At 42.2% G+C, this 144,179-nt stretch overlaps 6 protein-coding genes and 1 long non-coding RNA gene across 11 annotated transcripts in view; 4 read left to right on the forward strand and 3 right to left on the reverse strand.

Moving 5' to 3' along the window:
- Positions 1-4,658: 4,658 nt before the first annotated feature.
- LOC100698932 (membrane progestin receptor alpha-B) lies at positions 4,659-10,041 on the reverse strand. 2 transcript variants are annotated; one of them, XM_019351052.2, is made up of 2 exons: positions 9,908-10,041; positions 4,659-7,128 (listed from the first exon to the last, which is right to left on the reverse strand). In XM_019351052.2, exon 2 carries the CDS (start codon positions 7,089-7,091, stop codon positions 6,033-6,035), a length of 1,059 nt encoding a protein of 352 aa, XP_019206597.1. In that variant the 5' UTR covers positions 7,092-7,128; positions 9,908-10,041; the 3' UTR covers positions 4,659-6,032. The 2 variants fall into 2 exon arrangements, with proteins under 2 accessions (XP_019206597.1, XP_025758179.1); XM_025902394.1 differs by lacking the exon at positions 9,908-10,041 and adding an exon at positions 9,475-9,554.
- Positions 10,042-18,964: 8,923 nt separating this feature from the next.
- Positions 18,965-25,599, forward strand: tmem222b (transmembrane protein 222b). Its single transcript, XM_005450733.4, has 6 exons — positions 18,965-19,143; positions 19,742-19,826; positions 21,021-21,052; positions 21,171-21,267; positions 21,359-21,489; positions 23,977-25,599. Exons 1-6 carry the CDS (start codon positions 19,028-19,030, stop codon positions 24,062-24,064), a joined length of 549 nt encoding a protein of 182 aa, XP_005450790.1. The 5' UTR covers positions 18,965-19,027; the 3' UTR covers positions 24,065-25,599.
- LOC112843514 (uncharacterized) lies at positions 21,900-24,039 on the reverse strand. Its single transcript, XR_003215908.1, has 2 exons — positions 23,950-24,039; positions 21,900-23,438 (listed from the first exon to the last, which is right to left on the reverse strand). It is a non-coding gene; the product is annotated as an uncharacterized LOC112843514 (long non-coding RNA).
- A 518-nt stretch (positions 25,600-26,117) lies between the features above and the next one.
- tpbg1b (trophoblast glycoprotein 1b) lies at positions 26,118-32,526 on the forward strand. The gene is made up of 2 exons (XM_003443753.5): positions 26,118-29,270; positions 29,562-32,526. Exons 1-2 carry the CDS (start codon positions 29,017-29,019, stop codon positions 30,409-30,411), a joined length of 1,104 nt encoding a protein of 367 aa, XP_003443801.1. The 5' UTR covers positions 26,118-29,016; the 3' UTR covers positions 30,412-32,526.
- A 9,239-nt stretch (positions 32,527-41,765) lies between these two features.
- LOC100698397 (uncharacterized) lies at positions 41,766-43,334 on the forward strand. Of its 2 annotated transcripts, none has more exons than XM_003443792.4 (4): positions 41,766-41,924; positions 42,007-42,065; positions 42,151-43,217; positions 43,283-43,334. In XM_003443792.4, the coding sequence occupies exons 1-3, from the start codon at positions 41,884-41,886 to the stop codon at positions 43,212-43,214; spliced, it is 1,164 nt and encodes a 387-aa protein (XP_003443840.1). In that variant the 5' UTR covers positions 41,766-41,883; the 3' UTR covers positions 43,215-43,217; positions 43,283-43,334. The 2 variants fall into 2 exon arrangements, with proteins under 2 accessions (XP_003443840.1, XP_005450789.1); XM_005450732.4 differs by having other exon boundaries at positions 41,767-41,924; positions 42,201-43,217.
- A 9,751-nt stretch (positions 43,335-53,085) lies between these two features.
- On the reverse strand, positions 53,086-105,534 carry arid1ab (AT-rich interactive domain 1Ab). 3 transcript variants are annotated; one of them, XM_005450730.4, is made up of 20 exons: positions 105,246-105,534; positions 83,765-83,986; positions 80,738-81,439; positions 79,803-79,910; positions 66,074-66,314; positions 65,193-65,267; positions 64,558-64,728; positions 63,755-64,055; positions 62,112-62,257; positions 61,874-61,971; positions 61,581-61,790; positions 61,246-61,450; positions 59,282-59,414; positions 58,730-58,905; positions 58,516-58,645; positions 58,273-58,392; positions 57,997-58,093; positions 57,006-57,822; positions 56,593-56,723; positions 53,086-56,481 (listed from the first exon to the last, which is right to left on the reverse strand). In XM_005450730.4, exons 2-20 carry the CDS (start codon positions 83,972-83,974, stop codon positions 54,550-54,552), a joined length of 6,003 nt encoding a protein of 2,000 aa, XP_005450787.1. In that variant the 5' UTR covers positions 83,975-83,986; positions 105,246-105,534; the 3' UTR covers positions 53,086-54,549. The 3 variants fall into 3 exon arrangements, with proteins under 3 accessions (XP_005450787.1, XP_025757834.1, XP_005450784.1); XM_025902049.1 differs by having other exon boundaries at positions 58,516-58,642; positions 104,228-105,534; XM_005450727.4 differs by having other exon boundaries at positions 104,228-105,534.
- Positions 105,535-142,695: 37,161 nt separating this feature from the next.
- Positions 142,696-144,179, forward strand: part of tbxta (T-box transcription factor Ta) — a 3,342-nt gene continuing 1,858 nt past the window's right edge. The window contains exons 1-4 of the mRNA XM_003443752.5: positions 142,696-143,011; positions 143,287-143,551; positions 143,854-143,988; positions 144,098-144,159. Coding sequence (XP_003443800.4) covers positions 142,701-143,011; positions 143,287-143,551; positions 143,854-143,988; positions 144,098-144,159 — 773 coding nt within the window. The 5' untranslated portion in view covers positions 142,696-142,700. The remainder of the gene's footprint in view (positions 143,012-143,286; positions 143,552-143,853; positions 143,989-144,097; positions 144,160-144,179) is intronic.

Raw genomic sequence — 144,179 nt, forward strand, 5'->3', positions numbered from 1 at the left:
AGCCCGGCTGCTCGAGTTCTTTTGCTGGTTTACCACGACTGACGACTCGTTTAATTAAGGTAAATACAACCATGTCACTGTTATAAAAAACGACACACAGCTTATCATCTTATAGTTCTAAAATCACTCTGTTGTTAATTCGTTAGTTAGATTAGCCGCTAGCATACGCACTGTGTTGGAGGCTTGTTGCTAGCTAGTTAGCGATGCTACACACCTAATACTCTTAATAGTCTGAGTTATTGAAGGATTCAGCACTTATGGGGGTTTTTTTTAATCCATTTTTAGACAGCGATGAGATCATCTGCAAACTCTACAGAAGCCCAGAGTTACTCTTAATATCAAAAATATAATGCTGTCCTTTGAGATTTTAACATAAGACTGTGAGTGTAATGGATCTAAAACTGTTTAAATCTTCAGAGCCCTCTACATCCTGGTAACATGGAAACTTTAAAAACAGCAGCAGAACGTTTCAGTAGTGTAGTCTAATTTGTTCTTTTCATTTAATAACAGAGTCCATATTATATCAACAGCTACATTCACCCTGGAGAGAAACTAGTGAGGGCGACCACCAGGCCAAACTGGGTTTCCTGGGTCCAGAGGTTTGGAGAAACTTCTTCTCTTTCTTTCATCACAGCTGTCCTCTGCCAGATGTTCTGTTGCCCCACTGAAAGAGGCATCATTTGAGAAACACCAGGAAGACTGAAGCTCATCGCATTGATCAAGCAGGACTCATGATCTACACCAGCAGCTCCCTCACAGGGAAATCTTCAGCACTCCTCTGTAGGCCTGCCCCAGGAGATGGATAAACCCAGTATTTCATGAACACTGTGATGGAGACCTTTGGTTTGTCTAATGTTATAAATACTCGGATACTCTCCAGAGGCTCCGGACTTTTACATAAAGATATATTCAGTCCTGTAGAAACTTATATATTTAAAAATATATGATCCTCTCTGGTTACTCTGGGATGAATAACTCTGAATCACTTTATAGTAAATAACACACTATCTGCAAAAAACTGAAAGAATTCCAGATGACAACATACAAGTGATGACGTTTGACCTTCATCAGGTTTTATTTAGTTGTGTTAGAGAAAATCTCATATGCTCTTCATGCAGCTGAGTACATCAAGTGTTTAAAACGGAAGCTGTGCAGGTCTGAGATCAGCAGCTTTGTGAAACACCAAACTGAGGTCCTGTTAATGCTGATATATAGTGACACAGTTACATGAGTGATTAATCCTTTTGTTTTTTTGTCTTTAACTTTATCAATAAAGCTGCAGCTTTCACTACAGCACATGTGGTACTTTAACCTTTGTACTGTTTTCATCAGTTCATTTTGCATTTAACATGTGAACATGTTGGATGATCTGTCTGCTGTCACTGGGTGGTGCTGGCCCTCCTCTCAGAGCCTACGCTCTATCTGCTATTCCCGAACAGAGATACGCAAGTTTCTCCGTGAGTGCAGCTGGCAGTCAAAGCTGTTATGATGACGTTTCACCCCAATTTAACATCACCGCGGTAGGAATTAGAATCAAACTTATGGGAAAGGAGACCCCTTGGACATCAATCAGCATGAGAACTATTGATAACAAAATAAAGAATCTGGAAAAAAAATTATCTAAGGAGAATTAATTTATTTTAGTCTGACCCGCTAACATGGAGGAGGCGGGGTTTATGACCTATACTGCAGCCAGACACCAGGGGGCGATAGAGATGTTTTGGCTTCATTTTTGGGGAGCTGTCCTCCATGTTTTCTACAGTCAATGGTGGAAAGGCTCCTGCCTACGGCAGCCGTAATGCTCCGGCAATTCATCAAGCGATGCGCCTTCATAGCTTACCAAAGTCGTATTAAAACATTTTTTGACAGATTTCTATGCGCCGTGTACTACATAAAATCGGTTCGAGGTCAGAATTCATACATAAGGCACACTGTCACACATTTACTGTCGACTTTTGAGAAAATTAAAGGATTTTAAGTGTGCCTCATAGTGTGTAAAATACGTTATACAGAAGAAAAGAATATATCGCGATATATATCGTTACCGCACATGCTTCAAATTATACCGTGATATGGATTTTAGGCCATATCGCCCAGCCCTACTCGCCATCAGCAGTCATGCAGTCCCAAACAATGACATCTCACCACCATGCTTGACTGTAGGCAAGACATAATTGTGTTTGTACTCCTCACCTGGTTGCCGCCACACAACCTTGAGAACCATCTGAACCAAATACGTTTGTCTTGGTCTCATCAGACCACAGGTAATCCATGTCCTTAGTCTGCTTGTCTTCAGCAAACTGTTTGTAGGCTTTCTTGTGCATTATCTTTCGAAGAGGATTCCTTCTGGGACGAAAGCCATTTGATGCAGTGTATGAGCACTAACAGACTGACCCTCTACGCCTTCAACCTCTGCAGCAATGCTGGCAGCACTCAGACATCCATTTTTAAAAGACAACCCCTGGATATGATGCTGAGCATGTGCACTCAACGTCTTTGGTCGAAAGTGGCGAGGTTTGTTCTGAGTGGTACCTGTCCTGTTAAACTGCTGTATAGTCTTGGCCACCATGCTACAGCTCAGTTTCAGGGTGTTGCCAATCTTCTTATAGCCTAGGCCATCTTTATATAGAGTAAAAATTCTTTTTTTTTTTTCCAGATCCTCAGAGAATTCTTTGCCATAATGTGCCATGTTAGACTTTCAGTGACCAGTATGAGAGAGTGTGAGAGAAATAACACCAAATTCAACACACCTTCTCCCAATTTGCACCTGAGATCTTGTAACACTAATGAGTCACATGACACCAGGAAGAGAAATGGCTAATTGGGCACAATTTGGACATTTTCACTTAGGGGTGTACTCACTTTTGTTGCCAGCAGCTGTGTGGTGAGTTATTTAAAGGGGATGGCAAATTTAGACTGTTATACAAGCTGTACACTGACTACTTTACATTGTATCAAAGTGTCATATCTTCAATGTTCTCCCATGAAAAGATACAATAAAATATTTACAAAAATGTGAGGGGTGTACTTACTTTTGTGAGATACTGTATATATGTACATATAATAGATACAAAGTAAGAAAAAATCAGTTGCATAAAGTGTTAAGAAACTATTGGCAGCAAGATGTTATCTCAGTTGCACAACCTGACAAATTACTTTTCAAAACTACAAATCCTTAATTTAATGTTTTAAATACAAATTTTTTTTAGCAATGAAATGATGTGTAATTTCAATTCAGCTTTACTGTCATTTCAATCATGGCAGAGTCTGTGCAATAGTGCATAATAACACTGTGGGTCAGTATTATCACCATTTTTGCTAGTACATACTCATATGGTAGCAAACTGTCAATCACAAGACAGGCCTGGCCTGAAGCAGACTGTGCTTCAGGCTGTTTGATTCTAATAAGAAAAAAAAAGAAAACTCAAAATAAACATCATTTTGTATTCACTATGATGCTAACCTCACAACTGAGGCCGTAAATCCAGAAAAGTGTGTACACGGGACATAAATCAAGGGCTTGAAATAAAATGTTTCCCTCTGCTGTTACTGCAGCTTACTGTAACTTTGTCTCTCCAAAACGTGAAAAGGACATGGTGGACCGGTGTGTTTTTTTTACACGCGTTCTTACTTATCATTTGTCTCATAAATATTATTTTCATACACCAAATCATATTATTTTGTACATGTGCTTATTTGCTATGATTTGCCATTGCTAAGGTAACATTTCTTCACTTACTAACATAAAAGCAGTTCCGAAGACTAAGAAAAATACACATTCATATGTTGCGTATCTTTTATTATTAAGTTGTAGATTTAAATGTTGTTTGTTCCTTTGTTCTGAGCCCCCATATAGTTTAAGTGTTTGGGAAGGGCCAGCAGTTCCAGACTTTTACAGTACTGGCAATGTCATGTCACTAAGATAACCAAGAGGAGCGTTTCTTGTTTTTTTTTCTGTAGGAACATTTTCTTTTGTTTGTTTTCAGGATTATGGAATCATTTATTGAGTGTTTGTCTCATATGGAGCCATTTAGCTGTGTAAACAAGCAAGTGGTGGGAACAGTGAGTTTTATCTGATCCTGTGTGTTCATGTTGATTTCTAGATTTGCTGGTTTAAGCTGTCAGTACTGGCTAGACTAACTGAATGTGAACTGACAGGTCTATATATAGTCAGTCACAGGCTGGTTTGCATGAGGTAAAGAGGTAAACTGTTACCTAGCTCATGTGATTTTAATTTTTGGTTATTATGAGTTCATTTGGTGAGTTTTGGGTTTGTTGCTCATGTCATGAAAAGAACTTTGCAACAACTACACATCTCTGGGAACTCAAAATGTCTGCAGAGTCCGCCTACATATGAGCTACGATGATGTTTGATCCAGGCTACTTTACAAAGGTTAACAAGAAATATGAACTGAGTGATCAGTAAAATTACAAAAGCATTATATAAATGCAAGTACATGACATCATACTTATCCTCTTTGTTTCTAGCAGCAATACCAACAGGTTCCCTAATTTTGTATTGATCATTGTTAATACTTTAAGCTGTGGCAAGATTACTACGACCCCGGGGCTCAGCAGCACATTACCTAACACCCTCATTAAAAAAAGCACTGTTATAGCTTCTGTGGTTGTGCAAGTATTGTTACAAATTCACACAATGAATAGAGAAAAGGTTTAATACATGAAAGACATTTCACATTGTTACATACAGAACAAAACAAGACTATTTCTGCCTCCAGAGATGCTTATTTGACTAATCCCACTGGTTTACCTCTTGGTCAGTAGCATTATCATCTCCCACAAACACCAGCAAAAACCTCCCTTGCTTTGCACTTATGTGACATTCATAATCATTTCTTTAACATTTAAAAGGCACAATCAATCACTGCCAGTAGTGATTACAGTAAAGGTAAACACTTGAAGAATACAAGGGTATAAAAACAAAATGAAAAAAAAAAAAAAAACAACCTGAAAATGATTTTCATTATATATTAAATGCCTCATACAAAAAAAATCTAGCTCTCTTAAATACATTAAATACATATTCCAAAGTGCTATGATGCTGAAACTTGTGGTGGCACAACAACAAAAAATGAGGTTTAAATCTTAGACTGGCAGTCGACGTCAACATTCCAGTGTGTCCTCAAAGCTTTAAAGCCTACATGCAGAAACCCAACGCTCTCCTTCGAAGACTCTGCACATTATATTAACACTCAGCCTTCAAGGCAACTGAAGAAAATGCCTACCAAGGCACAAAGTGAAGGTCTGAAATACTGCAGCTCTCTGGCAACACTATATTATAATATGACTTGGTTTTGCTGTAGTGTTTGAACATGAATTGTGTAGCAGACTTTTTATCCTAAAGAAATACTGATTTTAGCTGTGATCAGTAATCACCTTTAAAGAATACCTATAGTTACATTGTTAAAAACCAACGTAAATCCATCCCTCTATCCATATATCCAGTTTCTTTTGTTTATCCAATTCAGGATCAGGGGGGCAGACCTCACATATCCCAGCTGTCATGGGCCAAAAGGCACGGTACACTCTGAATAGGTCACCAATCTTTCAAGGGCCTATAATAACATCCACTGAATAAAATATTGCCATTTGACTGAAAACTGAAAAGTCAGGGACTTTGGACATATCCAAAATAATTACTTGCACATTTTAAGATCCTCTCCAGACATTACTACAAACATATCCTTACAACTACAACGTGACAATTTAACAAAGTACATATCATCTGTTTATATAACACTACTGTAAATTGACAGAATAACATGTAGGCAATAATTTTTTACTTTTAATGATCTTGCTAAACTTACAGAATTGTACTCTTTTAAATAAAGCACCAGGCTTTGTTAATACATAAAAACTCTGTGTTATTCAGAAATAATCCATAAGAATATAAAAATTCTAATATCACTGTTTATCCCTCTTGCAATTTGCTACTTATTTATTTATGATGCTGCAAAAATAATCAGTTCCCTTTCTATCAAAGGAGTGACACTAAAGGAAGGCTTGTATGATTATTTGGACTTTGATTTGAAGTCCAGCACTTGTTTCACTTTCCTTAGCATTAAAGCAGCGATTCCAACACACATAATCAAAGTGACCACATACAGCCCCACAAACAGAACAGCATCACCACTTCCGTGCAGACTTGAGTACAACTTCCTGCGGCCCACAAAGTCCAGGTAGGAGGCATGGATCTGACACAGGGTGCAGCAAGATAAGAAAACGTGGAAGATTTGATGACTCTGTCCCACAAAATCGCACCGCCCGGGGAAACAGCGTTCCAGCAGAGGGCAGGTGAAGAAGAAGGCACAGCTGAGGAAGAACGCCACCTGGCCAAAGTGGTAGATGATGGCTGGATCACTGCTGGACCAGAAGAACAGTCTCTTGGCCACTGGACTGATGTCCCAGGAATAGGCGAGTGCTGAAGGCACCACCTGGCACACCTTACGCACCCACGTTGGTAGGCTGTGGTTGCAGTATTTGCCGTAGCAGCATCCCAAACATGAAAGGCAGCTGAGGATTGTGGCAGTGGGCATGAAGATACCACTCACCAGTCCATGGACGCTTTCATCAACAGCATAGTAAAAGTGGACTACAGCGCTGCCGTACTGATACTGCGCTACCCCTACGTAGTCCAGAAAGTAGAAGCAATAATGAGCAAGGTTGGACTTTCCTCCCAGTAAGTGAGCTACAACACTGAATGCAGAGTAGGTCAAAGAGGACAGGACGAGGATGAGCAGGGGCCACGAATGACGGTCACTGATAAAGTCCACAGTCTCAGTAAGCTGGCACAATTTAATCAGCAACACTAAAAATGCCACCAGGTGAGTCCAAATGTTTAGGGTTTCATTGTGGCGCTGAAACAAGGACAGGAAGTAGTAGCGCCAGTTTTGGTTGAGCGGACGATAGCCGGTGCAGACGTAGCGTTCCCGGAAGTAGGAGGGAACCTCAGTGTCTCTGACGGTGCCGGGCATGGAGGGTGCAGCGTCAGTCAGCAACTGGGGAACCTGCCGGATCTGTTGCAGGCTGATGAACACTCGGCCGATGCTCTCCATCACAATGGTTGCCATGATTGTCAGTAGCTGGCTGATGCACACTGGGTAGTTCCTGCAGATAAGTTTTTAAGAGTTAAAACCCACAAATTTGTTTTATTCTCAACCATTTCATTATGCTCCAACAACAGTGATATACATTGGCAAAGCAGGCTGTTGTGATGGTTCTAGGGATTGTTTGTATAGATCTTTTCTGGATTCAAAGCAGAAAGCACAATTAGGCAGTTCTTCTGATGTGAAGTATTTTATAATAACCCTGTATATAATATGTATATATAAACACACACACACACACACACACACACACACACACACACACACAGCAGTTAGCTTTTGTTCGCTGGTGTTAATGAAACTTGGAAGTGGATCTAACATTGCTGAACTCTGATACTTAACGAATAAATTCTCACATGACGGGAGAATGTAGTCTAGTTGTTTATCAAGAGAAAGTGGGATTTTTATGATGCTCGTGCCTAATATTAGCTGGTATAATGTTAGCCTAGAAAAAGTTTTTGCTGTTCAGCCAGCTCTTGGCAGCGGCTCAGAGACGGGAGAGCTGCATGTCTAATCTGCTGACACTGAGTAATTGTAACAATATTGGTATAAATGAGCATGTTCGTGATTGTTTTTGTGTATAAACATCTGGAAATGCTTCCGGAAGTGTAAACATGTTTTGGAGTGTGCAGACTTCAGTTAAGGAGATAAGGCCAGCAAGAAGAGCATGGCATCTATCACTTTTTACTTCTTTGGTCAACAGGTGCCCTTCTCCGATGATCAAACACAGGTATAATGTTTTATATCTTGAGTCTGAAGGCATGAATTCAAATCTTCCTCGACTACAAATCAACGCCTATGACTTATTTTCTCCTTCAACTTCAGTGTTTTATGTATGTGGCTGCTCTCAACCCACATACTTAAAATGTGATTAGTTAGAAGGGAGAGCCTTCCTGACCACTGTATTCAAATACAGTGAGGGAACATGGTGTCTTCCACAAACAGCAAACCCACTATGCATTTTCAATGCATTAATTATAAGTTTATGAGCATCCGTCTATTGTTGAGTAGATTACAACAGGTCTCTAACATTTCCCACTCCCCCATCCTTTTGTTGCTAACATTCTCCAAAGTCCCAGAGGTTTAAAGAAACAAACCACTGTGTCTCTTGGAGCGTCTACTATGAAGCCAGGGAAAGGCAACAAGCACAGGCCCTCTACTTGTAAAAGCTTCATTTAGCTGCTCCCTTATTTGCAAGGGGTCATCCATAGTAGATGGATCTAAATAATTGATTTGTCACACATTTGTGCTGGATGCCCTTGCTGACACAACACTCCCAGGGATTTGTTTACACATGTTAGGGAAATCTACAACCACTACACTTTTAAGGTAATACACAGTCCTGGTGCTTGTAGAAACACTCAAACATAGAGCCTGCTTTACCTCATGCAGATGTCATATAGAGTCACTGACAGGTAGAGTAGTTCCACTCTACCTGTCGGAGCAGTTTTGTGTTGTTAAGCTATGTCCTAATGCTCTTTCTCTTCCCACCTTAAGCTAATGCGCGTAACAAGACAATATATCTATGCTGAGATGTTTTAGTCATTACCACACTCCCCTCCAAAAAACAGAAACATTTTTCCTTATTTACATCTTTGATGATTGGCTGCAGAGCTCTGAGAGAAGCTGCCACTTCATGTGTGCTCGTGCATGTGTATTACTAAGTTTTCAATTAGAGCAGTTATTTTGCTCTCAAGTGATTATCTTGCTGTTGCTGTGAGGGCCCAGTTTTAAAGAGTCTTCACAGTAAAACATTTTGACACACCAAGAAGAGTGAGGCAGCTTTTGTTGTATGGGTTTAGAGAGAGTTTGTGTCTCTATGTTTGGATGAACTGTGCGGCTCTTACAGCTCTTGATTCCTGACTGCTGTACTTCAGAAGTATCAACAAAATTCATCATATAAACCCGTCAGCTTTTCCCCCCTTGTGTTACAAACAAAGCGCGCCCCTTTCGTTTGCAGCTGTGTGCTTTATCCTCTCTTTCACAGGTTATTTCAGCTTGAGCCAAGATGATGCAACAAATAAAACATTTGGTCCACAAGTCCTATCTAGAAGAAGCAAAAGTTGTAATGGGCTTCAAGAGGGGAACCAATGGAAAGATGATGAAAGGTTAAAGCTCCCCTTATCTCACTCAGTACATTGTTGGGGTGCAGTGTGTGACCAAGGTGCTACTGTGCTGTCCTGCTGGATTGGCAGGTGAATTTTGTTGTGGTGATTTTTGACGGAAATCATGTGAACAGACCTCAGAGAAAAGACTCAAACCCTGCAACCTGTGGGTAACTAGCTATTTATGTTAACGTCTGGCCCAAGTTGCGTCTATTCTTTGTAACTGGCCGCCCTCACTTAACTGTAGCAGGCTAGAACCGGTCCTGAGCTCGGTTCTCCAGCCTCCTCTTCCGGTCTGTATTTCAGCAAAGGAAGGATTAAAAAAAAAGAGAAAGTTTTGTATATTAATTTGCAGTAGCATGCTATTGTAGAATAAGAACGCGACATCGAGAAAAAACGCAGCACCTCACACCAGTTTACTGCCTACATAAGCCCCCCTCCCATTTTTAAAAGCATGCTACAGCCTGTTGAATATCAAACCTCCCTCGCTAAAGTGGTGTCGATTTACCAGATAATCGTGTGTATGCTACCTGCAGAGTCTTGGGGAGAAAACCTCCCTCCCAAAACAGTTCTTTAAAAGTAAAAAGGAGACTTATTCGACTTAATGTGTCCATAACATTAGCGGTCTGTTTAGTGTTCAACTACCCATGAAGTCATAAATGGATGATGTCTCACCTGCCAGCCTGGGTTTTGTCGATGTCCGCCGGTAAAACGACCGCTCCTTCCTCCTCCGCCTGCAGACAGTACGTTCAACAGATTGAATCGCTCTTCTGAAGCGACCGTCGAGGCGCTGGAAATGCGGCCGGAAGTTTAGTCTTTTACCCCACCCAATTAAAAGCCTTATTTTTCAGTCATACATCGTTGTTATTCCTGTTAGCAGTATAGTTTTGTTTCCGTTGCAAATTAATAAATACATACATAATAAAATGTCATCCCTCCCCAAACACCCCCAACACTGAACTAACAACTGAACCTTATAGAGTCCAGTGCTAAATACCCCCGATGAATGTAAAACCAACACACTGTCTTCAACACCTTTCCAGTTTTCACGCATTAAAGCTAGTCTCTTGTGCAGGAGAATGACTTTGTTTTAGTTACAAAGAGGCATATCAGGGGTACTTCCCAAAGTATAGAACATGTGCTCTAAAAACTAAGTACTGTAAAAAAAACTACTGATAATTGGAAGTCAAATCTAATAATAATTGCTAGAAATACGAAGATTTGCTTTTTCTGCATTATAAAATTTTTTAAAAAACTCATTGGAAGTTATTCTACCCCTATCTTTTCGTTGCATTCGAGATTCTTAATTGTCTGGGATGGTTGTTAAACTTAATGTCGGTTACAGTTTTATTTTGGAAAAGGTATACCGGAAGGTGAGTCGTGCTCTTATTTTTCTGACACCGGGTGGATGTTGAGGAAGAAGGTGGTTTTCTAAAAACATTAAAACGAAGTACCGAAAGAAAGTCTCCGAAGTGCGTTGCCTTAAGCCTGACACACGCGCACACACGTGCACAAGAATATGTTATAGATAAATATTTTTAGAAGCTGTTTTCTCATGAGCTTATTAGGAAATATGTCTTACTCTACATTTGGGAGGACATTAGAAAATAAACTTGAATCACAAGAGGCCTTTCCAGACATTTAATTCAGTCTCAAAAGTCCCGGACAGATGCTAAATCAGTTCATTTGTTTGAGGGAAGGGCAGAGGAAGGTGCTTAGACTGCCTCGGGGTGATTTTTCTGGAACATTCGTTATCATTGACTTTGCTCCGGAGGTTTAGAGTTTACACAGACAGCATTACATAACCTGGCACTCACGCTATGACCACACCACTTAAGTATGATTTGAATAGTGAGGCTTGTACGAACGTGTTTTATTATTGTAGTCATTTTGACCAAAAAAAGTTCTCACATTAAAAAAAATGTGATTAACACACTTTGTCAGAAAAAACAAAGTTCACCCTAAAACAAATTTCTCTGGAAACTATGATGAAAATAAATCTAAAAGGACACACCCTATATTAATATACGCCCTGGTTTTATGGCTTCGAGATATCTATTTTCTTATAAAATCTTTGGCAAGAAAATGAGCAGGTGTTACAAGTCATTTTGTAAACTGTGAGATTTAATGATGTTGTGTACTGTCCTTTGTGGTTTAAGTATAAACTAACAGATCTTTGTAATTATTTTGTCTGAATAATTGGTCAGACATAACCTCTGCAGACTACAAGCTGTATAGTGTGAATAAATATTTCACAACACACAGTTTTACCTTTGGAGCATACAGTGATGAATTATGCCACTGAGACCTCGAAAGCACGATATAGGAACGCATTTTCATTGCATGCGTTGCCTTTCTAATATTGTCTTATCACCACAGGACCTGTACATTGTATTGCAATAGAAAAGTTTTCTCTGAATTTCTTAGAATGGAAACCTTGAAACAAGACAGAGGAGATAAACTCAAATTCTGAAGTGCCTTTTAAAGAGGACAATTTGTACCAACTATACTTTGCTCTCAGATCTATTATAAAGGTGCTGCTTTTGGGAGTGAGCCAAAATGAAGGTCATATCTGCATGTTTAGATTTAGGATTAACATTGGAATAATATTGGATTTTAGCATAACCCTTGTTCCTTTGTATTCGTATTCTTATTCCTATTTATTCTATTTATCCCTTTTGTATACTCTGTATTAGGGGTGGGCGGTATAAACGGTATAAGGTAGAAACGATATAAATTTGGCCAACGGTAGAGATTTTGACTATAGCGCATGTTGATGGTGTCATCAAGCTGCGCCTGTTTTGGTCGAAAGCATTGCAGCGGCTGCAAACAACATCATCTGCAAATTATGCCGAGCGACAGTAATAGCAAAGAGACGAAGCACTTTTGGAATATGGGGAAAGCCAAAAACTGCGCTTCCTCCACTTCCCTAGCCTTGATTCATTAGTGCTGAATTCTCTAGCAGCTGTTCTATTCCCATGATGTTGCAGTATATTAATGACTAACCTCATGTTGCGGATGGATCATCTCAGTTGTTCTCCTGACTGAAGTTTGGTCCGTTGATAGCATTCTGCCATGCAACTCCATTTTCCCCTAACCAGCAGAAACTCTCACGTTAACTTTTATCGAGTGGTAAAAAGTTAGCGTTCATCCTTCAGCTTCACTATGCTAATGTTATGCTAACGTAGCTGTTTTGCTAGCGGTCACGTAGCACATCATTATATACCAGCTAGTCCGACTTCAGTAACCCTACAAAAGTCACTGCTGTTTAGTTTTCTGTCTTTATTTGTGATGGAAGTGATAGCAGAGCTGTACGTTTTCAATTTTTCAGAAATCTCTGTCAGAACATGGTACATCTGTTTAGGTGGAAACTAGCGAGCTAACTTCCTGCTAACTTCTAACTCCGTTGAATTTAATACATTCTGTTTTCATGGATGCCTGGATGTTAAACTTAATTGTTACACCTGGTAAAGCAGCAACGCCGATCATTTTATTAAAGATGAAAGAATTTAGACAGTTTTTAAATCTCAGTGATGCCACAGTGTTCGTTTGACTTTGGGACCTGATGTTAACGGAGTTTAGGACCCAGATTACTCCGCGAGGCTCCTGACTACGGCAGCCGTAATGCTCCAACAATCCATTAAGCGGTGCGCCTTCATATTTTACCAAAGTCGTACTAAAACATTTTTGACGGCGTGCTGTGTACCACATAAAATAGGTTCGAGGTCAGTAAGCACACCCAGAATTCATACATAAAGCACACTGTCGATGTTTGAGAAAGTTAAAGGATTGTAAGTGTGCCTTATAGTGTGTAAAATACGTTATACAGAAAAAAGAATATATTGCAATATATATCGTTACAGCACATGCTTCAAATTATACCGTGATATGGATTTTAGGCCATATCGCCCAGCCCTACTCTGTATTTATATATGTCTCTGTATTTATATATGTTCTGCTCACATTCTGTAACTTCTATCGGTGCTGTGCTATTGGAAACTGAATTTCCCGGAGGAACCCACCCGAGGGATTAATAAAGTTTTACCTAATCTAATCTAAACCCCAAGGGGTTGTGCCATATAGTCATATGATGAGTGAACATGTAAAATGCATTAAATGCCCAGAGGTGTTGTGTATTGTATGCATGAGCATTGAGGGGGATGCATTAATATGCATTATTGTGAGTATCAAGGGCTTCTTTTTTATATATTGTAAATGGATTATTTATGTAAACGAAAACCTCCATATTAAGCACCAGGTCACAACATGTACTGGAATACAACGCACACGATGAGGCAGTATTGCAGTCAAATTACTGTTTGCATCAACCCACATACAGGAATAATAGTCTTCTGTTTTTTTTCTTGTGTGTTTTCCATGTTTCAGAAAATTATTTTGTGTCTTTTGTTTGACCTCCTTCTTTTCTCTTCTGGCTATCAACCTGCCTGAATGTGCATGCCATAATAACTTATGCTGTTGTAATTTAAGAAAAGATTGTTATTGAAAGTCTTAAAGACTATCCTTAACAGTTTTAACCACTTCTTTCGTGCCACATTGCCCACGACAGGAAAAGAAAGCTCAACTCTGAATAAGTGCTTGCTTTGATCTTTTCAGCAGCTGGATGGTGTCCAAAACCATTTAGCATCAAGATGTAATTGATTGCAACTTGACATAGAATGACCTGACAAATAGACTTATTTATAGTGGTTGTTTCTTCTTTTTTCAGAGCAATTGGTTGCGGTCAAATAAAGTAGGTAAAATAGGTTATGTCCCATAAGGACTTCTGTTTAGAAGACTAATTATTTTGAATGTGGAACATAAAATCAGTGTTAGTCCACAGTGTGAGACTCGTCTTTCAAACAACTTCAAAGTTAACAGCATACTTAGTTCACAGCTATGTACCTACCAAGTGTGAAGTAGAATTAAAGAATTGTTTCTGATAAGCAAAGATCAGTCAGACACACATTCACAGAGCCACCAGTTAATTAGAGAGAAAGAATCTGTCTCGAAGTTCATTAAAAATTGGTTTTCTTGAGCAGTATTAGAACTGTAAATTTGTACTCATGCTCTAATCTTTCACATAACATCCATAACGTGTGTGTAACTTCATCTACATTTACTTGAGCAGGCAGAGTGTCTTTTAGTGTTACAGACACATCAGCAGTAACCCTGTTTCTCTTCACAGTTTTAAATATAGACATAAGTGTGCTGATAAAAAAAAACAAACACCCAAAACGCAAAGACTACAATGTTTGCCACTCCTCACTGTTTATCTCTCACAGAAGTATTTGCACACTTCCTGTTGTTAACCACACTCGTTTAGTAATACATACTCCCTGTTTCTACTTTGTTTTTTCCACGCTCTAACATTCTCACGGTTAATGTTGATATTGTCTGTTTTTGATGCTGTTACATTGGAGTTTATTTTGTTGTGTTGATACTTGCTACTTTTATTTTGTTAAAAATCATTTTTAAGGGTCGAGAAATGTCGTTGCATTGCTACACTAAAGCTGATTCTAACATTCTCAAAGACATATCGGACATAGTGAAGACATAGATTTGGACAAAAACACTTACCAGTTATATTGTGTATAAAGGAGAATATGAAGTAAATTTGAAAAGAGTCAAAAGCAGAAGTACATTCCTAAGAAAAAGTACACTCCTGTAAAACTAGAATAGTGGGACATCTAGTGGACAAAAATGTAAACTAAAAGTAACACCTTAAAATTAAATCTCTTATTTTACTGTCTATGTCTCCAGCTCACTAACAAACCTTGCAAGCACCAGCTGATATATATATATATATATATTCGAGATAGATAGATAGAGATATATATATATAGAGAGAGAGATATACACATATACATGTATGTATATGTGTGTGTGTGTGTACTGTATATGTGTTTATGTATGTATGTATGTGTGTGTGTATATATAAAATGTATATATATGTGTGTGTGTGTGTGTGTGTGAGAGAGAGAGAGACTCTTTGTTTGTCTTTCTTTTTCACTGATAAACTTTGCTATATCTCTTATAGCTGTTAATATAACACCCCAATTATAATCTTCCTATAATAATCCATGTGTTTGTTTCATTGTCCAACAATTCCTGCTACACAATCAGGATTTAAGCAACAAGACTTGGCACACAGGTTGGTCTCAGGCCTCTCAAGGTTCTTATCTATAGCAGATGGTATGGTGTCATCTAGCAACAATTTTATGTATTTATTTACATTTATGCAACAATAGCATCTCATGAAACCATTACAATAATTTTTAGTTTACAGCCGAACAAGATTATAATATAGGTATGCACTAATAATAATAACAATAATAATAATAATAATAATAATAATAATAATACAAATAATGATAAAATAAAACAAGTAAAATATTCCAAAATCAAACAAAAAAGAATTTTAAGTGAGTTACTTAATTCAGTTTTGAAAAAAATGAATGTCACTATCAGAAGAACAGAGGAGTCTGCTATTCACATATGTTGCACTGTAGAGCATTATTGCACGAGGTATGGAAGATTTCCTGCTTGTGTCCTTATGGCAGCGGTACTGAAAGTGAGAAAGTGCTGTGGAGCGTCAGATACTTGTACTCCTCCACCATGCCTTTTGTATGTGCTCCTCCTCCTGAACATCATCACCAGTCTGATCTTATTAAGTAAGTCTGCAGCCTGCAGTAAGATGCAGTGTGTTTAGTGAAGTGTGGATTAATTTAGTCCAGTGTAAATTGTGACTTACGAAAGATTTGCATTACAACTACAATACATTTGACCTCATGCTCAGCTCATATCAAAGTGTTTTTAGAAGTAAACACAACACTTTTAGACCCCCTCATCATTTTACTTTAAGCTCTGCTGTACCAGCGATTCTTTAGTCAGTCATTCATATCACAACAAACTAAGTGCTACATACTATTTGCAGCGAGCAAAGATATTTGGGACTTTAGCCCTCAAAACAAACAGACCTAAAAATGTGAGCCTTCATGTAATATCAAAAAAGATATCAATATCCCCACTTCAGCAAATCACAATCAATCAGCGGACTGATTGATTGTAAGAAGTAGGTTTGTGTGCGTGTGTGTCTGACAAGCACTTCCGCTTTTGGGACTGTAAAGTAACAATGAGGGAAAGCCCTGTGTTGCTGCAAAGCAAAGGCAGGGAGTGTTTTCCTCTCTCTAATTACGCCCTTTTTAACCAGTAAAAATGATAACTTTTAACCTCCTTTCCTTTCCTTTTTTTTTTTTTTTACACATCCTTTCAGAAAAATTCACAAACTAAATATGTTTCTAAAAGTGTGTAATTAGACCCTCTTTTCATTTCTTGGATGTGTAACCACTGTCCGGGGAGCTGAACTGGAAACTATCGGATGCTTGACATTTTACTTTCCAAACCTATGACTGAAAAGAATACCGTGTCACAGAGTTACAGTCCCTAAAGCAGCCCGTCTCCAGGCCTAATTGGGTTGGATGGCTCAGCCAGAAATCGAGGTGGCATTTTGCCGGAGAATTCCCTCAGCTCCCCAATGATGAGCCCAGTGTGCCTTCCTTTATCAACGTCTGCCTGCTTTTGCTGAGTAGTTTGTTTTTGCCCTTCGCACAATTTATCACCTGTCACATCTAATGGGACCCAGTATAGAGTACACAGAGCCCTGGTGGATCCCTTGGGTTCATCTTTGTTTCCATTTCCACCACTGCCATAGATAACTCCTTCTGGAGCCCTCCACCTCCACAGTGCTGGAGGGTTTCTGTGCGCTGGCATGGAAACAAATAGAGGGCCTTTGCAATAAACAGGATAGAAGTTCCATTAAAGCCCTGGTGGCGAGATTGAATTTGGATGATAACAACGGACCTGTTCGACTCAAAACTGGGAAGTTTTCTTGGCAAAGTCTTAAAGAGTCTGAGTGGATGTATTTGTTCCCCAAAGTTACAAAGTAATTTAGATACATAGTGCAGGTACAAATATGCCCAAAAGGTCATGGAAGGATGAGTGAAAATCTGTAAGTCTCACAAAAATGTTTTCTCTGCCCCCTTCAAATAGAGTGATGTCATCGTCATCATCGTTGTCTTGTTTGTGCCCTATCATATCTCTCTGCTAAGTGGAAGGTTTGGCTATTACTGCTTTTGAAGGATGTTCCTAAATATTTGGCCACAGCCACACACTGTATAATAGATCAGACTCATTCCACAGGCTCAATTATTTTGAGACGAAAAACTTTAATTTGAGTGTTTTGACTAAAACATCTTTTAGTTTCAGTCATAATTTAGGCATCTAAATTCGTATAGTTTTACTCAATTAAATAGCATAAGATTATAGTGTTTCAGTTGACTAACAGTGTAAAAGTTTGGCGTGTTTTTACTAGTGAGAGTTGTCCACACAGTTTTCAAAGCATCTTACTTTCCTTGACATCAAATGCAAAACGTGTCCACATGTCTGCCTGTTTCTTCCTACCATGTGTTGACATTTTATGGCATTTTCATGAGTGTTACGACCCGGCTCAAAAAATGGAACATAAATAAGGAGACGAACACCAGAATTTAGGTGAGAAGAGGTTCTATCTTGCTATCTAACGCATAGCAAATTGGCTAAAATAGCTGGTACAACCAAGGCAAGGGCTAGTGAGCTTCCCCTGAAAGCCTGTCTCAGGTATGCTTTTATCCACACCTGACTAGGTGTGGCCAATTAACAACAGCTGAACACACTGAGGAGATTAGGGGCTGCAGAGGGGCGTAACAATGAGAAACAGCATGGGAGCTAGCTGTACCATTTCCCATTGTGTTGGATTAAATAATTATCTTATTTTAAATGTAAAATTAAGCTTTTTGATGTTTTTATAACCTTGATAATATAGGTTTTCACATGCGCACACACATGTTCTTATCTTCTTCCGCTCTTATTATCTTGGTTTCCCTGAAGACCACCTCCTTTTCCTCCTTTCAGCACCTCTTGCCCACACCCTGCTCTTAGATGAGTGTTAACAACTGTAAGTACAACCCAGGGAGCTTTTCTTGAGTAAAGCACTTATAGGCTGTATCCACTTTGAGTGAAAAAATAAAAGGAATAAATGTTTTCTTTGTCAATAAAGGAAATAATAATGGAATAAAAACAGAAAAATTTCCTGGATACCCCTTTCTTTGGTTGTACATTTTCAGAAAAGTTAGTGATCCCAGTTTGTGTGGGTTTTTTTTCCTGCTTTGTTTTTTGTTTTTATTTTATTTTATTTTATTTTTATGGATGCAATCCACATACTCACAAAAATGCATTTTCCTTACAAATGTGGAACCATTTAATGGGAAATAAACCGACTTTCCATCAGCATAAGATTTATTGCCAAGAAGCATTGTTAGAACAAATAATCGACCAAACACAACTTTCCCTACTTTGTGTGCAAACACACACGCACACACGTATCCCACTGGTGACTGATTCCTCATAGGCATAAAAGTATCCCGGAAACAACTACTGTCACGAATCCAACAGGACAGTGAAGCCAGAATAGTGAAGTCTCATCAAATAAGAGAAGGCGCTTCTGGTTGGACCTTTCAAAGTAAACGATGTAACTTTTATAAAAGTGGTTTGCGCTTTTATTCTGTCTCTAGTTTTCTCAGATGTGGCGATAATGTCGGTGAATTTAGCATAACTGTTGATACTGATGCCGTCTTAACGATGTTTGCCAAACTAAAAGTAGTTGTGGTATTTTATTTTGACAGTAAGATTTTTTCCCCCCTGAATATCCGGGTAGCTTGACGCGGTGGGACAAATGAAGTTCATAGTCCACAGCTGGTGATGGCGGATGTTGAAAAAGAGAGCATGAAGAATTACCACATAGCTTCGGAGAAAATTAACCCGGAGGCCAGTCGCTATCCTTACTGTATAGTGTGGACACCTATCCCCGTGTTATCGTGAGTTATCGCTTTTTGGCTAACTGCTCCAGAATGTGCACGAAGTGACAGCACTAGCTTAGCTAGCTAGCAGACGCACAGTACCTTCCTGTTGCTGCCCTTCTTCCAAAAATGATTTATATTAGATTACCTTCGCTGCTAACAAATGTCTGAGTTACAGCTGTGCATGAAGAACGGTTACATTTAATGAGCACGGTTTAAACTGGAGATGTTTGTACGTGCAAATATAAATATGCAGATACTTGGATCACCGATACGAAGCAAACAAAATGGTAAACATGCCAGCTGTTAAGTGATATCCTTAAAGTCAGGCGTTGAGGACTTTGGGTCAGTAGTCAGTGTTATAGTTCTGCAAAAGTATATCGTACTCAAACTTTTAATATGACAATGCAGTTGCTTTAAAACTCATACTATTGCCTTTGTTTTCAGTGATATTACTAGTAAGTATTACACTAATCAAACGTGTGTGTATGTGTGTTTGTGTTGGCTTGTCTAATCTCAACTTTTGCAGTCAGGGCCTCTTAAATAGTACTTCAATGTAGTTGTGGTAACTTTGCACGTTTGTTTGTGTTTTGTTTTTTTTAATTGTTTCTGTCAGATGGCTGTTTCCCTTCATTGGTCACATGGGTATCTGCACTTCCACTGGAGTCATCCGGGACTTTGCTGGGCCTTACTTTGTTTCAGTGAGTACTGACTGAAGTTGTGCAGCAAACAATCTTTTAGCCTTTTATGTTGTATTTACTATGGTAAAATGCCCTTGTTCGTGATAGATATGAGCGTAAAGAGCTCACTGTTAGTTTTAACAAAGGGTCCAATAAAAATCGGACGCGCTGTGCCTTGCGACCTGTTGCCTTTAAATCCAATATTTCTCAGTTGTGACACAGAATAAAAAATAGAAAGGAATAGATTGGCTGTACATCTACAAATATACACTGTACAGTATGAGCAAATGAAGGCACACCACTATTGTGCTTTAATCTGAGACATCTATTTTTTCCAGTAGGACCAGTAAGAATGTTTCACAGTAGTGCAGGAAATCATTAATCAAGTGTGGTTTTAGTGCTACAAAGTACTCTCCCAGTAATCTCATGAGCATTTTCATACATTTGCAGTGCCACCGCTGGATTATGCTGTGCTGTGGTAAAAATAGCGATGTTTGGCGTTTGTGTCAGAAAACATTCTGTCTTTGTGGCTGTAGAAATTCCTAAAGAGAGCTTTGTTGTGCAGCACTTTTGTGTCATCAAACTATTGTTTAACAGATTCTTTAAAAATTCTAGCTAAGAAAAAAGTTTGGAACTAGTTAATAACAGCCCGCTATCCAATATTTATAGCACATAAAATTGCCATGATTATTAATACATAAAGCAAACATGAAGCGAAGGATAATTTATTAATAATTTGTTTTCCTATTTAGGAATTTAATAATACCCAAATATGTTGTTTTGTTTTTTTTGAAACATTCAGATTTGTTTGTTACAAAATGTCATTTTCTTTTATGGGAATGGAAGGTACACCATTGCTTGTAATAGAAGAAAGAGTACAGAGCTTGCAGCTTGGATCCATTTTGACTTGTATACACAAACAAGCGAACACAATAGTGAATCCTAACAAACAGGATGTTAGACCCATTTCCTAAATTGATGCTAAACTACATATTCCGGCTATTAGGGTGCTGAAAATGTCTCTGGTGCTGCTCATTAGGCATCATTATTCAACCTTACATTGCTAAATAGTTTGCTGAACAAGTTTTGGCCTAATGGTGGTGTCTTTGTTTAGTGCTTTGATGTAACCCAGCCACCCAAAAGAAAAACCCCAAACAACATAAAACACGTTTCAGTGACCACAGGTGACTTAAAGAAATATTTCATCTTTTGCAGGAGGACAACATGGCTTTTGGACAACCAACAAAGTAAGTAAATAAAAATCGTATTTGAATGTAATTTCAAACGTATTTTTAATTAATGAACGACTTGTCTCTTTACATCTGTCATACACAACAATAAAGTGTTTTTTTTCCTCAAATCCAGATACTGGATGCTTGATGTAAGCAAGGTTTACGCCAGCGGCTCCAATGCCTGGGACACAGCTGTGCATGACGCTTCAGAGGAGTATAAACACAGGATGGTAAATATGTGGTCTGTGTGAATGACTTTTCTTCACTTCACAGTTGAGGCAATATTGGGAATGATTCTTGATAATGTTGTCTTCTCCAAAGCACAACCTATGCTGTGATAACTGCCACTCGCATGTCGCAATGGCTCTGAATCTGATGCGATATGAAAACAGCACTTCCTGGAACATGGTCAACCTCTGCCTCCTCGCTCTCATCCACGGAAAGCATGTGAGGTAAGACAAGCTCAGTGTGTATGGAAACCTGAGAGACAGAAAAACAGTTGATGTGGAGTTTTTAGTGGGCAAACAGTGCAACAGGAAGTTATTGATGACCTACTCTGGTGTGTATCAGATATTGGTTCAGTACTGAATTCAAATAGCTAGGCTGAATAGTGGATCCATTCCTTTCCATTCTGCATTGTTCTGCGTGTACTGCACCACACATCAGCAGCAATTTACTGGCTTACTGGAACCTAAACGTAACAGTGCATGAAGAACAACTAAGATCAGTCTGGAGGCATTTCCGGTTGGCTATGCCAACAAGCTCTGTTTGTCTCTTATGTGCTCTATACTGTCTGTGGGATGAGATGCACATACAGTGAAACAGAGAGCAGAGAAGGGAGAGAAATTGGAGTAATCCTAACTGACAGCAACCAGTCCCCAGCTCATCCACCGATCAGTCATTTTGATCAAAAGCTTCACTTCGTCATACCAAAGATTGATTTTCAAGCTTGTTAGAATTGTACACAAACTTTTTATTTTGCCTTATGTACTCTATTTCCGTGCATGTTTATATGGTTCAATAAGTCACTTCACCGGTTTACTGTTTTCCTGACAAAGTATTAAGAATTCAGGAGAAGCTTACAAACCCATTTAGAGGCTCAGTTCATGCTTATTTTCTTTCTTTCTTTTTTTTAAACATCTTGTAGGACTCAACTGTAGACTGTTGCTAAAAAGCAAACACAATTATTAATCACATGAATCTTCTATCCAAATCGAACCTCAGTTACAATGATCTAGTGATGTTTTACTCGATGTTTCACTTGGTCCAGATGAGCATGAACAGATTAACAGTATCCTTTTAAAAAAAATTCAATCTACCGGGGAGCACTGAAGTGAACTACTTTCAGAGGAATGCACATAGTATTAGTGACTATCATCCTTATTCTCAAGATATCTGAAGGCTGTCTACCTTAGAAGGTGATACAGTGCAAGCCCTGTACTCCACAGCTGCTCTCTTCAAAGCCTGCCTAAGAAGTAGGGCTGAAGCCTGTGAATGAGGTTTCTCTGTGGAATCCCAGGGGTTCGGACATAATTTCACAGGTATGCCTTGAACCTGTTGTGTCTCAGGACAAGAGAGAGAGACCTGATTCTTGGGGAAATAATAAGAGTGTATATAGGACATTACTGGAGTGTCTTTAAATTATAGCATGACAATAAAAAAAAACTACACATCCCAGCAAAACTGCAGTAATTGTCAGAAAGTATCAGGAATAGATGAGACCTCTGAAGTTGTCGCAGTCACTCAGTTATTTTTTTTTTTTTTAATTATTCTTAATTGAAAATGTGCTCTGACTACCTGCTTGGTGATTAAAATATTAAAGGGTTGTTTAGTATAACTTAATCACTCTTACTTAATTATGCAGAGCGGCCTCAATATTTAGTCTTATTTGATCTAAGGATATTTCTTGTGACTGCTTTACTGGTCGATTAAACTCAAGAAAAAATCTTGCTATTCCGCTAGTCTTCTCACAGATGCCACAGAAACGTGTAGCCCTTTGTACCTTATATACTATGGTGCACATACACACAGAGACACACACACACAATTTAAGTTTGCTGAGTGTGGCTTAACAGAAGCATCGCTAACATCATCGACCTTCTTTTCTCTCAAGTTGATGTCCGCACGGCTGTATAGAATTCGGAATTTTATTTATACAGCGCCAAATCACAACAACAGTCGCCTCAAGGTGCTTTATATTGTAAGGAAGACCTACAATAATACATAGAGAGAAAAACCCAACAATCATATGACCCCCTATGAGCAAGCACTTTGGCGACAGTGGGAAGGGAAGAACTCCCTTTTAACAGGAAGAAACCTCCTAGAGAATCAGGCTCGGGGAGGGGCGTCCATCTGCCACGACCGGTTGGGATGAGAGAAGGAAGACAGGATAAAAGACATGCTGTGGAAGAGAGACGGAGATTAATAACAGCCTGTATACAATGTCGTTAAATGTCCCTGCGATCAACTGAACATTTGCTACTTTACTCCGACACAGCGTACATGCAACCCTTGCTTTCTAGAACATTTAGAAATGTCTTGTGTGGCTGGCATCAGTTACTTTCTATTTTGCTTGTTTATCCCAAATGTTAAAGTCCAGTCACCAGTGTGTGTGTGTGATGTCTGTGCTCTAATTAACTTATTTTTCTCTTAGTTTTTTAGCTTTCCACACCAGCTGCTTGTTTTGCCTCTCAGCAGGGTTAAACAAAAAAAATTAAGATGTGCATATCATCTACACTGATTGTTGCCATAGTTACAGGAAGAACAAGGTTGAAGATGCCATGTCCCTTGTCTTCTGCTGGTCATTATAAGGGCCGTGGTTGGGATGGGAGGGGGCTCATAAAAAAAAAATAAGAGCTCATTCCCCCGATTTGTATTTGTGTACATCACCACATGCATGCTTGTTTCCTCACCTTGGTTTTCCTGTCATCTCTCTCCAGCTGTGCAGGCTTTCTGAAGACCTGGCTGCCTTTTCTGATGCTCATGGGCATCGTCCTTACAGTGGCCCTGGCCCTCAACCTCCGGTGACCTGGGAGCAAGTCTAGGGACATGGTGGAAACCCCCTTGTGGGTCAGATGTGGCGCTGACCTTTGAACAACACAGGAGAGGGGAAACCAGTGAAAAAGACTCCTCACCTCCGAGAGAAGATTGATGGACAGGATTGTCCAGGACGAGCTTGATTGCTGATCACTGGCTTTACTGCCGTGTGGATGCTGGAATGTCCCAGTTGTGGAAGTCCATTCATAATCGCCTGCAATGACTAGGACTACACAAAAGCATTTATTGGATTCTGAATATTAAAAGTGTGACTGGCGGTTTAAGCCATTGCCGCCTGCAAAGTGTAACAGTAAACAGTTGAGAAGAAGTACCTACATTGTTGAACTCTTTGAGGGAAACACATCCATGCCTTGCTTTCAGATTTTACTCGGATTGGGATTGTAATCCCATGATTCAGTGCTTCCAGGATGCCAATTTTATAGCGAGGAGCACCAACATGTTAGTTCAGTTAGCTGCCTTTCTGCAGGAATCTATTGCATCACATGCTTGACCTAACGTAGCTCTTCCACAGCAATGCAACGTCTACCTAAATACACAAAAACAGTTCGTTTTTGTGCATTTTCTTACTCTGTAGGATATCAAAGAGTTTGCATCTTCAAAAGGGAAATATTTTCTCAGATCTGTTGGACATGCATTACACATATCACCTCATGGTACTGTTATCTATCAGTGCAACAATTGTAGCAACCTCAATGAATGTGGCTGTGGTAGAAAATTAGAGAAACGAAGAGAATAGAGAAGCTTTTTTGTGAGACCAGCACAGACTGTGTCCTTCCATATCTTAGTCTCTCAGTAGTGGAACAGTTTGTCTGTGACTCTAAAGGTGTTGATGAAAAGCCAGCTGATGTCAGAGGTATGAAACCTGCTGCGATTTCGTTTTGTTGTCCCTTTGCTGCGTTCGACTTTTACGAGAAAAAGCCAGAGTCAGTGCCTCAAAACGACCTCTCTTTGCATTTTCAGCTTTATGGTCGTTTTTGACTCCTCCTTCTAAAAAAGAAATATACATGATGGTTGGCACTCGAAATCCGTTGCCATGGCTGTCGTGAGCAGCTTCAAATCCCCTCATTGTTTGCAATCAAACAGGGAAAAAAGTGTTGAGCCCTCTCTTTGTCTGCGGTGCTGCCAGAAGCAGCAGGTAGCCAGGATCCTCAGGTTTTTTCACGCTCACCAACCCCTGTTGAAAATCCCCCGTTTCCACCTCGGCGCCTGACCAGCGTCGCTCGCTCCTGCTGTTTTTCACCTCTGCAGATCAGATTGGAAGGTCATTGTGAAATGTCAGCACTGTTTCGCAAAGCTTTGATGTATACCGACCAACATCCTGCAATAATCCAAAGTAGATGTCATTTAAGTGTGAGCTTAGAAGGGGTTTTCTGTAGTAACTCCAGGGCTAACACCATTTTCAGGCTCCTGTTGGAAGCAGAAATTCTGTGGCCTCTAGTTCTGTGTGTTTCACCCATGTTGCCTGTAAATACTTACACATCAGACTGTACATCAGGTGCTCTTTATATACTTTGCTAACTTGAACACTCTTCAGATTTGAATGGCTCTCTTTACTGTACTTGTAATGTCTGCTTGGCAGTGAGGCAGACCTGTGCCTGGATGAGTGTTTGTGTGTGTTCTGCACATTAGAGAGAGCATGCACTTGCATGCCAGCATGTGTGTATTGCATGCATGCGAGAGTGAAACTGTTGGAGAGGGATGTTGGTGGTTGGCTCATAGCTATCGCTTCTCGATTATTAATCGGCTGCATATCATTGCAGCAAACTGCCTAGTAATTGATTTCTATATTTATTACTCGGTCTTTCCCTTAATTTCTTTAAAATGTTCTGTATTCACTGGTAAAATTGAGTGAAAATAAATAAAATATTAGATTGTACCAGACCTGCCTCAGTTGATGTTGATCTGATGCCTGTTTATGTGTTTGAAGGGGACAATCTGGATCCCAACTAGATTGGCAGCTCTCTATAAAATATAAAAACATTATTTTAGTAATACTTTAAAGATACAGGAAGAAATGATCTAGGGTAGACTTGAACCCAGCCATCTGCAGTAGCCTTTAATATAAATGAGTTGCCTTCTCAACCAGGTGAGATGTAACAACACCCACAGGGGAAAAGGGAAGCTGCTTTTTAAGCCTATTGTAACATGAAAATTGATTAAAAATCATCAGTGATTCCAGTGGAGTATCAGTGTAAGCATAACACACGATTTCCTAGTATTTGTAGATAATTAGATTATTTTCCGGTTATTAATTTGCACTGCTGAAAAACTGCTGTGATGATCAAAGAGTGAATAAATTTAACTAGCTGGGGTCTGGATCGTCAGCTTTGTGAGTTCAGTCAAAGTTTAAAAAAATCAAATGTGGTCAAGTATTTGTTTTGTTCTGGGGGGAGAGTTTCCATTTTTCGTAAATGGAAGATTTCAAATGTGTGTATTGCTCCCTTTACAGAACAGAACAAACTGCCTGTAACTGGAGTGAAAAGGGAAGGAGACACCAGTGCACAACTGAGCTACAGGAACACCAAGTCTGGGAAACTGATGCCTCACAGGTGTTCTGGGAATCCATCCTACTCGTTGTACATCCTACATGCGCACAACACCAAATTAAGTAGCAAACGGTCCTACCTTTATGAATATTAGCTAGAAAAATACTCTGACGGGTAAAATGAAGTGCCAAACAATGCTACCTTTGTGAATGTTACCTACAAGCATACTTTAACGGGTAAAATGAAGTGGCAAACCGTCCAGGCTTTATGAATATGAGCTACAAGCATACTCTGATGGGCAAAGCTAAGTGGCAAACCATCATATCCCACTTAAATTTGTGCTGGAATTACTCTGTGACAGTAGAAATGTGCATAAACTACTTACGGTAGGACTTTTTGCCAAAATAGGATGGTTTGTCAGAACACCGGCACTGAAGAGGCAGCAGCAGTGAATTACATCTCTGCTGGTTTGGGAAGGGAGTAGTACACACTAATGAATGAAAACTTCACTTAAAAAAGTCCCCATGAGATGGCTCATATTTCTTAGAGAAAAATAATTCTGATGAATAACTTAAGTGAGCATGCAAAGACCAGAACCATGTAAGTAGCGCATAAGGCTAATATGATCAATAAGACAATTAACTCAGCGAACTTGGGCAATGAGACGTGTAGTTGTAACCTACATGAGGCCTTTTGTAGAGATAAAATAAATAAAAGGTGCTTTTTGCTTCATAAAATAACATTTATTTGGAGTGGTGGAGTAGGTCAGTATCCCTTTAAAAATGCATATGTATGCCCTAAGATGTCAACTATTTGTTTTAAATGACTGAGCTGAGCAGACTACACTGTGAGTTGTGTCCAAGAAGGAGCATGGCTTTAAAGAAAACGTGGAAATGTGCTCATTATGCCTAAACTGCAGTGACATTTAAGGTGCAGACTTGGTGGACCTGTCTGTGGAAAATCCCAGTAGAAACAAAGAGTAAAGTGAAAATCCCTTTGGTGTTCTGTAATTGCGCTAAATGTCAGAAAACGGACGGCAAACTGTGTCTTTGAATGTGAAACCTGTCCTTAATGAAGCAGCTCATTTAGCGCGCTTTGAGCCATAAAAGGCAGTGGAGGAATGAATGGTCCTTTTGAGAACAGCCGGCAAGCCTCACAACATTGCCGCCTCTAACACATAAATATAAAGGTATATTTCTGAAAGAGAGATTGTGAAGATCAGTAGTACTCTGGGCCTATTTATGGGCGGCCATGTGCGGGAATGCCACACTGAGTGGGGATGATGTGAATGGTTTTAGATGTTGCCTCCTGCGGTGCCTTGTTGTATCCAGGAGCCGGGCCCTGGAATGCGGAGACCTGTGGTCACAGCGATTCAGACTGCTCACAAAAGACAGTTGGGATGCTATTATTAGTGCCACCATCCATGTATACCTCTACCAGTCTGCAATGTCAAAAACCCTCCTTTGTTTCTCTAATCCCAGCATATCTTCTATGCTGCAGAGATGCAAACTCTGAATGTGTCCGATATCCAGCTTTAATACGTATAAAAGTTATTATAGAGATTTGTGGCTCTGCTTTTCTCTCTTGAATTCGCATCATTCAGTCGTGACTGCTGTGTTTCATCAGGGCTGTCAGCAGGAGGGATGATGTTTTAAGACTGAGTCATGATATGCGAGCCTTGCTCATCTTTAAATACTCTCGGAAGTCGTTCAGGTAGTAGTCATTGGAAGTTGTCGCAATAAATTTATAAAGAAGAGGAAGTCCTCGCAGCTTTCATACTCAGCTGCCAAGTGGCCCAAAGTCTCATTATCCTGTAGATCATCGTGGTGTTAAAGAAAAGGGGGGATCAAAGGCTCAAGGTCTGGCCCCCAAACACTCCTCCCCCACATTTAGCGCACACCACCTGGGGAGCTGGGAATGACGATTATGTTTGCTTGTTCTTTGTTCTGAAATAAAACCGTTAAAGTCCAGAATTCATTACATTCACATTTATATTTGAGTGCAGAAAAAAGGAGAGAGAGAGAGAGCGCTGAAACCCGGCCACTTTCTCCTCCTCATCCATCCTTCATGCCTGCGCTCTCTGCTCGGGGCTGAGGGGAAGATCTCGTAGATCCGGACGGAGAGAAGCCCCTCCCCGCAGATCACTGCACTCCTCGATGGTCCTTTTAACTTCATTGCTGGAGCAGAAGCAACGCCCCGAAGGATCAAACACCCCCTCTGATCAGCACGACCCTCACTTTTGTTCTCATGGAAATCTGAGCCAGCCTCCCGGCCACACTGCATAGATCCAAAGTTAAAGGCGCATTCCCGGCCGGGACAGCTCGTGATCATAATGTTTCGGTGGAGCTGATCGTTTCTCCCCGTGTGCGTGTATTCTTTGTCGCTGTTTCTTGCCGCCGCTCTCTAACCGGACACTTTTTTGTTTTCCTTTCCAACATGCTGGATTTGACGCAGCGCATTGTTTTCTGCGCGCTCCTCGCCTCCGTTTACGCGTCTTGCCCTCCGCGCTGCGAGTGCTCAGAGGCGGCTCACACCGTGAAGTGTGTCTCCAAAGACCTGCAGAGTATCCCGACTGGGATCCCGGGATACACGAGGAATCTGTTTATAACGGGGAATCAGATCAGCCGGCTCGGTCCGGAGTCGTTCAAAGGGTTGGAGAATGTTACCAACCTATCTCTGAGCAATAACAGGTAAGAAACTCCCTGTGACCTCTGGGGCTCTTTGTTATTGTGCTAATGCAAAGCTCCGAAGGACTGAAACTGTCTATGACAAAACTCTGTTTTCTCATTCTTCACATGTCCCTCATTGTTCTTGAACTGCACCAATCCATTGGTTTAATTTCTGTTACCTGTCTCCAAAGTAGTGGGACTGTGTTAAAATGACCACGTTCAGTTATCTTTCAGGTTTGATTTGAGGTAAAAGTGCTTTCATTCTCTCAGTCTTGGTGGTGATTGTTAATGATGTCTCATCTTCAAATCCAGAATTTCTGAAGTGGAATCCCTCACCTTCAAAGGACTGCACAGCCTTCGCTCTCTGGATCTGAGCAACAACCAGCTGGCTGTTATTTATCCCGAGGCCTTCGCCGTCCTGAACCAGTCTCTGCGGGAGCTCAACCTGAGCCGAGCCCTCTACAACCACTCTGCGGTGACCAACTTGAGCACGGCTCTCCGCTGGAGCTCTCTGGAGACCCTGAGAGGACTGGACCTGTCGGACAACAGTCTCATCTTTTTGCCCCCTCGCATTTTCTCCTACCTGAGCAGCTTGCGGAGGCTCCAGCTTTCCAACAACTCCCTGGTGGCCATCCAGAACTCCACCCTCTCGGGTTTAGAGCAGCTGGAGGTGCTCGACCTGACGCTCAATGCCCTCAAGACGCTGTCAGAGGAGGGCCTCCAAGAGCTGGACTCCTTGCCCAGAGCTGCTCTCCTGCTGGGAGAGAACCCGTTCACGTGCACATGTGGAATTGAACCTTTTGCACAGTGGCTCAACAGGTCACAGAATCGCATAAGAGACGTCGAGAGCCTCACATGCGCCTTCCCGGCCAGCATGAGAAACACGTCCTTGCTTGCCATGGGGACGATGACTCTGGGATGCCACGAAAGAGATGCTGCGGCAGACCTCGCTCTGCAGACCTCTTATGTCTTCTTGGGTATAGTCCTGGGCTTCATCGGCCTCATCTTCCTCTTTGTACTCTACCTCAACCGCAAAGGCATCAAGAAGCGCATCTATGACATGCGAGACGCCTGCAGGGAGGTGTGGGAAGGCTACCATTACCGCTTCGAAATGGACTCTGACCCCAGGTTATCACAAGTCTCCAACAGCGCTGATGTGTGAGAGGACATTTTGCTGTATTTTCTGATGAGACAGACTTTCTCACCCCCACACACATGTATCAGTAGAAAAGTGTAAAAAATGTACAGATGTGTAAATATATACAAAGCAACATGTTCAGAGCCTTTGAGCCATGGTGACTGAAGCATGCACTGCCCATCTCTCCCCATTTAAGCTGAACTATCGCTATTCCTTTGCTGTCCCGAGTGGGCACGATTGTTCCAAAAAGACTATGCTGGCTGACTTTTCTTATATCTGCTCCTGCTCTTTATGTACTCCACAAAAGTAACAGCAAGTGCCTAAAGTCAGGTATTGTTTCCCACATGGCACAGTCATTCAGTATTTAGCTGTTTGAAAAGAAGCAACAAAACGCTGCCATACAAACTCAACACTATTAAAACAAACCTCTGGGAATTTAAAGCACAATCACTCATTCATCTTTAAACCATTTCACCCCCACCTCCTCCCTCCCAGGGTGCTGGAGGGGAATTAAACCACCAGAAAGCTTTTCCAAATGCTCTCCTTTAAAAAAAAAATATCACCGCTCTGCTCCTCTTTGGCAGTCGGATGAGAGGGAGGGGTGGACAATCCAGCGCAGACCAGCGGAAATCTTCCGGCCCCCTTTTTCTGCTATTTTTTTTTTTCAATGAAATGTCGCTTTGTGTCAATTCCTTGAGTTTTATTGTCAAAATGATGAGAACCAGTCCCCAGGCCCGAGGCCGCTGAAAGCAGTCTCCCTCCCTCTCTCCCTCCCTAAAGACAACAGGCTGCTCTGGAGGCTCTTTGAAAGAAAAGTCTGGCTCTCCACATTTTTCTGTTTAAGGGATTTTTTTTTCTGTCTTTCCGATGATAAGATACAGATGATTCTGAAACACCAGCTACATTGTTTCATTCAGCAGTTTGCTCTGACCAGTTAAGGGCATTAAATCTTGTGAAAAGGATGAAAGAATATGCTCTTGGCTTTTAGTTTTTCATTTCGAGAGAAGTGTCCTTTTAGGGGAAGTTGTTTTTCCAATAATTCTTCGTTCACCTCTTTAACATCCAGAAGGTCACCAGTAACCATCTAGGGTCAGGGGTAGGTTTATGGTTACTTTACCACCACCCCCCACAAACCCTGGGCTCAAACCCTACCCCTGACACTTAGGTGGACTGCTGATGATGCGGTGGGGGGGGTTAGAAATTAAACATAAATGTGCATGCATCTCAATCCAGCATGGTCAAAATAAATCAAAATGTATCCTTACAGCATATTTATTTCAGCCATTCTCGACTTTATAGAAGACAAAAGCGCTTCTCTCAGGCCTTCTGAGGCTCCAAATTGATACAAACACACACAGAGCGGATGGCAAGCTGCCATTCATCAGTTTGTTTATTACCCACATTTCTAGCTGTCTGTGGGGCAAAGGAGGCCTGGAGTTAAGTGAAACAGCCTCGCCTTTGTTTGATGCCAAAGTAGCATCTTCATCCCATCAAGATGTTCTCCATACTCCCCTGATAGCGGCCCAGAAGCGTTTATAACCTGGAACCAGTTCACTGCATGTGGAATGACAAAGCATTAGAAAGTTGTACATGTCTACTGTCATTTAGCCCAAATGTAATCTTGTGCGTTATGCAAACAGCAGAAATGAACGTACTGTTAATGTCCGGACCAAACTCCCGAGGTATCATTTCTCCCGAGCTGCGGCACCACATTAAGCCGGGCATTTACTCGGCGAGGAGAAAACAATTGAGGCTCGTACGCCGTGCACAAAGGGACGGCTCGGGTGGCGAGACGCCTCAAATGAGCTTTGTTTTCCGGCGCTGAAAAGACGCCTTGTTGACACTCATTCTGTTTCTGTTTTCACAGACGGCCATTATGCTGTCACGTAATAGGATTCACTCACGATGACAAAGTCGAGCGCTCTGATCCAGCTATTGTTCAAGTGTCATCATTCCTAATAATCTCCTCCTGGGGGGAAAATCCCGGGAAAAGTTTTCATTTGGCATTACGCAACGTGTCACAACCGGGGCATTAAGCCGGCCACGGGTCATTGGTGTCAATTTGCAAGACAGAGAGAAGAAGAATGATTCCCTGCATGTCATTACTTCTGTTTTCACTCATTAAAGTGTGGATTTGAAGCAGTGCCTTTTTGTCTTTTTATGAGTCTGCCTGTCTGAGAAATGTATGGTGTGCTTGCTATATGGGCTGTGGGAGACTGCCTCAGCAGGAATCCAAGGAAAAGAGAGGAACCTACAGACCCATCCAGGCGCTCTCCATTACTCCCTGTGCTAAAGAGAGGCTTGTTAAAAACAGGGGGAAAAAACTGCTCCAATTACTCCTCTCCCTCAGACTGCCGCACGTATCTGATTAAAAGATCATGTCTCTGTTTCAGTTTTGCTCACCATGTCTTGCGTTCCCACAGGCTGGTTTTTTTTAGGTTTCTTTTGAGGAAGCAGTTTTAAAAAGTGTAACAGCTTTATGTTCCCGTGCAGCGTGCGGTTCGCGCAAAATACATATTCAAAGGATTTCTTTCTCACTTATTCCTCTGGAGCGCAGCAGGCTTTTGATTTTATACGCCTGCTGTCTCGGGGAACATCTTGGCGCCATTACATTGGGCTTTAATGGCCGTGATAGAGAATATGCCTTGAAAGCGATCGCCACATCTGCGAGGAATTGAACATGTTAAAGAAAAAATAAAAATAAAACCCACAACAGTCAGCAGCGTGATGACAGAGACCAAGTGGCATTTCCACCTCCCCCCACTCCCACTTTCCTCCACTGGCATGGTATGACAAATACAGCTGTCTCTCCCATCATGGGGATCATGTCATTATTTACATTTGGTATAACTGAACTGTACACACACTCTGCTTCAGATCCAATGTGGTGCGCACAAACCTTAGTCTTGCTAGACTTTTACTATAACAGCTATCTTGATTGTGGCATGAGGTCAGCGAAGTCAATGGCCCAGCTTCTCAGATGTTGCCTATCCATCATCTCTTACAAGTCTGCTCAGTGAAGGTGGAGACTAAAAACTCCAGTGGGGTACTTACCCATTGTTCTGCTGCTCACTTGATCAATGAGGCTAATTGTGTTTGCCAGAGGATGCAAGGAAGGAGGAGTTGGTACAAGTGGCCCAAGTGCCCATTAAAACCAACTGGCCTCCCATTTATCATTTTTATAAGGCCTGGAGCTAACCGCACATTTAGAATGGTGCATACGCGTACAGACTGCCATCATAGTATCTGCAAAAAACATACGATGTGTATGTTTGGTCTTTCCTCAAACAAATTAATGGTGCAAATGAATAGTTTGTATTTAGCTTTACCGAGATATATATCAGATATATACCATCAACAATCCAAGCAAGTGTTGAAGGAGAGACCGCAATAAGCGGCAGTATCATCGCAGCTTCAATTTTCTGACACAAAACAAGCGACGAGGACTGAAATTTCAGTTTGAACTTATTAAACTCCACAAATGGATTCGATTTGTGCTTGATTGCACAATCCCTCTGTCCCCGCTTTGTGTAAAACCGAGTGTGTGTGTGTGTATGTGTGTTTCCGCATGTCGCAATGGGATTCTTCATGCTCTTGAAATTCAAACAAAAACCTCTTGGTGCATAACCACAACGAGTCCCCAGACCCGTGATAAATGAGAAACAAATGCCTCTCAACAGAGTTTTGTATGAAAGCAACGCTTATGTAAAACATTCCACAGCAACAATGCAGCTGCCCTCTGAAGTCATCATAATCGCATCTCTATTGATCTCCAAATTGACTACGACTGTAAACGAAGAAAAAGCACTGGACTGCCAGGCCTTATACCCCCACCCTATCCCCTGTGACTTATCCCCCTCCCCGCCCCCTTTTCTGGGCCTCTACCCTGAGAGCAGAGAGTGTCCTAAAGCCTTGTTGTGGGCTCTGCTGTGTTCCAGCTGGCCGTGGACCAGTCCCTCGATTGTGGCTCGTCACAAGTTTTGTTTAGCGTTGATGTGGTCGTTGTAGGAGGATAAGGCTGGGCAGTTCTCAGTTAAAGTGATCTGTTTTCATCTGTGTCCCACTCATCTGTGTCTACTCAAAGTCTTGATGAAACCCCAAAGCCGAGGCTTTTTCCAGGTACTCGAGTTTAAAGAGAAGAGAGTTCAACTCTTTTTATGTCTCTGATTTAAGATTCTCAAGGGAGCCCAACATGGCGTAAAGATGATCACCAAACATAATCAAGCCATGCGACTGATTCAGCTATACTTCATTAAGAACTCTCTCCTCTGGCCAGTTCGCAAAAATAGAGTATGGCTGCCGTTTCTTGGTGATTATAAATGGCCTTGACCCATTTTTTAAAAAAGGACAAGATACTCACAACTCCTGTGCTACTTCATCATCTGCTTCATGCATCAATGAGCCGGGCTGGAAATGAGCAGCAGGCAGGGCAAATACGATAGTCTGGCTGGAGAGTGGAGTCATTTGAACACAGTATTGTGAGCAGTGGCTTAATTTATTGCTGGCTATGCCTTTTCTTCCAGGTTTTAGCTACAGGAAGTGATGGGAAAAGCCATTTCAACTGAAAAGTGAAGCTGCAGTTATCATTAGTTTCACAGGAGCAATGTGTCAAAAGCGTGTATGTGCAGTATGAAAGTTGTTCCTCAAATTGGAGACTTTTTAGTTACATGACAAAGCAGCTAAAGAGCTGCCTAAACTGCTGAGGAGTTGGTGGAGACCAAAACAGAAAGAGGACTGAATCTGGGACACTCCGTGTGTCAGCTGGCCAAAACCACCGTTACAAACCAAGTCTGAGGTTTCTAATGTCTGCATCAGTTCAGTCTTAACCAACATGTTTTTTTTTGTTTGTATTTTTCAGCCTGGATGCAAATATACATGAATTAGAAATAACAGATTTGCGGGACAGTTGTGGATTTACGGCACCTTTTTTTCTCTTGTTTTTGAGCATCCATCCCAGTCAGCCATAATAACAAGCCTCCACGTTTGTATGATTTCATGATTTATGCTGCGGGTTTGGATCCAGTGCTTTAGAGATCTCTTCCCACATCTCAGTGATGCCTTTGGTTAAAACTGATGACCAAAACAAAACAAAAATATGGGCAAAGTTGAGATAACTTGGAAGTGTTCTGGAAACGGCGAGGGGAGGGAGTGCAGCCGCTCCGATGATGACGAATCCTTAAGTTTCTGGAATGTGTTAGGTGTGAACTCTCCGTAGGTAGTTTGACCTCTCGCCCTCCCAGAGGGAGGAGTCTTAAGCTCATTATTATTGCCTTCATTATTTCAAATGCTTGACCAGATGCCCGAGCTGGAGGTGGCCCTACGCACCCCACAGGGATCCGAGGCACCTGATTGGTCAGGAGGAGAGAATCAGTTCGGAGGCCAAAGGGTAGATTCTTCCGGAGCGAAGACACCATCTGCTGACTGTCTGTCTCTCTGACTTTACATCATCTTGCTACATGAAGGAGTTTGATACGGGTCACTTTGAATGAGAACATCCTGTTACAGCACTGCGTGAGACATCCTGCCTGTAGTATCAGTCTCAGGTGTTAGATGTACAGTCAGTCTCTCCAAAAAGGATTTAGGTTTAATTAAACCAAGTGTAAATCAAAAGGTGCAGACTGTTACACACACTAGAACCTGCTCTAATGAATATTTTTATATTATCAATGGATTAAAATGGAAAGCTCTGCAGTTCCCTTACCTTATGGTGCTTTTTTGACATATTTCTGCTCATTATTTAGGCTTTCTGTCCCACAGCCTTGATGTTTGACACAGAACAGATGGTTACTTTCAGCCTGATATGAAACAGTGTGAAGATATGCCATTTAATGTATTGATAGCACACACGATACACGTTTTACTTATTAAATGACTTATTGACCATGAACCTTACCTTGTACAATACTGTAACCCTGAAAACTAGGCCCAACTTTAACATGTAGTCATTTTCATTTGCTTCTTAATGTCAGACCAAGCTGTGCAATTCCTATAGTCATAAATTAATAAGAAAGACATTTGATTAGTCTCAAAGTGGGCTATTTATGTTTAGTCCAAGAGATTCTGGGCTATGTGAGGCTCCAGAGGCTATGTCTCATAAAGCTATGCATTCTGTTAGCTTGGTTAGCTCTGTTAGGATGACAGAGTTACCACTTAGAGAATTTACTCATTGCTCTCAAGCTTCCAAGACTAGATATGAGCTAGATGCCAATAAAATGGGTGGTCAGTGGGTTTTGGGAAACAACTTAGGCTAACGTCAGGCAGAACTCCAGAAAACAGTCCAAGAGGTCATATACCGAAAACCAATAACATACAAGGAAACTTAAAAAAACAACAAAGAAACAAAAACAAGTGGAAGGCAAGTTGACGGCTCAAATGCTCGAATAGAGACAAGACAATCAGGAAAAATTAAAGAAAGCAGCAGGTGGTACAGCTACAGAGGACTGACTGGATAGTTGGTGTGAAAACAGGAGGGAACCCAGACGAAGACAAAAAGTAAAACCAACTAAAAGGCAGAAATGCAGATTATTTCAAAATAAAACTTAAAGCAACAAAAAAGATCTAAGAACGTATTATATTGCGAAAACTCCAGAATGAAGTCAGACTTTGACAAGAGCCAGACTTAAAGATGGATTTAAAAGGTTAAAATGTGTCCACACATATTCATCTAATGCTCATGGCTCCATATCCCCTAATGTATATAGTAGATGTCTATGAACATTGTTTTCAAGGCTAAATCTGGCCAACCTTTCAAAGGATTTCCATTTTATGTTTAATTTGGCTGAAAAGTGAAAGGTGAAAACTCATCCTTAGTCTACTACAAAGACTTCAGCCATGTACCAGTAACGTACTGCGCAACCTTCTGTTCTTTAGAGAGGTAAGAGGTGTCAAAAGTGGCACATCAGGATTACAAATGTGTTAAATTAAGTGTTAAATTTAGGCAATCATAATTGGCTGTTGTTTCAATAATTTCATTGTGCTTTTGTTTTTATTTTTTATGTGGTTTTTTTTTTCAATGTAAAAAAATATAAAACACAGTTTCTAAAGTTGACTCTAGTTGAGGAGTTTGCAGAGGTATTACATTTAGTTCCCAGTTGCCTGAAAGCACTTGATACTGTAAGGTGATGATGATCCCCTGTGATTAAGCACTTAAAATCACTGGTGACAGTGGGAAGGAAAAAGTCCCTTTTAACAGGAAAAAACCTCCAGTAGAATCAGGGAGAGGCATCTATGTGCCATAGTTGGCTGTGGGTGAGATGTTGAGGACAAAGATATGTCCTTTTTAATGACCTAAGAAGGAGACTTTTATGTTTTCTTTTTCACTAGATCATACTGTAGTTTAAAGTCAGGGATAGTCGTCTTTTCTTCAGGCTTTTGCTGGGTGGGTAGGTTCTAAACGGAAAAATTGGCACCTTAAAAAAACATGCAATGTCTTTTAAAGGGAAAATATTAGCATGATTTTGGAAGAACGCTGGTTAGCACCATCACTTAACAGCGAGGAGAGGCTTGGTTTGAATCCACTGGCTCTGCACGCTCTCCCTTGCTTTCTCCACCTTCTTCTGGCAGTCTAAATATATGCAGTTTGGGGTAAGTGGTGATTTTAAATAGATCATAGGTGTTAACGGCTGCCTGTGTCTGTCTGTGACAGTGCGACAGACTGTGACCTGTCCATTTTAGTGTATCCTGCCTTTTACCCCATGACAGCTGGGATAGACTCCAGCCCCCCCGCAACAGTCTATAATTTATTATTCCTCAACGCCATGAAGCTCTATTTTTATAAAGAACATAATACAAAACATCTACTTTTTTGCTAAATAACATGCTCTATCCTTACTATGAATACAGTTTAATTGGATTTAATCTCACATACACTGTCCTGCTACTACAAATGCAATGCACAGTTCAGAGAAACACACAGTTCACTTTTGAGTATCTTTATCTTTGTTTTTAACAAAAGTTTCTGATTCAGCAGGCGTTGCATGGTTTGACCCTTCTGACAAAAGTCCCCATATCCTGCATAGCTCTGCACATAAATTAGATACGGATGCTGTGCTTGCCTTCTCCTCCACTGCACCCCCTTTTTGTGGTCCTGCACACGCAGATATTAATCTGTCTTAGCCAGCACGGAGCTCATGAGCAAAGTGAAACCTTACACAGTGTAACCTTTACAGGAGAGAGGCTTCTAAAATGAGTCTGTGTGCCAATCATCTACAGGTCAGGGGTCTGCGGAGACTGAACAATGCCTTTCATTTGCTACAACACCCTGCTCTGTAGAAATCGGCATCAAGGCAGAAAATATAAGAGTGTGAGACCCGATGCGGGCAGAATTTTGAGCAAGAATGACCATCCCCAAGGAGAGAAGAGTCACCTACGTTGAAGCATAGCTCTCATTTACAGTTTGATTAATGTCACACGTAGGTTTCTTTTTAAAGCATTCTTTGTGTGTCATCATAACGCCTTTGTCATCAGGGAAGGATTCCAGCGGAGGACTTTTGTATGAATGTTGATAGGCGTAAATGGAAAGAATTCAGAAAAGAGGAAACTGCTCCTGAAAAAAATTCTTCTGGGCTATTTCCTCTGACAGGAAATTGTGTCTTTGATCTAAGCCACCACACTCATCTGGTCATCGCATGTGAGGTGTCACTCTTTCCTAGAGCGGAGACAAGGAAATTTGCTATCACTGCTGTGACTCATAGAGAATATTGGACACTTAAGTCCCTAAAAGATGAAAAATAGGGACTCTAAATTTGACTAAAGCTAGGCTTAAGAAGTGTTTGATGAAGCACATGTGATGGACAGCAGGACAAGGTGACGGATTCGTTTGTCTTTGCAGGGAATTGTCATCACTATTGACTAAGCACAGTCAGGGATGAAGAGTCACACCTGTCAGACTACCAGCGAGTGTGTCCTTAGTGTGTGTGTGTCCTACACTCACAGTATAAAAGGTCATTTTCATGCGGAGCATCCCACATGGTCACAGATCAGTCAGAAAAACAGAGGAAGCTGATGATATCACAGTCACATGCAAATCTAACATGCATTCTGCTTATCACTCTGTGCAGTCACATATAAAAAAGAAGCAGAATTCAAATGAAGCTGAAATCTCTGATATGGAGATTGTGGTGCTGGTGTTGCAGCGCCTGATTTATAACCTGCAAACAGAAGGTGGAAGCACATTGATCTTCATGTGCCGTTTGTCACAGTTATAGTCGACCGCATCATTACCGCCACCTGGGTCTTTTCAGCGTCAGGGGGTAGAGGAGGCATCATTAATATTGTTAACAAGGCCAACAAGACTTATATGATGGTTGTCAAGGTCAAGCTTGACACAGAGAGGTGAATTCTCTGCCTAGCAGAGCAGGTAAGTTAAATGTTACTGTTTGCAGAAAATTAGTTAGTCAGTTAGTTAGTTTGTTAACCTCCAGCACGAAGGAAACTTTGGGTCTTTTGTTCTAGAAAGAAAATCAATCACTTATCAGTTAAAGGGTAACCGGACCTGCTCACTAGCAGCTGTTTCTTAAACAAACTCTGAGTTTCTCTCTGACTGCTCCCAACATGCTGCACGGGAACCTGAACCAGCCTTTCCTAAGGGGTTGAGACTGATCAGCATGTGACGGTGTTTGCGTTTGACTTGGTGCAAATGTTTCTGGATGCTCTTCCAATATTAGTTTACTTAATAGGTCTAATAAAGGTATATCATATCATATCATATCATATCGTATCGTATCATATCATATCGTATCGTATCGTATCGTATCGTATCATATCGTATCGTATCGTATCGTATCGTATCATATCATATCATATCATATCATATATTATTTTATATCAAATGTCAATATATAAAATATCTTATTTTAAAGACCTCAAAGTACCATATCATCCCAGTTTACCCAGTTTAGCACTTTGCTCTCTGACAGCTGGTTTACTTGTGGTTCCACCACTGACACCTTCTCTACTTTAAGATTAGACTTAAAACTTTCCTTTTTGAATCCTCTATATATCTGGGCTCCTATGACGAGTATTTCTTCTTCACTCACTGTGCTGCATTTAATCATTATTACTGATGATTAATCTCTGACACTCTTTTGGGCATCATGGTGGTGTGGGGGTTAGTACTATTGCCTTATAGGAAGGAGGTCCTGACTCTTCCATCTGGCTTGGGCCTTTTTGAGTAGAGTTTCTGCAGGTTCTCTCCAGCTTAGTGATCTGCAGTTAGTGGGGTCATGTTAACTGGTGATTCTAAATTGCCCATAGCTGTGAATGGTTATCAGTCTCTCTGCGTTAGCCCAGTGTCAGATTGGTGATCTGTCCAGGCTGTACCCTGCCGCTCACCCTATGGTAGCTGGGATAGGCTCCAGCACCCCATGACCCTGAATGGATGGATGGCCCTCTTCCACAGTGTGCCTTTCATCCTGTCTTTCTCCCATCAGGAGCAGATGGCTTCCCCTCCCTGAGTTCTGTAAAAAGTTCCTTCCTGTTAAAAGGGAGTTCTTCCTTTCCACTGTTGTAATATTGCAGGATCTTCATCTTACTTTATAAAACACCTTCATTGACTGCAGTTGTGATTTGGTGCTGTATAAAAAATGTAAATAAACTCTAGTGAACCTGATGTTCCGAGAGTTTCTAGATATGAGGAGCTAAATAAATTGAGTTGAGTTGAACTGAATTTAACTGCTCTATATGTATCTGTTTGAGCTATAGTGCTATATTCACTGGGTTTCATTTGCATTTTCTCTATTTCAGGTTAAAGCATAATAAAAATATATTGAGATTTACGAGAAAAATAAATGTGAAGATTTGATGGATTTCCAGTTTGGTCTATTAATAAAAGATTCCAGCAAGGATGACTGAGCAGATGATGCGAAAGGAAAGTGCTCCCCTCCATTTTTATTTATTTATTTATTTTAGAAAAATGTTATAATTCACACTGACACTCATGTTCCTTATTCCTCCAAATAAAACTCTGCGGGATGCTGATTTAACTTAGTGGTTGAGCAGATGACCAGAAGGCATGAGTCTAAATATAACAGCCCAGGTTTGGTTGAGTCCCTTTGCTGCACATCTTCTCTACTTTCCTGTCTCATCTTTACAAAAATTCTCTAATAAAGGTGAAAAAAAGCCCCAAAATGATTTATAAACTTAAGGCTCAGTTTTATATTTTCCCAGTTGCTATGGTGATGATGATGGGTTTTTTCCCACTATCCCCACACACGTAACTCTGGGTGAACAAAGTTACAGTCGACTGAGCTAAGTGATCATCTGTAACCAAAAAATGAGTTAATAGTCTCTGACTTCAGGATGAGACTTTGTCAGACCTGCTTTCTGGAACAATCTCCAGCAGTCAGCCTGACAGCAGCACAACAGCAGCTGTAAACAATCTGCTCATTAGCCTGTGATTGGATACAGGTTTCTAGAAATGTCACCTCTTTGCGGTACACACATGCAGAGTGAGCAGCTTCAGAGGGTTTGTGTTACTGTTGCTTTGAGTAAGGCAGCATGCTTTGGAACTCTGGAAGGGCTTGTGGAGCTGGTTTGGGGTAAGGTGCTGCTTTGCAGCTATTCTGTTACACCTCGTTGTTCTTCCATTTCTCCTGACCTTGATGTTTTGTTTTTGAGCAGGATATTGCTGATTTTCTTAGTTCAAGCAGAGCATGTGTGCTGTTCATGGGCTACACAAAGTAAGTGGGGGATTTGTATGTTTAAAAGTTATTTTAGTGCTGTGATTTATTACCACAGTTGGCTTACACTCTATTTATTTCTCAGCATATAGCCCCCAGATGCGCAACGGTAACAGATATGTTGGCTTTCCACAGCAAGATGGTAGACTAAGAAGACTGGATGGCAGCTATTCCCAGGATCAAATCAGACAGGCCTTCATTTCTCCACGTGTAGCTCACAGCAGTAGCCTCAGCACAGGGACTACAGTTAACAGAGGCTATAGTGAAGGGCTTTCTGCTAGCAGCTATGAACAGACTGCTTCAGAACCAGCCCGAAACTTGGTAAGGTTAGTACAGAGCAGCTTGATGACAAAACCTAACTGGTACACAAATGTGAAGAGCGTTAATGCTCAAGAGGTGCCAAACCGCTCACCTTTTAGACTTTCTGCTGCTGCTGTTGCGAGTAGGAACTCGCTGAATGGACTTGGTGAAAACCAGAACAGCCTTCCTGATAGCAGAAAGGAAATGACTTGGCCATTTCAGCGTGGTACACTCCAAACTAGCAAGGCTGGATCCAGCAGCTCTGCGTCTCTTCAAACTCTTACAGGAAGCTCTTTTAAACCAGCCTCTTTCCAGAAACCCGCCAGTGCTGTTGTACGGGGGCAAACATCAGCAAGCGCTCCTGCAAAACTGGTCACGCAACATAAATCTGAACCTTTGGGTATCTCTAGAGACTTCGCTGTCCATGGATTTGGGGAGACATGGCTTCCTGTGAATACTGGAAACACCCAAATAGGCTACATGCCGTCTTCCACTTCGAACATGATGGTGAGCTACAAACCCAGCTACACCTTCACAGAGCAGAGGCCCACCAGTAGCAACCCTCAAGCACCATGGGGAATCAGGAATCCAGCTCAGGAACTTCATAGTCTGCCTGCCTATGGAAGTAACACGGTGGGAAATTTGGCTCAACGCTTTGCTCCAACCAGGATCTATGAGGTCCCTGAACACTTTGGAGGCTATGCTATCAGACGGCTTGGTGACAAAGAGGTTGACCAGGTGCCACAAACTACCACACCTCCCCCACAGCAGATGGAATATCTCAACCCAAGCAAATCTGAGCATCCGTATGCCAAATGGATGAGAATCAAGCTGCGTCCAAGATACTAGAAGGTGAGTATCTCATTACTTTGTTCTTTTTATATGCCTGGTATCTAAAGTGTCTCTCCTATCAACAGGTGCAGCAAGAAGACATGACTGAACATTTTCTTAAATAAATTATTGAATTAATCTTGTCTTCTGTCCTGACTTCACCTCCCAGTTGTGAGATACTAGTAAAAGCCAAAGCTTGTGTCTATGGATGTAGACTTGGTGCCCTCTAGTGAGTAAATGATGTGATGCTAAACTACGGGGAAAAACTTGCTCCTGATGCAAAGATCCACTTCAGGGAACACACAATCTCACTCTAGGTTATTTCCAAATGACTCTTATGAAAAGTTGCCTCCTTTAAAGCAGCTGAGAAGTATCAGCGCTGTGCGACACCATAATGTACCTCTCAAAGAAAAGTTAATTTTTTAATTATGGAAGTGCTTACAGGGCATTTCTGACACGACACAGTGGAGACGCAGTCCAGTTACTGTAAACACTTGTGTCACTGTATATATTAGCCTGGATGACTTGCACCTGGCACTGCCCAGATTTAAAGCAACTTGTACTTGAAGCAGTTAAAAGAGCTGTGCGTAAACACCCAGCCTACAAAATGATGTGCTCTGAGTCAGATCAGTCGAAACATCTCAATTGTTTCCTGTGGGGACAGGAGACTGGGCTATTTACTTTCTGGAGTTTACTTTTTGAGTCAGTCTGGGTTGAAAGCACACTGTTTAGACAGATGGCTCAAGCTGCTGAGTCATGGTTTAGCTGTGGTCATGTTGTAAGACTACATGCCAATAATTTGTCAGCAAACTCACTTTCCTGAGTTTTAATTTGAAAGTATTGTTCAGACTATGTCCGTAGGATTTCTACAGATAAAATATTAAAATCGCACCCTGTGAAACTGTTCCTGATGGCACTGAGGTCATTGTAAAACTGAGCCTGCATAAAATGTATGTATATAGTTAAAAGGACCCAAAACACACCCTCTGTGGATCTATTGGGTCCACAAGAGCACCCTTCTAACCAAGGAGTAGATTTCTATCCCTTGGTCTGTCCTGGCAGGTGTTCTGAAAATCCAGTGTGTGGGGGGGGGTTTTGTTTTGGTTTTTTTTTTTTGTTTTTTTAAATTTTTCTGCATCCATTTTTGCAAAAGAGAAATTGAACAATATGCAGTTTTCCTTTTGAAGAACATAAAACAATATGAAACATACACTCCCACCTCATAATTATAGGAGTACCAGTGGGTATACAAAATGGAAAAAAAGGGTCCAGTCTAATAATACGAATAGTAAACCCTGAAGTACAAGATAACAGTTCCCGAGTGTACAGAGAGATGTGGAGAGTTTCAGAGCCCACACCCTCACACAGACACAAAAAAAAAGATGGAACATTTACATATGTCATTTGAATGGAGATGGGCACAAAAAAAACAAAAACAAAACCCCAAAATAGTGAGTGGTCAGCTTAGTTGTAAAGAGAGGTCAAATCTGTAAGAGAAAAGAAATATGTATAAAGTAGGTAAGTAGATACCATCATAAGGCACAGGCACAATAGAGTCCATATACTTAAACATAAGATGAAATAAAATAAAGTCTGAGCTGGCTAATTGGGAGCGTTGCAAGACCGCAAAGTCTGAACATGGTCAAAAAAGGGTTGCCAGATCTTAAAAAATTTGGCCATAGACCCACGCAGGGTGAATTTAATCTTTTCGAGTTTGCTAAAATGCAAAGCGTCTCTGATCCAGATTTCCCAGGATAGGGGAGAAGGGGATTTCCAACATAACAATAATCTGCGTCTTGCCAATAAGGTGAGAAATGCTACCAAATCCGCTTGGGGCGTCGGCAAGACAACTGTATCGGGAAGAACCCCAAACAAAGCAGTTAAGGGCACAGGTTGGAGGGTTAGCTGGATGATCTTTGATAAAGTCAGAAAAATATTAATCCAGTATTGTTTGAGGGATGGACATGACCAAAACATATGTATTAGAGAGGCAGGTGTTTGATGACAACGGTCGCAATCAGGGCTAAGGTTGGGGTATATTTGAGCTAATCTGGCTTTAGTCCAGTGTACGCGGTGCAAAATCTTACATTGAATCAACCCGTGTTTGGCACATAGTGAGGAGCCATGGACCCGGTAAAGAATTTTATCCCAAGAGTCATCCTGAATCACACACCCCAAATCCTGCTCCCATGCCTTTTTAATAGCTGAGGTTGAGAAGTTGCCAAAGGAATATATTCTCCCATACAGACAGGAAATCAGGCCCTGTGATGGAGGGGGAGGTGATAGAAGGTTATCAAAGTCATGACAAGGAGATCTAGATGGGAACTGAGAGGATTTCTCTTTAACAAATCTCCGGATTTGTAAGTAGCGAAAAAAGTGACTTTTTGGAAAGCCAAATTTCAAAGAGAGCTGTTCAAAGGAGGCAAATGTATTCTGAATATACAGATCAGAAAAAGACCTGATACCCAACGAGGCCCACAAATAAAAAGCACCATCAACTAACGAAGGCTGAAAAGAGGGATTTTTCAAAATAGGTGACTGAAGGGAAAAAAAGGTCAACTTAAAATAACGACGAAATTGATACCATATTTTCAAGGTAACTTTGACAATAGAGTTATTATAAAAACCTGCACTCGGAGGCTGCTTTTGGGCATAAATCAGGGCTGGTAAAGAGGATAAGGCACAAGAGGAAATCTCCAAGCTCAGCCACGCCGGGGCATTATTCATGCCTTCCCCCTGTAGCCAGTACCTGAGAATACGAATATTACATGCCCAATAATAGAACATAAGGTTTGGTAAAGCCATCCCTCCCATCTTTTTTGGTCTTTGAAGATATGTCTTGCGTATTCTAGGGTTTTTTTTGTTCCAAATGAACCCAGAGAGAATCTTGTCTAATTTAACAAAAAAGGAAATTGGGATAAATACAGGGACACACTGAAAAAGAAAAGAAAATCTTGGGAGGATATTCATTTTAATTGTATTTATGCGCCCTGCTACAGACAGATGGAGTAGAGACCATCTGTCCAAATCCTGCCTAACTTTCTTCACAAGTGGGTCAAAATTAAGCTTGAAAAGAGCATGAAATTGATTTGTAATTTTAACCCCTAAATATGTAAAGTTGTCCGATACAGCTTGAAAAGGCAGTGTTGTACACTGATATTTCTGTGCAGCAGCATTCAGGGGGAACAGTTCACTCTTGGTGAGATTCAGCTTATAGCCAGAAATAAGGCTAAACTGTTCAAGTATTGAGAGCACCATAGGAAATGAGGATGCTGGTTCTGAGATATAAAGAAGCAAATCATCTGCGTATAAGGAGACCTTTTGTTCTATACCATATCTAGTAACCCCGGTGATATCTGGGTTTGATGTCAGCGATATGGCCAGGGGCTCAATTGCAAGTGCAAAGAGCAACGGCGACATGGAAAATCCAGTATTTTTGTGTGTTTTTGTTTTGGGTTTTTTGGGGGGTGGGGTGGTGGGGGGGGGTCCTTGTTTATTGCCCCCAGCAGGTCACTCTGACCTGCAGATGAATGCATCAGCTCTGCAGTTAGCCTGAGCGCTATCTACCACTTGCACATCAGCCCAGAAACAACCCATCCCCCCCACTATCAAAGAAAAACACTTGTACCTCACTGAACACTAGATAATTGTACATAAAGTGATGTTTTTTTTCTGTTTTTTTTCCACAAAATGGTGACATGAAATTGAATCTTGGGTGGATTGTTTTTAGTGGACTGAAACATTTCATCATAAAGGAGCAGCAGTGAAGTGAAGAAGACGACACTTTTCTAAAACCAAGCCTATGAGGAAGTTGTTTTCCTGTACTAACAGTTCATGGTTGACTGCTTGTCATCAACACTAAACCTTGCAAATAAACCTCTCTGGTTTGAGACTTGGTGCCTTATATACAAATAACTCTGAGTTGCTCCTGCTGCATTTGTTATTGTGAATGTAAGATAGAAAGCACTTGGATGGAGAATAAAAGCTTATATGAGACATGTTGTGCTTTTAGTGCTGAAGTAGAGTGGGAATGTGCTTTATATAGGAGCCGTCCCTTTACTATTTACGCATCACCAAATGCATGTTCAGCTCACTGATACTTTCAGGTCTTTTTGGATTAACAAAAAGACAGGATATAAGCCAAAATACTTGGGATGAGACTCCTCTCTATCCTCCTTGTTCCCCTTTGGATTCCCAATCTGACCCATCTTGTTGACAGTGGCACATATACAGTTTGAAGTTATTACCACATAACTGTGGGATCATTCAAATTAATTATATATTATATAACAAAAAATATACATATATGAGCTGTTGATGACCTTCCATGTTCCTTAGTGCTCCACAGTAAACAGCTGCACTTTTTGTGCATCCATATTCACCCATGTACACTGAGCTACAAAGCAAACTATCATAAGGGGATAATGGCCTGCTTTATGTCCCCCCCTCCTGAATTCAGTCTGATTAAAGAGACAATTATAATTAATAATATGAAAATCATTTAAATAAATAAGGTTCATATGTATTATATTGTCTACATTAAGGTTGTCCTCTCCAACCTCTGCCTTTCCTTTTATGCAAGATGCCACAAACCAAACTCTTTAAGTCCAAACTGCAGTGAGCTAAACAAAGCTCCTGGGAGAAGGAGACGGCTCGTGTCTGGCTGCTCACTTATCACCATACCCCAACCTGAGGGACAGTAAATGAACTGAACACGCTTACACACACACACACGTGCACACAAACACGTACACGTGCATATGATGTATCATTGTTTATTTGAGAGAGAGAGCCCTCATCGGAAAAGCCTAGTTTGCCCCCTTGCGGTTGAATCGTGCAGTGACGTTGTTGGGAAGGCCTAATTACCAGACATTTCTGGAGCAGGTGTGACGGAGTCAGCGTTTTTTATTCATATTTGTGTGCTTAAGAACATTATATATTTATGTTTTAATGTATTAAGTTTATTCCCTGTCGTCACAGTCAAAGCTCTTCTTTGGATGTTGACTGCTTTTTGTTCTGTTTGCACAAAATCTGATGGTACTTTTCTGTGTTCATAATTTCATCAGTTTTAACAAGATCACTGACACAGCTGGCTGAAATGCTGCCCCAAACCATTCCACCATGTTTTACAGATGACTCTAGATACTCATTCTTGTGCCTTGTGTACCTCCTGACATCCTGCATATATAATGATGACAATTAGAACCAAAAATAATATTTTCAGCTCTCCACACTACCTGTTGCCATCGTATTTCATCCAGTTTTTGTGTAATTTTGAATACCTCAGCCTTTTCTCCCCATTTCCTTTCCTAAAGAGTGTCTTCTTGACAGGCCCCGATCCACTGAAAGCATCTCAGATGAGACTTTGATCAACAGTAGACGGGTGCCCTGAAGAACCAGATACCAAATGCCGTGTCTAGGTATTGTGTTCCTAGCAGCCTAACACAAAACAATCAGTTGAACACCATCTGAAAGTCATGCTCTTAAGAACTAGGAAAAGATATCTAGCAATGACCTAAGATTTAAAATTGGTTCTTTGCAAAGTTGTGTGTTATTTGTAGGCAAAACTCTGGTTCATTCCTTGAGTTTCTTTGGTGTTTGTTAAGTATCTTCACACAAAAAAACCCCCAAAAGAAGCATTCTTCTGTAAATGCACAGGTACAAGAAAAACCTGACAGCTTTTTTAAACCTTGGCCCTAAACCTTTGCACAATACAAGAAGTGAGTGTGTTAGAGTTGCTCCCACCAGCTCTGTCACACTGGTGTGAGGGGGGTAAGAGATACTTTTACAGCTGTTAAGCAGGTACACGCTGTAATTTGATGTTGTGACCAGATGAGGGCACCATGTCTTTAGAGCAGAGAGAGGAGCCAGCTGAGTTATAGGAAAAAATACATAACTTACACAAATTAAATAGTGTGTGTAAATGTTAAATAAAATGAAAGACGCGATTCCTCAGTTGATGCATATATAGCATCATAAACCTGCTCCAACCTTCTACATGCTGCACGTGATCATGTACTGCTTTAATAACTGCAGATGTTGGGCTTCAAAAGGTTTCTTACTCATGTAAAATCTGTTTTGTAAGGAAGGGGAAAGAAAGGGGACGTGTCCACACTGGAAGTAACGTGGTGACCAGAGACCTTAGAAGGTAAAAGATATTTGGCAACTTCATGCAATTACATGTGAAATAACTGCTGGTGAGGCAAAGTGGACCGGACCTGCAATAAACTTTCAGGTTAGTGACTGAAGTCAATGAGAGTGAAGACGACCAGCGATTGACATATATAACCTGCTAGTAAATACATTATAAGGTCACGGGAGTCTGGAATGTCTGCAAGCGACCGGCTGGCAGCTTCAAAGCAATGCACGACGAGTGAATCGTTTCCAGTGTGTACGCAGCTCAGCACAACATGCTCTGGAATCAGCGCTGCCAGCACTACTGTACATTGGAAGACTCTCTGGATGAGTGGGACGGGGCTTTGGGAGATTTGTTAAGTGCTTTGTTGATGTGATTATAACGGCTCGAGAATCTCTTTAGAGACCTGGAAAATTTCTGGCAGCATGTGTTTACTACTGGCTGTCAAGAGTGTTTGTCATGGCTCTTTGGAAAAAAATCCATGACAGATGTCTTTAGGCCTCAGCTGGCTTCAGGTGGCGGTATGAACGGCGCCGAGTAGGTTCGTAGATGAACTGGAGGTTGTTTTAATGGTTCTCCTCTTAGTAGGGATCTACTGAGATGCTGACAGAGAGGAAGACGGTTCATAACTGGCTCCATAAGTCGCGGTCTGTTGTTTCCCCGGCACAGACTCAGCCACTTCGCCTTAAAACAAACAGCTCATCATCTCTCTATTATAAATTACTGCTTAGACTTTAGTTTCTCTTTGGTGTTGATCAAAGATTATTCAAACTTAAACTTACCTAAAATAACCCCCAATTAATGTGTACAGTAACTGGTCACTGTCAAAACTAGGCTTTACAGAGATGTAACTGACTTCTACAGCCATAAATAATTCACTGGTGAGTTGCAGTATGACCATGATACCTACCTACAAGGACTCTATAAAGACCTCTGCTGTTGTGCCATTACTGAGAAATGACCTGAAGAGATTATAGTGGGACAAAATTAACCTTCCTGTCGTGTTTGGGTCAAATCTGACTGATTTACAACTTAAAACACTCATAAATACTGTGTTTTACATCTGATTGGCTCAAAGCCTTATGACATCTTCCACACTATGCACTTGAACATATAAAAGTGATGAGCACCTCTTTCATTGAATTTTGAGTGTTTATGTCACTGCGTGCGCTCAGTGAAAGTAGGTCCAAATGTCTACATCAAGTTCACCAAGGATGAAGCACACCATCAAACGTTGCATGTTCCCTACTCCAGCTACTCTCACAAACACTATCTAGTTCTGTGGGAAACAATATCATTGCAACCAGTTGTTAAGGGTGCTAGAACCATTGAGAACAGTGACCTGCCATCTTCGATCAATAATCAATTAAATCAAATTACGCAAATTAAAACATATTAATATAAAGGGAGCTGCTTTTTCGTGTGCTACAGCCTGGCTTTGCTTTCAGGCGATACCAGGAGATACTTGTCCTGCAAATCATCCCACAGTTCCACTTACCAGTAAGCCAGACCCCCATAACCATTCTCATGTCTGTCATGTATTCATGTACACAGCGGTCAACGCTCTTCTTGCAGAACTTCAGCATGTAGCCATTTAGCTAGCACTACAAAATGAGAGTGAGCAAAAATGGAGCAACTACATAAAACGACATAATATGAAATCCAACATTTGAAACAGCTCGACATATATCAGCAAACAAATGATTTCTGTGCAGTTTAAGTCACAGTCTCTGAGCTCAAAGTACAGTTTCATTATTTTAAAATAAGAAAAAGCATGTTAATGTTTGTTAACTCAGAAATAGAGGATGGAAGATAAGAGATTTTCAGTGGTAGGGAGTGAGGAGTGGGTTGTGGAGACATTTCACCTTTCATCCAAGAGTGAGAGTCATTGATCAACAGTCAACGCCCTCAAGACCAATCGCTAGTGATTAGTGAACCAGAAAAATGAAATAAAATCCGACTGCCTTCTTTTCATGAATTTGAGAATGCCTAACTTCCCTTAGGTTAGGTCAGCGGCTCTAAAACTGTGGGACGTGAACAAACAGGTGAAATAATGTGAAGTACAGTTTATCAAGTGACTCATTTCTGAGTGATTTCTTTCCCCGTGCTGCACTGCTACGCACGGTCCCCTCCCTACCTGCCAAATTACACTTTAACCCCTGAGTCTGAGCAGTGAAAAGTGCGCAGTGGAGGGGAAATGCTCAGTGCATTATGGGAAGTCCCGCACCAGCTGGAGTCTAGAGTAGCATAACTAAGGAACAGTTCAGGGTCACCTTGTATTTTTACAAGGCCTAGCTAGTTGGGATAAGTATAAAAACTAAGTATCATCTTTATACACAAAGGACTGTTTTGTAACAACATATCACAATAAAGTCACTTTTTTTAAAACAAAAGTATGAAATACTATTTTGAGCAGAATGATGTGTAAGGTGGAAAATAGCCAAACTGGGAGCTGCTCATGGCTTAAGTCTCTGTCTCCCATTCTACTGTTGGAAGCAAAAGAAAGCTGAAGCTTGAAAGTCAAGTGCTCTGCTGGGATAATGTGATACTACAAAGTCTTTACGATGTGGTGGTTTGTATGTGTGGACAAGGATTTCATCATTCACCTTCACTCAGGCTCAAGTGTTTCCTCATCATTAAAGGGACATTTTGCCAATTTTACACAGTGATTTATATTAAACTGTTGGGAGTTCTTCTGAGCCTTTCAAACCAGCTGTTTGATGTCTTCCACAGCTCTAAAAGCATCTAAGCTTTTTGCAGTCTGCGTAAACCTGGACTGGACTGAAATGTAGAGGATTTAGACTGTTGCAGCTTCTGCTACTTCATGGACGTACAATACTAAATTGGTTGGTGAGCCTTTAGAGCCATTTAAGCTGCACTTTATGTATATCCCTCATTTTATTATGATCAGAGTTTGTGGGTGATCTCTGGGACTTATCTATAGCACTTTGGGTTATTTCAGATGCATTGCCTTGAAGAATTCCACTAAAGCGCCCCCCCCCCCGCAGCAAGCCAGGACTTCACTTTTTTCCTGCATCTTGATCTCAGTGAGACTTGCTGAATAAATATGACTAAAGTAAAACAACATCAAGAAGCGGCAGCAGGCTTTGAAAACCTACTTGCTGCCACATTTAGCTCATGCTGACTGTTTTGTTTTTATGGAAGCTATTTTGTCTCTCCGTTGAGGACAAGAATGGAAATACTTTAAAACTTCATTATCCTGTCGGCTGTGGCTAAATAAGTAGGGGTGCTTTTATTTCCCCCATCACACATTAAACCAGGTGCTCTGTCTCCAAACTGAATGCAACTTTTGTCAAAACATCAGATGATATTCTGGAGGGAAAAAAAAGTCAGCTTTTCTTGCAGTAAATGTCATCTCCTAGCTTATCTGTATGTATCGAAGCGCTCTGGCTGTTCCCCAACTAATGTAAATATATATGTAAATATCAGCATGTGCGACTCAGGGACAAGGACAGCCTTGTAACATGGGGGTGAGATGTCAATCAATGCAGGGATGGGAAAACATGGCTGTGCATTCAATAAGCAGCATACTGCACAGAGATGAGATGTGCCGTGTCTCCGCATCCGTGTGTAAATATCAAAAGCGTCAGCAAAACACAAGCGCTCTGAGCTGCTTTAGTCGTATCAGATTGTCTCAGCGCGAGTGAAATGCGAGCCAAATAAAAAATTCAGGGCTTTATTCACTGCGGCCTCAACCACGTAAAGAAGAATAATAAATAAATCCACAGCAAATGTCTTACGAAGATTTAATGTACATTTATTCTTAACACGTGGAACATATAGTATAAAGATTTCATACTGAATAAATGATATTCATTAAGCCAAAAAAAGGAAAAAAGAGGAATTTACATCAAGTTTTTAGCTACATCATCTGAAATACAAATATGCAGAATCCGCATCACTGAAAAAAAAAAATAAAATAAAAACAGTTTCTTCATCAAGGTCTAGTTTGTCGTTTATGAAGGAGCTCGAATGGAACCGATTTGTGTTAATATTCTCTACACCCAGACGAACAGAAAGTTGAAGTTGTGTTTACTGAGAGGAGGGGGTGGCGCTGGATCGGACAGCAGCTTAATGACCCCCGTCCCCACGCTCACACAGCGTGATACGAGCGGGGTGAGGCGCTGAAGTAACGGAGAGGGCGGGCGTCAAGTAATCACATGGCGTTCTCGATGCAGGGAAACTCGTCAAAGATTAAAAACGGTGAAGAGCAACAGAAGTCGAGAAAGAGAAAGTGTAATGTACAACATCATATATACACTGCAGCTTGGACTGCATCTAGAGTTGAGGACCAGTCCTAAAGAGGTGACTTTTGAATATAAGGGTCAAGTCATACAATCAAGGGACAAAGAGAAGAGGTCGGGGTGTTGTAGGTTCACCATACTTTGGGGGGAAAGCCGTTTTTCTCTCTCGACATTTAACTAAAACTGGTTTTAAAAACTACAGTTTGCTGCCAAGCCAGCGGATCTCAGTGTGAAACAGTATTATTACAGTATGTTTACAGTTTTTAAGGTGTACAGTACAGAAAAAAGTCCTACAATCTACTGCACAGGCCTCCCATGACAGACATCTGTTCACAGCCAATAATGTGGTTCCTGTGGGGCTGAGTATATAGCATCCAAAGTTACAGCAATTATACCACACCACAGTCCATGAGTCTATGTAGCCTCCAAACACGAACCATAATATTGTTTAGTCTGTGCCCTCTTTCCCCTGACGACCCCCCTCCCCCGAGGGAGAAAGCGAACACGTGTATCCCCCAAACTCACTGTAAACGAGACAGCAACTTTGGTTACAGTTTTTTCTTTTTTTCTTTTTTTTTTCTCTCTGGAGATTTTTTTTTTTCAATAAAAAAAACAAAAACAAAAAAGAGTCCTTTCTGCAGGGCAGCAGCACACTCTGTCCTATGCCTGGGTCCCAGTCTGTTCTTCTTTGCCAGTTTCTTTCAGTTTCAGATGTTTGAAATCAACAGCTACTTCATGATATTCCTTCCTTATAGAGAGAAGCAGGGGTAAGAAAGACAGTGGAATCCGAGGTGATTTTGCATAAATTAAAAAAAAACAAAACAAAACTAAAAAAAAAAGTTTTGCTTTCGTCACTCACGCGCAACTAACAGACACACACACACACGCGCACACACAAAAAGGTGGTTTAGGGGGAATAGAAAGAGGCAGAGCTGAAACCTCTCCACGGCTGTCATGACTGGCCGATCAGAAACAGTACATCACAGATTACTTGGGACACCAGAGAGTTCATAAGTGGGGACATCGAGATGTCCAGTAGCCGCGACTCGTACAAAGTGAACTCAGAGTGGTTTTCTTCCACCTTAGCCAGGGCGTGCAAGGCCCGCGCTGCCCGCCGCATCATGTCCACACTAGTAGGCTCAAACTGGGGTCCACCCTGCATTTGTAGCAGGGAGCTCTGGCTCTGCTGGTACTGTGTAGCCGCTAGGCTGTCCTCCAGGAAGCCCAGTAGGTTGCCCACGCTGCTTTTCTGCACAGCGATCGCTCGCGCTGCAAGGCTGTCACCCTGGGCTAGGTTAGCTAGCAGGATCACCGCCATTTCACGGCAGACGGCCACCTTGCGCTCGCCGACGAGTCGCACGAGCGAGCCGTAGAGCTTCTCCAAGCGGCTGAATGGCGGAGTGGCCAGAATGAGGTCGACGTTGTTGTCCTGGATGCTGAGCTTGCTGAGGGTCTCGAGGACCAGTCTCTGGGGTGAAAGGGAGCCGTGGGGCCCCAGCGTGGGAAAGGGATCCAAGGCCTCTGCTGAAGGGCACACAGCCCAGTGGAGCAGGCCATCAAGGAGAGGCAGGCATATGCTCTCTGGGTAGATAGAAAGGTCCAGCTGGCCGGAGATGTTTGCCAGAGTGACCAGGCAGTTCTCCCTTAACACCTCAAGGCAGTCCCACCACCACTCGTCTCTCTCGCAGCTCACGCCCTCGTCTTCATCGTCCTTCTCGTAGGTAACAGGCGCCTGTTTGCGTTCAGGGTGCCTGTGGTGGAGCAGCACCAGGCGGCCCAACAGCAACAGGAGGCCAGGGTGTTTGGACATCTCCAGGTCATTGCCAGGAACGAAGGAGAGGCTCCTCACGATGTTGGAGACGCAGATGCAGCGCCGAGCTAGCGAGTCCTGCCAGTCTGATAGAGTGCTAAGTGGCGTTTCATCCTTGCTGTGAGGTTCATCTTCCAGGATCTTGATGTTGCGGCGGCTCTGGAGATCGGGGTTGATGCTGAACAAATACTTGCCGTTCTCCTTCTGCTCCTCGGCACCTCCACGAACTACTTCCTCCGTGACCGACCCTGGGCGAGCGGATAGTACATCGTCGATGGTGGCAGTGACTGGTGCGCCAATGGGAAGAGGAGGCGTGGTAGTCTTTGTTGGAGACTTGTGAGGTTCAGAAAACTGGGGCTGCTGCTGTCGAACCTTATCGTCACCAGTGGATTTAGGCTTCTCTGGGTTTTCTGCTCCAGCTGTCCCATTCACCTTGACCTTCTTGCGGCTGTCAGTGGCTGCTGTTGTTTGTTTTCGCTGCTTGAGAAGCTCCATCCGGCTTTCAAAGTGGGTCTGGATGTGCTCAGTAGTGTCACCACCACCCACGCTCCAGTGTATCAGGCCGCTGTCAAAGCTCTGCCGCTGCCCAAGCTTGGACAAGCGGTTTAGCCGGAAGGGATTCTTCTTTCGCACCACCTTGATGGGGAGTTTATCAAACTTGCTAGCCTGTTTGGGCTTTTCCGAGTGTATACTGGGGTCGTGGGAGAACCCTGAGGTAGAGGTATTGGCTTCCTTGATAGAAGACTCCCTTTCCTTCTCCTCTTCCTCATCCTCTGAAGACTTATCTTTGTGGGAGTTCTCCTCTTCCTCCTCCTCCTCCTTTACCTGGACCAGTGAAGAAGTGTCAGGATTGGTCTTTGTTTCCTCTACCTCCTCATCCTCCTCGTCCTCCTCATCCGAGTTCATGTCCTCGCCCTCAGGCATGGGAAGTTCATCATCAGAGTCCTCAGCTGCATTGGGGTCTATTAGGGTGCGCTGGCCAGGGTCTCCTACTTCATACTCCTTAAGGATGCCAAAGATCTCAATGAGACAGCGTCTGAAGTACTCCACTACCAGCTCCAGAAATCCAGGTAGCTGTGAAAACAAAGAAGGGGGTCACCAAATTTGGCCAAACACCATGTGACAAGTCATTCTGAAATGTTGACAGAAACAAATGCTAACAGGTTGTGGATGTGTGCAACATACCTGGCAAAGGTTAAAAGTAGAAATGCTATTGTCATCATACAGTAGAATGTTAATGGTGTCCAAGGCCCAGGTGCTCTCAGCTAATAAGCCAGACTTTAATGACATCATAACCCTCCAAGCCTCAGGAGTGCCTTTGAAAATAGAAACAGAATGAATATAACTAAAAGTAACCATGATTGGTCACTGCAGCTTTAAATAACATGTAAAGGTTTACTAATCTTGGGACTTTAACTCCATACTACATAGAATACATACTACATACTTGTGTCACCTAGTGTGAATACGCAGTTTTTATCTGAAAGCTGTCTTAACGCAAACTGAGAAATATCAAATGGAAAAATCCAGACATCAGCATCAGCATATTGTTTATTACATGTGTAATGTTACAACTTATCAGGCAAATCAAGTTTTACCAATGTCTTTCATGGTGAGCCGCCTGCGGGGTTTCAGGTGGGGTTGGGTAGCTTCCACAGAGCCAGGAGGGAAGGCCACATCTCGCCGGATCATGGGTTGCTGCACGGGAGCCTGGCCAATGTGGGACACAGGAACTGGAGGTCCAGCTTTCTGCACCTTAATTCCAGGATGCATATAAGGGGATTTGCTGGGCGACGTTCTACTTTCGATGGGTCGGGGCATGGGTGCTGGGCTCGACACCTGAGGAATGTGGTTTTGGGAAGCCGAGTAGGTGGAGGCCAGGGGTCTGGTCATGGGTGGTCCAGAGCCGGCGGGGACAAATGGAGGCTGCCGCTGGTTGGCATGGCCAGGCCACTGTCCCTCGTGGTTCATGCGCTGATCTGATGGCATCATGTCTTCTGAGCGGTTCATGCCGTGGTAGCCGGGACCCTGGCCCGCCACAGGGGGTCCCTGTCGGTTGGGATAGTTGGGGTAGCCCATCTCATTGCGGCCCTGCCACATTGGGCCCTGGGAACCATCAGGGCCTGAAGGCATGGGACTTGCCATCATCTGGGGAGGCATCGGGGACTGGGAATTGGGGCCTGCAGATGGCCCTCGATCCCGCCCGAAGGGGAAGGGGAACTGGTTCTGTGGGCCTGGCGGTCGGCGGTCTCCTCCAGGGTACGCATTATACTGATTATACATGTCCTGCTGGGCCTGGGGCCCCGAGGACTGGGGTCCTGGCTGTTGCTGCCCACTGTAAGGAACGTTGTACATTTCTCCCTCATGGCGCTTGGCAGGAGGACAATACCCACCATCCACAGGACGTTTGTAGTTCTGTCAGCACACAAAATTAAGCATTACAATCTTCAACTGAGCACAATAATTTTAGCAACAGCTCATACTTCTGTTCAGTTGGAACAGAACACAGTACATAATTACATGAACACTGAAAAAGAGAAACCCAAGTAGTAATAGGAGTACTGCAAATGCTGGACAAACTGTTCTTACTGGCTGCTGCTGTGGATACATTCCTGGCTGCTGATTTGGGTAAGGCCCACCAGGGGGAGCTCCTTGGCCAGGGAACTGATTTGTATAGGACTCATGCCTAAAAATACACACTCAGATTACTATATTTCTTCATTTCAGTAAATGATTCAGTTACAATAAGAAACTCTGTAAATATCTTGAAATCTATCATGATCTCACTGACAAAATGCTGACATGCAACCATGCCTCTCCTTTTAATCTTTATACAGAATAGTCTCTGCCCTGAATGGTACAGACCGTTGCTGTGGTGGAGGACGGCTAGGCGAGTACATCCCTGTGTCAGCTCCAGAAGGCATCATGTTGGGCTGAGGAGCTCCCGGTCCCATGTTGACATCAGGGCCCATGCCTGGCTCTTGTCTATAAAACCAGCAAGCAATAATCATGAAGTGATTTGATTTAGTTGGAAAGAGAAAGGGACACTGAAATGGCACAGGTCAGATCACAATCATCTTATCTTATTTACAACTATAGTATATTTACCTTCGTTCATATCCATACGGGTACTGTTGCCTCTGGCTCATTGGCATGTTGGCCATTGGGCCTGGCGGACCTCTGTTATACTGTTCCCCCATTCCACTGTTGGGGCCGGGTGGCATGAACTGTTCCCCTGCTAAAAAAAATAAACATAATATTAGTTACGGCTATGAACAAACCTTTACAGAATCTGGGGTTTGGTTACATGGACAGTGCTCACCTTTCCTCATGCCTCCAAAAGGGTCCTTGTTGGACTCGTAGGGACCCATCCGTCCCATCATCTCCGGGGTGCCTATCCCAGGCTGATAGCCCTGAGAGTTGGGAGTCATGGCGTTCCTCCTGGGAAACGCCGGGTCTCCGCCATCAGCAAAGGGATCCTGTAGATTAACGCTACTCCTGTAGGAAAACAGATGGCTTGTTAGCAGAATGTGGAATTTTTAAAAATTCATACTAATTAAGACTTTTCCAAGTTTTCTTGTTAATTTATTTTTTTGAATGTTTTCTGTCTGTGCCTCTAACAAGACACAGAAGACAGTTTTTACTGTAGTCTTCTAAGCCCAAAGTGCATACTTATAACTATAATCCTTTCATACACCTGTTGACTAGTCTGGTGTTTGTGTGTACATGTGAACAGAACCCCATCAGTGATAACTTTAAAGCATATTTTGCTGTTTTTTGTATTTCAGTTCTTGCTTCTCTGATCCAATTTCACCACAGGGGGAGATTTTACTACGAACGCCGCAGAAACACGACACTGGTTTCTGATTCATACCTTACACCAGGCATTGGGGGCATTTGCGTGTGTGGGGTGGAGGCTGGTGTGGGGGGCTTCAGGTCTCCCCCCTCTGCCATTGAACTAGTGGTGGACTGAGGAGTTTGGGGTCCTTGCAGGGATCCAGAACCAGCTGCAAAACACAAGGATACACACAATGACTAAGTGGGAGGAAAAACAAACAAAAGAAAAACAGTCAAGTGTTCTGGTTTGTAACACTCAGAGATTCCAGAGAATTCAAAGAACATCCCTCTCTCCTCCTCCTCCTCGCTCGAGGAATAAAGGCAAGAGCTGATAGTTGATAGTGAGGCGGGTTAGGCAGAACACTGCTGGGGGCTTTTAGAGCACATGCTGCTTTTGGCAATCCTAAATCCCATTAAGAAATTCCTGAGCGCTGCACAGAGGAACACAGTTTGTGTCGAACTGACTGGCTTTTGAGTGCATAGCCAGCAAAAAATCTTGAATCTTCCAGCTCATCGCAAGATGCCTGCCCCCTCCTCAACCACCGCTGGGCTCCAGGAACAGTGATGTAAACCCTCACTGTGACAGATTACTGCCTGGGCTGTAGAGACAGGAGACAGCCAGCTATGTGTGAATCTGTGTGTGTATGTGTGTGTGTGTGTGAGTGACTGATATTTTGTTTGTGTTGTGTGTGTGTGACATACTAGCAATCATCCTTAACTTCAGCTCAGGACTTCTCACTATTAGCAAGCCAGTCTGATGAGTCACAGGTTCCCATTCATTAAACTGGCACACACACACAAACACACACAACACCCGGGTCACTGGCAGGTCACAGTTATTCACATTTTCTCACATCACCCTCTTGCCTCTCGAGCTCTCACGCATGCACACAACATTCATTGGCTCACCCTCCCTCACCCCCCCTCCCTCTGGGCAGGGATTTCCCTCTACTAAAGATGAAGGGAGGGAGGGCATGATAGAAATAGAGTCAGAGAGAGAATCGTGTGACTTTTACACACACACACACACACACACACACAAAACCCTCTTCCCCCATTCATCATTTCTGGCTCAGCACTAATCTCCAGGGAGTGTTGCCGTGCTGCTGTAGCCCAGGGCCAGGCACCAGGCAGCGAGGACACGCCACTGACGGAGCATCGCTATCGCCAAATCACCTCCTGCCCCTCTCTTGCCATTACTTCCTCCACCACCCCCAACCCCAAAACCCTCCCCTGCCCTTCTTTCGTACTAACTAGAGGGCTGATGCCAGCTGACAAGCACCCTGATGTCTCCTGTAACAACACCCCGGCGCTGACTCAGTGCCCCGTGTCTGACAGCCTGGGTCTCAGCCAGACTGAAGCAGCACGTGGTTGCTCCCGGTGTGGTTGCTCCTGGCAGCTATAAACAAGGAGTCCCCTCCAAAATAAACAGCTTCTCATGCAACAAGCAATGACCCTTCCTGGCTGCAACCTCCTCACCCTTAACAACTGGTATGAATGAGCGCCAGTTCATCCGCTGACTTTTACCCAGTTCATTGAAACATTTAGCATTCTGCTGTCATCACCGTTGCCACAAAAATCAAAGAGGGGAAGTCGGAAAGGACAAGTCTTTCGTCATGTCCTGTGCAAATGCCAAGGACTGTTCCCCCAAGGCATGTGTTTGTGAAACCGTCCAAAGGACTTACAGCTACGCCGTCGTCATTTACAACTCCTCCGATATAGGGGAGCAGCGATTTATGGAGGGTGGCAGCTCCTACATGAGATGACAAACAATGCTCTATGAATGGCTTTAAAAACTACAATTAATGGGATACAATAAAATAGACTAGTTTATAGACAGCTCATGTGAGGCAAATAGAGCAGCGATGATGTGATGAATTGCACTTAATCCAAACTGCGCCCAAGGGAGAATGGGAAATCTGAAATAAGCTTCATTCACTGCATTTTAAATCTAAGGAGCTAGTAAACTGCGTGACAGTGAAGCGGAGCAGCAGCGCTCACCTGGGCTGGGAGGCTGGATTTTGGGCTGGTTCTTTTTGGTGTCGGTGTTGAAGAAGTCTGGGGGAGGGTCCTCGCCGCGCTCCATTTTGCACTCAAAGGCATACAAACACTGGATGTACTGTTTCTTGAGCGAGCTGGCTGCGCTGCTCGACGTGCCCACGTTCAGGTTGGTAGCCAGCTCCCTCCACTTCTTGTTCTTGTTCACCTGGTGGGCGAGAGAGGAAGGAGGTGGTTCAGTAAGCTGTATACGTATTTTATTTTTTTTTTAAATCACCAACGCTCGTCTTTCTGATCTGAAGGATTCACATCAAATTCAGGTGGAAGTCCAGGTGTACCTGGGTGAGGCCGCCGATCTCTTTGACGGATATGTAGAGCCTGAAGAGATCGAGGGGCTTGCGGCCCACAGCGGGCAGATTGTTCATGCCCATGGCTTTCTCCTCAGCAAAGGCCAAGTATCGGTCCACCCAAATTTTCCTCTCTGGCTCTGGGCCAAGCTCGTACAGACGGGTTATTTTCTCATTGGTGATGGTGGAAGAGCTCGACTTCTGTTGGACGGGTGACGGAAGAAAATCGTAAGAACGAGAAAAAAGCAGGGCGGGGGAAAAAAAGCTGGACTTTGAATGTGTACCTTCTTGGATTCTGGCTTGGGAGTCCCGTCCACTTTGTTGTTCATCTTCTGAGCAGGGTTCATTTTGTCCATGCCAAACTCTGAACTTGGAGCCATTCCTGGGAGAAAGGGGGCAATGACAGAAGGGTATAAAAATAAAAAGATTACCAGTCAATAAAACTGTTTTATAGACACAACCCTCAGGCCTGCAGCTGTACTCCAATCACCTGATCAGGGCTACAGTTTAACTTGTACTCACCAGGGGTATTGTTGGCTATGTTTGCTCCCATTGGATACGGCCCTGGCCCACCTTGGTTCATCATACTGTGCATGCTGTTCATGCCTGGGCCATACGGAGAGCCTGCTCCCATCATGCCCTGAGACATGTTAGGATAGCTGGGTGGCCTACGGAAAAGAATGCTTGATTAGAAGAAATGCTAAAAAACAATAACCACAAAGAAACTATGGATGTGCACTAGTCAACCTGATGATTAAAAGGTGCCACCCCTGTAGCAGACACTAGAACTACTGGTCACTTAAACTAATTATTTCTATTTTAAGATGGCAAGCATCAGCCTGCCACTAGCAGGGCAAACAGTCCCTCTCTTTGTGACAGCTGTAAACAAGCAAGGTGGGGAGGTAAGGTAGATGAAATCCCTGTGAGTCAGTTCAGTTCTGCAGTATTTTATTCCAGAAAATGAATGGTACTATCTCAAGGCTGTGTCAGAGTGAAATTAGTGCCGTTTCTAGAATGGTCACTTGAACCTGGCTCCAAAAGCAAGTCAGTCCCCACAGACTCAGATGTTTTAAAAAGCACGTTCACAGCCTGATACAAAAAATACTTTAGCTTCTATAAATATTTTCCTGTAGAACAAGTCCACAGTGACTGACTGTTGTTTTTAACTTAAACATTCAGAGACTTTTATGGCCGCTATGACTGACAGATGCGCTGACACAGGCGGCTGGAGGTGAGCTACGTCTCAGCTCTGCTAATTCGAGTCTCTGAACTGGACCTCCTGACGGTGTTTGTGCTGTTGCTGCCTTTTGGATAAATTTTAATGGAATTTTCTGACAAATAATATGGTTTGCTGTCAACTTAATCGTACTACCCAGCCCATCCAATATGTCTGTGCAGCAGTTTTTGGTGAATGCAATTCTAGCATTCTTATTTTTCTACCTTTCTTTGAGCAAAGAGTACAAAAATAAGAAGATTAGCAGTCTCTAAAACCATTTCATAGATGCAACCTTAGGGCCTTGTCCAAATATGGTCGCGTTTCCTTTTAAAAAACAAAACAAAAACAAAAGCATCAAAACTGTGAGTCCAGAAAGTATTCGTCTGATTATTGTGCTTAATTGTAACTTTTTTCTAGAGTAGTTGACTAATCTATTATTTAATCGACTAATAATTAGTCACAAGTAATCCCTGAAAGGATCCACTGCAAATACAGACTTTGCATGAGTGAATGATGTCTTTTCCTTCACAGAGTTCAGTTTAATTTGTAGGAAACATCAATTTAAGTCACAGGGTAGCATTTGCCAAGCCCACAAGAGCTGCTCTGTAGGCTCAACAGGCATCCCTGCTTAGGAAGGATGTGATTCAGTGATTGCAGAGACCATCTCCTCTTCTGTGATAGATAAGTGTTTTGGCTACTGCCACCACTCAAGCACTAAAACATGTAACAGACTGGCTTGTGTGTGAGGAAAACCAAGGAGACACACACACACACACACACACACACACACACACACACACACACACACACACACACACACACACACACACACACACACACACACACACAGAGCTAAATGATGAGAAAATCTCCTTAATGCTATAAATTCCATGACCCTGAACAGTCCGAAGCTCACACAGATGTGACTGATGCAGCCAGGAACACCCACCTGTTGTGTATAGAGTTTGTTGGTCCGTGGTGCATGGAAGGACCACCATCCTTCCTCGTCATGCCTGGAGGGGGACACATGCCGGACCCCACCTGAGGAGGCATGCCGGCCATATTGGAGGCCATGGCAGGACCGTAAGGCCGAGTGCCCATCTGCCCAGGACCTATCCTGCCCGGTGGCATGCTACCATACGGAGCCCCGCTGCCCTGACCGGGAATGGGGTTCATGGAGCCACCCATGCTGGGGCCACTGGGGTAATTGGCGTTGGGCATCCCTGTGTAGCCGGGCTGCCTGGGATAACCTGAAAGTGTTACAGATCAACATTTAGTTTCATGCCCTCCTGTTGTGTTTCAGCCTAAAACAGATCTCATCTAGTCACTTCTCACTGACGGGATAAAGAGTTTTACCAGTCCGGCTCTAAATTTACCTCAGCTTGTCAGAACAAGCAGCCTGATGAAGCGGGCTTTATCTGGCTCCCGCTGTTCTCTGCTATGACTCATAGCAGAACTTCTTCAAAGCCCACAGAAACCATCTGAGACTTCAAAGTGCACTGATATAATTTCATAAATGTAAGAAGTGAGAGGAAACTTCAAAGCCTCTTAGAAAAAAAATCTGGGCTATCTATGAAACTGTGATGGTCACAGGACAACCACTGTAAACTCATTCATAATATTTTTAGTATTAAAAAAAAGAAAAAAAGTCTGCTTGATATGACAGAGCAGAGACGCTGCACTCTTATTTTTCCTGCTGTACAGAAGGCCCTGAAAGCGACAACACCCAACACTCACAGCCTCATGTCTCACCTGGTGGGCCGTACTGGCTCCCCTGAGGGCCGTAGTTTGCCATGGTATTGTTCTGAGGATATGGGCCCATCCCACCATGCATCTGGACTCCTGAAGACTGGCGTGGAGATAAGGCCGAGCCAGGCTGTCCAGGGGACCCGTAAGGAGGCATCTGAGGATTGCGCATGTACACTGGAGAAAAGACAAGGAACATTAAGCAACACTGTTAGTTTTTACACACACACACACAGCAAAGTTTGATTAATTCTGCAACCAATATTAAGTGGTAATAATTAGATGCCTATTGTATCTTATGTTAAACAACAAAATAAACAAACAACACCAAAAACAAAACTCCACGCTACATCTGCTTTAGCATACATTTGCACAACACATTATGGCTCAAGCTCTTCACTTCCTCACAAACACAACACAGTACAGTGTGTCTGCCTGCTCTCATTTGACCTGGCAAGTAGAGCATTCTTATTTAGAAGCACAGCCTGGGGGAGTGCTTGCAGATGGGAGGAATGCATACAAGTGCAAACAATCGCACCTAAAAGCTGCTGAGAATGCGGCGCACACACTGCTGGCCACTGAGCACACGAGGAGATACTCTTTAAAGGGTTTCTGTTTGCAAACACTTCCAACACACTCACCTCTGTCCTGGCTCATGGATGAATGCATGATGCTGTCTGACTGGACGCTGGGCGGCCGAGGAGGCATCTGATTACCTGCGGGACAGCGATGACATGGGTCTGAAATTACCGTGGGAACTGTGGAAATTTGTCTCCTTTATTTACAATCAATTCTTGCTCTTAAACTTTGAAATACTGGCCATAAAATGAGTGTGAGCCAGTCACATTCAAGCTAATAAACTGTGGCAAGTCTCTCCACAATGAGCAGCGGGTGGCATCGTAACCTCCGTCTCTCCGTCAGCGGATGGTTTACTAGCATCATGTTAGGAGAAACCTAAAGTTCCATATCTTGCAAATCGCTTCATAAATTACAAATGTGATCCGCATCGAGTTTTGAATTAAAGCTCTAAATCTGTCTGTTTTTTATTAAATATGTCAGACAGGATTTCTGCTCGATACAATGAATAGCTGACTACAAAGACATTGAAATTATTGTTGTTGGTTAGCCGTATCGAGCAGGTCCATTTTTACATTTAGCAGTCTTTGGCAAGTGAAAATAAATAACTGCTCAGTTGTTTCAGAACATCATATTTATGGTTATTTTCCTGTAATATTCTGCATTTGTACTTTATCCTGTTCTCTACTGACACCCACATAATGCTATGTATTATTCTTCTAGAACAAACTTGGTTTTAATTTTCACATTTTTCTTTGCCATAAAATCCCCCTACGTAGTCTTTCGCAGCTGAATTTCAGATTTCAAAGACCATTTCAAAACGACTGAACTTGAAGACCTAAAAATCTAAAACAACTGTCTTAAAGCAGAGTAGAAACAGAATAATGTTTTAGCTGTTTGCTGCTGTAGGTCTGATACAACAGTATTAACGGTATTGTGCGTTTACCTGGCACAGCAGCAGGGGACAGAGGGCCGGTGCGAGAAGGGGTGACGCTAGCTGGGGAACCCACAGGTGACGGCGAGGGTCCACGTATGCCTGGCAGGTGAGGTGAAGTGTGCGGGGAGAAGGGTGACTGGGCCGGGTTGCTCTGCTCGCCCTGGCTGCTGGACACGCCCGAGGTGCTGACACCCGGGCTCAAAGCGCCTTCTGTACCAGTGGGAAGGTCGTCGATGGAGCCAGATAAATCCTTGAAAGAGAAGAGCATCAGAACATGAGTCAACGATGACACTACATTCGTTAGTTTACACTGTACTGAGTGGCTTAACAAATTTATTTTTACAATTCACATCACTTCTGCAAATAACCAACTTGTTACTGACAACAAGTCACTACATTTCACTGTCGCTTTTCCATAAAGTATCAGTTCCTACAGCTTGTGGAAGCATTTGCATTATTCTGTGAAGTGATGATGACTCAGCTGCTGATGAGCTCTCCTTAACATGAAGAACCACCAAGCAGATAAGCAGCTCCAGAACAGCGGTGAGGCCCACAGACGAGGAGAAAAAGGCCAATGCTACAGTTCTCAAGCTGTAACGGCTAGCCGTCAGCTAAAACTGTGTCGCTATGAAGGGAAATTACCAAGCAATTAGCAATATCAACTCGATATGCAGTGAAGTGCAGTCAGTAGGTACACCGGGATACATATCATATCATTACAACTGCTGTAGTAAGGCATGTTAGTCTAATCAAAGATGAAATGTTCAGATATGGTAACAAATGAAGCAGAAATCCACCAGAATTATGGAGTTAGTCTCTTCTTTGTGATACAACCATGACCATGTGATCGGGGCTGCAGCAAAAAGACGCATTATCCAACAAGTTACCTTTAAAAGTAGCTGATGAGCATATGGGCTGCAAATACAGAACAAGCAAACTCTTCAGGTTTCATCACATAAAACAAAACAAAAAATCTCCGCCACTCTTTGTGGAGGCTCAGCTTATGATGGGAAGAGAAAAATTAAGTGGAAGAACTGATACTTGATATCAAAGGTAAGGCTCTGTGTGTGTGTACGCTGGGATGTAAATGAGTCCAGCCTGGCTCTAAAAACGTATAAAACCTGGAGAAAGAAAGCAGCTGCATTCTGGGAATCACATTTGGGAGAAATGAATAAGAAATGATGAATATATTCAGGCTTTTCTCCTCCTGACCTGCACGAGGAGGGTGAGGCTGTTTTATTTTCGGTGTCATGTCAAAGTCAAGAGAAGTCAAATCAAGTGAGTGGAAATCCAAATGGGCACTGATGCATTACAGCAATCTTTGCCCTCACCGGGGTGTGTATGTTATTCTCTCATAGAAGCCTGCCAGCCCTATTACAGTTCAATAATACATTTGGGTACAATGACTTCTTTTCCCACCTTTTTAAAAATACTCCACACATCACTCCCATAATGCCGATAATGATCCGTGCTGGCAAGGAGAGCTGAGTTTGACTTGCAAAGAGAAAGTGGGGGAAAAAAAAACATTTGAAGCGAGTCATCTCGGGAGGCAGTTGAAATAATTGGTGCTGGGCACGGGCTCTGGTGCCATGTGGTGTTGTTATTGAGCCTCGCTGGCTGCGACACAAAGACGGGCGGGCGGGCAGGAAGGTAGGAAGGCAGCCGGCAATGATTATGTTTGTGGGAAGGTGAATGTTTACACACTGGCCACTCACGTGGAGCCCATGTGCTCACTCAGAAATGCAAGCTCATCTGCCAGTCACATCGGAGGAAGGGAAAAAAATGGGAGGGAGTGAGGAGGAGGAGGAGGGGGTGGGAGAGAGAGAAAAAAAAAAGCAGCACTCATTGGATTGTGGCCAACTATTCCCATAGAAATCTCACACTCGCAGGCTGGCTGCAGCCCCGAAGCCGGCGGTTTTGCACTTGAAACGGCGCCCGTTGCTATTTTTGGGATGTGACCTGATGGAGGAACCCCAGAGGGAGTGACAGGAGGACGACGCTGATTCAGAATCCACCCTTCCCTCCCCTCCAATCCCCCTCACCCCGTTCCTTCGGCCCTCCCTCCCTCCCTCCCTCCAGCTCTTCCTCTCCTGCTCCGGTGACTCCACAAACCCAGGCCTCTCTGACCCACACTAGAAATATGGCACCAACAAAACCACGTGAAACGCAGCAGGAAGGGAGTATTGCACTCCAAAGTGTTTCCCTGGCTGACTAATGTTCGCAAATGCAAAAGTGGGTTAGAGGCACATCATTAGGTCTCCGTGCTTTGGAATCAAGAACAGGGACCCGAACAGCGTGACATTCTTTGCTCAAACAACCATAGCAGGAACCCTTTTTCCAGCAGCCAGCATCATCAGCTGACCTACACCCACCCCCTCCTTCTCCTGTTCCCAAACAAGAGATCACAAGATTGGTCATCTGACAGAGGGCTCCATCTGAAGGGCTCCGACTGGCCAGATGCCACGATGACCACCTCTGTAGTTGGTACTCACAGAGACTCAGAAGCTGCAGCTCAGAGTCAAGTCTCAGCCACAAAACAACAAGTTCTAAACCACGGCCTCTTCAACACAGACCAAAGAGGAAAGGCTTCTGTTAGTGGGTTCAGCTGAGGAGAAAACACCTCAGCAGGAGGATGCACACTCAAGACGTACACACGGCCGTCATGAGACAGAAGAAAGGATTTAACACATGATTGTGGTTGTGGGGTACTTCTAGAGATCCGTGGGGGTGTAAAAGCAGAACAAGATCAATCGAGTATATCAGTCTTCATTCTTGGTAATACTGCCTCACAGTGGCTTTTAAACCATATTAAGATTTGGAGATTGAGGTAAACTGTCTGATTATTATAGTTTGTGTGAAACATATGCATTTATTTTCACACAATAAATCTCCATTTCTGCCTTTTTTCTTTATTAAACCCAGATTTACCTTTAATCAGAGGTTGGCAATGATATAACTCCAAACTAGTTACGCACAAAGCAGACATTTATGTTGTTGACCACCAGCTAAATACAGAGACAAGAATCATGCCATTAAAGCAACTATCACTTTAAACCAATCAAGATTAGATGGGTTAGGATGGCGGGTTAAACCCATTAAAGGTACGACCACCATATTATCACGCAATACCAGGATTTCAACGATCTTTGGAGGCGTGTTTGGGTTCCAACGACCATTTCCAAACAGCTCAAGAGAATCATTTTAAATAACCACGTTTGCATTGTTCTGGTGCTAAAATTGAACTCCTAACTCAGAGACAGACTGTTAGCGGTCGTCATTCCTGCCACACTTTAAAGTCCACCGTGTGGCGTGCATGGCTAATTGGTACACTGAAGTGTGCATCAGGTGTCCAGCAAAAATCTGGGATTGAGTTAGCTGGAATAAAGTTGTGAGAGCAGTCGTCCATTTTTATTTTCCTCCAGATTACAGAATATCTGTAAGAAACAAAAAGAAGCTGGTTGGTGCTAACAGGTCCAGACTGGGACCAGAATAAATCAGCAGGACTTTAAAGTGACATAACATCTGAGAAAAACAGGAAAGTAAACAAAAAAAACCAAACAAATGTGTTTTTGTGACAACGCTGCATGGCACGGCATGAAAACCATAAACATTAAAATATCCCTTAATGGCACGATAATGCTGGCAAAAGCTCCGTTTGTGCAGCCTGTGTGCACTGCTACAGTGGCACGTATGCAGCGTACAGACTGAGCTCTTTAACATTCTGTAAATATCTGACAGCTCTGATTCCTCAGCTTGGACAGGCAGAAGAATTGTGTATACACACACACACACACACACACACACACACACACACACACACACACACACACACACACACACACACACACAAGCTCCTACCTACTCCCACTCTGCAGTCATTGATTTTTCCCAGCTCAATACTGCACAGCACCAGCCTGTTCTGCTGACTGCACAAGCCGGACAGCGAGGAGAGGACGGAGGGGGAGGGGTGGTGGCTGCTGGTGATACTGATGCTGCTGAGGCTCTGCTATTCAACGCGCTCATTATTTAAGGCAAATGATGAGGAGGAGGAGAGAGGACATAGATCAGGCATGAGGAGGAGTTGAGAGGTGGCGTGGTTAAGTTGGATTAGCGTGTGAGCACAGGTGGGGTGTGTGACTGTGTGTGTGGAGGGGGGGGGCTTGAAGGAAGGTCACAGCAGCATTATCAATGGCAAATATGACAAGTGACAATATGAAAATACAGAAACGAGCCATTTCTCTATGTGCAGGGGGGAAAGGGGAGGACCGGTGAGCTGTGTTGCAGAGAGCAGCAGTGAAGCTGCGGCTCTTTCTGTAGAAAGCCTCTCTCTGTGGCAGCCATTTTGTGCTTTTTCCCAGCACTGCCTAACATGGAACTTCAGAGCTGAGAAGTGCAGAACAGTCTTCGGGAGCTTTCAAAGGCTGAAAAGCGGCGTTTCGAACGATGAATTCGTTTTAAATTCATTTTTAAAACGATACAAACTTTCCAGAATTTTATTCTCCTTCTCCTCCTTCTTCTAACGCACTTCTTGTTCACAAATGTTGAAAATCTTCGCTGCTCCCACAGTTCTTACATTCTCCACTTCTCTCTCGCCCGTGCTGTCTCTGAGTCATCTGCTCTGCTCTCTGCCGTCCTAATGTATTCCATTTGCAGATTACTTCACTGAATCAATCAAGCTCGACCAGAGCCATTAGTCTGCCAAGCCAGCCTTTTTTCTCCCTCTTTTTTTTCCTTTGGTAGGTTATGAGAAGCAGAAAGTGGAAGAAGCAGCGTAGTGGCTCGGAGTTAATGACACGTATCTGGAACATGTAACCCTGGTCAGTGGTGTAACTAGATCTGGTGGTGGTGGCGGTGAGGAGGAGGAAGAAGAGAAGGGAGGGGGGTGCCAAAGTTCATCTTTGAGTCACACACTTTCCCTGACCCGCTTCATTCTGTCATCCTCAGACCTCAGAGTCTCACCCGCTGCCTGGGCTGGCAAGCTTCCTCGTTCTCAGGCCTCCAGATGCTGAACACAATATATACAGCAAGAACAAAACAAAACAAACCCAGCTCACTCACAACAGAGTCGACACATCCGCTGTGGCAAAGTGAAGAGAGTAAGAAGAAAGGGATGGAAGAGGAAGGAGGGGGGGAAAGCTGGCTGCATGTCAAGGGCTGCCATGGTTACTGTGATCCACGTGGTTGACACGTTAGAGCCGACACAGTCCCTCCCCCCTGTTGCTGCCATTCCTAGGTCTGTCTGTCTCTGTCGACGGCCTCCCTGCGTGCCTGGCAGGGTCACGGTGCAGTCAGCTACTACAAAAGAAGAAGCCCGTCATTGTTACAGGAAACGCAGACGCACCAAAGCCCTGTTCACCCCCCCACACCCCCCAAACATCCCTCCAGCTCCTTTAATTACATTTGTTGGGGAGGCCTGGGAGACAACACGCAAGCACAAAGCGGGAAGGGCACGCTCAAACTTTGTCTTTTTTTTTTTTGCCATCTCATTCTGGAGATGTTTATGTTTATATGCCAACGACCTCGTCAGCAGAGCACTCCAGCGCTGCGCATTTACCACTTGTTCAGGACAAAGTAGGCTTTTGATATCAGAATGGGGTCATGGGAAAAGTCATCGCTTCCCTTTCAAGCTTAAGATCAAGTGAATTTTTTTTCCTCAGCGCAGTTTCTCTTCTCTTTCTCTCAGCTCAGAATCTGAATGTGCTGACTTGACTTACTGAGCCCAAAAGCACATTATCTCTCGCCTATGATCAGAGCACTTGTCTTCATCATTCACAAATGACACACAGTTCTTAGACAAAGTACAATTTAAGATATTTGTTCTGTCAAACCACCAGTAGTAACTCCATGCTAAATTACCATGAAATGCCAGCGGGTTGCTGAAAAGAAGACAGACGTGTGGGCGTTGCCGACATGTCAGCCGCCACCCCAGAGCCTCCACCTGTATCTGGGGACTGTGTCCACGTACCAAGGGCTGATGGGAAGTCAACCAAAGACCTGGGGAGAGGCTGCTCCAGCCCCAGCTCAAGATTTGCAGGGCTGAGCTCAACCATAAGGGGGCACTCCCATCCCACTATGAGGGAAGAACTGGAGAAAGGAGGAGAAGCAAGGCAGGCCCCTGCCTCAAACAGCAGCAGCAGCAGCAGCCATTACAGGGTTTCACACACACAGCACAGACAGACGAGAAACTCCAGGCACAGTCAAAGCACCCTATAGGTGCGCCATGCAACCCTTACCACATATATATATATATATATGAGCCACCAAGCAGATGACTCGAACCCCAGTTAGTGTTTGAAATTAACAAATTGCATTTGTGCAATTTCATCTCCCCAAGGTAAATAAAAAAGGTGGATAGTGACAACAACAGCAGGGTGTCACAACGCTCACAGCACCCTGCTGGGGACAGATATCTCAGACACAATGTCTACTACCTCCACAGATGAGCAAGCTCAAACTCCCGAGAGATCAACATTACACTGCTACTTTATCAGCAGCAGCAGCCACGTGGGTAGGATAATAACATGGACCAGAAAGTAGAAGATGAAATAGTGAACCAGCAAAAACAAAACAACACGGAGGCTGCAAGGGCATAAAAAAGTCTAATCCTTCTAACACTGATCGGTGCTGTTCGGCTTTTACTTTGCTGTGTGATACAGGCTTGCAGTCAAAAAAAAAATAAAAATAAAAATCTAGGCCAACTATGAATCTTAATCAATAAGTAGGGAGGTCTTTTTTAAACGCTCCACATTTGCCTAATTGAGCTTCACTGTGGGGGTAACACAAAAAAAGGAGGTGTGCAATGCACACAAACACTGCAGCAGCCTGTGTGGAGCTACCACAGAGTAGATGAAGGGAGGCGGTGGAGAGGAGGAGGGAGGGAGGGAGGGGTGGTTGGAGGGGTCTGATTGCTGTGAATAATGGGGAGATGGTGTGTGCGTGGGGGGCCTTTTGTGGAGATCACAATAGTAGCAGGGAGTCCCAGGGCAGCGCACAGATGCCCGAGTGAGGCAGGCAGCTGCCCAGCCCGAGGTGAGGGGTGATGGGATGCGCAGGGCCGAGGGGGCTGGAGGGGCCTCGGGGTGAGGTGGGGGAGCTAGAAGGGTGGGGAGGCTCCAGACCTCTACAGCCAGTCTGCCGGCTTTCCAGACCAGCAACGCCCCTCCCTCTTACTGTCACACAGCGTGTCTAGAGGGCGCTACTAAAGCAACGGACACCAGCAGTGAATTAACTGGGGATAGGAGAAAAAAATCATATGTAATATGAAAAAGGATATTTCGCAGAGTGAGAGTTAATTTCATTGTGAGCCTCTTTTCATCCGTCCGTGCTCAGCAGCTTGTTCCAGCGAGCGCCAGCGAAAGCCAGGGACATACAGTGCTGCAGTCAGCCACAGTCTTTGTGCTGCAAAACTAGCTCAGCCCAGCAAAAATGGAGGCAGAGGGGAGGGGCATGGGAGAGTGTGCGCGCGAGTGTGAGAGTGAGTGAGTGTGCAGAGAGCGCAGAAGGGAGAGTGCTTGATGCACACTGTGTGTGTGTGTGTGTGTGTGTGTGTGTGTGTGTGTGTCAGGGTTTTTTTTTTTTAACTTTTGGGGTGTTTTTTTTTTTTCAGGTGAAGAAACAATTCAGTGAAGTAAATGCAAAACAAGACACGTTGTCAACAGACTGAATTTCCTCAAATACATTCATTAAAAATCATCTAAAGAAAAGAAGGAGAAAGAAACAGACGAGCTGGGAGAATGGGGGGGAGGCACCCTGGAATCTGAATAAGACATGTCCACACAGGAAGCAAGGCCCCCAGAATAGCAACAGGAAACTGGCCCAGGACTCTGAATACTGTCAGAACCTCGCAAAACAAGGCTGCGCTGCACAGCGTTATGAAAGCTGATTTACTGAGAGAAGAGAGCGAACGAGGAAGGGAAGAGAGGGGGAGGAGGGCGCAGGCGAGGGAAAGAGAAAACGAGAATTTAGACAGAAAGAGGAACGAGCCAGAGAGAGAGAGAGAGAGAGAGAGAGAGAGGGGGAAGAAATATATTCATATAGAAATATATTTCAAACAGAAATAAAGAAATGCTGCACAAAAACAGAGTGTAATAATGAAAAAGGCGCTGAGGGGGTTGGGCTGGGTAGGAGAAAAAAGAGAGAGAGAGACAGAGAGAAAAAAAAAAGTGGGCCGGCCTTGTCAGGCTGATTGCTCCAGAGCTATGTCGCAAAAACAAGCTTAGCTGCCGCATGAGAGCAGAGCTGGGTTGGGCTGAGGAGGGAATGGGGATTGGAGGCAGAAGGAAGGGAGGGGAGGGCAAGGGAGGGGAGGGGGGACTCGGAGTTGATCAGCAAGGCTGGAAGATCCCTCGGTTCCAGATCAGAAGGCTTGGCACATAACATTAAAGGTCATTAAGAGGGGGGGGACTGTTGTTGATGTGGGTGGTCCCTGAGCTCTGGATAAGAGTGGATTCACGCAAAGGCGGGACTCAAGATAAGCAGTGATACGTTTAAAGGTGGGGAAAACTAGGATCTTCAGTGGATGGCTGTCCAACCAAAACAACAAAAAACAGGAACTTGAGAACACAAATAGCAGAAATGCATCAATGATTTTACACATAAGGCTCAAGAATCTGCATAATTAGGGAAATACATTCTCCTAACGGTAAAGACTCTTATTGTGAGAAGAGGAACCAGAGGACCAGGACAGAGGAGAGAAAAAACAAACTCGAGTGCAAGTGTATGACCAACATGTGACCTTCCTCTTAAGTCTAGAGCACATTCAGACACATCAGAAAAGAGGAGCACCACAAGCAGTGGGCGGTCCTGAGTGGGATTAGCCCCACAGTGGAGAAAGGGTGTACAAAAGACTTGGGAAAGGACAAGAAGGGGATTTTAAAGAAAAAGAAAGAAAAAAAAAAGACTAGAAGAGAGGTGGGTGGGAGTGACGGGGCTTGATGGTGACCTGCTAGTTATTCCACGGTTTGACACAGAGAGGAAGTGTCACATCTAAGGAGTATGAAAGACGCCTGCTTTACTTCTGCTGGGCCCTCGATGAACGCGTTCCCAAGTATTCACATCTGCAGGGCTACTACTACAACACACACGGACACCCCAAAAATCTGACCAGCACCACACGTCAACATTAAAGGTGTATCCCAGACGTGTGACATTAGCACAGACGTCTAACTCGTTGGGGAGCTGCCTGAGGGGAAATTAAATAACTCCTCAAGAAGACCTAAATCATTCATGTGTTTAAAAAAAATGGCAGTCCCCCCTTTAATCATGAACTACGGTTATTCATTACAAACTGAGTCAATAATGTGAAGTATTTGATCGAAAAAAAGAACAAAAACCCTTTTTTCTCTCCTACTTCTTATCTCTTAATTCATTTCCTTTCCTTGAAATGCCACAAGTGTTATAAGGCCAGATGAATATTCGAAGACCACAAAGACTACTACTTTGCTGCTGTATTTTTTCCCCCCCAAGACAAGCTTCAGTTAGATAACCAAACGGTAAAAACATAAAAAAGGATTCCTCAGAACTGATCAAATGAACAGCGAGGTAAATACTCAACAGTTAAACTGTGCATGTGTCTCCTGGAGCCAGAGTGAAAACAAACCAGGAACCAGTTGAACCTGCTCAGCTAGTTCCACTCTGACTGCACATGTGTGTGTGTGTCTCTATGTTTTAATCTCTCTCTCTTCCACTTCTTATCCGCAGCCCTGTTCTCAAACCGACTGTTGCTCTCCTACCTGCGCCTTCCAGCAGGCACTGAGCCTTCTGTACACCTTTATTCCCACCTCAGCAGCGGCCTAACAGACGCTGGGTTTTTAAGCACCTGCCTCAAACAGACCCATCTGTGCTCTCGATGAGGTGATGTCTGGCTGGCTCTGCACGAATGCTACTAAAGTAGCTAAATGGCATTTACCCCTCAGTCGCTGTTGGATCGGGATTCAAACAGGATCTCAGGCAGATTAAAAGAAATGAGTCTATACAAATTACTGCAGGTTCTTACAAAATAAACATCTTTTTTTCCCCTTCAAAATAAACTGTACCTTTCTTTCTGACAGATGCACTTAAATATGCTCCTTTGCTTGGCGTAAGACTAATTAGTTATTTAAGATTAGATTAGCAAACTCTTCCTAAATGAGAGAAGAAGCACAAACACAATTTAATACCAGTTACAAATTTTCCTGTTCTTGTCTCAAAATAAGTATCTATTACGCTCATCAATCCACTAATAAGTGGAAAATAAAAATAATCATACCACATTAAACCTCCACATTTATTGGGCTAGAATACAAGGAAGAATTTGTGTGTGGACAACACACACACACACACACACACACACACACACACACACACACACACACACACACACACCTATACATTTGATTTACACAACCTTGGTTTCATATGTGGTCAAACCAACACATATGAACCCAAACAAGTCTGACCAAGACCCCTTAAATGATCTTCTTTTCTTTTTAAATGATTATTTTATTTAAGCTACACCCATACAGTCATAAAGCAACAGCAGAAGGACAATGAGTAAGGCAGTTTTCATAAATGACTGCAGCTGTCAATCTTTCTCTCAGTTATTTGGGGAACTGCATGTTAAAATAGAAAAATTCAATAATAATCAGATCAGATATTACACATATTATTTCTAAACTGGCTTGCTTTCTAATGACATCAAGGTGAGCCCATGCAATAGGTACCCATCCAGGCCAATTCCCAACTAAACCAAAGAGAGGCTTTCCAGTAGTGACAACAAATCGGGGTTGACTGTCTCCTGGTGCGTGCAACACGGGACAAAGGGCAACTTCACATTCAAGCACGAAAACGGCTCAAGTTAGCGAGTTACTATAACTACATTAATTCTTTTTGATATTTGTAGTCCTTGGTCACAAATATTATTATCATTTCATTTTTTTAATACAAGTATGCATCTCGTTTTCTTTACTGCAGTGACCTCACGTTTGAAATGATTTTATTACAGCAGAGCAGTTAGTGTTTGGTGTTTGGGCTCTGACCTCACAGTTTCCCAGAAATGATGCACAAAAACTGGTGGAGTGATGATTATTAGAGCCTGGCGGTGGACATTGAGGTGTTAGAAGGGATGGATAATGATGCGGGACAGCGACAAAAATTAAACAGACTGCCAATTTGTGCTGTGTTTGTTATATGGTATAAGTAGAGAGCACCATGTCATGTGTGTGATGCAGCATAGCTCGAGCTGCCTACCTCAACTAGCTAGTAGTAAGGATCACTGTCTGTATAAGCAGGTGTCCTGTTAACAATAGCAGAATTGTGATGCAGGCTGTAATGAACGTGTGGCTCTTTTTTAACAACACATCCAACTATTCTGAGTTCGGAGAAAGCACCGGGCTAAGTACTATTTTTTTCTTACTCATAGCAGTCTTTAGACATATTTCAGTTCTATCCCACAAAGCATTGGAGTTTTTACGCCACTCTTTATGTAGACTTTCATTGTCACAAATCCTTTTCTCAGCATTTCTGACTTGTTGGTGATATTTTCTGCCGCTTTTATAGTTTGGCAGAGGTTACAGAATAACTTCAGCACCTTGTACAACAGGTATCATCGGTGCACATCTACTTCTAACACCTGCAGGTGTCACCTCAGCTGCTCTGACTCAGGCTGGCAGGGTTATACTCTGAGTTAGCATGGTCTCATCTGCACACACTTTGGTGTGTGCGCCGCAGGGATGAGGAGGAAAAAGAACGGGAGGAGGAGATCTGTTTACCCCTGCCATAACCAGATTAATGGCTCTGTCGGCCAATCAGACAGCACTGATGGGGGAATCCCTAAGAAGATAGAAAGTTTAAAATAAATAAATAAATAAATAAAAATAGCCCTGGCCTGGCCTTCCCGACCAATGGCCGAATCCACAGAGAGGTGTATAAATAAATAAGGGAAATAAATAAAAGAGGAGGGAAACACATCCTAAGGGCATCCCCTACTGGCATAGACAGCGCTGCCTCTCATCCCTCCCTCTTTCAGCATCCTCCACTCCAACCAATCACTCACACTATTTGAAGTTATTTGCTTGCACTCCCTCAATCCCACACATCACCCCCCCACCCCTCCAAACTCGGCTCCCTCACTTTCATTCTTTCTTATTAATGATCTCATTTCTCACTCTCCTTCCCTGAGGCCCAGAATGAGGTTAGATCTGCAGTCTGACCTATAAACACTGCCATGGAAACTGCAACGTGTTACAGCGAGACACCTCTTTAACACGGAGCATGGGGTGGAGGGCTGGTGGAGGGTGAGTGAGTGTGTGTGGGGTTGGGGGTTCTCTCACCTTTATCTTAGCCAGAGGGCTATCAGATGCCAGATTTGCTTCACTTTCAACAATCCTTATCCAGGCAGAACTATTTTTTTCCACACTTTCTGATTTCTTTGCTCTTTAAGAGCAAATGGAAAACGGGACTTTGCTCGCTCGTGCTATCGGCTTCTTGTGGGAAGGGTTGGGGTCTAAATTAACAATATAGCGCTCTTTACCTCTCCTTCAAAAATTCTTGTGCTGTTGTCACTGATATCCAGATACTACTGAATTCAACTTTATTTATACAGTGCCAAATTACAACAACAATCGCCTCAAAACGCTATATTATAGAGTAAAACCTAGAATAACAGAGAGAAACCCTCAACAATCAGATAACCTCCTATGAGCAAGCACTTGGCGACAGTGGGAAGGAAAATCTCCCCTTTAAGAGGACGAAACCTCTAGCAGAACCAGGCTGCAGGAGAGGGACAATGATCTGCCACGACATGTTGGGGGAAGTTTGGGAAGATTTGAAACATACTTTGTTTCAAATCTTCCATCTAGGTGGGAAAAATTGCTCAAGATACTGTGAATTTAGCAACAAAGCTATTACTCCACTAACATCTGCAGAACAGAATATTGGGCCTTTTTCTACTAAAGCACATGATACCCACAGAGTTGTGATCATGTATAACATTTCCATCACATTGCTCTGAATAGACTGTGCTTATGAATCCAATGGTTTGGTAGTCAATCGATTGCACGGTGGGATCCAAAAGCCAACATTTACTCCACATTTGTATGTTTCCTTCACTCTGAGTGCATATGTCACACTATACAAATTCACCTGTGAAGTAACTCAAACTGAATCACAGAGCAAAGCCTAGTGAACATCAACTGTTTTGAGAAATAAGTTCAATTTTAGTCTTAGCTTCAAGCAGGAGAAATGGGTACAGAGTAAGAAACACCAGGATGGGATTTGTTTAAATCTCATTTAAGGGGTGAACCCATGGTCGAGGGGGTTTAGGCGCTTACCAAATCGGCTAAAGCAGCCTAGTTCCCGGATCAACACCCAGCCAGAACTTTGCTGCATGTCATTCCCCTGTTCTATCCCCACATTTCCTGTCAATCTCCACTCCACTCTATCGAATAATAAAGGGAAAATATTATAACATGTTCACAGAGGCAGCCATAATGACATTTGGAGCAGGGTGATTTTCCTCTACCACATATGGCTATAGATTCTGAATCCAATCAAGTCTGACTAACATCACTAATTATATCACTGCTGTCCTACATGTTGGGCTGACTATGCGATTACGATTACAAATGGTTTATAAATGTTAGTTTAAAATGCTACTTCTGTGGGATACTCATGAAGGGCGTCTGTGAATCTGGTCTGTGGAGTTCTGGCGATGAAACCTGCTACAAAATTCAGAAGTTAAAAGCGAAGACAGAAGCCTCACCGGCAGACTGGATGGCCGCGCCTGCATGCTGTCTTCTTGACTGCTCTTGTTGGGCTGGTTAGATGGAGGAGCGCTGGACTGTGAGCTGAAGGAATCCTGGGAGAGTTCCTGATCAGAAGAATGAAGACAGGAGACAAAACGGACACAATATAAAAAAAAAAAATAAAAAAAATCTCAGAGTCGAGCATTTATTGCTGCTTGTTCCCTTTTTGCAGTGCACAGCTAATATAACCGCTGTCACACTGATACAAATAACAGATCTCCACTGGGCTGGATAAATGTCGAGAGCCGTGACCGACTGATTTGAATATTTACTGTACGTCATATTTGTGTCGCCACAGGGATCACATGGCACGGGAAAACTCGCTGCTTATTCTACAGCTTGTGCTTCAACTTCAATTTATCATATTTTTTAATTTATTTTTTTAATAAGAAACTACTAAAAACTGCCCCGTTCTGTCAACAGTCTTGTGCAGTCCATTTCCTGTTGTTCATACTATCCATTTAACAGACAGGAGCCTGTTTAATTAACTAAGTAATTAAAGCTTAATTACCAACAAAGCAGCTCTGAATGGGCTACACCAAAGGTTTATTCAAAAGCTCTCATGGCTGTTTCACTCTTTAACCCTTGCAGAGCAGCATCTCACGTCTTCCATGTGTTTTTGCTATGGAAAGCTGAGTGTGCAATGTTCTTTTCAACCGACTACTGACAGTTATCAGGTGAAGGCATTTCCTGGGAAGCAGGCAGTTTTCAGTTTGCAGTGCCACTGTTAGATCGGCACGGACATCATTACAGCACTGATTAAGTACAGTAAAGTCAGGAGCATGTGTCAGCGCAGGAATCTCCTGCTAATGGAAACACAGTTGCCCCTGACACAGCACATCACATCAAATTACAGCTAAAGTGTTCTAATAGAGTTTTGTGTGAGGATTACCTGTGGAGGAGGTGGGAACCTCTGATAAGGTGACTGCTGCTGCTGCTGCTGTTGTTGTTGTGGTGGTGGCTGCTGCTGCTGTTGTTGCTGCTGTTGCAGCGGGGGTGTCTGAGAATATGGTGATGGCTGGCCCTGCTGGCCATGACCTGGAGGCTGTTGGGCTTGAGGTGGTGGACCTCCTGGTTGTTGTTGTTGTTGTTGTTGCTGCTGCTGTTGTTGTGGTTGTTGTTGTTGTTGTTGTGGGGGGCCTTGCTGCTGCTGCTGTGGGGTTTGCTGCTGTGGTGGCTGCCCTGGCCCAGAGGGTTGTGGGTACCCAGGCTGGCCCTGAGAGCCCTGTTGACTTTGCGGACCAGGTCCCTGCTGCTGCTGCTGCTGCTGTTGTTGTTGACTCTGCTGTTGCTGGGGAGATACATAGGGTGGCTGTCCTGGCTGAGACTGCTGGGGCTGGCTATACGGAGGCTGACTCTGAGGAGGGCCGTGGGGACCTTGAGATTGTTGGTATGGGGGTCCTGGCTGCCCGTGTTGGCCTGCAGTCTGTGAAGGATGGCCCTGTTGGGGGTATGAAGGTCCAGAGGTTCCCTGGGGTTGGCCAGAGTATGGAGGTTGCTGCTGTCCAGGGTGAGGTGCAGGGCCATGCTGACCATAGTAGCCCTGACTTTGCTGTCCATAGCCTCCTGGGCCCTGTTGTCCATATGCTGACATCTAAAAAATAGGATATCAGTTATGAACAGTAGTTTATTTTCAAAGGGGAAGACTACCGATGCTTGAGCTGAAAGTGCGAGCAGACTCAACCAGGCACAGTTTTACTATCCGGAGCCCCTCTGTGGAATATCAGTCACTATCTGAATACAGCATGTGTGCTGACGGGATCTGCAGAAATATATAAAAATAACTCAATATTCAAAGTCACCTCTTTAGTTTTTTCCCCCCTTTTCTTTTTTTTACCATTCATTCTCCACAGAGTAATCAGAGCATCTCTTCATCTTCCTCACAGATTAAACGGAAAAGACAAACTGCCCCCCCACCCCTCAGTTTGAGTGGTGTGTTCCTCACTATAAACTGATCAGTCAAAGCACATAAGAAAAAGCATCCAAGTGTCGGAATTCAGCCGTGTATTGCTTTAAATTACTGGCATGAAAATAAAAATTGAGTTTTGACTTCATCTCCTTGAACTTCAATATGAGCCTTTTCATATTCTGCCCGAACCTGCTCGCGGAATGCCTTTCAATACCAGTGTTTTCGTTTCATTACCCTCAAGGAACATGGAAGGAGAAAGCGCTGACCTTGTGAGGAAACACTGTAATAAGAAAAGAAGAAGGGGAGGGAGCCATGTGTGGGGTTTTTTCTTCTTCGCAAGGGGACTGAAGTGGGGGGGGGGGGGGGGGGTTGCTCAGCTACTCAAGAACTATAAGAAAATACAAGATAGTAAAGAATGGCCTCACATTTAAAACAACATGAAGTGGCTGTATTGTATCTGTCTGACAAAGGCGGGGAAGCCGTTTTCTTCTCTGCAGGGCACTTATCGAGTCCACGGTCAAACACCAGGCAGGCCAGTATGAGATAATCACACCACACAATGGGCACAAGACCACAGGCAGCGGACGCACAAGAAAAAGGCTCGACTCTACGGGATTTCCCTGCATGCGTTTCTCTGTTAAGATGAACTGCCTGGCTGAGAGAGTTCAAGAAGGGGCTTATTCCTAGCTATGAGTAAGTAGCTATGGCAAACTGGATGTTTGCCGTTTTCAATTGGACAACGCTGTCAGAAGGTGCTGCCCACTGTGCCTGTCGACACAGCTTGGATTTCCCCCCCATCTTTGGCTTTCAAGCATGAAAATAAATCAGACAGTGGGAAACTGATGGGCTGCTCTCTTTTGGGTCTATCCCTGTAAAGAGTTTTTTCCCCCTCTTCTTTCTTCAGAGTCTTTTGGGATTCAAGTGAAAAAGATACTGAAACACAGTTTGGAGAGACTCTTCAGAGGAGGTTCATGGATGTAGTCGAGGAAGGCGCGCAAAGGGTTGGTGTGACAGAAGAGGCAGAATTTTGGTTGGGGTTTTCATCCACCCTAATACATAGCCTATTATAACCTATTATTTTAAGTCCTGTTTAAGTATGCAAGGTAAGTGACACTAAAGGTGACAATGACAATATTACTTTGATGTCTAGCAGAGCAGGTGAACGTTATTTGGCAATGCGTTAATGCCCTTTAACTTCTCCACTTTACAAGATATATCTGGTTTAACAAACCAGATACAGGGTCACACTGTAAGTCTTTCAGATCTTTAGCTTTTTGTTTAATTACAATTGTTATGCTAAGCTAACTGTCTGCAGGCTCAGAAATGACATTGGTAATCAACACACACACGCATACACATCATACCACGCCATCTTCCCGATGACAGTCAGAACAGGGTCGTGCCTTAATGGCTTTCAACTCCTTAAAGTCACTGTACCTGGATACATGACATTTGTTAAATATCTTCTGCTAAGGAAGGGTTGTTTTGACCTGGATTAGACCTTCTAGTAATGACATAGTTGACTCAATGCTCTATTACTCTTGCAGTATGGCAGAATAGTGTCACCCCATCGATACTACAGGCTCTCCTCTCAAACCATGGTGTAGTTTCTTATCCTAGTTCATGTCTTCTTCTCACTAGATGGTGCAAATTTATGGAACAAATTCTAACTGCACAATGCTGCTTTTTAAACTCGACTGCTCCATATCACCTCACAAATGTGTTTCTTGTCATATTTCTTATTCAAATGATTTTACTTTCCTTTTTAAGGACTTTTAAATTTATGCAGTAAACCAAAATGTACAAAAACATCTCATCACCTACCTACTTAGTGGACAATCTGCTAAATTTACTGACATAATTAATGAAAAGAATTTAGCCTAAATCACCAGATATTTTTAAAAAAAAATCTACACAGAAATGTCTTAAGTCTCTGTGATAGCAAATATTGGTTCTGTAAGGTTTCAATTAAAACTGTACAAATAGAGAGCCAAGTTAATCATTACTGACCTGTTGTCCATATTGCATGCCACTCATGGTTCCGGGTGGTCGGCTCTGCATCCCCATAGGGTACCTCTGAGGGCCCGGAGGGCCATAGCCCTGCCCTGGGTAAGAGCCTGCCTGCTGGGGTCCAGGCCCTGTAGGAGGTCCTTGCTGCTGCTGCGAGAAGGGGTTGGGCCCTCCATATGGCTGGCCGCGCATCTTCCCTACCTGGTCCATTGGGCCTGGAGGCTGGAGGAGATACAAAGAGAATATGTAATACATCCATGAAATGACTAAATAGATTGCTGGAATGACAATTCTGACATTAAAGCTGTATGGTGAAGCTGACTTTAGAAATAACTGTGTGATCCACACAATTATTGTGATTTTAGTGCTGATGGTAATGGCATGTCTAGAGTCCCTATTAGAGGGTTCAGTCATACCTCCTAACAAGCTCTATAATGATAGAAATAAAGGGACCTTGTTCCGAGCACAGTGATGTGACAGGAAAGGATGAGAAAATGCAGTCCAGGTCAAATTTACCTAGAGTTATTTTAGAACCTTTTTTAGTGAGTTGTCTTGAGAAGGCATTACTCAGCATGACTCCACTGCAGTGTGTCCTATGAGCATCATCTCATAAACCAGCCACAGTGTAATCAAGCAAATATAGAACAAAAAGCAGAAGGGAGGGAAAAAAAACTGTAGTGGATTTACTTTCCAAATAGAAAGGGAAAAAAAATTGGCCATGAATGAATGAATAAGCCCACTACATCCGCCAGGAGCATTTCCCGGCCCAGGAGATCATTGTGCCAGTGGGTGGATACTGTTACGGCGGAGACGTTGGTAAAGGTTTCTATGAAAATAAGCTTAAGGAAGTGGAAGTGTCTGCGGTGGCTGGAGCTGTGCCCACCTCTCAGCTGGAAGCCATGTAAGGATAAGGGGTTGGATGGTGGATGTAGGGAACGACCTAGGGCATCCTGGACTCGTAGAGATTCACACGGTAAAAACAGGGAATGTTACGGAGTCAGATGGCATATTCTGGGTTGGTGGTGGTTTATAATGAGGTAGCTTCATCTGTCAACAGCTGGAACCACTGTCATAAAATGTCTATGTCATAAAGTCTGTGACAGTGTGTGTGTGTGTGTGTGTGTGTGTGTGTGTGTGTGTGTGTGTGTATAACACATGGTGGGATCCCTTCCAACACAACACTACCCTGGCATGAAAAAAAAAAAGGTATATCCAATATTTCTAAAAAATTAATAAAATGGGATTTCACTGCAGCATTATTAACTGGTCATCAAGTGGAGAAATAAACAAACAAACAGCAATTCACAACAAGTTTTCTGCTCGTTTGCCATGGTCTGATGCCATCAACACATCACACTTCTGACAGCCTGTGCGTGTTCCCATCAAACCCACCGCAGCGGCGTCTGAAAGTACAAGCCACAACGGGGTCTTTGAAGTAGCAACACCTCCTGGCCTGCTGACCTCGGGCAGCAGACACAAAGCTTTCATTGCTTCCCACGGTTATTAATCTGTGTGCAAGTGTGAGTGTGTGTGTGTCTGCGCGCGCGTGTGTGCGCACGGGTGTGTTTTTCCTCCCCCAAAAACCTCTTTTCCTCGGTTAAGGGAGACAACCACTGGGGCTATTTATAGCCAGTGAGACGGAGAGGGCAGTCTGCCGAAAATGTAACAGGTCCCAGCTGCACTGCTGTTTGAACCCGGGCCAGGGCTTGCTCTTCCTGGGCTTTAATAAAGCAGCAGGCTTTGGCACTCTATGAATGACAGTGCTGCAATGAAAGAGGGGGAGGTCGGGGTAGGGGGTGACTCAGTAGGAGGCTTGTGTGTTTGCAAGTGTGTGAAAATATGAGTGTGTGTTGCGGAAGACTGTAGCTGTTGGAGGTGGTGGTGGGGGTGTGTGGAGAAGGGGTGGATCAACAAGCTGTCAGCGTGGTCAACCGACATTATCCAAGATAACATATTCCACTCCAGATTTTCCCTCTAGCCTCCCCCAGGCCACACTCTCCTGAGCTCCTCCAGGTTCAGAAGAGTGTGTGTTTGTGTGTTGTGTTGTATGTCTGTGCAGGGAAGGAGTAGGTGGGAACGGTGGGAGGTGGGATGGGGTATCTTGCACTCCCTTGGGTCATTACCGCCCACACCAGGGGAAGAGGTAACAGGCTTCACTGTGACCTCTAATGCACTTTTAACCCCAGACTCGAAGAAAGGACTGCTGCCCCCCCCTCCCCAGTCATGCCAAGATAGGAGTCCAAACATCACTCTGCACAGCTTAAAGATGACTGGTAGAAAGCAGTGAAGCAGACACCACATTGTTGCTGGTTTTTTACACATTTCTAAAAGTTTCTTTTGTCCAATTATGGCAACGAGGAGCCAAGAGGAGAAAAAAAAAAAAAAACTGGAGCGGTTTCTTTCACTGGACAGAAATATCCTATAGCTCTTTTCTAATGAGCTGCTTAAGCAGTTAGACGGAGCCTCCTGAGTCATCTGTAAAGTGTGCCACCGAGGCCTGAATCACTGGTAACGTCCTCCAATCCACATGAAAAATGACTAGCATGCAAACAAACTACAAAAGCCGGCACACTAAAGGTAAAATCTATTTCTCATTTAGACAAAAATCTCCCAGCGATGACTGGGCCATAAAACAATCAACCTTTCTTCCCCTCACCAATTTCGGTCGATACTTTTGCCAGCAGTGAGAATATTTCTAAATGAGCGAACAAACTGGCTTTTCCATTAAGAGCCATGACAGCTCGGCGCCCAGCTCAGCGGGGAGAGAGCTCGCAAGTACGACTCGACTACAATCGGGGTTTCCAGCCCAGAGTGGAACGTGCATAGTATCGGCTCCCGAAACAACCACTCCTCTCCCTCTCGTGTCTCAGTTATCACCCACTCCACAGATGCAGATAGGGGTGCTTTGATCAGGTCAGGAGATGGTTAAGTTGAGCGTGCTCTGTTCACAAGTGTGTTAACGTATTTAAAATTAGGCTTCATTTTCTCATTTTTTGACTCATAACTATTAAACATTCTAAATCTTTTCTGTAGGAAAATGAGGTGAAAAAGCCAGACTGCACTCCATTGAATTTTTTTGTGTGCAATTTGTGCTTCTAAAGATTATGAAAACAACATTTAGAAGAAAAATTTATTTGTCGTATTCGTTGAATCAATAATGCTCTTGTTTTGCAGTTTTTCCACTTTACGTGCACCAGTTCTCCCAGTATACTGACAGCATAAATGTATTTATTTTCCCTGATATACCCGCAGACCTTCCACGGTGTAGGCTCTAGCTTGTGGGGACTAGCAGCTGCCCTACCTGACAGGCTTCATGAGTTCATGGAAATCTACTCTTAAAAAAAAAAAAAAAGTTCAACAAATGCATGATGCTTCAAAAGCCTGAATTGAGCAAGTGTTTTTAATCGCTGATGACATTACTGACCACAATAATTTGTGATTATGACTTGCCACAATGAGCAGCACGGCATTAACAGATTTATAAACTTTGTTTCTACGTAACGCAACTATTGTAATAATTAACTGCAAAGTCACTGACCTTTTTAGAAATCAGTGAAGCATAAAAAATAACTACTACCTTGAGCCCTATTTTGCAGGCTTTGGCCTTCATACGCGTTAAATCACAAAAAACCCCCCCAAAAAAACAAAAAAGAAAAACATAAATTATAAATCTGCTATTACACTACTGGCAATGTGGAAAATTTGATGTGCAATGTAGTTAGTCAATTAGCATTCAATAACCTGTTTGGATAATTAAAGTAGCTGAAGCCAAACTCCAAAAATCCAATGAAATGCCATCATGACCACACAATATGGGTGGGACGTGTCTAAAACCACGCTCAATATAATCTTATCACATACATGTTTCGGCTCGATGGGTTTAAATGCATATGGTTTACAGCTCAGCATAAAGATGAGGAACGCAGGGTGTTTGTTTTACCTCTCTGCCTCATTCGATCATGTTAACACATCTGTACTCTGCAGGCTGGGAGATAGCTGTGGCCGGCCTACTGCTCGGCACTTCATTGATCTGTTTACCAGTATTTTCCTTGCATTGCTTAAGTTGTTCACATCGGACACACCATTACACATCCTTCAAATTCCCAGAGAGCTTTTGTAGAGGCCTTTGTAGGTGCGCGTATGTCTGCTTTAACCCAACTAAAGAGTCTACTGCATCTTGTAGACAGAGGCCTGTGAATGCTATACAAGAGTCTGTTCCTTATTTTCTTGCTTACAGAATTAGCACTGCTGCTGCCCCTCAAGTTGAGAATTTTATCAAAACCAAAAAAAATGAATAAAAGTAGAATTATGTTAGCAAAGATTAGCAGTACAAGGCTGAGGGGAAAAAATTCCAACAGAGGGGATAAATACATATAATTTGTTAGTTTCTGATCTATTTAAAAGGACACTGGATTTCAAGGTGAAACAGCCATATCTTTAACAGTATGGGCATGGTTGGTGGTTGAATGTTCAAGGCGAAGGACAGAAAGAGATTTGTTTCTGATGTATCACAGGAGAATGTCAGTGGTTTTGGTGGTGAGGGCAAGATGGACACAGCGGAAAGACGATAAGGCACGCAACACTACCGAGCTGAGTGCAAGTGCTTTGAATCCAAGTGCTTTGAAAGACAAATGGTCACAATAAAGGTCTCGCAGAGAAACCTGCCACCTGCCACTTACTGGCAAAATATGGTTCATCTCATGGAATTTATAAAATTACTTTCTTACAGCAGACAGTATTAAAAGCTAGATTCTCAATTCCAGTTTTTCAACAAAGGCCACTCTGTGAATGATAAACATTCGAGTCTATTTTAGAACAGCATTTAACACTTTGAACTATTTCCCCTTTCTTGGCTAACCAATTGACTTCGTCCGTTAAAATCCCCACAGTGTACAGCAGAGAATTCAAATGTTATGTTTTGACTGAAAAAATGACATTAAGTTCCAGTTTACTTTGATATACAATAAAGATGCATCAAAGACTAAATTCAACAGTCTATGCAGAGCTCTCACCAATTTTAACATGTTAGTTGCTTTTTGGTGTTACCTTGAAAGGGCTTTTAGCATGTTGCCATGACACAGCCAAACAAATTGCACTGAACATTAAAACAACACAACATTTGGGAGAAAAAAAGACCTCAGAGAAACTGTTATAATATTTATTGTTCTACTTACAACCCCCCCTCCCAAATTAACAGGTAGCGCTCCCTTGCTTGATGGCTAACCCTACGAGATGTTAGCAACCTTTAGACATATACTTCTGGGTAACAATAGCACTAAATTAGCTTGGTCACATTATAACTCTTCTCTTTTATAATCTGGTTTCCCCATTTAGTGTCATTTACATACACAACACACACACATATATATTTTTTCCTGCTGTAGCATCTGTGTGGTGCCACTGAGAATCAGAGAGGATATCCCTTATATGGTCATCTAAAGCACATAGCACACATCTTCTGTAGAAAGATTATGAGGGGCAGCAAATAAGAAATTAAATAGAGGCTCATTTCAGAGAGAGGAGGAGTAGCAAGACTCAGCACAAGATAAATTAAGAATTATTTTGATCTATGAATCATGCAAAGCTATTATGATGGAGTCCAAATATAAAAATAAGGTTTCGAAAAGGATCATAATAGATGTCCGTGAACTTTTAACATTTACCATGACCCTGCGACTGCCAGTGGTTTACTAAAGCCACGCAGAAACAACATAAAAGAGCAAATCAAACAACAAAGGAAAAAAACATGGTATCTGAAAATAACTAATTTCAATTACAAATAAAATATTCTATCATATTCTATTCTCATGAAATAAACTGCTTGTCATATAACCGGTGAGGTGGTGTGCCCGTCACTGTCCTCAGCATTTAGCCATAAATCAGAGTGTAAAATAAGTTAACATTCATTTTCAGTGGGCATTAAATTTTTAGTATGGCATTATAAAAGTAATGTGACTTTGGGGGGGGGGAAGGTGTTCTGTTGTGTAGGGGAATTCCCTGACAAACACAGATCAAACGGTATGTGACAAAGTGTTGCAGCAACCACTTTTTCCTGTCAGGTTGATTTTTCTTTTGTTTTGTTTTTTTTACACCTTTAGAAAGGTCACTGGCATCTTTTCATGTGAAAGATGAAAAATATGCCAGTAACCAGTATTCTATGGAAATAATTTGGCATGCCAAAAATTATTAGAACTATATTTCCTCAAGAATAATACATAACAGATTTAAATCAATAAAATTTACACTAAAACCTAGGACGGAGGTATAAATACACTCATCAAAACGTATTACAAACCCCCTCATCAGAATCAGTTCAGGTCTCTGAGGTGTTTGTTTGCAGGCAGAATCTCACGAAACTCTTGGCACATTGTTCTCGACTTGACATGACTTAAAGGTGTACAACAAACCTTCCTCACGCAGAAGCCTTAAATATGCGTGCCGGATTGTGTCTCAAGCCACAACACGGTACTCTTTCCTTTTTCTGCTCAGTCATCTAATCAATTCTGAAGGAAACGCTTCCCCTCCTTTTTTTCCCTCTGTTCCATAAAAAAATAAAAAAATAAATAACTACAATTAGCACATGGCTAATCTGCATAGAGGGAAGCCAGAGCACTCTTGGCAGAAGAGGTTGCACGGAGTATATTGTGTCATGATAACAGGGCTGCTGGTGGATATAGCAACTAGTCAAAAGCGCGTGTGTGACATGGGGTTGGGGAAAGGGATTTGTCAGGCACTGGGGAGGGTGAAGTGGGTGGGGCAGAGCTTGAGTGCAAAGCAGAGCAGATGGACCGAGGGGGGGGGACTGCTGCTAATTTAATCCGCCACACAGCCACATGGCCTTGACTCGGCACACACACACACACACCACTGTTCTGCGTTAAAGCCCTTGGACATGCAAACACACTACAGCAACAACACATGCTGGCTACGGTCCCCCTCAGACGGTGGCTACGTCATACACGTCACATCCATAAAGACAGAGGATATCCTGCTCTTTATCACCAATGTCAAGTCAGGCGCCAAGATTTGTTTCTATGGGTCCGTCAGGTGAACCTGCGCAGCAAAAACTGACCCCACGTTAATGCAGGCACTCACGTTCACAGTGGGAGCTGCCCAGTGTGACCCGACTTCACCGTTTAAGCTCCGAACTATCGCTGCACAAGTGAAGGGTTAAGCACTTTCCTCCACAGTAAGCGACGGTGTCCTCATCCACTTTCTCTAGTGACATTTTTACAGCTGTATGAGGAGTCATGCTGGTAACACTTCCCTTTAAACTCACATACAGCAGACAGAGGGCCAAGAATCTAGGCTGAGTATTAAACCTCTCGTCTTTATTTATTTAAATGGTTTAGCAGCAAAAATTGCCGTTACATCTATTATTAGATTTTGATCCATTTACACCTGTAGAGATTATTTTATTCTCAATTCATCTACTCATATGTTTACGGGTGTCTTCAATGTGGAAATAATGCTTAAATTAACTATTCCCACATCTGGAACATGTATAGTTTTTGGAGGTAGTCATCCTATCTTTTATGCAAGGGAAAAAACACAAAATCATCATAAAATATACCTAAACATATATATATGTACACCGCATATTTCATTTACTCACATCCAAATAAATTTGATGACTCGTTTTAGAATTTCTAGCCTTCATCGCTCCCAGAGAACACCACTGTTACACGTAAGCAATCCTGTCGCTGGCTAAGCTGCTTGTAGCTGTCCTTGACTGCATTCATTGGCTCCCTGTTACATTCAGAATCAAATTTAAAGTCATTGTAAATCATCCCAATAGAGCACTTCACTCTCAGACTGTTGGATTATTTGTGGTTCCTTAAAAGTCGAATGGGAGGCAGAGCTTTCAGCTTTCAGGCCCCTCCTCTGTGGAACCAGCTCCCAGTTTAGATTTAGGAGACAGACACTCTGCACTTTTAAGATTAGACTTAAAATAGTACCAAACTTGGAGAGCTGGATTTAAAATTCTTTCACCTAAAGATTATTTGGAGCATAATTTAGCTAGCTGTGATTTTAACCCATTTCCATTCCTACTCTTTATATATGTCCTAATTACATTAGACTGTAATATGAACTGATCTTGATGTTGTCCATGTTTTGACATCATTTAGCGTTTATTAAGCTAAGGCTATAGTGATTAGTATAAAGAAAATGTATATTCCTCAACGTAACATATCAGAAAACGCAACATCCTGAAACCAGAACTCAGGTCTCACGTCAGCACAGCACAGACATTTTTTTCAAGTCACATGAAAACACAACAGAAGCTTTATGCCAAAAAATAAAAAGTTGCACTACAGCAATGACCAATCATACGGATTCATTTAAATAAATGATGACCAAGACCTGCCCCAGGCTGTAATGTTAGTACCATTTGGATATCAGTATCTAAGGGCTAATTACATTTTGGGAAACCTTATTAAAAATTCTTATTACCTTAATAATTCATAACATTATTTAAATCAAATTAAAAGACAACTTTTAAAATTTTCCTGGGGGTGTTAAAAACTGTGCGATCATTATAATAACTGAACCGAGTGCCAAACACAGCACAGTCCCAGCTCCAGCGTAGTAAACAATTGAGAGTGCTTGTTCAGAAGAGCTTAAGGAAAGCTTAAGCAAAGCCTACCAATGTGTCCAAATAGTTGTGGAAAAATCTATACCTGTGAGCTACAGTAAGCAAGCTAAGAAGGAGGGGCACATTCTCAATTAAACAATTAAGTCTTAGCTTTCCAAATGCATCAACCTCTACTTGGTGCTGACCGCTGCATGACTCTGAATAAAAGCAAGCACGAGGATTGGGCTGGGTAGAGGGGGCGGCAGCCGGCGCCTGCTGGTGCTATCATCCGTACTGAGCAGAGGCAACAGCACCCTACACACCCAGATGTTCACCCAGCTGTTCCAAAGAATTCAAAAGCTGTTCTGGGAGGAGAGAAAGAAGGGAACTCGTGCACTCGGATGACAAAATCTGCTTTCACATCTCCGGGAGATGAAGGAAGAAGTGAAGCCCTTCCAGGGCTATTTAAAGCTTAGAAGAACAACAGAGGCGACAACAAAAAAGTAGGAGTTAGGAAAAAACACAAGGCGCTGCTCTTGCATGAATTAGGGTTGGGTTAAAAGGAGTAAAGGAAAACACTGCTGCTCAAAAGGGACCCTTTGCATTCCTGGGCACTTTTATTTCCAATGACAAGCAGCCAAAGGTAGATGTCGCATATATTACAGGTATTCCTGGGTCTGTTAAATAAGGTTTGATAGCAGAACATTTGTAAAACCTTAAAGACTAGTCGGTTCTTTCTTTAGCTTCCACTTTACTCTGACATTTAACAATCACACAGGGAGAAATAAACCGTGGCGGCAGCACAGACAGCAGTGTCTGCACATGCTGCTAGCTCAGTTAATGGCAATGTAGTTTGACAAAAACAACTTAACTGGAGCTCGACTTTGTAGCTTTTGAACTTTCAATTGCATTTGGGGAACAAATACTCAGATAATGACAGCTAAATTGCTCGTCATCCCACCAGATCATGAACTCAGACAACTCAATCTTCCAAAAAAAAAATAGGAGATATGGTAACAGGTTAACCTTAAATTTATTTTTTCAAACTACTTCTCCCAAGATCAAGATCAAGTGAGGTAAGGATAGATGTCCCCTATGAGCAAGCATGGCAATGGTGGGGAGAAAGAACTCCTCTTTAACAAGAAGAGACAACTGGCAGAACCAGGCTCATGGAGGGTCATCCATCTTCTATGACTGTTTGAGAAATGAGGAGAAAGTCCAGAAATAAAAAGAACAGTACAAGTGCATTTTGAAGGAAAACTTGTTCATATCCGATTTAAACATCCACACTCGAGATGGAAAGAAAAGCTCAAGAGATATGGTTTAAAAACAGGTATAATTTGACATATTTCCAAGCAGCCTCATCAAGAAGACCTATGAATATGGTGTGAGTGTCAAACTGATGAGTTCATAAAGTTAAAAAACCAGTAGGCACCACTCACACTCCAGTCATGTGCTATTAAAGACAACGGAATCTGAAACACCTGGCATTCGGACAGTATGTGTAGACAAGGCAGGTCAAAAGTACAGCAAGGTTGTCGGCAGTTTTATTAATGTTAAAAAACTTTGAATACTTTAATGACTTCCAGTTTCTTTGTCTCAAACTGGTTTGTGGTTAGATAGCAACAGATCATATTTCTGCAAAAACAATTTTTAGACATTTTTTATGCTAAAATATATATGTTAATACACCGTGAAATTTGAAGCTAATATGTGTCAAATACAGGAGCTTAATCATGTTTCTGTTAAATGAATACAGCTGGGGTGTTACGTTAAAGCCCAAACTTGGCACTGGGTTTCCTGTGATTGCACTTATCCTGTTACCAAAAAAAAGCATCAATTCATTAAGTCCAAGACTAAACAAAACATGCTAACGACGTGTCCGTTAAAAGTCATTGGCCAATGTGTGTCTGCCATTCTGCTGCGACTGCTTTCAAAGAGCTAAAACCATGACAGTGAATAAGCTGAGCTTTCCATAGTAGGACTTCACTAACCATTGCATGACCAAAGGTAGTTAGAATTGTACAGAATCGTGATTCTGCACAGTTGACCAAAATGTTACTTGATCATGACTTTAAAAATAAGAAGCTCAACTCATCAGAACCAACAGGACTGTGACGACTGGCACATGTGAGCGACTGTTTACTGATGATTAACAACATAGCTGTGAGGTGCTAACTGGTTCCCACACTGTACTGATAGACTCAGAGAGTGTGTGTGTGTGTGTGTGTGTGTGTGTGTGTGTGTGTGTGTGTGTGTGTGTGTGTGTGTGTGTGTGGATCTCCAATTAGGTAGATCAGAAAATCTTTCTGTTACCACCCAGTACAAAAAAAAGCGTAGGAAAACTCCCTGGCCTGTCAGTGCAATGTTAAGGTTTGGTGGTACAAGAGAGTGAACACTGGCTGTGACTCCCAGCTGTCAACCTGTCAGGCCAAACATATATTTCCAGGTGACAGCAGCTGTGTCCCAGGAGTGAGACAAGGTGAGGAGAGTTTGGATGGGAGATCAGCAGGGCTGAGAGCAAGCCAGTGGAAAGAGTGCAGTGTGTGGTGAGAAACAGCAGGCAGCAAACCAGATGTTCAACATGCAACAGTGGCATAGTAGAAAGTAATACATGTATATCGCACCTTTGTTGAAGAACTTATCAACAGACTGTTAAACAGAACAAAAGGCATTTTGAAAATACATTTTTACTTTCAAATCAGGTTTCAAAAAAAGCAGAATACTGAACTAATTTAAACTACACTAAGCCCACCTTCACAGTAAACATAGCCAACACATTTCTTAAATTATAACCTGTGAAACAATTTGAAACTTAATGACACATTAACAATTACACAGCAGCCCTTAGAATATTGTTAAAATGTAGTTACAGTGGACACTCATCCTGTAAAGCACACCGGTGTGGCTTGTTGAGTACAGTTCAAGAGTGGCTCTGGCGCTCTGGTCACACGAACACTTTACCGGGAACGCTCATGGAAGAAAAAGTGGTCTCTGCTCTCCTCTTCTGCTCAGAGATAAGCCACTCGATGGGTTAGCGGGCACAGCAACTCCTCCAATGCTCTGTCAGCATTGGAGGCAAGACGGTTACATCACGTTGCCGAGGCTCAGCAGGCGCTGCCGAGAAGGATGCTTATTCAGGCTGACCATTGGAACCCTGGACGACCCATTACGATAAGTGTGTCACTCACTAGTATGCCAAAAATACCCTGGCTGCTGAATGAGGCGAAGCCACTTAAGGACCTGGCTGGGTCACTGGCTGCCTCATGGTTAGAGTCACAACTCTGATGCTGACGTCAGACACTCTGTCAACATAAGGAAAACATGCCTGGTCATAATCTGAATCACAGACAGGTCATTTTAATGAAATAAAAGGGGTTTTGTACTTTACAGCAGAGCTTTATAGTCTTAAAATAATCTAAACACATACATAAATAAAGCTAGACAGCTGTAAAATTTTTAAAAAAACTGTTCTCAATACATGTCAAAACAAATGAGAGAGAGTAAAGTGGAGTGGTGAGACCGTTGGGGTTGTTAATTTGCACTCTCCTGTGGGTAGAATCGCCTCTCACATACACGCTCATGCAAATGTCCAGGTAGAGAGAGAAATATGCCAACACCCGTTACTGTTCTTTCTACAGCCATGCCACCACAGGTATCACCAAAGCAGCGCAATCTTAGCAGCAGCCTGGCACATCAGAAATCACCCACTACACAAGGCAGAAACAACACTGCTAGTAAAGTGCTTCTTTTGCTTGTCCCTGTGCAGCTTTGCACCTGCTGAGCACTGGTTGCTCATCTATGTGCCCAACAAACCATCAACCAAACAGGCTGCTGATACCTGGTACATTACTGTACAGGAACCAACCGTGACACTGAACTGGAACGTGGCCTGTTTTTATTGTAAAAGTGTATGATATTTATTTTATGTCAAGCAACAACAAGTACCTTACTTTTAATAGCATCATTTTGAACTTTAAACAGAGTCCAAGTCAGACTCCAGCAGTAAGAACTGTTCTGATGTCACTTTCTGCTAAGGTTGTTGCTACTGATTATGTGCACTGTCAATTAAACTGTTAAGTAGATTACTTTATAATCTCTAGTGTCAAAGAGCAGTAAAGCTTGCCTCTTACATTTCCAGACACAAAAGTGACATTTTAAGTTTTATCTCACCGACAGTCCAGAGGGGATTCACTTCAAGGCTGCCAACTAATCAGTTATTTCCTCTATCAGACACTTCATCTTTTCATCTATAAACTCTTAAGAACTGTCAAACATAGCCACTTTTTCATAGTCCAAAACCCAAAGATTCTAGTTGTTAACATGAAAGACTAAGACTGTGAACAAACAGAAATGTGAAATATACTTACACATTACAATTACAAAGCAGTTACACAGTCTGCAACATATACTCCCTCTGATCAGTTATTGATCTGAGAATGAGCAATATGCCCTCTGTTTGTTTGCTTGTTTTCACCAAAGACTCAGATCAGATCTCCTTTCCTTCGCTTGGAGTTATTTCAGATCTTATTTTGGTCAAAGATAGATTAAGCTTAGTCTGCATTTTTTGAAGTGCACAAAGACAGAGTGCGAAAGAAACACCCAGTGCTACCTAGAATTCTGGAGGTTTGCTAACAAGTTCTTTTCCAAGACTGCTTTACAACATATTGATCTTTGTCAAAGTGATAAAGGTCCACCAACCTATAAAAGTTAACAAATTGTTGTTGTTGTTGTTGTTGTTGTTTTTTTTTTGTTGTTGTTTTTTAAACTTACTATAAACTGAAATTTCTATATAACAAAGGATACTTTTAGCAAGACTGAAAGTCAGAATCACACAAAATTAGAAACTGCAGGTCACACAACTAAAAACAAAAACAAAAAATGACTCTACTAACATCTGAAAAGTTCAACCAACTGTATTTGTGGAAAAAAAAGATAAATGATCATTAATTAGAATAGTTAATACTACTTTCTATCAACTAACCTGTTTGTTAAAGGCAGAAAATCTTTTTTTCCTCAGATATTTGCTTCTGATGTTGTAGCTTTTTATTATCTCACTGTTACACATTTCTTTTCTATTAATTACTAACAGAATGTTTTCCCCTCAAACATGGGGCTTTCACAGGATTCGTCATCTCCACAGCTTTGCTTTTATTTGCAACAACCAAAAAAACCCCCCAAAAAACTGTGAATATCACATTAGGCAAAACAGAAAGCGAGGTAATGACCAGCGGGCACAATTGCAACTACAGCTCACATCACAGACGAGTTCCACAAAGGAAATAAAGGTAGAAAAATCAGCAGCGTCTTGTGCCCTTATATTCCTTTTTCCCCGGTTTATAGATGAGCCATTGGCTTTTTTTCCCCCTTTGCGGAGATCAAAGGTGAGAGCTGCATGAAAGCTGGGAGGAAGCATCATTCTCTACCACAGAGTATCAACAACTGCACCCATTTAAAGGTTAACCACTTTATTCCATAAAAACACACACACCATACGTCATGTAAATGAAGTCTGTAGTCCCGCACAGGCCCAGAGAAGGATATTACTATGCTAATCCGAAGCATTTTTAGAAGGTAAATGTCAAAAGAAATGAATTACCTTTACATTCCAGCATGCCCTGATGCAATAGCCCAAGCCTGACATTTGTCCACGAGGAGCTTGTTTTTCCCAGTGTATTTTCAATTGCAACACAGAGGATACAATTATTCAGATCAAGTCATTTCCACCATGACAGTGTCTGTATTAACCTTTTGAGTCATTAAACCAAAGACTCCCAACACAAACTGTTTTAGAGACAACTTGAAATCAATAAAGTTTGGGAGATGCCGGTGGAACAGCAAGGAGCTGAGAAAAAAAAACAAAAAAACACTGAGCTGGACCACACAGCTGTGTGCTGTGGCTGGGAGAAAAAAAAAAAAAAAAGAGCGATGTTAGTAAAGAAAGACGGATGGCTGGTGACACGTGGAGTAAGAGCAGGTCAGAGGCTCCTGAGGCAGTGGCAGACACACAAATACACAACAACCACGTAACTGCTGCACTTTACACAAAAATACACACAGCTGTCAGGGGCAGACGAAGATCATTCACAAAACACCACCACCACCACCCCCTCCCCCGGGTATCACTGACACCATTTCTCCCTCATACACACACACACACACACACTATTCAGTCTCTCTCTCACACACACACATGCACACAAATACAGTTGCCAGGAGGCAGCATGCTGTCCATGAGGCCTGTGGAGAATCATTACTCAGCAGAGCAGACTAAAGAGCCGAGAGTGAACTTCCTTTTCGAATGCTCAGTGTTCCTCTTCTCCACGGCACCAAGCCCTATTAAACAGGGGTCCAAACAGTAGTGGGAAGTTGCGCTGTGTGTTTTCTTAGAACTGGGAGTTGTGTTTAGTGAACAGGAACAAAACAGAAACTGCTGGCCCAGCTGTCAAAGACCAGCATTAGGCTCTCAAGCGACTGAATAACGGTAGATAGTGTGCTATACAGTTATGTGTATAAACAGTCTGTATCTCAGTGGTGGTACTCCTGTCAATGACTAAACTGAGGCAACTATGCACACTTATTTTTAGGAGAGATAATTTTCCACAAATTCAAGAGGCTGGACCCAAAAAAGCTGGCATAAACTGAAATTAAACTAGTCATTGACACTATGGAAATATTCTCTTCTCTTCACTTATCTTCTAATTCAATTTTTAAGTGGAAAAAATAAACTAACAAAATAACTTTTTTCTAATTTTCTCAGCAGCAAACAATGTCATTACAAATTCCCACGCTCTCAAACAGTACATACAATAAAAATAATAACAATAAATCCAAGTTAATCTACAACTTTGTTTATTGTGCATTGTCATTATTGGTTAATTAAATAAACTAATAAATGTGTAACTGTGGCCTTACTCGTGCAAAAGGGAAAGTTTTTGAACATCTCTGGTGATGGTGGTGGTGGTGGTGGTGGGAGGTGGGGGACACACCTGGCGTTACACCATTCAAAAAACAAAAAACAAAAAAACAAACCCCACTACAATCCACTTCAGAGTATTTGTTTGTGCGCAAGGTGTTATGGGAACCCATAATATGAGCCCTTATCCACCATTCAATTAACGCATTAATTCATCTTGAGCAGGTGGCCCAAGGCAGGTGAGTGGCTTGTTTAAAAAAAACACAACAACAACAACAACAAAAAAAACACAACAGCTGCTGAATTATTACCAGAGCCACCAATTAAAAGGCTGATCGTGCCACTGCTAATGACAGAAAAGCTGAAGCCTTTAATAAACTCTGCTGAAATGTAGCCGGCAGCACTTAGCATGAACAGCTCTTCAGCAGTGGGTAGTCTGTGAAAAACTGACCTGAACTTTGGTCTACCGGCTGCCACATCAAACTCTGCAGTCAGACATCAAACATACAATCTCCCTGACTAAACATAACAAGTATGTAGCAGTGGCCTCACGTGACATCCCTTTGCTATGATTTAAAAACAGTCTGGGTCCCACACGTGTTTATTTGCCCTTAGTGAAAGGTCCTGTCCTCCACACACCATGTCTTAGATCATATCCATTAAGGTAATGTGTTCTCTGCACCTGGACCACTGACATCAAGACAAACTCTTGTAGAGTTAAAGTTACTGTGAGTCTGCTCAATTCAGTTACACTAATGAGAGTTTGTCAAAGCCCTTTTCCCTTCTGCTAAAATACAGTCATTGCTACCTTTACATTTGCTTAACAACCAAAAAATGTTCAATTATCCTCCAGCTTTCCAGCAAAACCTGGGATTCTTTTGCAAGGAATTGCTCTGAAGGCTCATTAGCCCACTGAAAAAGCATCCACAGATGTAAATCCAATGAAGGAAAGGTATTGGATTAGACATCAGTCTTCCTGTGGAAGAAATTGAGAAAATACAAGGCTACAAGGACATAAAAGCAAACAAAGCTAATGCATTCTCAAGCTAAATCATTCTATTAACAAATTATAGCTCATCTTAACTTCTGTTTGCATATTTTCATGATAATTCACTGCTTTCACTGAGGGTGACTGCTTCAATAGAATACATAGCAATCCATGTGCAGTATTTTTTAAACCCATCTTAGAGTTTGACACCCTCTAGGAATTAATTAAAGCATTTCACATACACTTAGCTGTAGAGGCACATAACAGTATCTTATTTTAAAAGTTCACCTACTGCTAACCAGCAAGCACTGACCAGTACCATTTCCTGGCTGGACAGTTTGCTATTCGCACTGCTATTTAGCTGTCTATTTAGTGCAGTTTGTCAAGTACACCATCTTAGACTGCAGCTGGAAGTTGATTTTGGTATTCCAGCACAGTTCTCCACCTGCATCACAGGTTCACACTAAAGTGACCGGCCAGCATTCAACACACCTCCAGAGCAGACTTACTGGAGAGGCAGCTGAGCATATCAGCCAGTGTTTCCCTCGACTGCAGATTGCAAAGCAAGGACTACTGATGCTGTCTTAGTGGGCTAACCGTGGTGGGACATGAACCAGTTCTCCACCAACTCCAGGGTCTGGTTAGAGCTGCCCTCTAGCTCATGGTGGCTCTATAGAGCAAAACAAGAACTACCGCTGGTGTGGTTTAAGACTATGGAGTTCTGTCAAACTACAGGATGTGACACTGCAAACAGCAGACCAACATCGAGGACCACCACAGCAGCCACCTAACCACCCTACCCAAGGGTGACTCTGGTCACTACCATCAAAAAGAATGGATAAAGTAATAAAAGGATACACTAGGGCACCCTATATTTGGGCAACTTGCCCAAGTATAGTCTATGTGTGGGAAAGACTGCAATAACAAGGTACTTGGCAATTAAAATATTTACAGCTGAGGACCTTCTATAGTCTATTTAATAATTAATTAAAGCTCCCCCACAAATATCATTTGAATCAGTTAAAGATGTTGTGCTAACACAATCTATCACCAGCCACAAACATAGCAACAAATTCCAAGAAAGGTGGCAGGGCATTTCTTTGACACAATCAGATATAATAGAAAATATAAAAAGGGTTATTTGAAGTTCATAGCTCTCAATCTGACACCCTGAGTACTACGCAAACCTGATGAATGCTCAGTTTAGAAATGAAAGAAATGCCATTTAGACACACTGACACTTAGAAAAATGTGCAAGGTTTTCTAAAATATATTCAACTGAAAAGAAATAAAATGAGATGGGATTCAGATGTGCGCTATTTAATATACATGCAATGTCAGGAACGTAATCTGCATGTATCTAACTGCCAACATCCAATATTTATGCAAGTGATGTAAATATGGCAACTCTACAGCAATAAAGGCTGGACCCTGCTCAAATTGAACTCATCCACCCTGACAGCAGCAATCCCAGTTTCCCTAAATTTAAAGCCATCCCCGGGCACAGACACTATTCCACATGCTGGAGGTGACAAACTGAAAGTAAAAAGGAGCATCCTAACTTTCCTGGAAACAGCAGCGAGGGGCACTCTGGAGAAAGATGGGCGCACTCAGCGCGACACCCCTCATCCTTCCTGGAATATGTAGGGGGTTTTTTGTATAAAGCGATGGCGATAAGCAAACACAGCCCGTGTCCAATTGCCGCGGAATATCTGGGTGTTTGCTCTAAAACACACTGAACCGAGCACTTCTGCCGCCACTCTACAACTGTGCACCATCCGGCTCTAAGTGCCAGCAATTTAACTTGTTGTGGATGCAGCGAAAGTGGCAATCAAAATGTGTGAAAAGCTGTCGCCTTAAAAGTTTAAAGCAACAAGTGGTGGGTTCACCTCTCTGGATGAAAAGTCTGATGAAACATCTTTTGGTTGGAAATAAAGTCCTAAAAAACAGCCCATCTATCACGTTTCATTTACAAAAGCCACGTGCAAAATGTTTTGATAAAACGGACACTGAAAGTAAATGAGAATACAGAAGAGATATAAAAATGTTTTTAAGCAAATGTCAAATAAAGAGTTGAATTTTATGCCTCCCGCAATCCTGTATGTACACAGATAAAGCATCCTTCTGTGGCCTATATATCTTTAATTAATTAAGCCAAAACCCACAAAATATTCTCAAATGCATCCATACTCTAACTACTCTATCTATGACACATAGCTGTAGCATAAAACACTACACAAGGGGCCGTTATCTCTTAAGAGAAAGATGTAGGTAAGCACTGTTGACATACTCTGCCTGTGGAAGTAAATTAGGCTACCTGCCGGGAAGAAGAAGAAGAAGGAGGAAAAAAAAAAGCTGTGACACTTGGCTGACACCTTGCTTGCTTGTAAACACAACTGCAGCCAGTCAGGCTCCATCACGTGGCCACAAGACTTTCAGGGCCACACCAGTCTCCTCAACTCCTGATCTGGAAACAGCACAGAACACAGTTGTAGGAGAGGGGCTATATGACCACACCTACTCTCTCTGCTGTTCTGGAGTCAGTTGACTTGAAGGAGCAGTGCACGCTGTGTACCCCCCTCCCCCCACAAGCAAAAATGGGAAAAAAAATGAAGAAAAAACCCCCAAACTTTACATGTGAGGTCAATAACAGCAAAGCCATGACTGAGCACGTGCCAGCGTTAATCACACAAATAAAAACAACGGTAAATCCACATCACTACATCATCATGCAAATTACTGCAGTGGGAGGAACTGAGCAAACTGTATTCTCAAAATGCTTCCACAAATAAAATGCAACCAAATCATAGGTTAGCATCTACAGATAAATAAATAGTCTTTGTGTTTTAGATTTCTGTTGATATCACTAGAATAATAAATATGTTTTTACTAATCTTTTTAATTACACGACCATATAGCTGCATTCAAAATCGCTCAAAATGATAATAAATACAACAAAAAATCAAAAAAAGAGAGGCAGGGACTATGTTTTCTACGCAGTGGAGGAACACTGGGCAGAGGGGGCTGTTTTTCTGCAGCCTTCCATTAGATGCAATTATAAATGGCCGAGAGCAGAGGGATGGGGGAGCCAATCAGATCTCGGCTCGCATGTCAACCTAAGACCAACTGTCTCCTGGCTCTGACAGCAGGATTTTACCTCCATAATTCAAATCCCAAAGCAAAGGCAATCTGCACTTTGCCAACTCTGAGCGCCGGGGCCGTGTTTACAGGCGGCACATGGAGGAAAGAGGCAGAGAAAAAAAGACAGCGAACCGAGTCGAACCGATCCCGCAATGAATGAAAACCCTCAAGTCGAGACGAATCAATCGCGGTCACAATCACACTTTGATCCGAGTAAACACTTTATCGGGATGGAATTGTTGCCATTCACCCGACTCTGAGACACATCTCTACTCCGGCCTGCAGCGGCTTTTTAACAGACACAGCGCTCTTTTTCTTAATGATTATGCAAATGTTATTTAACGGCTATCGCTGTCGTTTGCATCTTGTTTATCGCCTCGACAGCCACTGACACAACTTTTGATAGCACCGGAGGGAGCTCAGCACCGAAAAGAACCGGACTCGCTGCGGATTCTCGCACAAATGACAGCGGTTACAGCACTGACAGCGAGGCTAGAGCAATACCGCGAACAAATATCACCTCATCTCCCTGCACACACGCACACACTTTCTCCCCGCTAACTCTTGCTCTACTTAGTCAAACTCTTGCCCTGTACCAAGCAGGGACACACACCGATACCCACGTCTGGGAAAGTTGTTTCTGACGGAATATGCGGCTTCTTTCTCTGTCTAAACACTATTGCAGGGGTGGTATTGGGAGAGAGAGAGAGGCAGCCATTTTAGAGCTCTTGCTACATAGACAATGGCTGGTCCAATGCAATATTCAACTCTACAGTGCTTTTTCTCAGCGACTGAGAGACTTTAAGTCAGCCAAAGTGTGTCAGTGCAGTGAGTGAAGTTTACCTGATTTCTGTTTGGAGGTTGTCCAGTGTTTCCCGGGCTCATGGGAGGCGGATGGTGGGTCCTTTGTTGCCAAGCCGGATGGACCCCACCATACTGACTGCTGCCCATATCCCCTGGTCCCTTGTTGGCCCCCTCCTGATTGTTATAGTCTCCTTGGGGATAATTCGGGTAGCTCCTGGTAGGGCTGGGGGATGTCAAAAGCTGATTTAAAGTTGGCGTAGACGTAGGTTGTTGGTTTCCCATGTTATATCTCTGATTATTATAAGAGGCAGCCATAGCTGTGGTTCCTCCTGCTGGCTGTTGCTTGCCTGGCTGCCCCCCAGCCGGAGGCTGGTTGTTACGCGGGGAATTCATGGCCCCGTATCCCGGGCCCTGGTAAGAAGTCCTGTTCTGGAACGGGCTGTAGTTGTTGTAATGGTTGGGGTAGCCGTGTTCGTGTGAATTAGGGGGGTAAGAGTCCATCATGCCCGGCCCCGATGCAGCTGCCATGCCAGGGCTTTGTTGTCCGCCATGTTGATGAAAAGGGGCCCGGGTGTAGTGCTGGTTGTAACCGTAAGGAGGTGGAGGAAAGGGGCCCGGGTGGTGGTGTCCCATCCCGGGATGGTTATTCCCTTCGGGCCCGCCTGTATCATTCTGATTACTGCTATTATTATTTACCCTGGGTAAATTCCCGTTGCCGTTCTTCATGTCAGGATCCCCTCCTCCCCCAGCATTTCCAGCATCGGTCCCGTCCTGCAGCTCCTTCTGCCCAGGAGATCCGCCGTCAGGTCCCGGTTCCTTATTTTCATGCTGTTTCTCTCCCGGTACCGACTCCTCCTGTGTGTCCCGATCCGGCTTTTTTAGTTCGGATGGCGGGCTAGTGTTGAGAGTGGCGACGCTAGCGACCTGAGCGGCCATGATATCCCTCTCTCTCTCTCCCCCACTCTTTCTCTGCCTCTCTCTCAGCACGGCGACTCACACACAATCAAACTTCGAATAACCATTGAATATAAATACAAGTATATTTATAACAACGTACCCGTTGTCCCGGTTCATTCCCCCCTTTTCCCTCCGCCCGGACCGGTATCCGGTAATCCACCGCGACTCCGTTTAAAGTTAAAACAGAGAGGGGAAAGTTTGTGAAAGAAAAAATGTATAAATACAGAGCCAGGGAAGTGAATTTAACCGACACAAGTGAGTGTGTGTGTGTTGGAGGGGGGCCTTCTGTTACAGAACGAGAGCGCGAGCTAGAAATCAACCAAACCAGCACGAGGCTCCGCGAGATACAGCCATCTTACCGACATGTCGCGAGAAAATAAAAACCCGGAGCGGAATCTACAGCAACTGGATTCGGACTGCTTGTTCCCTGTTGTTTATACACAAGGAGAGCCGTTATTGAAGGTCTAATACGCTTTGAACTGAGCGCATACATAAAACCGTCGACGTATTCGAGAAGCGGTGTTTGATAGCATAAAGTGCCGGCCGTACAGAGGATAATTAAATGACGCAAATTAATAAAAAGCTAATGTCTCCTGGAGAGATGTTTATTTAGAAAATAAGTTACACTATTTCTCTGTGCGTCTTTCATTTTAAATAGGAATTCATCAATATGCGTTATAATATAATGCAGAATATAATCCTACGAAATAAAACACGATTTTAGTTGTATGCTTTTATACTGGGGCTAATATCTGCTACGATACACGTAACTTTACAAAGTAGATGTTGAATAGCTCTGTTTGTCGTTACAAATAACCAGAATTTCCCACATTTCATTTTCACTTCAAATATATTTCAAATAGCCACGTGCTTGGTGCTCATGGTCTTTCTCTATATATCTCACTGCTAAATATTGACTGTTTTGTGTTATCAAAACACTTCTGCCGTGTCTTCATTTGCCATACTATTTTTTTATTTTTATTTTTTTAATTTCAGCCACAACTGTGCAGTTCGTGCGTAAGCTGTGAGCGCTTCTGTTACATTCATTTGTGGGTTTCTATCAGCTGGTGAAAGGGGTGGAACAAAATAGGCTACAATGTCATCTTCTATAAGAGTGGGCTAATGGGTGGAAGTGACTGCTTCCATGTGTCTACAACAGCAAATGAGAGAAGTGGGTACAGCGGAGGAAAGTGGAGGAAAGCATGAAATTACAACCTGTGCATGTTTGTGGCGCATGTGTGTGTGTTTGAGAGCGCGCGCGCGAGAGAGAGGGAGCAGAAAAGGAAGAAGAATGGGGGATGGACTGAGCCAGTCTCAGACCAGGAAGTGGAGATAGAAAAGGAGAAACAGCGATGGTGGGAAAAGTGACAGTGTATAGGCCGCTGAATATTTGAACATATCATGTAGGAGTCGAGGCTCACTCCAGCACACAGTGGACAGGACATATTTGGAGAAAGCATAAAGTAGCCCTATACAATTAACAGGAACAGACACCCTAAGTCTCTCCACCACTCTCTCTCTCTCCCCACCCCCTTTTTCTTCGTGTTCTCTGCCTGCCTGCCTGCCTCGCGCTCTCCTAGCAGCAGCATCAGCCCTCGTGCTACTTTCAAGTGCTGTCGGAATTTTCCTAATCAACGTCACCTGGTCTGATATTAAAGACTATAGGGAGTGAAAAATTAAGTAAATGTGAAAGAGAGTATAAAACGTTTTAACATCTTAACTGCCATAAGCTAAGGTTGTCTAGAGTGCGGTCAGAGTGCCAAATCTCCTTTATGAATACAACAAAAATGTCAGGAGAGTGAAAGGAGCACTTCTGTTCTAATAGGTCTAAGGTGACCTTTTTACAGGAAACAAGTGTCGAATTCATTAGATTTAAAAAAAAAAAACAGCAAAGCAAAGATTTTAAAGCAAAGACGCGCGCACAGGTCACAAGCTGAAAGAAAAAATATTGGTTTACTCTACAGACAACTACAAGTAATAACTAAAATTGAAGAAAGTGAACATTTTATAATGTTTTTCATTGTTTCACACGAAACGACACCTTCCTTCTATACTTTAAATAACGTAGCGCACATTAAAGTAAATAACGTACTTAACCGCATTGCACGTGCTTTTTGCTTTGAATGTAAAAACCAGACAAGCCTGACAACATTGTATTTCCGTTTTCATATCATCGAATAACACGAGATGCTCACAACTTTAAGTGAAAAGGCTGTGAAAAAATAACGTTCACTTCCGAGCTGTAGCGCCTGAACGCTGCGACACTGTGCATTCGCAGCGTTCACGTGGGGCACGTGAAGGCAGCACTGCCGCTTGCAAAAGCAGCAGAACTTTGCTATGTGAATGTGGGGGATGGGAAGCAGCAGCGCCCTGCTCTGCTCAGCCCTTTCTCTCTACAATGCGGGGCTTTCTGCTCATATTGCTCACCCTATCTGTGCAGAAGTAGACCATGTTTTCTTCCTGAAGTTTTGCTAAGAAATCAACAAACATATCCACATGTATTTCAAAGCTGCAAAGACAGCTTTTGTATGTTTAATAAAGGAGAGAATGCAGGGTGGAGGGGGTCAGCTCAGCTGCTGTCTGCTTATATAGGCTAAGGGAGGAGTGTGTGTGCTGTGTGTGTGTGTGTGTGTGTGTGTTAGCAGAGAGCACAGATAGAAGGCTGTAAGGGAGGAGGGGGGTAGGGAGCTTCTTTTTCTTTTTAGCATAAACTTGCTGTTTATTATAAAGAGGTGCAGTCTCTCTTCTCTCTTTCATATATATTTATATATATATATTTAAAGCGCACTGCAATCTGCTTTCTATGCTGCATGTTCTCAGTCCTATTTTAGAAGAGGCTTCAAAATGTGCTCCATTTATCTGGGTTCACCTTGAAAAATATTTATCTGTTTTTTCAGCCGCCTGTGTGGCTGCAAAGTGACTTAAAAGCCCTGAGATCATATGGTATGTTAAATCTCTGTGGGAGAGCAACAACATGATGCTAAAGACCTCCTGTGCAGCAGAGAGTGCCATGCATTTATTTATGTGATTCTTGTTTTACAAGGATATGGTGTTCTTTAAAATGCCACGCTGCCTGTTCGGACAAGCTCAGCGGCAGCAGGCACGAGGACCTCCTTTAGCACCGAATTAATAGGGACAGGATGAAACTTCGAAAGCAGAGTTTCTTTCTCTGAAGTGCTGGAGCTGAATCAGACAACAGCCACCTACAGTAATTGATACTGCTGCTCGTATACAGTCCCTGTACTATAACTGTTGCCTCCCACAGATGACTTGATGAAAAAGTGTTACCATGAAAACTTACTACTCGCTAATTCGCTGTCATAATCTGGCTTGGCACACGCAGGAAAAGATTCACACTACCTACAGAGTTTTGATCCCTGTGTCTTTTGTCAAATTTACAATTATTTCACCAAAGAGGAAGAAGTAATGAAGGCCTGCAAGCTGTTTCACCTGGACTGTAATTTGTGTCTTTGCTCTGACCATTGATAATGCCTGCTCAGGGAGAGCCAGAAGGGTTGGGGGGGGTCATGTGGCATTCCGCTCTCCTCGCTACATCCCCAACACCCCCCACTCTCCCCTCATGTGTCCCAGGACGATGATTTAAGAGTGTTTACTTGTGCTTCGCCACCGCCTCCCTGCAAGGATGAGCTTGATGCATCACCTTCGGCCCTGGTGCCATGGCTTCCCTGGCCGTCACCAGGGCAGCAGCTTGGACTTCATCCAGTGCCCCCTCCTTTTTTTGTTTTCTTATCAGGCGTAGATCATAAGAAGGGAAAAAGAAAGAAAACAGCAGCTGCATTTAGAGCTGTTATTCATATCGTCATATCTGGTTTTCCAATACAACACAGTCATTTCACTGGACTGGCTGCGGCCATAAATGTTTTACAAACTCAACAAAGCCAAAAATATTCCATGTCTGTTCAGTTATGTAGGCCTTTGATATTCTTAAATATGCATTTTTAATAGAGCAACTTTGTTCACTTAATTTCAGCACTGGACTGTAAAAGTGTCACTCTTGCTGAGTTAACTGGTGACTGATCATTCAGGAGTTTTGCTTTTCTTTTAATCCCTTGGGATCCAGTCTGGGAATGAAGCCATACAATCACCAAGACAACCCAATAATGTGGTGTGGAATTCCCTAACAAGACCGGAGTTGAATTCAGGCGCACATGCATGGTGCACACCCACGTGTACAATAGCCACACACAACACGTACCTGACAATACTGTACACGCTGAGAATTTATGGCTGTCAAGACTCCATCATTTACGCACACTTGCACCCAACACGAGTGTCAATCCCACACTCGCGCTGTCCCGGCCACACACAATCAAAACAGTTGGGTCCCTTCCAGATGGTTGCCAGGCAGCAGTTCAACGCATAGTCTGGAGTGTGTAGAGGAAGGAAGTGCCACTTTGCGAAGTGCAATTGGCATCCGGCTTGTTCCCAGACAGTTTGTGTGTGGAACCTGCTGTTTAAATGTACACCTGGCAAACATAGACCCACTGTTTCGTAAACACTGCAGGAGTAAGAAATGTCCAGTAGGTGACCTGCACGGTTTCCTGCACAGTTCATTAATAAATGTGGACAACAGTTTTTATATTGGCTTTAAGACAAAGCAAACCACATATGTTGGCCCGGCCTTCACAGTCAGGAGAGACAGTATACATTTAATCCCAACATACTGCTTTGATAGATTAACGGATATTAAAAAAGCACTTTGGGAATTATTCTGCAACCTTATGAGGTCATGTTTCAAGTTAATCTTTCAGGCATTGTTCTTACCTGATTTGATCAAATGGAATCAAACTTTTTGCTAGTGGCCACAGCTCACCCTGAACTGCAGAGCACACATTCAATCAGTCCTTGTATTATTTTCTCCCAAGCACTGAAATCCTCTCTCTGTTCCTTAGGTGAAAATAGACTAGGGGACTTCTATGCCCCATGACAGGCTTTCAAATCAAAGCCGATAGGACATATCCAGGTTACACAGGAGCACTTTCATCCACCTTTTTTTTGTGTGGGGTGATAATTTGCTAGGGGGCATTTTTTTTTCCAAGTCCCCAAATTCATAAAGTCCACACAGGCACCGGTGCTGAATTCTAAACACTCCATTTTCTCGCAGTGTGTTCAAGAGAAGCAAAGGAAAGACTCCCGATCTCAACAAAGCCAGGCAAGGTTAAGAGCACTCAAAATTACGGTGTCCACCCTGCAAGGACAGAGAAGTACTCGCTCTCTTTTCAGCGGGGATGAAAAGAAACCGTCAGGGGAATCATCTCTGTAGTAAGGAAACTCATCACTGTGAGCATAGTAGGAACTGCTCCATTGTGGGTCAGAGAGCCCAGTGTGTGAGCAGCTCCTTGACTGAAAAACAATGCTGTGTGTGATTCACAGGTCCCCGTAAATCACACACAGCTTCTTTTCAGTCTCTCAGCTATGAAGCAGGAGCTAAATATATAAGAAAAATAAGACCACCCCAGGCTTCTATAGGGGATTACAAAACCTGGATTCCTCAAAAAACATTAAAGCTTCTTTTTATTTTCAATAAGTTTATATTCTAGCTTCTAAGTATTAACCTGTTTATGACTCCTGTAGAAGTCTCTATGGTCAGACATGCCAGCCACAGTCTCTGTACGTGCTAGGCACAGCGAGTTACAGAAATCATTATCAGCAATTTCTGTTTTATGCTCTCATATCCAGTTTTTTTCTGGGAACCATTATGCAGTGGATATGTTATCAGTTTTTTTTTTAAATTCACAGAGTAAATTTCCAAGTATTCAGTCTATAATTTACCTACAGCGACTTTAAGACATGCACGACTTTCTGTTGTCCGACTGTATCTAAATTTTACAGTGTCAGATCTGAACACACCCCGCTGAGTTTCTTGTAAAAGCTGCATGCGCCTCATTGTAAAACGTCAGTTTTATTGGAATTAATTTGAAATTTTCTAGTGGAAAAATTCCCTCGAAGCTTCTAGTCAGAGAAACAGTTTGGAAAGTCAGACAGAAGTTTGGTATTCAAAGTTTTGTTACTAGTACTAATTGATGTATTGCAAACCAGTTATTTTGCTTTGATTAAATTTGCAAAATGGTATTAGGCTATAACAGTTAGTTATGCCCCACCGAGTGATCTAGTTTAGTAATTATTAACAGTCACGCTGACAACATATGACTTACATGTATATATATATATATATATATATATATATATGTAATAATCATATAATTTAATCATCCCCCTGCTAATTCAATGTGTAACATTCAATGTACGTGGAATTTACCACCAGATTCACCACTAAATATGAAATAAAGACTGCAACAAAAGCAACACCACATTGCTTTTAAAAGATTTTTTTTTAATTTACTTTAAAATGAAACTTAAACATTGAGTGAATTCCTGATTTGAAAAAAAAAAATCCAAGGAGCTCCAAGGAGAAATAAGCCACTTTTAAGAATACATGCCTTTCTTTCAATGCATTTCTGGTTTATGAGGCTAAAACGTTTCCTGTACAAAAGACTTAAGTCCTTTATTCTGGACCCTCCTGTTCTCTGTGCTCTAAACTCCAGTCTCAAGATGGCTTATTGGTGCATAATGTCATATTTCCTCAATTTAAGATAAACTCAAAAGATTTACATGAGCATAAGTGCAACACTTATATGTTAACTGATTTGGCTGCTAAATTTTTCAGATTCATGTATACCTAAGTCTTGACTTAGCTTTACAAAAACATGTTTAAATACAAAGTGTGAGACGTCATAGCTACACCATATTATTTTGTACTTGCCAACTACTGTGAATATTTTGGTTAATATTCATTAATATTAATAGTCATCTTTGAAGACGGTGCCAACAAATTCATGTTCATATTGTATTTTTTCAATAAGTATATCAAAAGAAAGCACCGGATGGTTGGTTTTTACACAAATTTACAGAAGTCAAGCACTCAAGAGCTGTGTTAAATAAATTAGAAATTTTGAAAAATCTAAATTATAAAATAGCATTTGCGTGCATGTGTGCATTGAATCATACTTTTTATTAATCTCTGGCTCTCTTCCACAGCATGTCTTCTATCCTGTTTTCCTTCTCTCTCCCCACCTGGTCGCGGCAGATGGCCGCAGCTCACTGAGCCTGGTTCTGCCGGAGGTTTCTTCCTGTTACAAGGGAGTTTTTCCTTCCCACTGTCGCCAAAGTGAATTATTCTTTTTGATGATATGATAGCTCAAAAAGTTGGGTCTGTTTAAGGATCCGTTCAAATTTGTCTTACATTTCCCGAGGTCTTAAAAGCTAACTTAATTATTTATTTTTAGAAAATTGAATAATTCAATTCAATTTTATTTATACATTTATACAATAATACATGCAGAGAAAAACCCAACAATCATATGACCCCCTATGAGCAAGCACTTTAGTGACCGTGGGAAGGAAAAACTCCCTTTTAACACCAATATAGAAGTCTTATAAATTAGAATCTGATTCTTACAAGTGTGATGTGCATTTTCAACATATAGAAAGTAGGATTTAAAGGATTTAAAATATCATGTCACATTTGACCTTTGACCTCTCCTTTAAGGTCAATAGCTTGATCTGATGGTCAAAGTGATAATAATACTATATAGAGCTAAAATAGAACTATTTTCCTCATTTTCCTTACTGCCATTGTTTGTATTGACACCATGTATGAGGAATGATATATGGGGATTCTAAATATCACATTATTTTATTATGACTGTTATGTGCATTACAGTAACCAGATATAACCATTTAAATACACAACAATTGTTCCTGAATACGAATCCTTTTTTTTAGAATTAAAAAAACCTTCAATTTTAAATGATTTTTTAATATTTATTACTTGTAAAAAACATTTAAACAAATGTATTAAGTAATGGCATGAATGCTACACATGTACTGTAGCCACATTAATAAAAACAATAATTATACTGGGTATGTAATGGGTTTCAGCAGGGCAAATAACAAAACCATGCACTTTGTGCTTGTTTTTACTGCACTACAAACTTCTTAAAGTACATTTAAAAAGAACAAAGTATTTAAAAGTAAATACTGTGCTGCCTTGGAGGTTTGTGCTGTCAGAGGGCTTCTTGTACTTTATCCGTTTTCCTAGGCTTTTTGTTCACTTCCTTTTCTCCAAATGTATGTCATTTCAAACTTTTCTCTGGCTGTTGCTTTGACCTGAATGACTTTACAGTCACATAAAGTCCCTCACTTCCTATTTGTCTCGGTGGAGCGACAAAAATTTTAAGACAGTAAGATCATCCAGAAATCTGGCATTGTGAGACTGGAAAAGGCGTTCATTGATTTATGAAATAAGTAAACAGATATTTTTCTTTCAAGTGATGATTAATTTTAAAACAAAAAACAATAAAACGTGTGAAATTAAATCTAAAACATCAAAACAATACGAAAAAAAGCATTGTTTTGCCTTAGAAATACTTTAAAAAAAATAACACTTTTTTCAGTTGTCACTAGTTGTAAAAGATTTAAATCATTTCAAAAAATGATTTATGTGGATGTTGATGGTGCTGCTCTCCTTTCCACGTGCACATGACCGACTGGACTTTGGATTCCACTCATGCAGTATATTCATGAAAGAATGAATGAATATTTAAAAGTTTAATTGAACCAAATATGATTGTTTGAATTAGGGATTCAGGAGCTACAAGTTTCCAATCAGCGGTGGCAGTCAGGGGACCTGTGTTTGTTTGGAGGTGAAATAGCAGACTGTAATGCAAACTTAATGAAAAGCAGAGTGGGCTAGCAGAGAGATGGACAAAACTGACATGTTGAAGACTGGTGTGATTAAGCTACCTGTTACAAAACAGCCCTGAGCATGCATCAATATGAACTGTGGCAGGCTGAGAAGATGAATTGGACATGAATGAATGGATGGTGTGAAAAAGAAAATAAAGAATTGCGAGCTGCCGCACTTATCCAGCACGGAAAATCGAGTCTATGTAAAAACCAAAAGGAGCATTTTTATGGAGAAACCATTTTCAGCGCATAATATCAGTATGTTGATACAAGATATTATATTGAAAAACGGCTGATGTTATTCAATCCCTGGGCCCTTGAAGATGCTCAAGAGACCAATCTTCTCATATTCTGAAATTGGATATATTTCAGCTGTTTCCAGCTGAATCATTTTCTTGTCCCAGTCTTTTACCCATTGTTTACAGATGCGCCTTCCGTTGTGCCTGAACTCTTCCCTCTTATGGGGGCTGATGTTTGTGCTGTTTCAGGCGTGATCATTCTTACTCACAAAGGCCAAGGATGAAGTAAAACTGGAAGGAAGAAGGGAATGAATGTGAGTGTCAGAGTCACTGAAACAGGAGGAAAGGTTGGGGACAAACTTCGTCACATGAAACACTACATTTGCAAGGCGGCATGTGGGATAACAGCGAGCATGCCCCCATGGCACACGTCAAGAATGACCTTTTGGAGCCAGTGTGTAGGGGGGGGGAATCCAGCACCACCCACCCACTAGTCAACTGTGAAAACAAAACTTTATCTTGACTCTGCGGGGAGGTGCTGAGATAGGGGACAACAAGGCTTCTGAGGGCTGATTGTTGGCCTGCAGGAAGGTGGATGAAGATAGAGGTGGTACTGGCTTGAGGGTCAGATTTCAAATCTTTGCATTGAATTGCTGATGAAAGAGAACATTCAACTGTAATTGCTCTTTTGCAGCAATTGTGGTTGACGCACCTCACCTTTGAATACCTGGAAAATCCACCGTGAACGCTGATATGTTGCAGCTCCATTCCTATTCTCCGCACATGGCAAAGGGACAAGGATACTGAGATTAACAAACAAAATGTACTATAGTGTGTGACAATAAAGTAAAACGAGGCTGTGCATATGACTTTCCAGATTTTCTCCATCTGTTGCCAGTGGAGTTGATAAAACATAATCCACGATTTCCTCTGAATGTGATATGAGAGCTTACAATTTGGAACGCATCATTTGGATCATTTAGGATTTGGATTGGGTTCACATTTGAAGAGGGTATTTGAACCAGAACCTTAAGAGACACTGCTGGGCACAGCTCTTGCCAAATAGGGCATTTATAAAAGGCTGGCACAGGCCCTACAGAGTGAAGGCTGGCAAAGGCATGATGCCCACATCATAGTGCCAACCAAGGGTTTTGTTTGGCATGTGTCTCTGTAGTATGGTTTGTCTCCTCCAGACAACTGGCCCAAACACAACTTAGCATTAGGTTACAGAAGCATTACAAACGGAAAGTGATTCATTAAAAAGCTCTTGGCATGACACAAGAGGTGGAGGAATATGGATCAATAGCAGCACAGGTGCAAATGTATGACTGTATGCTCCTTTAGCATACAGCACAGTATTTGCTTTGGATTTAAATAAGTTAATAAATAACTTTTACAGAGTTGCTGTGCCGTGAAAAAATAAGTGCCTCTTAATAACAAGTGCCATTTATTCGCTTTAGTCATTACTGCAAATGAAAAACCGACAAGGAGAACTAATATCGCTTCAATTATAAACCCAGCGTAACGGCATCTTTACCCTGAACCTTCCTACTCGAGGATTTGGCCGGATGCCTCTCCAAGAGATTTTGATATCCCTTGTTTGATAGCAGCAGGCGCCACATACGCAATCCTAGCTGAGACTGTTACAATAAAAAAGGAGCTCTAGGAACACAGTCATGGACAACAGCAATGTTTAATTTCAGGCACAGAGGAGAGCGATTTTTGTCCTGCAACTGTAGAAATCAAGACAGTAGGGAGAGAATGGCAAAACACAGCTAAAGTAATTTATTCTGCCTCATTTTAACCTGCCAGAGAGGCCTATTTTAAGAGAAAATAAAAAAAGAGAGAGAGGGAGGAGGTGCTGAAGACAATGCATTTTAAAGGAGGCTCTTCCCCCAGTGTGCCTTTATCTGTCAATCAAACCCAGCAACATAAACATATATTAGGAGAAAAGACAGAGGGGTTTCCATAGCCACAGTTTTAAATGGCACTGTCGTGCTGTACTCAGAGCCCCCACCCCCTTTTTGCATGGCTGTTTATTTGCTGTTGTGCTGGAAGAATTCAGGTTGTGCAGAAAAGCGCTGATAGTGAAGCACTGGCTTGGTTTGCGCTATTTCCACTGCAAGAGAAAGAGGAGAGAGGGAGACAGCAGAGGGCCGAGCAGACTGAGGAGAAAAAAAAAACACATACAAGGCCGGTTATGCAGAAACACAGATTTAATGTAAGGCTTGGCTCTCTGTTATAAGCAGGGGAGAGAGGAAAAAGCTGGTCTGGAATGGCAGGAGGAGGGAGACAGAGAGGAAGAGGAGAAGGGAGCCGAGTATCTTCCAGCAGACCAAGTCATTAGCCTGTGGATGGAGGACTTGGAGGTGTTTTAGAAGAGATTCGATCTGATAGGAATCACTGTGACCATCCACTCTCAGGGCAAGAGGGTACCCCAGCAGAAGCAGTTCCTGCCAGTTCCTTGGGTAAAGAGTGCTATAATGCAATAGGCCCAGGGGAAATCAGGTTTCTCTACAATAAATTAGCAACCCCCACCCACTACCCGTGAATTTTATGGTTTCAAGCTCAATAACAGAGTTATTATTAAATCATGTTTACTGGAATCACACGCATGTCCTGGTCTTGGTCTGTGATTTCTAAAGTGCCTGTTTTCCCTTTTAGGTGAATTCATTACATGATATTTCATAAGCACTTATTGATTGTGGCCGAGGGCTAAAAAATTCATCAGAGCGTTTGGTTTTTGAATCTGTGTGGAGGAATTTTTTTTTTTTTTTTTTTTACAGATTTAGACCCATGTTTAAAAAGAGAAAAAAAAAAGCATTTGGTTAATGCCATTTGTTTAAATATATCACCACTGGATGCTCAGTTCATCGGCCCCCCCATGCAGCTGAGCTTTCCCCTCGGAGGTCTTTACTTAGGCAATACATAAAACATCAAGGATGTAAGCGAGAAGCGCTGTTCATCAACACAATGTGTGGTGTGAAAAGAGGATGCAATTCTCGCAGAGCCACATTAAAGCACTCTCCAAAACCTCTGATTCTGCTTCTTCTTGTCATCTCTGCAGGAGACCAGGTAGGAACCCCTTAACTGTGGCTTCTCACCCGCCGCTTAATCTTACCCACAATCACATTCAGTGACAAGCACACAAAGCCATCCGGCCAGCCCAACAAGGCTCAGCTATTATGTAACCACTGACAGCTGGGCTTTCAAGGGAGGGGTGAACCCCCATCCGTGTGGCAGCACTTTGTGTCAACCAGACGTGACAGTCAAGAAAGGGCCTGGGTAGAGAAGGGTATTATCAGGCCAAGCAGGGGCATACGCACCGGGTGATAGAGTCCAAATCCAAAGAGAAGCGTCGACATGACTCCAGTGTTTCCTCTAGTTGCTTAATCGAACGTCATGTAGCACGCTCTGTCTTTGTGACACTCGATAATTGGCCGCCCATCAGTGACCTGAAATATTAATGCAAAGATGTGGGTTTCAAAAATGATTGCAGTTCGTGTCGCAGAAACAGACGATAAGGAACTGTTTGAAGTTGGCTCAAAGATGATCTTGGTTGCACGAAGACCAAATGCACCCAAATGGAGATTCACATGTGCATGGGCTTGAAGTCTTTTTGCTCCAAAGGGGGTGATTTCTCCTGATTGTTTTTCTTAGTATTTCATTTCTTTGAAATGGTGGCACATGACACTGAAAACAGAGGCACCCCCAAATGTTTGATTAAACCGCGCTTCGCCTTCCTTTAGACCAACGGCGCTTTGATGCTCTGAACACACAGCCAAGCCAAAGGACCCAGAATAGCAGGGGGATAATCGGCAGACGGTGTGTTGATTTTGTCACCCTTTCCAAATAATTCCCTGTTGTCCCAGGGAAGAATCGCTGTCAGTGGCGGCATTCCAGAGCAGACAGACTGGAGAGATTGCACAGGATGAGGGCCACCGTCTAGATAGTGGAGATCTAAACATGTCTGTGGTCACACAGACCTGGCCTTCAACGTGCTCTTTAAAAAAACGGGCTGTTTTGATGGCGTGGACAGTGCATGCATATAAACTTCTTAACAAATAACTTGGAGTGACAAGAAATCAATTTTAAGAACCATACTATTTGTATCACTTTCATCTATCTACCATAATAAATGGACTGTATGGATATATATTAGTGTTTTTCTACAACAGTCTGGCATGACAGTATAATATTACTGCTACTTTGACTTTAGTCAAACAGATATTCTCTTAAATTCTTTTCCATTCATTATAATTGTTTATAAACTATAGTATGAGAAACTGGCCTCTACGTTTATAGGCTACATCGAAGGTAGCTTTTTGCTAACTTTCCCACCACATTTCAACATGTCTGCCCTGGATATTTAATAGTACAGAGAATTCAGCAGCCCCACACCCCTGCAAAGCTTCAATTGTGTATCTGTGGAGCATTTTTATTATCTGACCCAGGCTGTTCTCCACACGAGGATGTTCCAGTTTACCGACCACCAGAATAACCAGTTCTACATCCTGTGCAGCCAGGTTTCTGGTGCTCTCAACACTGAGCTGAAGCTTGTCAAGTCGAGATAGAGGTCATAGTACAGCAACCGTTCCTCCAACAGGCACACAGCTCATTAGCACAGACTGAAAATGACAAAAATAGCATTGAAAAGGACACGTTTCACTGTCACACTTTGGCGGAATATATTTGGAGGACAACGTAGAAAATTATTACACTTCCCTTCTTCATTTTCCCACTTTTAAAAACTGTTTTTGGAACAGATTAAAATCAAAATCCAGCCCGTGTTTTCCCGGAAGCCGGAGCCTCAATTTACTGTGTGTGCTTTCAGCGCCGCAGCACTCACTGGCAACCTTAACGATTCCTCCGCGGCTCACTTGTGTGTGCGTGTATGTGACTCTTGTTTTACAACACAAAACGACAGCGTTTTTACCCGGTACGCCACATAAAACAAAGTGCAATACTTTCTCTGAATCGTCTGTTCACGGGATAGACAATATAATGCGTTTCAACGCCCGCAGAACAGGTTTTGGAAACTTGGCGCACTATTTCGCCCCACTGTCCTGTCTTTCTAACGCATACAATACATTCCTGTGTTGTTCCGCCGTGTGACAAGGCCCTGCCTGCTTGCCTGCTGTTCCTGTAAACTCCCGCCTTGACTCAATGAGCGAGAGAGGCAGAGAGACACAGAGAGAGAGACCGGCGAGAGGGAGCGAGTAGAAAAGCCCTATAAAACAAGCAGGCCCGCAGCACTCACGTTGGAGTTCATATTCTATTATAGAGCACACATCAAGTTTGCTGGGTGTAATGAACACAGTAATCACATAAGAAAATAATGACTCACACATAACTGTCGAGAAATATAAATTTATTCGCCATATCTGCCCGATTAACAGCTTATTCAGCTCACATTGTCCAGCACACAAGAGAGAATTGGTTCAGCGAAGTGTTTGAAGAAAAACTTCATCAACAGGGGTGAGCAAGTGGATAAACACCTGTAATACTGCACTTGTTGTATTATAGTTTTAAATATAAGAAAGTATTCCAGTTATCTTACAGTCAACATGTCCTTCAGCTGACATTAAACCTTAAACTGGAGCTATCTGGTATTTAAAGCATTTCATTTTGGATCATTGTTGTTACATCAGCCGTGAATATCATAGGCAGGCTGTCTAGAATAAAAAAATGCTTCTATAAATGAGCCTGCATGTTCTTGCGGGGACTTTAAAAGTACATCTGTGCCATTCAAATGTGGTGCCTTTTGTGCTGTCCCTTAACACCAGGTTTCACAGCTAGTTTTGCTGAGGTGAGACCCTGAATTTGTGTTTTTACCCCTCCTTTCCACAGCTAGCCAAAAGGAGCAGCTCCCTTTATCGGCTTTGCATCTCAACTATCAATTAATTTCTGACCAGGTTCTGCAAGTAGCCCGATGTGGTCGAATGATGACTGATGCTTTCGCAGTCAGACCGCGTGCAGGACCAGACTCCACTTGCCCCTAAGTGACAGTTTATGGTCTTTGATTTGGTTTGGCTGGAGATTGCCAGGCAACAAAACTACCCCGAGTCCTGAATGAAACAGCCATCTGTTCCATAGCCCGGTAAAACTGAATTAATTTGACGCACAGGTCCTAATCCTGGAATTCAACTGCTGATTGATTTTTTAAAATGTATTTATTTATTTATTTTTAGATCAGAGCAACTAAAAAAAACAAAAGTAGGTTAAATTAAAGAGCACGGTGACCACAGCAGGACGTGGGGTGGATACAGGCTGGGAGCAGTGCTGCTGTCTTGTTGGGCATATAATGTGGGATCATACATGAAACTTTGAAATGTGCAAAAAAAAAAAAAAAAGAAAAAAAAAAGAAAGAGATGAATATAAAACAAAGGAAAGGTTATTTTTTGTGTTGATTGCAAAGCGGGTCATAGCATGCTAATCTCCTCGCCTGGGCTGCTGCACACTGAATGCAGCCGTTCGTTGCTACTGACTGCATAAAAGTGAAATGGAATCAAATATGAAAGGCAACAAATTCAAAGGGATGAGATAATAGCACAAGTCAGGTGAGCATGTCGGTGACCTTTAACCCTTCAAGACTCCCCTGCTGCCCTTGACCCGCAGCATGCCGAGGGCAGGGCCCTTTGGCTTCTGCGACGGCCTCTCTTTCCAGTGCCTACAAGGCTTTATCCTTCCTGCTTCATGCCTGTTAAACCTATATGGATTGTTTTACCCTCCAATCCACGGGCCCACACAATACCCATTGAGAAAAGAGAGGTCAGAGGCTCACCGCTGCGACCCCCTCGATGAGGGGGCTCCATGAATGGAGTTGAGCTTGTATCCCATTCTCCACCCTGGTTCAAATCATGTTGCCCGGCACAAGGCCACACTTCTGGGTCTGGGTAAATCAAAAGGGAACAAAGACAATGCGGGAGAAGCCATGAACATCATGGCTACTGCTGCTGTTTTCCTTCCCACACAGCGGAGGGGTTAACTCGGATGGATCTCTATGATATTAAACCGATGCTAAGAGACCGGGGTCTGACACTGACAAATCTACTAATACTGCCACGGTGTCAGACACACTTCCAGGCTATCGCTCTGTCACAGCTGGTCAAAGTGTCTGATAACCTACATGCTCTCTCCTAGTCTTCGATGTTGTCTCATGCTCATGTAGGTCATAAGGTGTAGCCGTGGCAGCGGCCGACTCCGCATGTTGATCGTGGCACCTTTTGGTTTCACGGCAAAATTAACAACAGTGCCGGCAGGAGATGTGTTTGATTCCCTCGTGCTCTTTCATTCTTCATAATCATCTCTCTTTGAAGGAGATTAAATGACACAGAGGGTCAGAGAAGGTAGGGTCAGCTGCTATTTTTAGTGTTGATTGTTCCTCTTTTTTTAATTATTCAGCCAGGCTACTCTTAATTTTGGAAACTGCTTTGACAGCAAAACAAGAAGAGCGTCTCTCTTAGTCTGAGCAATGCTGATAGTCCACGAGGAGCCAACAGGACAAACAGCTCCCTCTTTTATGCCAGTAATTAAAGCAGCAGTGGGTGGGAGAGTGTGGGAAAGAAGCAGGGAGGACATGCAAGAGAGAGAGCTGGTTCAGGACTGCCACCTGCTGGTAGTCTTTGTGCAGTGCAGGCAATGACATGGAAAGGGCTGCGTTTAAAGGGTTTTCTGTAGTGATTGGGATTGTGCAGTGATATTGTGCACAGTGGAGACTTAGTTACCTTTCCTTAACCCTTGTGCTCGCTTCACCAGCATGTAAATGCTAGCATGGAAGTCCAGTATCTATCATCTCTCATGCCATGAATGGCAGAAAATAATTGAATAGGGTGACCCACACTTGGCAGCTGAAGTGGGGGATGGATTCTGATCCCTGTAATAAGAAGGGCTCAGTGAGCGCTGCAGGAAGCCCCAGCTCGGCTCCAGCAGGAGAATGACTGGGTCAGATTAAGGTTGAGGAGTTTAATTATGAACAAGGAAATGAAGTTCTCAAAATCTCTCCGGCTCGCGGGATAATTTTAGCTGAGAGACAGCGGGCGGGTGTCTAGGCCCGTCTTTTTCTTCTCCGTCTGCGCGCTTCCAACTGAAGCATCTTCTGCCACTTCACAATCAGAAGCCTCCTGAGGGATGAGGAGGAGGAAGTGGTGGTGGTGGTGGAGGGGTGGGTAATAGAGGGAGGAGGGTGTAGAAGAAGGAGACAGGGATGAAGTGCCACTTAGGATATTGCTTCAAGGACTGCTCTCCTTGTTAAACTCATTGCTGTGGGCATAAATATAGCCAGGCGTCAGATGATTTATTGACACGCGTTCCCTCTCCTCCTTCTTCCTGCCTAACAAGCCTGTGGACAAATGAATTGTCGAACTGGAGGAATTTTGCCTTGATTTACACTCGGTCCCCGCTGCCTGTGGGAAATCGTAGAGGAAAGAGCTGAGCGTGTCTGAACGTCTGAGTGTGTGTGAGAGACACACACACACACACAGACAAAGAGTTGGAGGATGTAGATATTTTGTTAACCAAACCCAAAGCCCAAACGCTTCTTAGATTTACATTTTTTTTTGTTTTGTCAAACTTTGTTCTGAACAAAAGGAGAAAAAAAGCTTCCTAAAGGGGGACTGCACTGACTTCACAGTTAAGGCAGATGATGCTAACACACAGCATTTCAAATAGTTTTCTAATGTCTGTTGGGGCTTCACAGGGGCTCGAGAACATAACCGCCGCGGTGTCTTTGTGGTTATGTGAACCTGGGCTGTAATACAAAAGCTTAGGCAACAGTTTGAAAGAAGTGGATATTTAATCTGCCTCTTCTGAGAGCTTCGATTTAATAAAAGTGCTAAAACAAAAGTCTTTTCCTTTACAGAAATGCTCTTCGGTAAATCCCAAATCTGATTCCTTAAGTGGCACCCATCAGCATTATACACTTTCAGTGGATTAGCTGACTGCCTGTAATGTGTAAGGTGTCACTCTCACACACACACACACATAAACACGCAGGATAATCTAATGCATGTTTGGGGTCAACTAGAAATATTGTTGTTTTTGAAAGGAAAGGCGATGGAAATGTATTTAAAATGAAGTTGCTATAAATAATGATTAATGGAATGGATTTTAATCAGACTTCTTAGGTAGAAACCAATTTTCAGCAACCATCACTCCTGGGTTCCTCTGGCCTGTTGCAGCTAATGCAAATGTATTTGTTTAAAGGCTGCATTTAATGTTACACTGCTGAAGCAATGAAGTTGAACGGTTGTGTTTGGAGTCTTTGCATTGTTGTTGTAAGAAATGTTCCACCGTGTGGTGCAGTGTGCATTATTCCCTTAACTGAAGAGTGCAAACTGGCTCTAACCAGAACAGTAGGAAACAGAAAAGTGGGAGTCCGAAGTGAGCGAAGGCACGAGTACATCAGAGTCTGCAGTCTGAGGAACGGCTGCTTTATTAAATGGTAACAACAAAGCAACCAACTCACTGTCAGTCCTGAAAACTGCAACTCCAGGATGCTGATCTTCAAAGTAGCACTACATTTGAAAAGAAGGCATATCTGAGAGTGGCTGTTAAGGGAGAAATATTTAGATGGGACAAAAGAATGAACTGAATGAAAGAACTGTTCCTAGTTACAAAATGCTGGACGTGTGCTTGATGTTATATTTAAACCATCACTCTCATAAGTGATGGTTTGAGGAACGAGGAAAGGTCCCTGTGTTCTGCAACATGTGAAGTAGCGTGTGGATACTGTCCTGCTACATCAGGATAATGCTCAATGCTAAAGTGTGCAACTGACCTACTAGTCTAAGCCTGCCCATCATCAGCTGAATGCATCTTTAAAGCCTATTTAAAACATATATGAACACCTTCCAAGTTAGTGTGAACACTTCTGACTTTTACCTTCCGCTTTCGCCTTGTCTCAAAAACAGAAGTGAGAAAATTAGACGTAGAATCTGTACTTGAGGTGACTCATCTAAGTACATTTTAAATAAGTCCTTGTTCCAGGCCTTAATAAAAGCTGCATATGGGCTGAGGAAAGCCCTTCTTTTATTCGTGTTTACAGTGTGATTGAAACGTAAGACGTAAGTGTTTGAGAAACCCTCTGTGAGAAAAAACCAGGGAAGAGCTTAATCTTAAGCAAATGTTGAGGAAGTGCACTTAAAAGCCTGACTAAGAACTTCCTTAAATTTCTTCCTCTTGTGTCATGATTCTCCTTTAAGGCCGGAGCTTCATCTGCAGCTGGCGGCACACACGGCCCTAAATAGATGGACATGAGAGCAGATGAAGAGGAATCATTGCCGACTGCTCTTTGCCACAACAATGTGCTTCACCAGTTGAAGATAATAATTGTACATCTCATAAGCTGTCAGCACCATGTGCTCACATGTAATTTCTTTGTCTCTCTTACCCCTCCCTCCCTGCCGGCTCTGTTTTTTCATCCTCCTCATCCTCCCTTCCTCACAGTGTCAGTCCCCACTGTGGGTCGAAGGGTGGCACATCAGGCCTGATTTGCTCTGACAATGAGCCACTTGCACTAATTTACTCATTTATGCTAATATGATTGACATTTCATTTCAGCACACTCCCCTCCCCTGCCACTGATAGGGCTGGTTGAGGCAGCCAGTAATCACTGACAGGCCCATTAAAGGGAGATTGCATGCAATTATCTCGCTAATTCAGAGGGTTCTTTTAATTTGACAGCATAAAATTGTCAATCTTGAACGAGGCCGATTGCACTTCCACGACTGACTAAAAATAAATAAGAGAGGTGTGTGTTTCCCGTTTCAGCGCTCCGGTGACAAAAGAGATGCAGAGAGAGCAAATGGAGAGGAGAAGGATACTCTGCTGTTGCCTGTCCTGCTGACAGGAGTCAGGATGATGCATAGAGGACAGGAAATTAATATTATCCTTAGTGTCACATCACTTTCACTACTCTGAAGCCATCTTGATAATAGACTTCATTTATTTGATTTGGTGTTGTCTATTCATCATCATAGACACATCTATATGCCAAGGCTAAGAGCTATAACGGGAAAGCATGTTGTCAGAAGTGACTGGACGTGTGTGTATGTGTTTTAATCAGTTGTTGTTGAAGCCTGTCCTGTTCAGGGAAGGCTTCCCAGAATGCTTTGGAATCTGGCTGAAGGTCTCACTCACAGTCAGCGTTCCAGATCACCCCCAAAGCCTTACAGTACGGGCTTGTATTTTTATAAAATACTTATTTTGTGATAAGTATGGGTACATTTTGATAGCAATACAAAGGCAGCGAACAAAGTCATGATGAGTATTAATAAACTTGGCAGTTATGTAGTTCTAAATCCCTTTTATCTCTGCCATACCATTATTCACGTACTTTACCAGAGGAGTTCAGTCCAATCCACTGCAGCGACTTTCTCTGTAGACATTGTAAGAAAGGTGACTATTGTCCTTTCGGAGTTATTATTGAGGCTATCTGGGACGGTGGTGAAGCACTATTCTCAGCTGTACCGAAAGGTGTTCGATGAGTACATATTCCACGTTCCACATAACACAGATATTTAAAGTCATGTAATTTTCAAAGTTGATTGATACTTGGGTTATTAAGGTTTCCACCACAGTAGTAATAGCACAATACACAATAACATGCACGATAGTATAAAAATGGTATTTGACTCCTAATTGGTCACGGCACTGGCTGCCAATGTCTGAGACTGGTTCTGCTGGAGGGGTCTTCCTGTTTAAAGGGAGTTTCATCTTCCCACTGTCGCCAAGTGCTTGGTGGTCTTGTTGTTAAGGATTTTCTCTGTATTATTGTACGGTCTTTACCTTATAATATAAAGCACCCTGAAGCAACTGTTACTGTGATTTGATGCTATATAAAAAAAAATTGAACTCAGTTGAAGTGAATTGAACTGAATATTGAATATGGCTGTGACAGTGTTCTGTTTCTGTATTTTCAGATAAGAATATATACGGACTTATATATATATATATATATATATATATATATATATATATATACATATATACACTATGGACTTTACCCAAATTGTGACTAAATGTTGTAAAACACTATTGGCTGTAATGCTGTTGCATTTTATGCTGTATTGTAATAAGACGATTTTGATGTGTCCCAGTCGCTGAAAAATGGCCCCGGTTGAAGATATGAACGTGTGTGTGTACTCAGACCTTCACCTGTATTTTAACTCTTTGCTAAAGAAACCTGTCAGTGAGGGTTTCTCTGTCGCTGACATTCAGTATCTAGAAATGTAAAACATTAAAAAGCTCAAGTTATACTTTTTGACTTGAAATAATCAGTTAATTAAACTGTTGGTTGATCAACAGAAAATTAAATTATCTGAAATTATTTTTATATTTGCCTTTTTATTCCTTTTTAAATAAAACAATAACAATAGCGGATGCTTTCTTGTTGCTTTCCATTGCTGCGAAGTGAATAGCATAGAAATTCTGACCTGCTGCTTGTACAAAACAAAAGTTTGAAGACGTCACAGTGAGCTGACAGGAATTAAGCAGGACATTTTTGGATATTAAGGGAGGGCTTTTTTGGGCTCGATTAGGCCAGCTCTGCATGACTCGTGGTTCAAAATAGTCCTTATTTATCTAACACTGGGGCTTAGTTCAGCCACATCGTTCTCTGTCTACCTCCAAATTTGAGTCTCGGAGCCCCCTTCCTTCCAAAAGCACACATTCCCAGATTGACAGAAAAACAGAACGTGAAGCTGATGAGCCAGCAAAAGAGTAGAAAAAAGTCAATGGAAAACTTGACTTTTTAATCTACAAGCATTAAACATACACACAGTATTTTAATTGAAACCTTTGTCATGTTTAAAACGAGACTGAATCATCTTAAAGCATATAGGAGACAAAAAAAGAAGCTGATTATAGGTCCCCTTTAATGACATCTCATCAACAAGACGAGTCTCTGATTAACGGGGAGAATAATCACTTATGATGATAGCCGGCAATTTTTTTCAGTGTCTTTTTTTTTGTATGTTTTATTCGGGCACAGATGTTGAATTTAGCTTCACAGTCTTATGTGTGTATAAGAAACAGGAAGTCTAGGCACTCAGCTAAAGTTAATATTCAGATAGCAGGACTTCATGGCTCCAGCTCCCATAAAACAAAAGGTCCTCTTTTATAAGTATCTGCTTGATCATATTGTTAGAAAAGTGAAAAGTCTATAATCAGGTTTGAAATACATTCATTGGATTGTTTGTATCTATGGTAGAGTAATGTAGCTGCCACATTAACGGCGGGAGAAACTGTTGGTCTAATTGGTGATTATAATTTGGCTGTAGGTGTGAAGATGAGTGTAAAATTGGTCCGAGGTGCACACTGCCACCTGCTCTGCAAGAGGAAGTTCATCATTTTTTGGTAACCTAATTTGCCGTTTTTCTTTCTTTTTTAAAAAAATGTGTTATAATGTGTTTTTCATATGTTGTCTGCTGTGGGACAAAACCCTGGCATCAGTACGAAAATACAAATGATCATAGTGGTAGGATGAGACAAAGGGGTGCAAAACATGCAAATAAGCAGCAAAATATAAACTGCTGCAGCAAGAAATAAAAAGTATCAAAATGTCAATAAAAAAGATACGACTTTGGTGGGATGCCGGTGTGTGATTGTCACATTAACGGGAGAAATACAAATGTGTCTGAGTCTGAAGATGAATCCTCGCCTCATTCAATTTGCACACGTAGATAATGTATGACATGTACATCTCACGGCTGTCCCAGGGCATTTTTCAGAGACAATTGTAAAGCTACTGTTAATTCCAAATTCCACATCCACCTTATTCTCTCTTCCTCAGCGAAGGCTCTCAGGGTTTCCACACAAAGTAGGGATTGGTCATTTCCCCATAAATACAAGGGCCCCTGAGCCCCCCCTCCACTACCTTTTCAACAGCCATCAGCCAGCCCTGGAGAAACTGGAGCTGGAGTGGATGGGAAAGGCTGCGAGAAGTGGACTCTACATGAATGAGAGAGCAAACCCTTGGCATTCAACGCTTGAAAATAGCTTTTCACGCCACACACTCAGAGAAGCCAATTGGGCTGTAATGCGTAGCACGTCCTCTCTTCTCTCTTGCTGCAGGCGATTCAATTACCTCCCATGCAAATTGGCCAGGGCTTTCATTTCTAGGAGGCAACCCTGGTAACTCATAAGGCATCTCATTGGTAATACTCAGCAATTAGGGAGCTAATGCATCTGTTTGTCATGGTTTGGAGGCAGTGAAAGACACTGGCGCAAATGAAAGTGTCCAATTCAGAGATCGGGGGAAAGAGGGAAAGAGGTCCAACATGAATGCAAACTCACTTATCTAAATTCCATAAAGCCTGATGAGATGTGCTCAAAAAATGCTTCTCTCTGAAGTCGAAATCTTCAAAGCGGAGAGGGATATTCTGCTCTCTGCTGCTGACACCAGAATTCAAATTACATTCAAACTAGGGAAATTTATACATTTTCAAGTGATAAGGCTAAGAAAGAAAAGAACGATTATACAACAATCTAATGTGTTTGCTAGTCTCATGAATCTATTTGCCGTGTGGGTGTTCATGTTTCTGCCAGGATTTTATTGTTTATCTAACCCCTCATGAATAAAACATCCACTAGTCATTTTTACTGCATGCTGTTGCATTATATCAATCATTCACAAAGCCTGTACCCATAATTTGATTCTCAGTGTAATATTCATGGCAACAAAAGCAGGTCCACAAAAGTGAAACTGTGGAGACACATGCATTTTTGTCACCTCTTTATAAGAGTGTGGTTTATTCATCATCAATCTTGCGCGTGCTGTTGGAAAAATAACACATTGTACATTGTTTGTGGTTCACATTGGGCTCAGATTAAATTACTCTACCCGACGTAATGCACAGCAATAATAAAAGGCTGGTGTGTGAGAGCGCACCGAACTCGACACGAGGCACAGCGATATCTGCTGTGGCCACCAGAGGGTGGCCATGCATTATTTAAGGACTGGCCGTGAAAGCAGAACCTCCTGACAGCTGTGCCTGAGCTGAGATCTAGCCAGGCCAAACCATTCATTTGTACAGATGTTTTCCTCCACTGTAATAAACACCAGGGGGCAATTTAACCAGAGATCAACATGAGGATCAATGAAGATGTCACCAAACCTTGAAAGAGTATCGGCAGCTGTGTCTCTTTAAGGGGCAGATTAGTGACATGAGAGTTGTAGGAGATACATGTCCACATTTATGAGGTCCTGATGGTTATTATAAATCAGCCAGTTCATTTCTGGGGCATTACTTATGCCACGCCGATGCAATTAGTCATCACCACTGTCGTACTTCAGCCAGCATTTCGTCTTTTCCCAAGTTGATTGTAATTATTTGAGCTCCCGACAAAGTCAACATCTGAATTAAATCAATCTGTGCTGTTTCGGCGATGATGGATGAACGTTTTTGTAATTATTCCCTGAAAGCATCATAAAGCTGCTATTAAGATGCAGAGGTGGTGCGAAGCTGAGAAAACAGGGGTCACTCCATCAAACTGGCCCTCTCCCTCAGCTCGTGCATGCTGCTGTATACAGTAAAGTCATCTGTTGGGTTGTTGCTTTCTCAAGGGTGACAAACTGATGAAGACGATGATGTCCTAATGATGTCATCAGGTTTCTACCAGTTAGCATTCAAAGCTTAAGATGTTTCTATGAGAAAGCATGGATTATATGGGTTATTAGAGCTATAAAAAACACCAATTTCACAGTCACAGTCAATTTCACAGTTTCAGAATAAGAAATTGGTGTTTTTTATAGCTCTAATAACCCATATAATCCATGCTTTCTCATAGAAACATATTAAGCTTTGAATGCTAACTGGTAGAAATTCAAATAAGATCAATCACAGAGTCAGCTGTTCTGATCAGTTTATTCAGTCTGATACTGCTCACCCAGCAGACCACACCGAAGTACACCGATCTTGTCATAACAGACTGATACAAAACCTCCCCTCATTTTCCTGCACAGTGTGCACTTATCTACTTATCTCCTTCTTTTATACAGCTTCTCTGTTCATCTCTGTTCACCTTCCACTTCGGCCTGTTGTTGATGTGGACGCCCAGGTACCAGTACTCCTACACCAAGTCGACAGTTTGCCCCAGGATCTGACATTACAAATCCAGGGATGACAAATTACAAATAGTTTTTGTGTTGAGCTGTAAAATCTTATATCTTTGCTATGAAGGTGGGCATTTTTAACATGGAGGTGAATAGAGATTGGCTCACTTTAGATGGCTGCCTCAAGTGGTTGTTTGAGGTACTGCAATTTTTGCTATTTGTAGGAAGTTGTTTCTTGCTAACGTTGCCTCTGCTTTAGAGACTTTGACCACGTCTTTAAATGAAGGCATGCTCATTGCAGTAAGTCCATTCAAGAATGGAAGAATCTAAGATGCAGAAGAGTCACTTTAAGATAACAGTGACAACAAAGATCCCTCGTTTCACAAGACTTTAACAGCTTGGCATTAGAAGTCAGGCTGCAGTCTGGATTTGTATAGGAGTTTAAGCTGGTGATACTGTGATTGCAGACCCTCAGTATGAGCTTCTTAGGGGGATCAAGCTATCATCCTCTGCTGTAAAGACCCAAGAAACAGCCTGTCCTTGTCACTTGTTGGGAGACATCCCAGGAAAGCCATCCTACAACCCCAAATGACTACAGAATGTCTTTCATTTAAAATACCTTTCAACACTTTCCACTAGTACCTATAAAAACACAAGTATAAAACTATATATAGTGAATATATAAAAGAAAGTTCCCAGATTTGTGAAGCTGGGAGTGGAAAATATCTGCGCATTTTTACGTAACAAGTATGACCTCTGAAGGTCATATAGCCCGTCACAGTTTATATCAGGTTATGTCATACTATATAGTTTTTTTAACACTGTCTGCTCAAATGTTGTATTTTATGTGAACACATATGCAGTACATCTGCTACAGAAATATTAGTGCATCATAGAAGGAAGTTATTTGTGTGTCCCTTCCATGAAAACAGCTGAAAAAAAAAAAAAAAACTTACAGCACAGTAAATCACAGTGGGAATCTGTTACCTTTACTGTCACCTGGGATAAAACAGTTTCCAAAACAAATAAACAGGAGGCCTGCTGTGGTGACGGGCACAGCGACTGAGCCTGCAGCCCTCTCCCAGCCTCCATGGCTCTCCGTGAAACAAAAGAGCAGACGGTGATTCTGACCGGGCTCTTTTGTCAGGGCCTCCATGGGGTCTCTGATTAAAACAGTTCAACTCACAGAGGGGGTCTGGAGGCCCTCCCCCTTTCTTGAAGTCAGCAACCTTTCCATGGAAGAAGTTCCCAAGGCGAACTTCTGCCTGGATTTAATTCTTATTAATGATACACAAGAGCTTCAAATACATCCGTTTATATATAAAAATTTTAGAAGTGTGGAGATGATCCATGTATCCCACTCACTAAATGAGTGTGTGAAACAACATTTTTACGTGATAAGGTCCCTGAAACACAGAAGTTATTGCTGCATTTACGTTTTGTCACCTCAGAAGTTCAAAGTGAGCCATGGCTGGCCCGTGACGGGGCACGGTGTGAGAAAATGTGTGAGGGAGTGTGTATATCCTCTCCCTTGTTTCTGAAGTGTTGATTCCAGGCACTCTTCAATTATTTCTATTTTACATGGTGTGTTTTTACTCGCTCTGTAACAGCTGCGATAGACAGATTCCTCAAAACCCTCAGCAAAGTAAATGGTTGAGAAAAGTGATGGTGTGCATTACTTATATGAATAGTGTAATGTGATAATAAGTTTTTAATTTATTTCAGTCTTTACTGGTGCTTTCATGACCTCTTCAAATGTGCCTTCATCAAATTGCCATGTTCATTTCCCCTTCTTTACATGTGTAACCTTGAATAAAGTTAGCTGTGTTAGACATGGATTCTCAAAATCCAAATTCATTGACATAAAGGTACTCCAGCAAAATAACCAGATACAGAGAGCTATTCTAACATGCAATAATTATTATCCTAACGGGGATTTAACCATTGCAGAGCCTACAGACATGCAGTGTTCCAAGACTTCAGCATCACTTAGGTCACAAACTGATTGGTTGAAAAGTTTGGGCGGTAAAGGTAATGACAGCAGAGCTCATCTGGTAAAAAAAACTTCAGAGGTAATAAAAACCACACACGAGAAGTTCAGACAGTGGCTGAGGTGGATGCTGTAGACTGTATATAAAAGACAGACATAGCTACCATGACGTCACCCACTGATTTAGGACTCCAGATTTTTGTCACTATTTGTTTGTTTTTTGTCTCGTTCACATTTGGATCTCTGTACTTTTCAGCTGGTCCCCCATGTAGACGTGTCAGAACTCAGTTCAAAGGTCAAGAAAATCTCAGGAACTCCACTTCAAGCACTGCTGTGATGCTTACTTCTAAATGTTTGCAGTAGTTTGGGAAGCTGATGCTGCAAATATATTATTTAAGTGCACTCAGCCACTTTAAATCAGTTCCTAAATTTGAAATTCATACTTGTAATGATGGAGAAAAGAAAAGGGTTTGTAAGGAAAATATGTCTTGGTTTTTACACCCTAAAAAGAATGAACATAGGGAACAGAGAGCAGACTGATGGAGAGGGACTGAGTGAGAGAAGGAGGAGGGAGGTTTGAAAAAAAGAAAAAGAAAAGAAAAGACACTCCAAGATGAAGGGCCAGCAGAAGAAAAGGGGCAATTACTGTTCCTTTCTTATGGAAATGGTAATGAAGTGGGACATGGGGCTCAGGACAATAGAGGCCACAGGCAGGTTGAGCGTCACCGTGTAAACTGCTTCCTGTTAGGGAGCCATTTAGCCCTCACTTTTACTGACTAACAAGCCATCTCCAGGCCAACTACAAAGAGGCTTCCCCATCAAAGCTGGAGGCTGTCTGTGGAGTCCAGATAGGCTTTTCCCAGGCCAGCTCACATCTAACGGCACAGCGCCGGCCTTCAGGCTGCTGCTTTAAAACGTCTGTGTGTGTATTTATTTTTTTTTACAGGAATGACGTCTTCCCGCTGTGCACATCTCCTAGCTGGTGGTTGTGCAGCTCGATCCAAAAGGTTTTCCACCTTTGACTTTAAGGACTCAATTTAAAATTCAAGGTTCACGTCAGAGATGAAAACGCTCTGATACCAGGAGGAGAAAAAGCATGATGGCGAAATCCTTTTTGCCCCCAGCTTTGAAGCTGTTTTTGCTTATAACAAACATGGCTGCACAGAGAGATGTCCTGATGATTAAAAAAATCTGTTTTAAAAATTTCATTGACTTCATGTAGCACTACTACCAACTGCACATTTGGAAGCACACACACACACACACACACGCACACACACACACACACACACACACACACACACACACACACACACGCACAATTTGTGTTTTGTCCCATTTCTCATTCATCATCTCCTCCTGCTCCTTTTTTCTCATTTCTCCTCACCAGCTGCTTGGGGCTCAGGGCAGCCCCTCCCTGAGTCTTTTTTCCCTATTAAATGGGAGTTCTTCTTCCCCACTGTCACCTGGATATTTGGGTTCTTTCTCTAATATTTTTTTGTATTTTTTCCCAACATAAATGCTCCTGTCAGTATGTCAGTAAGATTAAAAAAACTGTTCATTGAAGATTTACTTGAGTAAAGCATATCTTTAATTAATTGAATTGAATTCAACAAGTTGTGAGGCAAAATATTTGCAGTTTCTTTTTGCTAATAGGTCCAAAATGTCACGGCTCCAACCACAATACCATTCTTCCTAATTCAAATGTAATCTGAATTTGATTAATCGACAGTGTCTGCTATAGTGAGGGGTTTTTTTGCACCAGGAAGAGCATCCGGTGTAAAAATCTGCCAAATAAAGTAGATCAATCCGCTGTGGTGACCTGTTGTGAATAAGGGAGCAGCTAAAAGAAAGTCCATTCAAAGTACTTTGTGTAGCTGTGTGTATGTGTGTGTGTACATGAGCACACATGTGTGTGTGTGTGTTCAGGGAGGTGAAGGAACATATCAGCCAGTGTAACAGTGTGGCTAACTGATGACGAAAAATACATGCGAGACAGCTGTTTGGCTTAAGCATGATCAGGTCCAGTGTTTTTAAAGTTTCAAAGCTGGATTTATACGGGACATAAATGTTGACTGATGCATGAAGTGAACTTGAAAGTGGTGCTTGAATCATGAGAGCACACACAAAACAGATTCGCACCTATTAAATAATGAAAAAATGACAAAATATCTACAGAGATATTTTCTGTACGTTGCACTGAGTGGCTCAGCAGCAGTTCACCACAGGACTCACTGAGGAGGGCGGTGTGTTAGGCTCAGCGGGGATAGGGTGGATCTGGAAGGCCCGTGCTCTGTGGTAAAAAGCACTGGCAGGGCTTGAAGGGGGAGATCTGCTTCTATTGTCTTTTAATGAGAGCCTTTGATGTGGCCCTACTGTTTGCTGTTTGTACACCTGGGTCACTACGCCTGCATTCAGATGAGCTGTCTGCTGGTGGAGGGGAGGCGGGGGGCGCGATTAGGCATATTCCAGGTAACACTTTCCAGTCAGCTGCTGCTGCTCTGCCTGGCGTGGGAAGGCAGTAAAAGCAGCTCAACCCCCTTTGTTTACCCCCCCTACTTCTGTTTACGGTGCAGGGAAGCTTCCCTAACACCACCTCTCACCTATAACGCCGCCTGTCCTGCAGACTCCACGGACACTCAGAGAGGTTGAGGCAGCCTGCCGGGGCTCACAGGCTGTCATGCTTCCTTGCAGCCGAGAACGAAACGCCTGTTGGAAACAGGATGTATAAGACTGAGGAACAAGGCATCAGTAAAACTACGATACAGAATCAAAGAAGAGCTTTGTGACAGCAGCAGACGAATCAACAGTGTGGAAACCATAGACAGGTCATCCTAGTGTTAGGAACACATTGCAGTTACATCTGAACCTAGAAGATTATAATAAAATATATTCTTCATCTCAGGAGCTTCACTTGGTGGTAACATTTAAAAAAAAAATTAGTAAGGCTTTTCCAGGGAGTTATAGAAAACACCTGCATTCCAGAAGTTGGCCCAGATGGAGTAACTCTGGTGGCTGGGTAACGTATAAAAGAGCATCACTGATAACTGAACCGAATATTTACTGATCAGCTGCTTACTTAACTCATTATTAAAGTTTAATTACCAACAAAAGTAGCTACACAACTAGTTCATCTGTCCCCAACACCAGATCACACATCTTATAAAGGTGGAGGTCTGTCTTTCTCCAACTATGGAGTTTTTAAAAGAATGACGTAAAAAAAAGATATTTCTCAGCAATGTGAGACACAACATTGTGTTTTGGAAACAATATGTCAGTTACTGTGGACGGTCCACAGACCTAACTCTAACCCATTTTTGTGAGCACAACTGTTGAGAAACATGTTAGCCTATGAAATTCTGCGCGTGCTTTCGACTGGCGCTAATGTCATTAGTGCAAGTGATCAGTTTTGTTTTATCCTCTCTTCTTTTGAAGGCCATTTATTTTTCATATTTTCACATAACTGTTTAAAATGAAGACAGATTCTGAGATCTGAAAGTTGCAATTCATTGATAAATCCCTAAAAAAGTCACCCGCTAACCCAGAGAGGAAACACTAGAATATTACTTATATGCAAAGTTTAAATGTGAGGCACGATTGTGGTCTTTAAAAATAGTGTGCTCTATCAAAGTTATGTCACTGAAACCAGTGTAAGGAAACACAAAAGTTGCACAAATAAGTTTAAATATTTTTTTCTTTCTTACTTAAGTCAGGAGATTAGGAGAAGGAGCAAGGGAGGGGTCGTATGGTCTCTCTGAGTTTGAACATGATGCTACGTGCTTTCAAATTATAGCTGATGTTCAAAGAGACTTTAACAGAAAATCACGATAATGATGAAACTCATCTTTCTGTTTGTATTTCACCTTTTACCTCGTTTTGTTAGACACACACACACTCACAAAGAAAATCCATATCTTGTAGTGCTTGACTAGAAATCACAGGTTAAGAAACTGTATGCATAACAGCTACAGCACTTGTAGTAAACAGCAACAGGATTCGAGTCATTTGACTTGACTTATTTTCTCTTTCATTTCTTTTTCATTTCATTTCACTGGCATTTCCAGGTTGGCTGCATATATAATGTGCTGTTACCAATCCTCTGTATAAGATGCTGACAGCTCATTGGTCATGCGCCGGAAGGTGACGCCATCGTGTGTGAACATCTCATTTTAATTGTGCATTTATAGAGAGAGAGGAAGTGCTGGCAGAGGAAGAGGGTGATGAGCTCTGAAGTCACACGTCCTCTGACTCTGGGTAAATAATGTTCCCGGCTTGCACCTATCATTATTCCTCTCTCTCTTTAACACTTACTGTTTGTCAGTGCAAGCCGGCCTCGCTCCTTTTGATCTCTCGCTCTGCCCTTTCAGCCCGCTCACTAAAAAACAAAACAAAACAATAAAACTTTCCCTTCCTTCAGGTCTGCACAGAGAGACAGAGAGAGCACTCTGCATCAGGGACTGAGGTTATGAAATACCCAGCAGACAGTGGGGCCTGGTTCAGGTAATCCACCCCGAAATATCTGCTAATATTTACTAATGTCTTTCAAGGCCTCCCAGCACAGCCGAAGTCCATCCCTCTTCAAGTCACAGGGAGATAGGCTGCAGCGTGACCTCACACAGGGTCTGCTGGTAGTATGTGTTTGTGTGCGCGTGGATGCATGTGCACACAGCTGGGGGCTGCAGCAAGGAGATTTAACTGTGTTTTTTCACACACTGGTGTCTGCTGAGCTCAGCTGCTCATATTTGCATCAAGCAACCCCGAAAGAAACCTTCAAGCAAGAAAATCTGCTTGCTTGTCAGCTGGAGCTGAAAAATACACTCGATAACTCGACAGAGTAGAGCTGGAAACAAGCCAAATCACTGAGCACATTTAAAAGTTAACAAGATTTATTTCTAGAAAGTTAATGAAATGGCAAAACAATCTGTGTTTAAGATCCTGCGATTGCTAAATTTTACTCTGTTGTTTGTTAATCCTGGATGAGGGGCCCCTCCTCTGTTCCTCTTCTGGGTGAAGTAATGACAAATTTCGGAATTTGAATGAATGAATGAAGTTTCTCCTTTAAGTCGATGTATTTTTCACCTTTGGACGGCAGATTCATGACAGCATAAACAGCTGTGTCAATGCTCCAGTAAAGGTTCAAATCAAACTAGCCAATGAGACTTCACAAATAGTGTGTTTGCTAAATCATTAAATAGAAAAATGCATGTGTGCTCTTTTTCCTCGCTGCTGTAAGTTAAAGGACTCGTCCTGCAGATATTTTTTATGTAATTCAATTCAATTCAATTCAATTTTATTTATATAGCGCCAAATCACAACAAAAGTCGCCTCAAGGCGCTTCATAATGTGTCCTAAAGAAACTTAATCCCAAAGGAAATCAAGTCTGTTGTTTGTGTTTTCATTATATCAAAGAAGGAATAATTTGGGAAAAGGCAAGAAAGTATTTTATTAAGAAATACTTCAACCTTTATCAGTTATTAGTTTATCAGATATGTAAAAGCTCAGTAGTTCATCTAATACATTTGATGTAGGCATAAGAAACTGTGATTCCTGTGGCCAGCACTTCTCAGATTCGGTTGGGTCAGTTCCTCTAGTGTCAAAGCTCACTCGCTTATCATTAGCATGCCAAAGGTCTCAAGATCTACTGTGGGGCACCTTGATGAAGGCTGGCTGGGCTGGGGTTGGGGGGTAGGGGGGCATTTACTGTCCCCACTAATTCTTTTTATCCCCTTCAAAGGGACAGGTGATTAGGAGAGGAAAGTTTAGATTTCCTGAACTTGAAGTGGAAACGCAAAAGTGACAGACGGAGCTCAGGGCTCAATCCACATCTAGATAGCAGGGGACTAGTGTGTGTGTATGTGTGTGTGTGTGTGTGGGGGTGGGTGTTTGTGTGTGTGTGCTGGGGGGTTGCTCACTCTTTGCTGGTTTGAGATTTAAGGAAACAGCAGTTGGAAGTTGTTTTACTTGCAGCTTTTTCTTCTGTCTTTACAACGCTACAGTTGAAATCAAAGAGAGACATGTCACTGATTGAATGTAAGATGTTCAGTTGTACTGTACTGTATCAGTGGATTGTATGTCATATCGTATAGTTGCATTCATCATATTGAATGTATTTTATTGTATTATATTGTACTGTATTGCATCAACCTATTGTATCATTTTGTAAATATAGTATCATGCTGCATTGCATTGTGTTGTAAACCTCTAGATAAAAAACGGATCATTCATCCCAAGTTTATAAACTCTCACTGAGGACTGAAACACTTTTTCATTCTGTGTCTCTGTTCAGTTAGAACTACTAAGTGCCCAGTTTTTATCATTTGTAGCTTTAGTTACTTCCTTTTAATCTTATTATTGATCATTTTAGTTGCTGCCATTAAATTATTGTCTGTGCACGTTGTGCTGTGTTGGTTATCAGAGTAAGAATTTATTTTGCTGTGCACCAAAAATGCATCACACTTAGGTTTTGTAGTCTAGGTGCACTGCACTTTACTTAGGTACAGTATCTAAAGTCTGTACTACTTTACACTATTAAAATTTTCCAAAAAGAAAATCAAATATATTTGTTTTCACTTTATTTATTTATGTATTAAACAGCATTGTGCTTTCAGTTTTACACAGAAAGGACATGTTACTCAAACGGTTAGTGAAACAAATAGATGACACTAGTTTGTTCCAGCTCTTTACAGCTTTATGCACCTGGACCAGCTTTAAGTATGCGACTATATTTTCCACATGTGGAAAAACTTTATCAGTTAAGTTAATATAATAAGAAGTTTTGCTGCCTCAATCTCGTGGCTGATTTGATGAATCTTTCTAAAGGCTGTGACATAACTACATAAGTAGCTGATGCTGTTGCCATAGTGCCAGTCACAATAGAAACAGGTAAAATCTTGGTAGATTTTTCCCAGAACATTGGCACATAACCCAGCATCATGTCAAATACTCAACTTAAGAAACACACTAATCCAAGAGAAGAAGGACAATTTAACAGTGTTCACAGTTAAGAACAATTCTGCTTGTTTTAAGCAATCTATCTATGGTAGATATACATATATACCTCTCACCGCCCCCTGGGGAGTGGTATATGTGCATTTATCAAGTTCAGGTCGTCTACCAGAGGCCTGAGAGTTTGAGGGTTCTGTGCAGTATCTTAGCTGTTCCTGGGACTGCACTCTTCTGGACAGAGACCTCTGATGTTGTGCCTGAATTCTGCTGGAACAACTCTTACCTTCCACATCTGGTTCAGTTGTGCCTTCAGCCTGTGGTACAGCTTAATTATCTTGTGCTCATTCTTTCTAATGTTGCTGTTTGTTGGGATTACAACATCTATCACAGCTGCACTCTTCTGCCCACTGTCCAGTCACAGGACACCCCACCCCCATAACAAACAAACAAACAAACAAACAAACAAAAAACATTTTATGTATGTGTATATGAGAGAGACAAAGAGAGATAAAGAGGGACACTGTATGTTTTCTCTTCCCAGAGCTGACTCATCTGCCTGCCTGTGTTTACTTCTTTAGGCCAGTGCAGTCCTCTGGAAAATATGCATCCATATAACTGTCCCTTTGTGAAGCACCAGACCTCTGTAATATTTCTCACCTAGGTGAGTGTGTGCTGATGCCAGAGCACGGCCTGAATCAGTTAACCCTCAGCTGTCTGTGCAGCACAGTATGTGTGTGTGTGTGTGTTTGTGTGTGTGTGTTTGTGTGTGTGTGTAGAGAGAGAAAAGCAGTGGGAAACCTCAGGTAACTTTTCAAGCAAACTTCATATCTTGGAGCAGACGTTCGCTCACCGTGTGGGATGCAGCTGCTCCTCATCCACACTCTGCCTGTCACCCAGGGAGGATGTTTTCGTCTTGTTTTATGTATCCACCTTCTCACTGGGCAACACATGACAACTGCGTGTTCTGGTGCTGCTACAGAACGCTCACACACGATGCTTGTCAAATGAAATCTTAATTAGGCAGCTCCTTGTGACATGTGTGTGTCTGAAGTGGGTTAGCGGAGCCCGAAGGCCCGGTCGGTGGAGGATCTGTTCTGTATGCAGCCGCTTTTTAACACTCTCTGTGTCTTTCTATCAGCCTTCTGAAATAAAAAGAAAGCGACTGTTGAATGATGCGGGATGGAAAGGTGTGAGAGAACCCCTTTACATTTATGGCCTCTGTAGAACTGGAGGAAGTGGTGTAGTAAAGTAGTCACACTCCAAAGCCCTCACTCAATTCCAAGTACATCACAGACTGAGGACTCAGAGGCAATGAAGAAACAAACGAGAAGAAAAAAGCCCAAAAGGCTGAGATCTACAGCAATCAACTGTGTTTTATTATTTTATATGTTAGAAACCTTTACAATAGGTTTTTCCTCACACCTCGAATACTGAAACACTACGTTTTTTGTTTCGCTTCAGTTCCTTATTGGACATTTATGCAAATTACCGATTTTTTTAAGTTAGCTAATATATCATTTGTATGCTTAAATGCAAATGCAATTAAAAAAATAATTTCAGAGTAAGTTAATGGGAATATCGAACCAACTGACAGTACAGTAAAAAACATTTTCTTAAAACGTGTTGTTAAAAACAAAACATCAAACGTTGCAGTTTTGTTCTTGTCTCTCTGTCACTGAGGTCATTTATTTAGTTCACATGTGATCCTCACAGCACTGAGACAGTCAGCTTTATCTGTCTGTTGATATATTTCTAAATGTAAAGCTGTCCTAAACACATCTGTAAAACCCTTTGAGACTAATGTGCCAACAAAATGAAACAAACATTTTGAACCTGACCTTAATGACATTAATGACCTTAATGACATTAAGGTCAGGTACCCAGTGAGAAGGTTCACTGTTTAATTTCAAGCTTCTGCTCTGTAAATGTGTGCAAATTGTTGCATTTTTACAGAGAAAATACCTCTTTTAGTAATAAAGTACCTCAGATTATGCAATGAGTAAACTGTGTCGCTTTCCCACCATTGAAAACCACATACACAGAATGTCCAGCAGCAGGGTTTATTTATTTTTTAATTAATAAAAAGTGGCAAAAATAAACCATTATAAGTATAAGTATGGTAAAATGCAGCTTTTCTGTGTTATATTATTACCCATCAGAGATTACAATGCTTAACCCCTTAATGCCCAGTTCATCATATTTGATTTGTACAGTTTTTGTGAGTTTTTTAGATTTCTCTATCCTCTGTGATTTTTTCCCCAAATACTAAACAAATTGCATAATAAATAATAAAAAAAATGAATCAAAAAATAAATCAAATATGATGCATGCAAATTAATATTAATTTTTTAAAATACGTGTTAGAAGTTTAATAAATCATTTTCTAGCTGTTATGTTTATTATTTCATGGTTCAGGCATTAAATGGTTAACAATGTGCATGTTGTGTCTAATCTGAAGCAATATTTCAGGACTGTTTAATGTACACATTTTACTGTGTAGATTCATTTTTTAATATTTTTTATGTTTTTTTAATTTTTTAATTTTATATTTTTTATTTGATTTTTTTATTTTATATAACTGCGTGGTGCATCTTTCTATGTCGTATAACTTAAACATTATTTAGATTCTCATTAAAACGATTGTTAATTTTTTTTTTTCTTATTTAACTGTGTTAAGTGTAAAAAATCAGAACGATGTCTTGTCATTTAACAACTTTATGGCACCCATGGCATCATAGCAACAGAGTTTAAAAAAAAAAAAAAACCTTTCTAATTAGCAGAAATACAATTAGAAATAAAATAGTGGGTCTCATATAATTTTTTTCCTGTTTTTGTTTGTTTGTTGTATGTCAGAACAGAAAAAGAAAAGTAAAGGAGCAATTCTAAAACTGCACTAACTTAATTATATTTTTTTCCCATTTTTGTGCTCAAATTTTGCGTTGGGTGTAAATCTTTTGGTTTAAAATACATTACACAGTATTTATTAAATAAGTATTTAAGATCCAGGGCTTCTGAAATATTTAATATCACTGCCATGGAAAGAGTTTCCAGGGCCCATTATGCAAATTCAGCCATCACTTGTTGGGCCATCCACACTTTGGCACGACGGCAGCGCAGAGTCTCCCCTAATGGTCCTCACTCAGTAAACACCGGTCTTCTACCCATGTGGATTTGAGACAACAAAAGATTAGCACTATTTGCAAATATACAACTGAGTTCAAAGGCACGGCTCCCTCTCCTCGCTTCCCTTCTTTTGTTTTGCATGCACAGCTTTGAATGTGTAAGACTTCAGTTGCAACAAGCTGCAAGATATTTTTCTTTACCCATGAAGTTTTTCTTTTCTATCATCGGAGTTGTTTCGTTGAATTTGATGATCCCATAAATTTAATAAATAGATTTTTTACGTGGACTTTGGTTGAAAGAAATATGTGTTTCACGTGTTTCTCTTTCACAAGAAAGAAAAGAAACTGATAAATTATAAAGGAAAGACGTTCGGTGTGAAGTGGGGCGGCGTTTAGAGACGGAGAAGTCTGCCAATAAACCACGCCCCACATCCCCATGAGGTCCCTGAGGGCCTTAAATGAGGAGGCCTGGAGGTATAGAAACCATTATCTACTCGGGCTTGTCTCGCAGTCTTTGAGCCCCTTCCCTTCGGATTTAGGTCTGTTGACACACCTTGGAAATATGACTTCTTCCAACCCTGACCAGCGTCTGGAGCATCTCCTCAGCGCCGTGGAGAGCGAGTTCCAGAAGGGCAGTGAGAAGGGAGACGCGTCCGAGAGGGATATTAAACTGACGCTGGAGGACGCAGACTTATGGAACAAGTTTAAAGAATTGACCAACGAGATGATTGTCACCAAGACAGGAAGGTAGGCCCAGCGTGTGGGGAGACGTGGTGGTGTTCTGTGGGAACGGGGCCGGGCACATTTTACGCGCGGCGTTTTAAATGTGTTTGCAAATTTGAAATTAAATTGAAAATGTATAAAAACACGTTTTTAAATCGGACACACGTGAGCAAAGGAGCGCTGTTTGTGTTGTTTCTGAGGCCTTTGCGGGTTTAAAAGATGGTAATTAAACTCTGTTAAACTGTCTCTGTAAAGTGTAAATTCACAGACCCCTTAAATTCTTATTTTTCTTTTCTCAGGAGAATGTTTCCGGTTCTGAGGGCCAGCGTAACAGGTCTGGACCCAAACGCCATGTACTCGGTACTGCTGGATTTCGTCGCCGCGGACAATAACCGCTGGAAGTACGTGAACGGGGAGTGGGTTCCCGGAGGCAAACCGGAACCCCAGAGCCCGAGCTGCGTCTACATCCATCCGGATTCCCCAAATTTCGGAGCGCACTGGATGAAAGCGCCGGTGTCCTTCAGCAAAGTCAAGCTCTCCAATAAACTAAACGGCGGCGGTCAGGTGAGAGAGAAACGCACAGTTTTAATTATTAGTTACAATAACAGTAACTTAACCCCCCCCCCCCAAACTTTTCTTTTAAGAAACAATCGTAGGATATGTTTAAATATTTAATGACCGTTCTCATTTAGACACACCAAAATGTAGTGTAGTGCTTTTCTCAGACTGTTGGATTACTTTGGAGTTATTACATGATTTGTTTTAATATACGTAATTCAGTGAATGTTATTACTTTCACTTGATATCATTTGTTGTCTTCTCTTGAGTGGAAAAAAAGATGAATAGTGACATCAGTTCCTTTACAGATCATGCTGAATTCTCTGCACAAATATGAGCCGAGGATACACATCGTGAAGGTGGGAGGCATCCAGAAGATGATCAGCAGCCAGTCCTTCCCCGAAACACAGTTCATTGCAGTCACTGCTTATCAGAATGAGGAGGTCAGTGGTGTTAGAGTAGCCTGAGGATAAATCTCCATCTGAAACTGTTATCAGTGCTTACGTGTTTTACATATTGACTGAAATGCTAACAGCCATTTGCTTCTTTCAGATCACAGCTCTGAAGATAAAGCACAATCCCTTTGCTAAAGCCTTCCTGGATGCCAAGGAGAGGTGAAGGCCGAGAACTCAAC

The sequence above is a fragment of the Oreochromis niloticus genome, linkage group LG22 (assembly GCF_001858045.2).
Source record: "Oreochromis niloticus isolate F11D_XX linkage group LG22, O_niloticus_UMD_NMBU, whole genome shotgun sequence".
In the NCBI taxonomy this organism is placed as follows: Eukaryota; Metazoa; Chordata; class Actinopteri; order Cichliformes; family Cichlidae; genus Oreochromis; species Oreochromis niloticus.

What these genes read in the sequence shown, in the direction of transcription:
- LOC100698932 (XM_019351052.2), bottom strand. Translation starts at nt 7,091, where the DNA reads ATGGCAACCATTGTGATGGAGAGCATCGGCCGAGTGTTCATCAGCCTG.
- tmem222b (XM_005450733.4), top strand. Translation starts at nt 19,028, where the DNA reads ATGGCGGATGTTGAAAAAGAGAGCATGAAGAATTACCACATAGCTTCG. An exon ending in CTGGGCCTTACTTTGTTTCA is followed by an intron (nt 19,827 to 21,020) that starts GTGAGTACTGAC and finishes CATCTTTTGCAG; the next exon opens with GAGGACAACATGGCTTTTGG. An exon ending in AGGAGTATAAACACAGGATG is followed by an intron (nt 21,268 to 21,358) that starts GTAAATATGTGG and finishes TCTTCTCCAAAG; the next exon opens with CACAACCTATGCTGTGATAA.
- tpbg1b (XM_003443753.5), top strand. Translation starts at nt 29,017, where the DNA reads ATGCTGGATTTGACGCAGCGCATTGTTTTCTGCGCGCTCCTCGCCTCC. An exon ending in CTATCTCTGAGCAATAACAG is followed by an intron (nt 29,271 to 29,561) that starts GTAAGAAACTCC and finishes CTTCAAATCCAG; the next exon opens with AATTTCTGAAGTGGAATCCC.
- LOC100698397 (XM_003443792.4), top strand. Translation starts at nt 41,884, where the DNA reads ATGCTTTGGAACTCTGGAAGGGCTTGTGGAGCTGGTTTGGG. An exon ending in GCTTGTGGAGCTGGTTTGGG is followed by an intron (nt 41,925 to 42,006) that starts GTAAGGTGCTGC and finishes GTTTTTGAGCAG; the next exon opens with GATATTGCTGATTTTCTTAG. An exon ending in CTGTTCATGGGCTACACAAA is followed by an intron (nt 42,066 to 42,150) that starts GTAAGTGGGGGA and finishes TTTATTTCTCAG; the next exon opens with CATATAGCCCCCAGATGCGC.
- arid1ab (XM_005450727.4), bottom strand. Translation starts at nt 105,124, where the DNA reads ATGGCCGCTCAGGTCGCTAGCGTCGCCACTCTCAACACTAGCCCGCCA. An exon ending in AGATCGGCGGCCTCACCCAG is followed by an intron (nt 61,451 to 61,580) that starts GTACACCTGGAC and finishes CTCGCCCACCAG; the next exon opens with GTGAACAAGAACAAGAAGTG. An exon ending in CCGTATGGATATGAACGAAG is followed by an intron (nt 58,393 to 58,515) that starts GTAAATATACTA and finishes CTGGTTTTATAG; the next exon opens with ACAAGAGCCAGGCATGGGCC.